General features: G+C 43.2%; 3 protein-coding genes and 1 long non-coding RNA gene across 9 annotated transcripts; 2 read left to right on the forward strand and 2 right to left on the reverse strand.

Moving 5' to 3' along the window:
- The first annotated feature begins 14,388 nt into the window (after positions 1-14,388).
- On the forward strand, positions 14,389-29,885 carry LOC124003454 (ETS domain-containing protein Elk-4-like). 3 transcript variants are annotated; one of them, XR_006833224.1, is made up of 7 exons: positions 14,389-15,052; positions 25,604-25,818; positions 26,881-27,615; positions 27,782-28,030; positions 28,370-28,478; positions 28,696-28,821; positions 29,023-29,885. XR_006833224.1 is itself a non-coding variant. In XM_046311723.1 (6 exons), exons 2-6 carry the CDS (start codon positions 25,612-25,614, stop codon positions 29,119-29,121), a joined length of 1,410 nt encoding a protein of 469 aa, XP_046167679.1. In that variant the 5' UTR covers positions 14,393-15,052; positions 25,604-25,611; the 3' UTR covers positions 29,122-29,885. The 3 variants fall into 3 exon arrangements, 2 of the variants coding, with proteins under 2 accessions (XP_046167679.1, XP_046167678.1); XM_046311723.1 differs by lacking the exon at positions 28,370-28,478 and having other exon boundaries at positions 14,393-15,052; positions 27,788-28,030; XM_046311722.1 differs by lacking the exon at positions 28,370-28,478 and having other exon boundaries at positions 14,395-15,052.
- A 5,564-nt stretch (positions 29,886-35,449) lies between these two features.
- On the reverse strand, positions 35,450-44,278 carry LOC124002413 (major facilitator superfamily domain-containing protein 4A-like). Of its 2 annotated transcripts, none has more exons than XM_046309780.1 (10): positions 43,782-44,278; positions 39,347-39,545; positions 38,932-39,186; positions 38,552-38,681; positions 38,146-38,261; positions 37,872-37,982; positions 37,310-37,457; positions 37,165-37,235; positions 36,964-37,084; positions 35,450-36,874 (listed from the first exon to the last, which is right to left on the reverse strand). In XM_046309780.1, exons 1-10 carry the CDS (start codon positions 44,012-44,014, stop codon positions 36,828-36,830), a joined length of 1,431 nt encoding a protein of 476 aa, XP_046165736.1. In that variant the 5' UTR covers positions 44,015-44,278; the 3' UTR covers positions 35,450-36,827. The 2 variants fall into 2 exon arrangements, with proteins under 2 accessions (XP_046165736.1, XP_046165735.1); XM_046309779.1 differs by having other exon boundaries at positions 37,872-38,045; positions 43,782-44,276.
- LOC124002414 lies at positions 42,729-67,207 on the forward strand. Of its 2 annotated transcripts, none has more exons than XR_006833019.1 (4): positions 42,729-42,964; positions 43,757-43,948; positions 45,321-45,417; positions 64,827-67,207. It is a non-coding gene; the product is annotated as an uncharacterized LOC124002414 (long non-coding RNA). The 2 variants fall into 2 exon arrangements; XR_006833018.1 differs by having other exon boundaries at positions 42,747-42,964; positions 43,794-43,948.
- Positions 44,680-106,983, reverse strand: LOC124002412 (cyclin-dependent kinase 18-like). Of its 2 annotated transcripts, XM_046309778.1 has the most exons (16): positions 106,730-106,846; positions 75,466-75,601; positions 64,819-64,967; positions 62,989-63,135; positions 60,677-60,733; positions 54,552-54,666; positions 53,608-53,702; positions 53,431-53,493; positions 53,101-53,224; positions 52,561-52,681; positions 48,193-48,290; positions 47,972-48,077; positions 47,842-47,884; positions 47,657-47,747; positions 47,452-47,529; positions 44,680-47,332 (listed from the first exon to the last, which is right to left on the reverse strand). In XM_046309778.1, exons 2-16 carry the CDS (start codon positions 75,572-75,574, stop codon positions 47,298-47,300), a joined length of 1,431 nt encoding a protein of 476 aa, XP_046165734.1. In that variant the 5' UTR covers positions 75,575-75,601; positions 106,730-106,846; the 3' UTR covers positions 44,680-47,297. The 2 variants fall into 2 exon arrangements, with proteins under 2 accessions (XP_046165734.1, XP_046165733.1); XM_046309777.1 differs by lacking the exon at positions 75,466-75,601 and having other exon boundaries at positions 106,730-106,983.
- Between the last annotated feature and the right edge of the window lie 37,196 nt (positions 106,984-144,179).

The following is a 144,179-nucleotide window of genomic DNA, read 5'->3' on the forward strand; positions in this document are numbered from 1 at the left end:
CTACACCAACAGTGATTAAATGGTTTGACAAATCTTGAACATTTGTTTCCTGTGTTTTCTGTCCAGCGCTTGAACCAGTGTAATGTTAGTAGCATACATTTTCTCTTTAATTGAAAACCTCAGTGTACTTTGCAGACCCACATTAAAAAATACACTAGTCTACTATGGTCTAAATACTGTAGTATTGCTATATTTATACTGTATACTATAGTATTCACTGTAGTGTTTTTGAGGACATGACTGTAGATTACTATATTATTAATCAGGGGTTGTAATTATTTTCCTATCATTTCATTATGAACAGAATATATCTATTTTTTTGTTCCGTTCCACTGTTCCACCAGCAAAATAAAATTCTGAACTGGTGGAAACCTAAATAAATTACAGGTGTATATAGATGGTTTCTGTTCCTATTTAAACCTCTGAAATATATATCGTTTTTTAAACATTTAGCACAACGTTAAATTACTTCACCATTCAGTGTGGATAGCACAGCTTGCTATGCAGCGGGTAAGCGATTTAATCTATATAGTGAAGTCGTTAAGAGTAAATTGCATTTTGCGGTAACAGCATGGTAACTCATGAGGAAAGACAAACACACACTGTGCTGCCAGTCAGTGTAGGTTGTGCAATGCAACTGACATTTTGTGGGTGAGGAGAGAGGAAGGAAGGAGGAAGCTTGCCTTGAAGCGCTGGGCATCTTGTTATGACATGAATTATCTGAATTAGGCGCACAGAAATATACTACGGAGGAAAGGCTTCTAGGGAGGAAGGAGGTTTCACATTGAACCAGAGCAAACGTTAGTTAGTTAGCTGGCTAGCTAGCTAACAAGCTTGTGTGTGCAAAGCAGCAGTAGAATTAAAAACATGTCTTACCTTTTTGTAGTTAATAAATCCAATGTGAAACGCGATGACTATAGTATCTTTAACTAGCATTGAAAAAGTGAAACCATTATTTTAAACATTTCTCCCTAATTTCTGAATCATGCTTGTAAAGTTGTAAGTAGACTATAGTAACCAATGCTTCAGAGGAGTGGGGCAGGTAGCCTACACATAAGCAAATCCACTGGCAAAGATGTTCAGCTAGCAGGCAGATGCTGCTTTCTGAGTGACAGAGTCAGGGCTTTGCATAGGAGCTTTGTTAGGATTTTTGTGGCAATGGAAAAAAATGCCCAGAAAGTAAAATAACGTTATTAACCGGTTCCCATGCTTTTAAAATAACGGTTCTATTCCGGAACAGTATAGATAACTTTTGCTTCCGGTTCAGGTTCTATTCATCAAATAATTCAGTTATTTTATGGTTTTTGGTTCTGTTCCCTGAACCGGTTCCAACCCTTGGTATTCACTGTAGTGTGTTTGCAGACATGACAATAGTATACTGTAGTATTTACTGTTGAGTTTTTGCGAACATGACTAGTATACTACACTGAGTATACGTCACGTCCTGGCCATAAAGAGGCTTTTATTCTCTATTTTGGTTAGGCCAGGGTGTGACTAGGGTGGGCATTCTAGTTTCTTTATTTCTATGTTTTCTATTTCTTTGTTTTTGGCCGAGTGTGGTTCCCAATCAGAGGCAGCTGTCTATTGTTGTCTCTGATTGGGAATCATACTTAGGCAGCCTTTTTCCCCAATTGTGTTTTGTAGGTAGTTGTTTTCTGTATAGTCATTTTACCTTACAGAACTGTTTGTGTTTCTCTTTGTTATTTTGTAAGTATTTTGAGTAATAAAGTATCATGAACATTTACCATGCTGTGTTTTGGTCCATGCCGTCCGACTACAAACGTGACAGTATATAAAACATTAACAGTCTAGTCTGGTAGTTGTGCCATTTTAGCTAACTCCAGTTGGCAGGTGTAACTACAGTCATGTCTGCAAAAACACTACAGTGAATACTATACACTGAGTGTACAAAACATTAAAAACACCTAATATTGCCCCCAGAACAGCCTCAATTGGCCGGGACATGGACTCTAGAAGGTGTCGAGCGTTTCACAGGGATGCTGGCCCATGTTGATTCCAATGCTTCCCACAGTTGTTCAGTTGGCTGGATGTCCTTTGGGTGCTGGACCATTCTTGATAGACACAGGAAACTGTTGAGCATGAAAAACCCAGCCATGTTGCAGTTCTTGATACAAACCGGTGCGCCTGGCACCTACTACCATACCCCGTTCAAAGGCACTTACATTTTCTGTCTTGCTCATTCACCCTCTGAATGGCACACATACACAATCCATGTCTCAATTGTCTCAACGCTCAAAAATCCTTCTTTAACCTGTTTCCTCCCCTTCATCTACACTTATTTGAAGTGGATTTAACAAGTGACATCAAGAAGGGATCATAGCTTTCAACTGGTCAGTCTATGTCATGGAAAGAGCAGGTGTTCTTAATGTTTTGTCCACTCAGTGTAAATGAGCAAAGTTATGCATAAATATAGCATGGTAGGCCGAAGCTATAGCAAGCTAATTTATCAATGGCTACATAACGTGGCAAACAAACAATATAAAGCTAACAAAAGTAGCAAGCATAGCCATAAAGAAGGCCTAGTTATCATGACAAAGGCAGTATGTGGTTCCATGTGGCTCAGTTGGTAGAGCATGTCATTAGCAGCGCCAGGGCTGTAGGTTTGATTCCCACGGGGGACCAATATGAAAATGTATGCACTCACTATTGTAAGATGCTTTGGATAAGAGCATCTGCAAAATAAAAGAGTAACAATTATGAACATGTGTCATTAGCCCCCTGGGGGCTAACTCTGCCCTTGTAATTCATATTAAAACTGTAATATTCATATGTGTAAACATACTGAATTGTAATTGGATGCATTTTACCACCATTTCATACTGTGCTATGATTGGTTAAGACTACCCAAATGGTTATTTCATGGTCAGTTTGATCCTGGTTGGCGATAGGTGAACATGCCAGTTATAGCTAGCTAATAAAGAGCTACGTTAAGAAATATCCTGTAGTACTGCATTTTATTATTTTGTGTGCAAAACAAGACAAAGACCACATGCTGTCACCAAATTATTTTCCTTAGCTGCTCTTGCTCAACAACAAAAATGTCCTCTGTGTCAGCACAACTTTTGGAGATATTTCAACAAAACGATTTTGTGGTAAGTTCATCTAATTTTTTGAAATGTTGAAAAAGTTGGAGATATATTCCAATTATTTTATTTTTTTACATACAAGAAGGAAAGCCTTAAGATAAATAATCCACCAGTTTAGACAAAGAAATGTAGATACCTTTTTGTAAAGTAGTAATATGTTGGATGAGAGTGTTGGGGGCAACTCACCCCCACCTTACTAGGGGGTAACTGGCCCCTGGGGGCCAGTTATGAATGTGTTTCTACCAGTCATTTAGACAATGACTAGCCTAATTAGGGCTAGTTTATGCTAACTTGCTAGCTAACAACTTAACTAGCAGTAAATGCTAGCCAGCTGGACATGATTTAGAAAGGTCCTGTCTATATAAGGTCCCACAGTTGACAATGTATGCCAGAGCAAAAACCAAGCCACAAGGTTGAAGAAATTGTCCGTAGAGCTCCGAACACAGTGGCCTCCATCATTCTTAGGAGTTTGGAACCGCTGCCTGGCCAAACTGAGCAATCGGGGGGGGGCCTTCGTCAGGGATGTGACCAAGAATCCGACGGCCACTCTGACTGAGCTGCAGAGTTCCTCTGTGGAGATGGGAGAACATTCCAGAAGGAGAACCATCTCTGTAGCACTCCACCAATCTGGCCTTTATGGTTGAGTAGCCAGACGGAAGCCACATCTCCGTAAAAGGCACATGACAGTCTTCTTGGAGTTTTCCAAAAGGCACCTAATGAACTCTCAGACCATGAGAAACAAGATTCTCTTTTCTGATGAAACCAAGATTGAACTCTTTGGCCTGAATGCCAAGCGTCACATCTGGAAGAAACCAATCACTGCTCATCATCTGGCCAATACCATCCCTACGGTGAAGCATTGGGGTGGCAGCATCATGCTGTGGGGATGTTTTTCAGCGGCAGGGACTGGGAGACTAGTCAGGTCGAGAGAAAGATGAACAGACCAAAGTACAGAGAGATCCTTGATGAAAACCTGGAAGACAATGTAGCAGTGGTATAAAGTACTTGAGTAAAAATACTTGAAAGTACTACTTACTTAGTTTTGGGGGGTATCTGTACTTTACTTTTTATATTTTTGACAACTTTTACTTTTACTTCACTACATTCCTAAACAAAATGATGTACTTTTACTCCATACATTTTCCCTGATACAAAAAAGTACTCTTTACATTTTGAATGCTTAGCAGGACAGGAAAATTGTCTAATTTACACACTTTATCAAGAGAACATCCCTGGTCATCCCTACTGCCTCTGATCTAGCGGACTCACTAAACACATGCTTAGGTTGTAAATGATGTCTAAGTGTTGGAGCGTGCTCCTGGCTATCAGTAAATCAATAAAAATGTAAATTGTGCCACCTGGATTGCTTATTATAAGGTCTTTGAAGTGATTTATAGTTTTACTATTGATAATTTAGTATATTTTAGCAATTTAATTTACTTTTGTTACTTAAGTATATTTAAAACCAAATACTTTTAGACTTTTACTCAAGTAAAATTTTGCTATGTTACTTTCACTTGAGTCATTTTCTATATTAAGGTATCTTTACTTTTACTCAGGTATGACAATTGGGTACTTTTTCCACCATTGCAATGCAGGAGTGGCTTCGGGACAAGTCTTTGAATGTCCTTGAGTGGCCCAGCCAGAGCCCGGACTTGAACCCAAATGAACATCTCTGGAGAGACCTGAAGATAGCTGTGCAGCGACTCTCCCCATCCAACCTGACAGAGCTTGAGAGGATCTGCAGAGGAGAATGGGAGAAACTGCCCAAATACAGGTGTTGCCAAGCTTTTAGCGTCATATCCAAGAAGACTCAAGGCTGTAATTGCTGCCAAAGGTGCTTCAACAAAGTACTGAGTAAAGGGTCTAAATACTTATATAAATGTGATATTTTCGTTTTTTATTTATTATACATATTTGTCATTATGGGGTATTGTGTGTAGATTGATGAGGGAAAATAACAATTTAATACAATTTTAGAACAAGGCTGTAATTTAACAAAATTCGGAAAATGTTAATGTGTCTGAATACCTCCGAATGCACATTATATTTTCAGTGTTTAAGTATACTATAAATATGCTATCATTACATTTCCATGCACTTATTAAAAGTGTGCTTAAAATTAGTATTTTTTCAGTATTTTAGTATAACAGAAATATACTATCATCAACCTTCAAAACACTCATTAAAAGCGTATTTTATATTAATAGTTTTTGCCAAGCGTCACGTCTGGAGGAAACCTGGCACCATCCCTACGGTGAAGCACGGTGGTGGCAGCATCATGCTGTGTGGATGTTTTTCAGTGGCAGGGACTGGGAGACTAGTCTGGATCAAGGGAAAGATGAATGGAGCAAAGTACCAGAACCTCAATCTTTTAGTATACTATAAATATACTGTCATCAAAACACTTATTAAAAGTGTACTTTAAATGAATGGTTTTTTAGTCTTTAAGTATACTATATATTCACTATCATTGAACTTAAACACACTCATTGTGCTTCTATTTGAAATGCATAGAGTTGTTTTTAATTGAAGCATTGATTACTTTTTTAATGAAACTCTGTTTGTGAGCGATCAAGTACACTATAAGCATACAGTGCCTTGCAAAATGATTCATACCCCTTGGTTTTCTTCACATTTTATTGTGTTAAAAAGTGGTATTAAATACTCTGTATGAAGAAAAAAATGTGATAACTAAATTAGAGTCATTGCATAAGTATTTAGCCTCTGTTTAGGCAAGCTTAAATTAGTTCAGGAGTAGAATTTGGCTTAACAATTCACAGAATATGTTGCATGGACTCTGTGTGAAATAATAGGGGTTGACAGGATTTTTTTATGACTAACACTTACTCTGTGTCAGGTCTCTCAGTCAAGTATTGAATTTCAAGCACATATTAAATTACAAAGACCAGGGCTTTGAAAGCTTCATAAAAGGCCAGTGATTAGTAGATCTGTAACAATATCAAATCAGACATTGAATATCTCTTTAAGCATGGTCAAGTTAATAATTATGCTGTGGGGACTCCCGAGTGGCGCAGCCATCTAATGCACTTGATCGCAGTGCTAGAGGCGTCACTACAGACCTGGGTTTGATCCCAGGCTGTATCACAACCGTCCGTGATCGGGAGTCCCGTAGGGTGGTGCACAATTGGACCAGCCTCGTCCCGGTTAGTGGAGGGTTTGGCCGGGGAGTCTTTACTTGGCTCATCGGGCTCTAGTGACTTCTTGTGATTAGCTTACAATTAGCTCTTTCCCCTGTAACTATTCCCCAGGTTGTTGCTGTAAATGAGAATGTGTTTTCAGTCAATTTACCTGGTAAAATAATGGTTAAATAAAAAAAGTAATTGTGGCAGGCCAAGGTCAGCCTGTTGTCAGTTGAATGGTGTTTCCTCTGACACATTGGTGCAGGCGGGCGTTAAGAAGTGCGGTTTGGCGGGTCATGTTTCGGTGAAGTGGAAACATCTAGGAGCAACAACAGCCCAGTCGCAAAGTGGTAGGCCACACAAGCTCACAGAAAGGGACAGCACAAGAACTGTTTGTTGGGAGCTTCATGAAATGGGGTTTCATGACCTAGCAGCCGCACACAAGCCTAAGATCACCATGCGCAATGCCAAGCGTTTGGCTGGAGTGGTGTAAAGCTCGTTGCCATTGGACTCAGTGGAAACAAGTTCCCTGGAGTGATGAATCTCACTTTTCCCTCTCGCAGTCCGACGGGCGAATCTGGGTTTGGCGGATGCCGGGAGAATGCTACCTGTCCAAATGCATAGTGCCAACTGTAAAGTTTGGTGGAGGAGGAATAATGGTCTGGGGCTGTTTTTCATGATTCAGGCCCCTTAGTTCCAGTGAAAAGAAATCTTAACACTACCGCATAAAATTACATTCTAGATGATTCTGTCCTTTCAACTTTGTGGCAACAGTTTGGGGAAGGCCCTTTCCTGTTTCAGCATGACAATGACGCTGTGCACAAAGCGAGGTCCATACGGCGATGGTTTGTCGAGATTGTTGTGGAAGAACTTGACTGGAGGCAGTTATAGCAGCAATGGGCAGACCAACTCCAAATTTGTGTCCATGATTTTGGAATGATACAAGCAGGTGTCCACATACTTTTGGTTATGTAGTGTATGTTATTTTCAGAGGGAGACTGGCTCTGGCAGCGAAAACAGCCAAATTCTTAATCTAAATGTGAATTGATTCTCAATGGCGATATGGTTCTACAAACATAGAGCCCTTTACTTTCATATTACATCAAAATAATTTCAAAAATGCAAAATATACACTTACTTTTTTAACAAGATTTATCACAGTTGCAGCTGACACTATCTGTCAGTGACAACACGTTTCTGGTGGCCTTCTTCCGTTACACACAGGTGTTCAGAGTGTAACAGTGTTGCTTCCGTTCAACTCCTCGCCCCTACCTGTCTCTTCACAAAAGCAACAACTTCAAGTCTCAGAGCGAGTGACGTCACCGATTGTAGCGCTATTAGCACGCACCCAGCTAACTAGCTAGCAATTTCACACTGGTTACAAGGGAGTCAAGAGAGAGAGCAAAAGGGGCATTTGTAAGATCAAGAAGGAGATGGTTGGAGGAAGGTAAAAAAAATACAAAATACTTTTACAATTTAGAAAGAAAGCATTCTGAATTTACATCTATTCATAAGCTCAATATAGATGGCAAAGAAAATGAAAACCCCAAAGATATTTCAAAGTATGTTTCAGAATTCTATGGTTACCTTTATTCCAGTAATGCCTGTCCTACTAGTGACATATCTGCCTTTCTAGACTCTGTCAAAGACTGTGTTAAATTCATAGATGAAGACTTCCTGTGATGAAATTATTTATATTAATGAAATAAAAGAATGTATCAGCAAGTTAAAAGAGAACAAATCTCCAGGGAATTATGGCATTATCAGTGAATTCTATAAATATTTTCAAGAGGATATTATTGAATTTATGTTTAATGTTTTTAAGGAGGCAGTTGATTTAGGGGTCCTGCCTGTTTCTATGACACAGGACCTAATTTCTGTAATACCCAAACAAAACAATCACATTAATGTGAGACCAATCACATTAATGAACAATGATGGAAAGCCACTTGCATCCATCTTTGCAGAAAGACTTAAAAAAGGTCTTGACCAAAGCATTGATGAAACCCAGTCTGGTTTTATGAAGGGCAGACATATATGTAATAATATTAAACCTGTATTGGACTTGATAGACTACAATGAGCACATCATGGAAGATAGCTTTATTTTATTTGTAGACTTTTACAAGGCATTTGATACAGTTGAACATTATTTTCTTTTAGAGACTTCGATTTTTTTGGCTTTGGTCAATATTTTCAAAGTGTAATTAAGACCCTAAACAATAATAGTAACAGCTCTGTTAAATTATCCCATGGAACTTCACAAAGACTCGACATTAGACGTGGAATTAAACAAGGATGCCCAATTTCTCCTTTCTTATTTTTATTGGTCACACTTCATATAAATAAGGATCGTTTTTAGGAGTATTCAGATACAAGACAAAGTGATAAAATGTTCACAATTGGCTGACGACACCACCATTTTTTTGAAATATCATAATGAAGTCAAGAAAGTTATTGAGTGTATTAATGCCTTCACACATGTATCAGGTTTATCTCTGAATATTAGGAAATGTGAATTATTTGCATTGAAAAGATGTGACTTAAACTCAGTATGTAATATCCCTGTAAAAGATGTGGTCACATATCTTGGTATTACAGTTAGCAAAGATCAGAGAGAAAGGGCCAACTTAAATTGATCTCTTATTGTAGAGAAAATTGGAAAGAGATTTAACTCCTGGTTATTAAGAGATCTGTCTTTATCTGGACGTGTACTTTTATCACAATCTGAAGGTCCAGATGAGTTTATACCTCCCTTGCCTTGGATGCTCCTCTGTCAGTAACTCAAATGGTTGATACTAAATTATTTAACTTCATATGGAGGAATAAACCTCATTATTTAAGACAAGCGGTAATATGTAGCACCCAAGGTGAGGGAGGGTTGAATACTCTGGATTTTAAAACCTCTAATATAATATGTAAGATTAAATGGATACAAAACTATTTAAGATATAAGGATTGCATCTGGAATATCATCCCTAATTTAATATTCCAACAAATTGGTGGTCTAGAATTCTTACTCAAATGCAACGTTGATGTGGGTAAAATACCTATTAAGCTTGCAAACTTTCAGAAACACATACTTCTAACTTGGAACCTCATGTACAAACACAATTTCCCCCCTCGTAGGTATACAATCTGGAATAATAAAGACATAAAATACAAAAACAAGTCTTTGTTTTTCCAGAACTGGTTTGACAACAACATTATTTGGGTTAATCAATTACTGAATAGTGATGGACAATTATATGATTATACAGAATTTATTAGAACACACAATGTTACATTCACTCCCAAGGAGTATCAAATTGTTGTTAGAGCTGTCCCTAAAAGTGCTATTCTTCTTTTAGGAGAATATAACAATACTCCAAGTGCAACTGTTGAGGATTTTGTAGCCTCAAAACAATTAGAAGGAATTGACATTTTAAACTATAAATGTAATAACATGTATATAAGGAAACTATGTCAATATGTTACTATTCCCTCTGCTAAAATGTACTGGACTGCAGCCCTAGGACAAGTGAACTGGAACAAAGTCATTTTGTTGTCTGGTAAATATTGTATATCTAATAAGGTGAAAGAAGTATCATACAAACTCATTCATAGAATCAACCCTGTAAAGACCTTTATTATACACAGATTTAAAATAGCTATTGATAACAAATGTGTATTTTGTGATTGTGACCCAGAGACTCTTGATCATTTATTTTGGGACTGCTCTTATGGCAGAAGATTTTGGTGTGAGTTAGATTTTATTTTAAAAGAGACAACTATTAATGTTAATTTGAAAGACTCTGATATTATGTTTTATTTTGAACCAAATGATATGGACCCTGATTTAACTTTCATTGTTCATTTGCTTATATTTCATGGAAGATTCTTTGTAAAATGAAGTGGGCAAAGAACAAACCCATCTTCACATTATTTAAGATAGAATGTAAATATTATTTTGAAATGATCAGTACATGTAAAAACAAAAAAGCAATACGCACCATAAAAGTATTTAACAAATTGAAAATAAATCTTGATATGTAATACCCCTGTCTGTTAGGTTTATGTACTCTTGTTAGTATATTTATGTTTTTTATTTTATTTGTTGTATATTCTTTCTACCATAGTATACTAGAAGATTCTCAAGTAAGTATTACACTTGATCAATGGATAGTAGTGTGTAGTAAAGTTTTCTACAGTATACTACAAAAGCCTACAGTAAGCACTACACGATCGAGGGATACTACAGTGTAGAGTATAGGATTCTACAGTTTACTAAAGAATTCTACAGTAGGTACTGTAGTATTCTATAGTAAACTAGTATTTTTTGTTGATCTGGTAAATATCCGTGGGTACAGTCATGCAGCAATTCCAATCTGGCATGACTATTCTATTAATAATTCTTCATCTAGTGCCTTTAATACTGTGAACTGCACAGGTAACACACTCTCGCAGACTTAGCTAAAATAACATAACATCACTAAAGTATTACATTAATTACACCGTTTTGGTATAATATACCTACTAGCCTATATTAATGTGTCTCATACAAGTTCCCTTTACATACATTATGCTTGTTATGACCGTATACTTTGTTTGGGGCTAGTTCGTGATAATGAAACATATCCACGACATGGACGTAGCTGAATTTAAGTTCACCACAGCCACTTAAGCATCTGATCAATAGAGGTATGAGTTAGACATGCGAATACCACACCCCAGATACCTCCACGGTACAGAAAAAGCTTTTTCTTTTCCTGGGGCAGCATACAATCCATCTCTGGACAGTAGACACTGAGTACATTGGATACATTCCTTCCCCATTTGAAAACCTGATGATCGATAAAATCAATATTTGGTGCCAGGCTGTCACACTATGGTCAGATGGGGTATTTGTTGAGCAGGTTGTCCTGAATTTAGTTTGACCTCTGACCTTTTAGTACTGCTCTGAACATCAAATCAAATCAAATTTTATTTGTCACATACACATGGTTAGCAGATGTTAATGCGAGTGTAGCGAAATGCTTGTGCTTCTAGTTCCGACAATGCAGTGATAACCAACAAGTAATCTAACTAACAATTCCAAAACTACTGTCTTATACACAGTGTAAGGGGATAAGGAACATGTACATAAGGATATATGAATGAGTGATGGTACAGAGCAGCATACAGTAGATGGTATCGAGTACAGTATATACATATGAGATGAGTGTGTAGACAAAGTAAACAAAGTGACATAGTTAAAGTGGCTAGTGATACATGTGTTACATAAGGATGCAGTCGATGATGTAGAGTACAGTATATACATATGCATATGAGATTAATAATGTAGGGTAAGTAACATTATATAAGGTAGCATTGTTTAAAGTGGCTAGTGATATATTTATATCATTTCCCATCAATTCCCATTATTAAAATGGCTGGAGTTGGGTCAGTGTCAATGACAGTGTGTTGGCAGCAGCTACTCAGTGTTAGTGGTGGCTGTTTAACAGTCTGATGGCCTTGAGATAGAAGCTGTTTTTCAGTCTCTCGGTCCCAGCTTTGATGCACCTGTACTGACCTCGCCTTCTGGATGATAGCGGGGTGAACAGGCAGTGGTTCGGGTGGTTGATGTCCTTGATGATCTTTATGGCCTTCCTGTAACAACGGGTGGTGTAGGTGTCCTGGAGGGCAGGTAGTTTGCCCCAGGTGATGCGTTGTGCAGTCCTCACTACCCTCTGGAGAGCCTTACGGTTGAGGGCGGAGCAGTTGCCGTACCAGGCGGTGATACAGCCCGCCAGGATGCTCTCGATTGTGCATCTGTAGAAGTTTGTGAGTGCTTTTGGTGGCAAGCCGAATTTCTTCAGCCTCCTGAGGTTGAATAGGCGCTGCTGCGCCTTCTTCACGACGCTGTCAGTGTGAGTGGACCAATTCAGTTTGTCTGTGATGTGTATGCCGAGGAACTTAAAACTAGCTACCCTCTCCACTACTGTTCCATCGATGTGGATAGGGGGGTGTTCCCTCTGCTGTTTCCTGAAGTCCACAATCATCTCCTTAGTTTTGTTGACGTTGAGTGTGAGGTTATTTTCCTGACACCACACTCCGAGGGCCCTCACCTCCTCCCTGTAGGCCGTCTCGTCGTTGTTGGTAATCAAGCCTACCACACCAGCCAGCTGGTCTGCGCATGCTCTGAGGGCGCGGCTGGGGATGCCGTCTGGGCCTGCAGCCTTGCGAGGGTTAACACGTTTAAATGTCTTACTCACCTCGGCTGCAGTGAAGGAGAGACCGCATGTTTCCGTTGCAGGCCGTGTCAGTGGCACTGTATTGTCCTCAAAGCGGGCAAAAAAGTTATTTAGTCTGCCTGGGAGCAAGACATCCTGGTCCGTGACTGGGCTGGATTTCATCTTGTAGTCCGTGATTGACTGTAGACCCTGCCACATGCCTCTTGTGTCTGAGCCATTGAATTGAGATTCCACTTTGTCTCTGTACTGACGCTTAGCTTGTTTAATAGCCTTACGGAGGGAATAGCTGCACTGTTTGTATTCAGTCATGTTGCCAGACACCTTGCCCTGATTAAAAGCAGTGGTTCGCGCTTTCAGTTTCACGCGAATGCTGCCATCAATCCACGGTTTCTGGTTAGGGAATGTTTTTACTTTGTACTGTGTACTGTCAAAAGCATATGTAAGCATAAACACATTTTACATGTCGGATTCACTTATCAAACAGAAAAGAGCCTATTATAACCTATTATTTTATAACAGAACATGTGGCTCCTACCTGGATTCGTGTTTCTGGATAACGGGGACACCTGAAAGGCTGAAATAAATCAGCGTTTTTTTATGCTTTGTTCATAACCAAGTGGGAAAGTGGTAATTACCAGTTGTTAAGTTGTAAATACGAGTTGGGTGCATTCACATTTTGAACTGGGAAATATCATTAAACGGAGGTCACTAGAAGGCTTGTGATTGTTATCCATTTGTTTTGTGCATAAAAGAATATCCAGAGCTGCTTTCACTTTCTAAATCAAAAGGAATATATTTTGTATCAACAATTTGTATTTACGAAATTACAAATGTTGTTGTGAATGCACAATTATTAAATAAATGACACAACAGAAATGTACAACTTGTGTTAAAAAAACGAAGAAAAAAACCCCATAAAAAAACGAATAGCCTTCAGCGCTAATTTGGGCACACCCGGTTGCTGCAAGGGAAGTGAGTTTGTGTCTGTAGTCTCGTTCATAGCTTTCTCTGAAGACAACCAGATAGTTAGCTAGATATGGGTAAAATTTGACGAAATCAAATGCATGGAGCCATAACTAGCTAGCTAGAAAATGTAAAGGTTTTTCTGGAAGAGATGCGATGACACAATAGCGTAAGAATGAAGCTAAGTTCAGACCTTGGTCTGCTGAGTACACACCTTCGACTCCTGAGTATGTACTTTTGTCTCCTGAATACAAACCATTTAAACTTACCTTTAGTTCTTCATGCTCTCTTGAGAACCTTGAGGATCTCGAAATGGAGTCGGTCGGCAGTGGTGAGAGCTCTGAGGTTGAGCCAGACCAGGATGAAGTGGGCCTACCTGTGGCGACAGGTGTGGTAGAGACTTCCAATATTTTCCCTGTGAATCCTACCGGAGAAGATGTTGGACCAGTGGAAGTGAGATTTTTGTAAAGAGTGGATTCCTGCATTTTGCCCAACCCATATGTTGTGTCAAGCTGGTTAAAGAACAAACTGGGACTGGTGAAATCTGTGAAAGTTTTAAGAAGTGGAATTGTTTAGATTATTTTGTGCATCCTCGCCCAGAGGAAGCGAGCGCTTCACATCACTTGGCTTGGGGCTCAATTTGTGGCATGCTTTGCTCACTGGAACAGGATGCCGTTCAACGGGGTGATCAGTAGTGTTGAGTGTAGAGGTAGATCAAATGAAGAAACTATGTCTCGTGTTTGTGACACCTGCAGTTTGGTGAGATGTAGACCCAGTGGCAATTGAGAGACTGAGCATACCCTGTCTGTCTTGTTGAGCTCGGGATCAAACTGTGGCGTGCTTTCTCACTGGAACAGGGCGCTGTTCAACAGGGTGATCAGGCTAGTGTTGAGTGTAGAGGTAGATCAAATGAAAAATACTATTCCTGTTGTTTGTGACATCTGCAGTTTGGTGAGAATCTAGGAAATGCTTGTAAGGGTTAGATGGAGGTGCAATTTAAAGATTTCCCATTTCCCTTTTGGGGGGGACCTAAACGTGCAATCCGCACTCCGACCTGCGAATGCAACAATAAGCAACACAGCATATAGTCTCCCGGAAATTCACACAAAGAAGAAGAAGAAGCTGTTGCCGCAATATTTCTCACCATGCCTCCCACGCGCGAATGTTTCTCGCGACGAGCATAGCAGAGGCATGACAACAACAGTCAAGTCTTTGCAAACTTGCCTGTTACAATGTAACTTGTGATATTAGATTATAATGTAACGTGTTTTTCGGCCAACAGCAAAAGTGAAGCATCGTTGTAAACATTTTTGTCGAGACAAATGTAGCTGAAAGTAAAAGTGGTTGGCGCGACGACACTTCAAAACCACAGCGGGGACAGAAAACAACCCGCTTATGGAACGCAAACAAGGGGAAGTGATCTCAGCATGCGTTTAATTTCCTGTTCTTAAAGATTAGCACACATTTTTCCCTTCCAAAAATGTATATGGCAATTTTATAGTTTTCACTTAAAGGGCGTACTAGATAGCCATTTGCTACTCAGCTAGCAAGCTCATTTTCTGTCATGTTTTGGGAGTTGTATCGACACTTCTGGGTGTCTCAAATTTTCAACGAGCTCGACTAGTAAGGTAAGCTACTGCAGTTAACCTAGATAGCGAGTTACTCTAAACTGTAAGATATGTGACAACGTAGGGAAATTAATGATATAAGTAATTGCACTAGCTGCAATCTAGGTAAATGCATAGCTAGCCAAAATATCAGCATTTGGCAAGCTAACAAGTGGTTGATTTCGTGCAGCTAGCGTTAACTGTTAGCTAACGTTACAACATGGCCATTTCACAGAGTCTGTGATTTAAAGCTAGCCAACTGTTAGTTGTTGACATTACTTTTTTCTAACTGCTAACTATGCATCACATTTTTACACCATATCTTTGTGATTTTTGTTATATAATATTATGATATTGTTTGGGTGGCCAAACGACAACTTTACTGCAACATATATTACAAGTGACATCACTGTCTGTGCTCTTTGCTCTGTGGGTCCTAGCTGAGTGCTGTTTCGTCCTCGTTACATAATCAGAAACGCTCTAATCATATCTATAATCTTGTGTCCCTTGGTGGCCTCACTGTGAGCCAGTCTGTACCGTTTTACACCGTGAGAATGAGACGGATTGTGAGTGGGGGTGTGTCAGGGATAGATGAGTCAGGGCAGATTTACTTTTCATCTAAGCCTCTTACACACACACACACACACACACACACACACACACACACACACACACACACACACACACACACACACACACACACACACACACACACACACACACACACACACACACACACACACACACACACACACTGTAGGTAGTGTTCATTACACAACCTGATCTGGCCTGCTTGCTTGGATAAAAATAATATATATGCAGAGTGCAACAAATGTATACTCATTATCAGTTCTGATGTAAGAGGCTTTTTGGTATTTATGACACATTTAAAATAAAAATAAACATATTTAACCAGGTAGGCTAGTTGAGAACAAGTTCTCATTTGCAACTGCGACCTGACCAAGATAAAGCACAGCGATTCGACACATACAACAACAGAGTTACACATGGAATAAACAAAACCTACAGTCAATAATACAGTATAAAAAAATAAAACAAAAGTCTATATACAGTGAGTGCAAATGAGGTAAGATAAGGGAGATAAGGAAATAAATAGGCCATGGTGGTGAAGTAATTACAATATGGAAATTAAACACTGGAATAGTAGATGTGCAGAAGATGAATGTGCAAGTAGAGATACTGGGGTGCAAAGGAGCAAGATTAATAAATACTGCATGGGGATGAGGTAGATAGATGGGCTGTTTACAGATGGGCTATGTACAGGTGCAGTGATCTGTGAGCTGCTCTGACAGCTGGTGCTTAAAGCTAGTGAGGGAGATATGAGTCTCCAGCTTCAGTGATGTTTGCAGTTCGTTCCACATGCTGACCGAACTGGACGCGCGTGAATGTTGATTTTGTTCACCCACACCGGAAGCAATCATGACACAGGTAGAAATATCAAAACAAACTCAGAACCAATTGTATTAATTTGGGGACAGGTCAAAAAGCATTACACATGTATGGCAATTTACCTAGCTTGCTGTTGCTAACTAATTTGTCCTGGTATATAATTTTTGTATTTTTATTTAACCTTTATTTAACTAGCCAAGTCAGTTAAGAACAAATTCTTATTTACAATGACGGCCAAACCCGGACGATGCTGGGCCAATTGTGCGCTGCCCTATGGGACTCCCAATCACGGCCAGATGTGATTCAGCCTCGATTCGAACCAGGGACTGTAGTGATGCCTCTTGCACTGAGATGCAGTGCATTAGACCGCTGCGCCACTCTGGAGCCCAAGTAAACATTGTGTTGTTATTTTACCTGAAATGCACAAGGTCCTTAACTCCGACAATTAATCCACATATAAAACGGTAAACCAAATGTGTTTCTCGTCATCTCTCCTTCCTTAAGGCGCTTTTCTTCTTTGGACTTTATAAGGCGGTTGGCAACCAACTTTACAGCATTACTACAACCTACCGGAGTGTGGACCTAAGTTCATCTTTCAATCACCCACGTGGGTTTATGCTCCTAAAAACCAATGACGAGATGGGAGAGGCCTGATATGCAGCGCGTTGAGCATCACAAATATAAGCAATTTCTGTTTCAGGGCCTGGGCATGCAGACGCTCACGAGGAGTTTGTGGGCAATGATTGAATAACATGTATGTGTACATTTTATTTTGCAACGCGAGTGGTGTGGTCAGCATGTTAGGCCAATAAACAGTCAAACTAAAACTATGCCCATAATGTCCACTCTTATGCCGCCAAGAATACATGGATATTGTGATAGTGCTGTTTAGCGTAGTTTGAGCTTTAATGGCATAGTATTTTGCTGGGTTACAAACTAGTCATCCTTTGACAAAATTCGCCATTTTGAATCCAAAATAGGTGACCTTCATGATTCGTGTAGATCCGATGAGAAAAGGTGGGGGGGGGGGTGAAAATGAGGTGCTGCTTGTTAAACAAGTGGAGCTGGGCCTTGCTTAATCTGGATGCCACTATAGAGGTGAAAGGAACTAATGCTAAACTCAACAAAAAAAGAAACGTCCTCCCACTGTCAACTGCGTTTATTTTCCGCAAACCTAAGGTGTAAATATTTGTATGAACATAAGATTCAACAACTGAGACATAAACTGAACAAGTTCCACAGACGTGACTAACAGAAATTGTGTCCCTGAACAAGGGGGGGTCAAAACCAAAAGTAACATTCAGTATCTGGTGTGGTCGCCAGTATCTGGTGTGGTCGCCAGTATCTGGTGTGGTCGCCAGTATCTGGTGTGGTCGCCAGTATCTGGTGTGGTCGCCAGTATCTGGTGTGCCGCATTAAGTACGGCAGTGCATCTCCTCCTCATGGACTGCACCAGATTTGCCAGTTTTTCTGTAAGATGTTACCCCACTCTTCCACCGAGGCACCTGCAAGGGAATGGCCCTAGCCCTCACCCTCCGATCCAACAGGTCCCAGACGTGCTCAATGGGATTGAGATCTAGGCTCTTCGCTGGCCATGGCAGAACACTGACATTCCTTTCTTGCAGGAAATCACGCACAGAACAAGCAGTATGGCTGGTGACATTGTCATGCTGGAGGGCCATGTCAGGATGAGCCGGCAGGAAGAGTACCACATGAGGAAGGAGGAGGTCTTTCCTGTAACGCACAGTGTTGAGATTGCCTGCAATGACAACAAGCTCAGTCTGATGATGCTGTGACACACCGCCCCAGACCATAACGGACCCTCAACCTCCAAATCGATCCCGCTCTAGAGTACAGGCCTCGGTGTAACGCTCATTCCTTCGACAATAAATGTGAATCCGACCATTACCCCTGGTGAGATAAAACCGTGACTCGTCAGTGAAGAGCACTTTTTGCCAGCCCTGTCTGGTCCAGCAACGGTGGGTTTGTGCCCATAGGTGACGTTGTTGCCGGTGATATCTGGTGAGGATCTGCCTTACAACAGGCCTACATTCTCTCAGTCCAGTCTCTCTCGGCCTATTGCGGACAGTCTGAGCACTGATGGATGGATTGTGCATTCCTGGTGTAACTCGGGCGGTTGTTGTTGCCATCCTGTATCTGTCCTGCAGGTGTGATGTTCGGATGCACCGAGGCCGCTCAGCAAGAACAAAGCCACTGCTCCAAAACCGGACTACGGTTTGCAACTGCACATGGGGACAAAGATTGTACTTTTTGGAGAAATGTCCTCTGGTCTGATGAAATAAAAATATACTTGTTTGGCCATAATGTCCATCATTATGTTTGGAGAAAAAAAGGGGAGGCTAGCAAGCCGAAAAACACCATCCCAACCGTGAAGCATGGGGGTGGCAGCATCATGATTTGGGGGTGCTTTGCTGCAGGAGGGACTGGTGCACATCACAAAATAGATGGCATCACGAGGTAGGAAAATTATGTGGATTTATTGAAGCCACATCTCAAAACATCAGTCAGGAAGATAAAGCTTGGTCGCAAATTGGTCTTCCAAATGGACAATGACACCAAGCATACTTCCAAAGTTGTGGCAAAATGTCTTAAAGACAACGAAGTCAAGGTATTGGATTGGCCATCAAAAAGCCCTGACCTCAATCCTACAGAACATTTGTAGTCAGAACTGAAAAAGCTTGTGCGAGCAAGGAGGCCAACAAACCTGACTCAGTTACACCAGCTCTGTCAGGAGGAATGGGCCAAAATTCACCCAACTTATTGTGGGAAGCTTGTGGAAGGATACCTGAAATGCTTGACCCAAGTTAAACAATTTAATGGCAATGCTACCAAATACTAATTTAATGTATGTAAACTTCTGACCCACTGAATGTGAAATAAATCATTCTCTCCATTATTCTGACATTTCACATAATTAAAATAAAGTGGTGATCCCAACTGACCTAAGACAGGGAATTTTTACTTTGATTAAATGTCAGAAATTGTGAAACTTTTTAAATGTATTTGGCTAAGGTGTACATAAACCTCTGACTTCAAATGTACGTACATACATCATCTCAAATTTAAAATATCTTTTGATTTAACACTTTTTTTTGTTACTACAGTATTCCATAGTTTTGAGGTCTTCACTATTATTCTACAATGTAGAATTTTTTTTTTAAATAAAGAAAAACCCTTGAATGGGTAGGTGTGCCCAAACTTTAGACTGCTACTATAAATGTACTCATTTGGGGATCTGATAGCATTTCTGATTACTCAGTACTTTGTTAAAGCCCCATTGGCAACAGCCTCTAGTCTTCTTGGGTATGGCGCTACAAGCTTGCAACACCTATATTTGTGGAGTTTCTCTTCTTCTCTGCTCTGTCAGGTTGGATGAGGAGCATCGCTGCACAGCTATTTTCAGGTCTCTCCAGAGATGTTAGATCACATTCAAGTCCGGGCTCTGGCTGGGCAACTCAAGGACATTCCGAGACTTGTCCCGAAGCCACTCCTGCATTGTCTTGCCTGTGTGCTTAGGGTTGTTGGCCTGTTGGAAGGTGAATCTTCGCCCCAGTCGGAGGTCCTGAGCGCTCTGGAGCAGGTTTTCATCAAGGATCTCTTTGTACTTTGCTTTGTTCATCTTTCCATCGATCCTGGCTCGTCTCCCAGTCCCTGCCACTGAAAAACATTGCCACAGCATGATGCTGCCACCACCATGCTTCACCGTAGGGATTGGTGCCTGGTTTCCTCCAGATGTGACACTTGGCATTCAGGCCAAATAGTTCAGTCTTGGTTTCATCAGACCTGAGGATTCTGTTACTCTTGGTCTGAGAGTCTTTTGGGTGCCTTTTGGCAAACTCCATGTGGGCTGTCATGCCTTTTACTGAGGAGTGGCATCTGTCTGGCCACTCTACCATAAAAGCCTGATTTGGAGGAGTGGTGTTCTCCCACAGAGGAACTCTGGAGCTGTGTCAGAGTGACCATCAGGTTCTCGGTCATCTCCCTGACCAAGGCCCTTTTTACCCGAATTGCACAGGTTGGACGGGCGGCCAGCTTTAGGAAGAGTCTTGGTGGATCCAAACTGCCCCCTTTAAGAATGATGGAGGCCTCTGTGTTCTTGGGGACCTTCAATGCTGCAGACATTATTTAGTACCCTTCCCCAGATCTGTGCCTCGACACAATCCTGTCTCGGAGCTCTACGGACACTTCCTTCAACCTCATGGCTTGGTTTTTGCTTTGACATGTACTATCAACTAGAGGTCGACCTATTAATCGAAATGGCCAATTAATTAGGGCCGATTTCAAGTTTTCATAACAATCGGTAATCTGCATTTTTGGACACCGATCATGGCCGATTACATTGCACTCCATGAGGAGACTGCGTGGCAGGCTGATTACCTGTTATGCGAGTGCAGCAAAGAGCCATGGTAAGGTGCTAGCTAGCATTAAACGTATCTTATAAAAAACAATGAATCTTAACATAATCACTAGTTAACTACACATGGTTGATGATATTAGTAGTTTATCTAGCTTGTCCTGCGTTGCATATAATCGATGTGGTGCCTGTTAATTTATCATTGAATCACCGCCTACTTCGCCAAACGGGTGATTTAACAAGCGCATTCGTGAAAAAAGCTCTGTCGTTGCACCAATGTGTACCTAACCATAAACATCCAACGCCTTTCTTAAAATCAATACACAAGTATATATTATTAAACCTGCATATTTTGTTAATATTGCCTGCTAACATGAATTTATTTAAACCTCAATAGGGTAGGGGGCACTATTTTCACCTCCGGGTGAAAAGTGTGCCCAAAGTAAACTGCCAGAAGCTAGGATATGCATATAATTAGTAGATTTGAATAGAAAACACTCCAAAGTTTCTAAAACTGTTAAAATAATGTCTGTGAGTACAACAGAACTGAAGTGGCAGGCGAAAACCTGAGACAAATCCATCCAGGAAGTGGGATTTTAAAAATGTTTTTAGTTTTCCATTTACTGCCTATACAGATTCCATTGACGTAGGACTCGATTTGCACTTCCTATGGCTTCCACTAGATGTCAACAGTCTTTAGAAATTGTTTCAGGCTTGTATTCTGAAAAATTAGGGAGTCAGACCACTCTGAATGAGTGGACAATGCAGTGTCTCAGAGGTTTTTCATGTGCACGACCGAGAGCGTGCCTTGTTTTCCTTTTATATTGACGAAGCTTTTGTCCGGTTGAAATATTATTCATTATTATGACTAAAAACAACCCGAGGATTGATTATAAACATCTTTTGACATGTTTCTACATGTTTCTACGAACTTTACTGATACTTTTCTGATTTTTTTGTCTGCCTGTTGTGACTGCCTTTGAGCCCGTGGATTAATGAACAAAACGCTTCAAACAAAGCAGAGGTGTTTGGATAAAAAGAGGGACTTTATCGAACAAAACAAACATTTATTGAGTAAATGGGAGTCTTGTGAGTGCAACCATATATGAAGATCATCAAAGGTAAGTGATTAATTTTATCGCTATTTCTGACTTGTAACTCCTCTACTTTGCTGGTTACTCTCAGATAATCGCATGGTATGCGTTTTACTGTTAAAGCCTTTTTGAAATCTGACACTGTGGTTGGATTAACAAGAAGTTAATCTTTAAACCGATGTACAACACTTGTATGTTTTATGAATTTTTATGAGTATTTCTGTTTTTGAATTTGGCGCTCTGCAATTTCACTAGATGTTGGCCAGGTGGGACGTTACCGCCCCACACCCCCTAAAGAAGTTAACTAGGGAAATTGTCACTTCTCTTGTGTTCTATGCAACAGAGTCAGGGTATATGCAGCAGTTTGGGCAGCCTAGCTCGTTGTGAACTGCGTGGAGACCATTTCTTCCAAACAAAGACAGCCAACTTCGCCAAATGGGGGATTTAACAAAAGCGCAATCGTGGCACGAATGTACCTAACCATAAACATCAATGCCTTTCTTAAAATCAAAACACCGACGTATATTGTTTTAAACCTGCATATTTAGTTAAGATAAATTCATGTTAGTAGGCAATATTAAACTAGGGAAATTGTCACTTCTCTTGCGTTCATTGCACGCAGTGTCAGGGTATATGCAACATTTTGGGCCGCATGGCTCGTTGAAAACTAATTTGCCAGAATCTTACGTAATTATGACATAACATTGAAGGTTGTGCAATGTAACAGCAATATTTAGACTTGTGGATGCCACAATAATAGATTCCGGATTTGACCATATTAGTGACCTATGGTTCGTATTTCTGTGTGTTACTTACTATATTATAATTAAGTCTGATTTGATTGAGCGGTGGTAGGCAGCAGCAGGCTCGTAAGCATTCATTCAAACACCACTTTACTGCGTTTGCCAGCAGCTCTTCGCAATGCTTCAAGCATTGCGCTGTTTATGACTTCAAGCTTTTCAACTCCCGAGATTAGGCTGGCAATACTAAAGTACCTATTAGAACATCCAATAGTCAAAGGTATATGAAATACAAATGATAAAGAGAGAAATAGTCCTATAATAACTACGACCTAAAACTTCTTACCTGGAAATATTGAAGACTCATGTTAAAAGGAACCACCAGCTTTCATATGTTCTCATGTTCTGAGCAAGGAACTTCTCCAATACTTTGTTTTTGCATTATTTAAACCAAATTGAACATGTTTCATTATTTGAGACTAAATGGATTTTATTGATTTATTAAGTTAAAATAAGTGTTCATTCAGTACTGTTGTGATTGTCATATATATATATATGACATTTGCAGATTTAATCGTTTTAGGCTTTTTTTGGTCCTCCAATAATCTGTATCGAAAAATCATAATCGGTCGACCTCTACTATCAACCGTGGGACCTTATATAGACGTGCCTTTCCAAATCATGTCCAATCAATTTAATTTAACACAGGTGGACTCCAATCAAGTTTTAGAAACATCAAAGGTGAACAATGGAGACAGGATGCACCTAAGTTCAATCTCGAGTCTCATAGGGTCTGAATACTTAATTAATTAAGGTATCAGTTTTTTATTTTATACATTTGCAACAAAATAAAAAACTTCACTTTCATTATTGTGTGTAGATTGAGTTTAAAAATGTATATATATTTAATCAATTTTAGAATAAGGCTGTAATGTAACAAAATGTAGGAAAAGTTAAGGGGTCTGAATACCTTCCGAATGCACTGTAGCTTACTATGATGTTATAAAACCAATCAACCCACTGATTGGCATGGGCATTTCTGTTGCTCATTAGAAAAACAAGATTTCAGTCTTGGAGGTGTGTTTCCTGACCAATTCTGCAGAAGCACATTTCACTTCCTCAAAATTCCCAGAATTTAAACTCACGAAGTTTGTAATTTTAACGTTTTTGCAGAGTATGTTTTGGTTGCGCAATTTTATATCTAAAGGTGTTTTGTGCAGTATTTCTGAAGTAAAACAATGCAACGTGTGTTGTCTTATGTAAACAAAGTCGTTCTGCTGGGTAGACCTGTCTCTGTCTATGCTATTGGATCGAGCACCATCACCTCAACTGCTCACCCCATGTTAATGTGCAAGTGTACATCGTCAAATCAAAACCCAACCTTCATTTGGGGCGGCAGGGTAGCCTAGTAGAGCATTGGACTAGAAGGTTGCAAGTTCAAACCCCCAAGGTACAAATCTGTTGTTCTGCCCCCGAACAGGCAGTTAACCCACTGTTCCTAGGCCGTCATTGAAAATAAGAATTTGTTCTTGACTGGTTAAATAAAGGTTAAATAAATAAATAAAATGACCCGTTGTGACGCACAGATGTTCCAAGATCCGTTTTAGGCAAGACTGACTTCTTTTTGTCAATTATGAAACAAGAATAACTGTTTCTGACTCATATCGATGCCAGATAGGCCTGTTACAAATGGATTTATTGTTTTAAAAATATATAGTTACTCTTTAGGCTATCTATGATTAATGTAGTATAATTTTCCTGTTTAGCATTTATAGGCCCAATCAATCAATTTAAATCAGTTTTGAGCTTTCCTTGTCAATTACTTTTCATTTGAAAATCTAATGCTGTTCCTGAGTTTGAAAACAACCCTAATCCTGTCCCTATCCCTGTGGTATCTTAAGGGACAGGATAGGTGTGGGCTCCACCTTGCCATTTAATGGGCCTGGACTGGAGTAGCATCCCCCTTACTTCCTATATATGACATTGATACAGTAGAGCTCTCCTCTCAAAGCCTGTGTGTTCGCTCACTGCCAAGTTCACAGCTGAGGACTACAGCACAAAGCTCCCTGCTCCTTTGCTGTCCTCCAAGTGTCATCTGCACCTCTACAAGTCAAACATGTTTCGGTGGGCTGGGGCACGTCAAGTGTTCAAGGTCTTGTAGTGGATGAGAGCTTCGACTGGATACCAGTGGAGGAGCAGGTTGACATGGGAGAACTTGAGAAGGTGGAACACTAGGCGGGCTGCAGTGTTCTGGATAAGTTGCAGGGGTTTAATGGCACAAGCAGGGAGCCCAGCCAACAGCGAGTTGCAGTAGTCTAGTAGGGAGATGAAAAGAGCCTGGAAATGGACCTGCTCTGCTCCTCGTGTGAGTTAGTCGAACTCATGAACCTGCAGGAGTGAGTCACTGCATTGATGTTTGTAGAGAACGACAGGCTATTGTCCAGGGTCACGCCAAGGTTATTTGCACTCTGGGAGGGGGACATCGTGGAGTTGTCAACCGTGATGGAGAGGTCTTGGAGCAAATGAAGGAATGTGTACAGCATTTCTCCAAACGTTTTTTAGAAAACAGCTTGTCGTCGTTACGACTGATTGAATAAAAAAACCGCTGTTTTAAGGACGTTTGAGATGAAAGGCCTGACCAAGGCACTAGGCTGTGCTGAATCACCGATCTTCAAATCACCTTGAATTCCAAACAGAAACCTATTATTAGATGATTAGAAAATGCTGGCACTTATATTGATGTCTGATAGCATTGGTGCCAATTATAATTTTTTGCTTTCGCATTGAGTGCAGAAAAAGGCAGGTATGTTAGGCTTGTTGACTGAGGCTGCAGATTCTGAATCGGGGTCTCTATCAGGCTATGAGTAGTCGCAGTTCAACAGTTTGATAACTCTGTTGGTGACACTCTGCGTGTCTGATCTGTCTTCTTCATCCCCTCTCTTTTTCTCTGTAGCGGGGAGCATGGACAGCTCTGTAACCCTGTGGCAGTTCTTGCTCCAGCTCCTATTGGACCCCACCAATGATCAACTGATCTGCTGGACTAATGAGGAGGGCGAGTTCAAGCTGCTGCAGGCGGAGGAGGTGGCCAAGCTGTGGGGCGCCAGGAAGAACAAACCCAACATGAACTACGACAAGCTTAGCAGAGCCCTGAGATACTACTATGACAAGGTACACACACCTCACATTAGCATAGACAAGGGGCCCATCGATGAGGCAAGTTGAGAAAATGAGGCCAGGGTTCATAGAGCCCTATAAAATCAGTTTTATTTTTCCGTTTAGTTTCAGATTTGTCCAGGTTTCTGATTTCTCAATCACACTTTTTAAATAGAAAAACAACAATGTTGGGTGTTTTAAATCTACAACGATGCTTAAACCATATCAGGAGACCACTAAGACATTTTCATTTTTGGGTGTAGATACCTTTAATTCAAGTACACACCAGCAAGAGACTTGTTTGGTTGGCAGTGTTTCTGTAGCGCATATATGTTTGCTAAATAAATCGCAACTGGATTGATGCAAATAATAATTCTGCTATGTAGGCATAGGTTACTTTGTAGTTAACATTTAATAGAAGGTTTTTGGGAATGCCTTTCCACCTATCAGTAGACTGTTATCATTAGCATCATCGCTAACAGCTATACAGTGGTAGACAAACATGCACACAGACGGGCATTCCCGCGTTGCCTCTTCAGGAAGTTATTAGTTCAATACATTTAGTTGATTTCCTTGTAAGTTCAGTATTTTTTTTTGAATACTGTTGAATTCTATTTTAGTGTCTGGATTCCGTCCGCGTTCTCAGCATTGCAGATTTTATAGGGCCCTAGGTTTAGTTTAGTGCTAGGCTGGGTAGAGCTGTGGGCAAGGAATTCTTTGTGGTTAAGCACTCCTGTGACATGTCACCACCCAGCACCAGTCCTTCAGAGTACTGCTCGGTTGCTGTGTATCTTGCCCACTCTCTCTGTGGTTTGGCCTAAAGACAGCCTGCATCTGTCAGTGGGTGGGGTGGTGAGTTGTGTTTAGCTGAAGACTGAGCACGACAGGCCTGATTGGCTGTTTGTTTGGCACAGACAGGAAGGATGGAACATTCCCACGCAGACGTTATTCTGTGGGCTGTTTTTGTAAGAGAGGGAGAAAAGACAGTCAAAGGGAGGAGAGCGTCTGTCTGTCTTTCGTTCAGCTGTCTACTTTTTCTCCGCAATGTAACATCCCTCTCCTTGTTTTCTCCTGTAGAACATCATTAAGAAGGTGAACGGGCAGAAGTTTGTGTACCGCTTTGTCTCATACCCAGACATTCTGAAAGGGGATGCCTCTGTTCGGCCCGATGGGGAGGGGGGTGTAGGGGGTGGCCTGCCCCTCTCAGAGAGGGGGGACAACACATCCAGAGATGATGAGGGTGGGGACAGGAGTGAAGGTGTGACAGCGACACGAGGGTCCAGTACTAAACCGTCCAACCGTAATGACTACATCCACTCTGGTCTGTACACCTCGTTCACCCTCACCTCGCTGCAAAATGGACGGCAGCTGTTCAAGTCCATCAAGATGGAGAACCCCGGAGACAAGATGGCCGACAGGAAGTCTAATACCCGAGCCCAAGACCCACCCTCTCAGCCAATGCCATCGCCGTCAGTCATCAAGTTTGGGACCACCCCTCCCAAGAGAAGCCCTCCACCACCTCAGGTTACTATAGAAACATCCAATCCGCCATTGTACCCTCTCCAAGTCCCGCCTCCCATAGATGATGTAGTGAGGACACACTCCACCCTCCTGCCTCAGGCTGTGTATGCGTTTGAGCAAGCCAAGACCTTGGAATCCTCGAATCTTCGAATCCTGCATAGTTTCAGCTTATCAAAGATGCCCTCTCGGAGTCCCTCCCCCAGCATGGTGCCGGACTCCACCCAGGAGCTGGTGATTGACAGTGACATCGAGTCCATCTCTTCCCAACCGACAGAGATTCAGATACAGGCGGTAAGAATAATGTGCACACACACCTTCTGCGACATGGAGTCCATCTTTGTCCAATCCACTGAGATGTAGATTACTCAACACGAAGATGGATTTAGCATTCATGTTTTTGCTTTCTGTGATTCAACTGACTGTGTGCTTCCTCATTCTCTCTCCCTTTCTCTGTCAGGTGCAGAGTTCTGGCCATGTGTCAAGTGGTGAGGTATGTGGAGGAAACGGGGACAAGGGAGGGAATAGGGAGATGAGTTTGTCTCCGGTGTGTGTGAGTGGCCATATCACAGGGGGCAAGGCCCGCAAGCCTCCAAAAGTCCTGGAGCTTTCCACTCCTACACTGGTGGTCACTGCCTCTGACCTTTCACCTATGAACCTCTACAGCCCCTCACTACCCACCGCCTCTCTCACGCCAGCACTGCTACAGGTGAGACACCCACACACACATTTTTCCACAATCTTTACACTCCACACTCACAGTATTGTTTAAGATGAATTCTTGATTAGGAGAAGATACATTTACGATTAGGGATGAGGTGACATGTAAACAAACGTCATTGATAGTTTTTCCCCAGCAGATGGCAGCAGTGTTGTAGTTTTATTGAACACACTTCCTCTCTGACTGAACTGATATGCCAAGACAACAGCTGTTGTCATTCCTTTGGCCTGTCAATGGGATGTTGGCCATTTGACCACATGTTCCTGTTGTGATCATAATATTAGATTATATCAGCAGGACCTGACAATGGTCTCATTATTCTCTCAGATTTTCCCTCTGTGGGTTAACATCTATGCTACTGCGGTCATGAGATGGCTCCGTTGGAGCCAGCCCCTGGCCAGCTTCTCATCTGGGTTGGCTTTGCCTTGGGCTGCTGGTAAACAATCAAAACCTCCATTATGGATACAAAAGAGAATGTTGTTTTCAATTCAAATGCTATCACTTACAGCTCTAATTTCAGCGTTGAGAATATTTTTGTACCAACTGGTGATAATTTTGAGATATTCCCAAATGGCAATTTGAGTATGTTTTAAGTTTTTTTCCTAACATTGTTTCTGTCTTTCTCCTAACTACTAGTGTGTGTGTGTTTACAGACGCCCACTCTGTTGCTGACCCCCAGTCCACTGCTGTCTAACATCCACTTCTGGAGCACGCTCAGTCCAGTGGCTCCCCTCAGCCCTGCCACCCGCCGCCAGCAGGGAGCACACACCCTGTTCCAGGTCAGAACACACCCCCCCCCTCTCATCGCAATCCTCGCTCATCCCTTTCTGCACTTCAGTGTCTTTCTCTCATCACGCTTTCTGTCCTCATTGGTTCCTGCTCGAGCCTGTTCTGTCTCTGCTCTATACTGTATCTTCTATTTTGACCCAAATTCTGCTCTATATGACCCATTGAAGTTGTTCTCTTGTGTTCTCTTCCAGTTCCCCTCAGTGCTCACCCCTCATTTCCATATCCCCACACACAGTCTGGATGGGACCAACACCCCCGGACCCCTCACTCCAGACTCCCATAAGACATAAGTGACCTTACCCTTGGAACCTGTGGAGCCCCCAGACGCAGAGGCCCTACTTCTGCTCTACCCGCACACTCCCAAACAGACACAGGGGGGTTGATGATTTGGATAAATGAGGACCATCCACTGCCAGGAGGGACTGAGACGGTTAGAGGTTTCCAACACGCACACATCTTGATTCCTTGAACACTTCCTGTTCTTTTAACTTGCCATCTTCAGGTCTCCATTGACACCTCTTCAAAAGAAGTATTTTTAGGAATTGCCATGGTAACCGGTGCTGCAAAGACTAGTGATTTGATGCTGACCAGTCAGAAATGTGCATCACTTTACCTGAAGAGCCAATTGTGTCTCCGCTCTGAGATCAAAGGGATTACAGACCTTTTTCTTTCTATTTGAACCTTCATAGTTTCCTTCTATTCTTTTTGTGGAACTTCACACTTTCACAACAAACGGTTTGATGGTGTGTTGTCAATTCCCAACTCAGTTTTTAGATGTTTTTTAATGGATAATTTCCCAGTTATTAGTTATGTTTTTAACGTGTTTTAACCAGCTAACCTTAATGTTTCTCCTCACCGGCTCTCTTAGATGGAAAATGCTTGCCAACACCAACTCTACTTTTCCCTTAACTGTCAATCCCCTCTTCTACATGCCAGTATATACAGTTGAAGTCAGAAGTTTACATACCTTAGCCAAATACATTTGAACTAAGTTTCACAATTCCTGACATTTAATCGTAGCACAAATTCTGTCTTAGGTCAGTTAGGATCACCACTTTATTGTAAGAATGTGAAATGTCAGAATAAGAGATTTATTTCTGCTTTTTGTTTCTTTCACCATATTCCCAGTGGGTCAGAAGTTTACATTCACTTAATTAGTATTTGGTAGCATTGCCTTTAAATTGTTTAACTTGGGTCAAATGTTTCAGGTAGCCTTCCACAAGCTTTCCACAATAAGTTGGGTGAATTTTGGCCCATTCCTCCTGACAAAGCTGGTGTAACTGAGTCAGGTTTGTAGGCCTCCTTGCTCATACACGCTTTTTCAGTTCTGCCCTCAATTTTTCTGTGGGATTGAGGTCAGGGTTTTGATGGCCACTCAAATAACTTGACTTTGTCCTTAAGCCATTTTGCCACAACTTTGGAAGTATGCTTGGGGTCTTTGTCCATCTGGAAGACCCATTTGCGACCAAGCTTTAACTTCCTGAGATGTTGCTTCAATTTATCCACATAATTTTCGTACCTCATGATGCCATCTATTTTGTGAAGTGCACCAGCCCCTCCTGCAGTAAAGCACCCCCACAACATGATGCTGCCACCCCCGTGCTTCACGGTTGGGATGGTGTTCTTCGGCTAGCAAGCCTCTCCCTTTAGCCTCCAAACATAACGATGGTCATTATGGCCAAACAGTTATATTTTTGTTTCATCAGACCAGAGTACATTCCTCCAAAAAGTATGAACTTTGTCCCCATGTGCAGTTGCAAACCGTAGCCTGGCTTTTTTATGCCGGTTTTGGAGCAGTGGCTTCTTCTTTGCTGAGCGGCCTTTCAGATTGTCGATATAGCACTCGTTTTACTGTGGATATAGATACCTTTGTACCTGTTTATTCCAGCATCTTCACAAGGTCCTTTGCTGCTGTTCTGGGATTGATTTGCATTTTTCGCACCAAAGTACATTCATCTCTAGGAGACAGAACGCGTCTCCATCCTGAACGGTATGACTGCTGCGTGGTCCCATGGTGTTTATACTTGTGTACTTTTGTTTGTACAGATGAACGTGGTACGTTCAGGCATTTGGAAATTGCTCCCAAGGATGAACCAGACTTGTGGAGGTCTACAATTTGAGGTCTTTGCTGATTTCTTTAGATTTTCCCAAGATGTCAAGCAAAGAGTCACTGAGTTTGAAGGTAGGCCTTGAAATACATCCAATTGACTCAAATTATGTAAATGATGTAAATTAGCCTATCAGAAGCATCTAAAGCCATGGCATAATTTTCTGGAATTTTCCAAGCTGTTTTGAGGCACAGTCAACTTTAGTGTATGTAAACCTTTGACCCACTGGAATTGTGATAGATTATTTCACTTATAAGTAACTGTCTGTAAACAATTGCTGGAAAAATGACTTGTCTTAACCGACTTGCAAAATCTATAGTTTGTTAACAAGAAATGTGTGGAGTGGTTGAAAAACGAGTTAATGACTCCAACCTGTATGTAAACTTCCAACTTCAACTGTATGAAGCAGTGCGAGGCCTGCCAATATATATAAAGCAGTGCGAGGCCTGCCAGTATATATAAAGCAGTGCGAGGCCTGCCAGTATATATAAAGCAGTGCGAGGCCTGCCAGTATATATAAAGCAGTGCGAGGCCTGCCAGTATATATAAAGCAGTGCGAGGCCTGCCAGTATATATAAAGCAGTGCGAGGCCTGCCAGTATATATAAAGCGGTGCGAGGCCTGCCAGTATATATAAAGCGGTGCGAGGCCTGCCAGTATATATAAAGCGGTGCGAGGCCTGCCAGTATATATAAAGCGGTGCGAGGCCTGCCAGTATATATAAAGCGGTGCGAGGCCTGCCAGTATATATAAAGCGGTGCGAGGCCTGCCAGTATATATAAAGCGGTGCGAGGCCTGCCAGTATATATAAAGCGGTGCGAGGCCTGCCAGTATATATAAAGCGGTGCGAGGCCTGCCAGTATATACAAAGCGGTGTGAGGCCTGCCAGTATATACAAAGCGGTGCGAGGCCTGCCAGTATATACAAAGCGGTGCGAGGCCTGCCAGTATATACAAAGCGGTGCCGAGGCCTGCCAGTATATACAAAGCGGTGCGAGGCCTGCCAGTATATACAAAGCGGTGCGAGGCCTGCCAGTATATACAAAGCGGTGCGAGGCCTGCCAGTATATACAAAGCGGTGCGAGGCCTGCCAGTATATACAAAGCGGTGCGAGGCCTGCCAGTATATACAAAGCGGTGCGAGGCCTGCCAGTATATACAAAGCGGTGCGAGGCCTGCCAGTATATACAAAGCGGTGCGAGGCCTGCCAGTATATACAAAGCGGTGCGAGGCCTGCCAGTATATACAAAGCGGTGCGAGGCCTGCCAGTATATACAAAGCGGTGCGAGGCCTGCCAGTATATACAAAGCGGTGCGAGGCCTGCCAGTATATACAAAGCGGTGCGAGGCCTGCCAGTATATACAAAGCGGTGCGAGGCCTGCCAGTATATACAAAGCGGTGCGAGGCCTGCCAGTATATACAAAGCGGTGCGAGGCCTGCCAGTATATACGAAGCGGTGCGAGGCCTGCCAGTATATACGAAGCGGTGCGAGGCCTGCCAGTATATACGAAGCGGTGCGAGGCCTGCCAGTATATACGAAGCGGTGCGAGGCCTGCCAGTATAAGTGAAGCGGTGCGAGGCCTGCCAGTATAAGTGAAGCGGTGCGAGGCCTGCCAGTATAAGTGAAGCGGTGCGAGGCCTGCCAGTATAAGTGAAGCGGTGCGAGGCCTGCCAGTATAAGTGAAGCGGTGCGAGGCCTGCCAGTATAAGTGAAGCGGTGCGAGGCCTGCCAGTATATACAAAGCGGTGTGAGGCCTGCCAGTATATACAAAGCAGTGTGAGGCCTGCCAGTATATACAAAGCAGTGTGAGGCCTGCCAGTATAAGTGAAGCAGTGTGAGGCCTGCCAGTATAAGTGAAGCAGTGTGAGGCCTGCCAGTATATACAAAGCAGTGTGAGGCCTGCCAGTATAAGTGAAGCAGTGTGAGGCCTGCCAATATAAGTGAAGCAGTGTGAGGTCATGACTCTGCTCTCTACGGTGTGTAATGGTCTTTTGCCATAACCAAAATGTGTTATTTAATGAAGTCCTTACTGTAATTCTCTCACTTAGACCAGTATACAGGCAGCCAAATCAGAACAGAACCAAACCACTTCAGTCTCTCCCAGAGAAAAACACACATATTTATGGGACTTATGCATGTGTGATGCTTGGAAGATATTGAATTTATGTATGCAAAAAGGCCCTATGGCTGTAGGTCAATTTATGAGAAGCCATAACCCTTACTGTAACCCCAACCTAAAACCTAGCCTTAACCACATTCCTAACTTATAAAACAATATATCACCTCCTTTGCCAAATATCACCTCCTTTGCCAAATAACTACTAACCTTGTGGAGGTTGAGCAAATAAGGCTCCTCGCCATAAACTAACCCTAAGGCTGTGCATTTCTGTTGTGAAGCTATAAGGAAAACATGAAATGTGTGAAGGGAAATCACATCTGGACTCTGATAGAATTGAATTGTTGGATGGCAGAGGAGTTTGTCACTAACCTGTAAGGTTGCTCCATAAGAATCAGCCATGTTAATGTGGTGCCTTAAACCTCTAAAGCCAAACCTGAGGAGTGTGGGAACAGCCATCCCCTCCCCTGTCCACTCTCTACCCTCCTCCCCACTGCCCTGGTCTCCCTGGGCGCAAACTTCAACAGAGCACTACAACAGCATTTGGAGAAGTACTAGAATACAGCGTGTAAGTATTCTAGATTTCTACCAGTCCTTTACTTGTCTAATGTCTGCTCTCCTATGTACAGTATGTTTCCTCTCCCATTGAACTAACAGGTGGGGGTGAAACAGTCATGACATGGCCAGTGAATAGCCTGGTTGGTGTCGGTCTGTTTCTGCTTTGCCAACATGTCACCTTGCCAAGACTTTGGGAAGGGCACTGATGTGGCATGGTTGAAGGCATAACCAGTCTGGTACCCAGGCTACTGGGAGAAAACTCACACAGGGCGTTCAAAGTATGACAAAAAGCAATATGGTTTGTGACTTAACACATTTTCTTTCTATGATTCATGTTTTAGAACAGGTTTGTATAGTTATTTTGATTTTAATGACAGTTGCCTTAAAGATGGAATCCGTGCCCCTGGCCACACCACCATTGTTGTTGTTATTATTCTGGCCGAGCTGAGAAAAAAAATGCAGGACATAGGTCTTCTATCGTGTGTACAGTGATGTCCGAGGGGGGAAAAAACTGTTTGCAGTAACTTCTTTGTTCTAATATCGCAAACAGACGTGGCTGTTTCACAATTAAGGATTACAGCTTTAAGTATGGAATATCGTCACCCACATTTGCAAGTCCTGTGAATCAGGAAAATGAACGAGGTTTTAATGTACCAGAATCCTGTTTAGAGTGATTCTGCTAAGCTCGATTTTGCACAACTAAGACATTTTCAGCACACAATCAAAGCTCCCTTTCCCTCTGTATCTGACAAGTAAATAAGACAATCAAAATAACGAAAGTGTGTATTTACTTCAGCTGAATTCCATTTACCCCCCCCCCGACTGAATTGTAATGTGTTTTTGTAATATGGCCAGATGCTAGGCTCAATGCTGTTCTGTAGTCTGTTTTTAACGCTGATGTCTTGTTTGATTTTGTTTTTTTCAGTGGGTTTTCTTTACTCAGTGTTGGGAAGTGATGATGACATTGACTATTTGCAAATCAAAGCCTTACAGAGGGAAACTTAAATCCGTCTTTGTTAGGTATTTTGATATTGTTAAAGGTCCAGTGCATTCAGACTTGATTTCATGTGTTTTTATCCATCCAGAGGTTGGAAGAATAATGAAATTGTGAAAATGATATTGTGAAAATGATAATGCCCTTTCTGTTTAAGAGCTGTTTGAAAAGACTGCCTGAAATTTAAGTCCGTTTTGGTGGGATGGAGTTTTGGCCTTCTATGGCGACACCATGCGGTAAATTAGTTAATAGACCAATAAGAAACAATTCCAAACCTAACTCCTTTCCCCTCCCCACTCAGACCACTCCCTGACAGTCCTAACAAAATTATTGATTGAGATATTGCTATTTTTGTTGCTTTTTGACACATTTTATGACACATTTTATTAAACAATCAGTAAGGTAATTGTTGCCCATAAAATATTTGATGTTGAGAAACTGATGCATTGGACTTTAATATTGTGTGTGTGTGTGTATCAACATTGGCACTTAGAACAATAGGGTACCTGTCGTATTGGATTTGTCCTTTGTTTTAAATAACTGTTTTTCCTGTGTTTGAAAAAATCTATATTAACCCTAATTATAGTTGTAAACTAATTCTGTACATTTCTTTTCCCAAATCAACAGTAAAACTATGCACAAAATACTTTAATATTGCAAATCTAAAGATTACATTTAAAATGTTTATTCTAAGGAAGTGTGTCTTTAAAGGGGCAATCAGTAGTTGCTATATCCATTTGACTTATGAATATGTACCAATTGATTCTTGAAGAATAGAACTTAATGGTTCATGAGCTTAGTTCAAATCTCCTGGCCAACAGAACCCAGAATAAGCTTGTTTTACTCGTGTTTGGAAAAAAAGTACATGTAAACAAACACTATATAGCCTCAAAACATGTTTAAAACTAGTTTTGATATAGTCCTCGCATCCATCTGAATTTGAGTGCTTACATTTCTCCAGCCCCATCCTCAGCTTTTTACTGAAACGAGGATGAGTCATCGCTTTATCATTTTAACTGCTGATTGCTTCATTTAAAATCCTAATGCCTCTTAAAGCGGCAGAGTCCCTTTAGTTAAGCCCTATTACAAATGTGTATTTTCTAAAGAGTTAGATTTGTTAACTTGATACAGTAGTCAGAGTTCTATAATATGACCAGTTTTGATAAAGACAACCTCCGAATAGGCAGCCATATTGTAGATGAAGGTAGGTGTGATCATTCTGATTCAGGTTTCATTCATTAGACCCTATTCAACCCAGCATTACACCTAGTGGATATTTCTGTAAAAAAAAAAAAAACACATTTTACATTTTAACAATTGTTTTTATTTGAATCACAATTCAATTATAAAACCAGTACATTTGCTTCTATCGTTCTTGTTTTGTTCACTTCTGTAAATTATTTGTTCAATGCTTTTCAAATGTTTACAAGCTGTTTGTGTTTGAGGTGAAATAGGAAGCGTTTAACAGAAGACTATTAAAACAACCTTGCTCTAGTCACCCTGTTTGTCTGTTCCTTAGCCTCTGAAGACTAGATTTGGAAGTATGTCCCTACAAGACTTGTTTTCCTAATCCAGTGAGTTTTACGAGGTAACTAACCACCACACCTTGCTCACATAGCAACACCATCTGTCCTCATGTGACCACTCCACTGGAGTCACACGGGTCACTGTCTACATGAAAGCTCTATAAGACATGGAGCAGTAAGGATCCAGCAGGACGCCAGCTGCCGTTGAGTTTGAATAAACAGCATGCCAATGGAGGAAGCTTTGGTCTCCACCTGTTCATGGCTTTGCACTGTGTCATGGGTCAGAGAGCATTTAAAAAGACATGAACAAGTTAACATCTACTCTCCCAACTCCTGGTTTACGAATGCTACAGTCATGGTCAGACAGGTAGTGCATAAAATATTTCCCAGTTGAAAAACATACAATACTGTCTCCACTCAAATACTGCATAGAATGATACATTGGAAGATGTATTTTGGTATATAAGGCCAGCTGAATCAATCAGTTTGTTTGATCTGGGGGGGGGGGGGGGGGTCTTTGCGTGTTTAACTTGATTGTCTGGGTGTTGAGAGCTGGATGAAAGGAGCAGAGGGACTGAAGTCTAACATTGGACTGTCTTTCCTCCAGCCATTTTAAACATTTGGGTCTTTTCTGTTTTTCTGTCATTTGTTTAAACAGTCCTCTCTTTCCGTTGATTCATCCTCACGGCCTCTCCATTACTCACTTGAAGGCTTCTCTGTCATGGCGATTTCCTTACTAGTGGCTGTGGAGGGAAATGAATAAATACGATTTGAGATTTAGTTGACTAAAATAGTTTCCTCACAACCTGTTGATGTATGTGTGAGTGTGTACCTGCTTGGGAGCTCCTGTGTAGATGCTGGATGTAGATTAGGCCAAGGAATACTGTGAATCCGATGCAGGATGATATCATACCAACCAACATGAAACTATAACTGCCTTTACTGTGGATCAACTGAAGAGAGAAAGACTCATTACACCTAGAGAACACAGGCTAGCCTATTCACAGAGCAGTAACCCCCCTGAGTTCCTTACCTGTCCTGTGAGAAGCTGCAGCACCATCTCTCCTGTACCAGCACTGGTCACCAGGACAGTAGTGGCACACCCTAAGATAGGGAGAGGACACTTTACCCTTTAACATTTAAATACAAGCGTTCTTACTGTGTGTGTGCGCACATACCTTTATAGTTGACCATGTCTTCTGTGAGGGCCACCATGCAGGGGAACACACTGCTGATGAAGAGGCCTAACACACACGTCCCCATGAAGAGGAACACAGGGCTGGAGTACAGGATCAACAGCAGACACTGCACCACCATCATCCCTGCCTGAAACACAGAGAGGGAGGGAGCGCAGGACAGTGGAGGTAAATTACTTATTTTCACATGGTCATATCATGTCCATGCCTTTTTCCCTAAATGTTGTAAGGACATCAGCATAACTACCACCTGTAATCTATACACTTGTTAAGCATCTATATGCTTGCTATGCATTTTGCATGACACAAAATAACAGTGATGCAGATATGTATGACTATTTGAATTCACATTGCGTTTCTTGCTCTTCACGTGTGCATGGATGCATTGTGTGTGTGTGTATACTGTGCGTGTGCAAGAAAGCCATCCACTGGACTGTTTTAAAAACACCCATCAAATATTTCATTTCTCAAATAACATCTGTTTTAAAAGCGGTGTCACTTCACTACTCATACAGTATGCAAAAACACAAGTGTGTGTCCGTACCAGGCTGACCGAGATGAGTCGTTGTTGTGTGTATCTGTACGACAGATATATAGACGCCAGTCTGCCCGCGGTGACGGATGCCCAGAACACACTGGTCAGACAGCCTGCCGTCTTGTGAGGCAGAGAGAGGGGAGGAGACACTGCGTAGGTGTAAATGAATCCTGTGTAAGAACCCTATGTAAGAGAACACATCTGTATGTTAGAAGGCTGATGGTGATAGTTAGCACTAGCAGTCGTGTGTGTGTTGGGGGGGGGGGGCAAGGTTCAGTCTCACTATTATGCCGTCAGTGATGAAGAGCACGGCTCCGCCCAGAATGTAGAGGAGGAAATAGGAGGCAGGGCGATCCTTCACATCAGCATAGTTACAGCAGCCGAACAAACCCCTGTGACCTGGATGGACAGCACAGGAAGGTTTAGTTTAGGGTTCTTCAACCCCACACCTGTAGCGCTACAGGTTGTGCAGGCATTTATTCCAGCCCAGCACTAGCCATGTTTTAGTTGGTGAGACATTTGGAGATGGGGCTGTATGGGATTCTACCCCGGCAGCCATTGTATATATTTGAGCCGGGGGGTCTTTCCTTGGGTTGTGTGAATGTGTGGGAGGGTTTAACACGGGATCTGTGGAGGTGTGAGGGGAGCATTGTGAGGCTTACCCTGAGTTGGGTAAGGGGTGGTCTTACCCTGGATATTGTGGTCCTGTTGGTTCTTCTGTGAGTTTTTCTCCTTGTCCAGTAGACGTGGGCTGTGGTTCGAGCAGGGGAACAGCCTCTCACGATACATCAACACATACACTGCTACTGGTACAGGCAGCTGGAGAGAACATGCACGCAGTTGTAAAAAATAAAACACATCTCTCTCTGTGACTCCCTCATTACGGTCTATGCAAAAGAGCCATTTCAGTGATCGAGGAAGCCTGTTCTGCAGGGCAATCTCCCTTTTGTTTTGCTATTCAAATGTACCAGTCGCTACTGCTAACCTGCAGCTACAGTATCAACCTACAACACCAACCAACAGCCACATCACCACAATCCAACTGCTAACAAAGTGTTCATACACTTACATTGATAAGAGCCATGATCCAGAATGCGTAGGACACATTGGTGGTGATGATGCCCTCTGTGGGGAGGTGGTAGTGGTGGGATACGTTGTGCAGAGGGGTCGTCCCCTTACCTGCCAGGTAGCTGCGGAGGTGATGGAGGTCAGTGGAGGAGTTGGCTGTCATGTTCCCCCCCAGAACACAACTCCCCTCCGACAGGAATGGGTCTGCTACCAGGGGACTGACCAACGCTCCCAGCCCTATGAAGAAATGCAGGACCTGGGTAGAAGACGGAGGAATGGGAGAGAAAGAAAGGAAAATGGAGGGGGGTATGGTGGGAGAAGGAGAGAAATTACCACCTGTTCTTTGAATCATCTTTGCATAATTTGATCAAAATACCCCTGACCCCCATTACTTTCTCCACCTGCCTCTCCCTGACCTGTAGGAAAATGGCTGAGTCTTTCTGGTAGAGCTTCACCAGCTGCAGGTTGGCGATAGTGTCAATCACCCCCATTGCCGTGCCAGATATCGCCATGGCAACAGCCAGCATCAGCACATGGTGGCAAAGTGGGATGATGGCAAACACCACGGAGATGACAAGACTGGAGACGAAGAGAGCTGAGAGGGAGCAGCGGAGCCTGGAAAGGGGGGGGGGGGAGAGGATATTAGAGCACTCTTTTGGGTAATAGTGGCTTTTGGGAAAGAACTGTTTTCATTTAACTACAATTTATAGCTCCCTCTTTGATTGAATTGAGCACCCTTACTGACCCTCGCTCTCCTCTCCACTTCCAGTCTCATCTGGTCTGCCATCCAGGAAGCGACAGGACCCAGACCTCTGTAAGTCGCTCTGGATAAGAGCGTCTGCTAAATGACTTAAATGTAAAATGTAATGTAATGTTTTGCTCCCTCTCTGGCCTTAGCCCGGTGCTAGAGGCAACTCCATGGAGGGGCTGTTTTTCCAGCTTTGCTAACGTGGGCAGTATTGTAGCTGGAATGTCACCTTGACCCAATACCTAGGTAAGAGCCATTTATTTACCTGGTTTATCAGACCCCCTGAGGCACCTTGTGTACAGCAGGAGACGCCTTATCTACACTGCTGCCTTGCCAACTTTCCACTAACTGTGTAGTGGCCTCAGTAGTAATGTTCTGTTCAACAAGCTGCAATTAAAAACAGAATGTAAATCTCTATTTTTTTCTAGGTCTCTCCCTCCCCCACGTCTCTCGCGCTCTTCTCACCATTTTCTCTCTCTCCTCTCTATCTCTGATACAGGTGTATGTTTATTTAAACACCAGTCATGTGGCAGTAGCTCAGGAAACATATCGGAGCAGAACTATTGGACTGGAGATATGTGAAGGTTACAAGGACAGACGGATACATGTGGTTCAAACAAACGTAATTAGTATAGGAACAATATTTCCAGTTGTCAGAGGGAAATAATTTGTTATATTCTGGGGTGGTGAGAGAGCAAAATACTCAACTTTCCAATTCATGAGCATCACTGAGATTCACACTCAGCTAGGCTCAAGGCCTTGTTGGCATCGACACGTATACCGAACTTAAGTCATTGCATGGGCATCTCGGCCCTCACAGCTAAGGTCCATTTGGAGAGCGTAAACTGGGGAGTTTGAGTTGTTCAGTCAGAGTTTCCTCTTGATTGCTAGCAATAGCATAAATGCTTTGTTTAACAGTTATCTGACAAAGGTATTGATGTGAGTTTCTGTGTCTCCCCACACATTTTCTTCATTAAATAAATTGCGGCCGCCGGCCGGTAATCTAAAAGTGTTCTGCGATAGTGTGTGGTTTCATAGTGTAGCAAGCCTAGCCATTCACTGTGGGAATGATTCAAGTGTAATGGTCAAGTGCAACTTTTACCCATGATCTAAGGGTGCTCTCTGGTTGAATTTAATGTTAAGGTTAACCACAGTACAATGATTGAGATACAAAGACGATATTAAAATATATATTTTGTTGTATTTTGTCTGGATTTATATCAGGCAAAGCCACATGGGGTCGCGACCCCTAGTTTGGGAACTGCTGCCTTAACCTTTTAAAAAAGGACTATCATATTTGTGGATTAAATCAGACTATTAATACACTTAACAAAAATATAAAATGCAACATGAAACAATTTCATTCAATTCAAAGATTTACTGAGTTACAGTTCATATAAGGGAGTCAGTCAATTGAAATAAATGAGACCCTAATCTATGGATTTCACATGACTAGGGTAACATATATGCATGTGTTGGTCACAGATACCGTAATAAAAGGAAGGGGGGTGAATCAAAAAACCAGTCATGCAGCACGACACATCCTCCTTCGCAGAGTTGATCAGGCTGTTGATTGTGGCCTATGGAATGTTGTCCAATTCCTCTTCAATGACTGTGCGAAGTTGCAAGATATTGGCAGGAACTGGAACACGCTGTCATACATGTCAATCCAGAGCATCCTAAACATGCTCAATGTCTGGTGAGTGACTTCCTGGCGGCAAGTAAGGACCCTATGGTAGAGAAGATCATGAGTGATCTGGATGAAAACAAAGACGATGAAGTGGACTTTAAGGAGTTTGTCATCTTGGTTGTTGCGCTGACTGTGGCCTGTAACAAGTTTTTTTGTAGAGAGCCTGAATGAATGAGTTCGGAAACAGTCTGTGATCTTGGATTTCTACTCATTATTCCTGGTATAAAAAAACGTATGCTTCCATTTGATTGAAATAACTATATCATTGAAGAACTGGCATTTTCAGCTGACATTTTCAGCTTCCAGGAATTGGGTACAGATCCTTTTGACATGGGGCAGGGCATTATCATGCTGAAACATGAGGTGATGGCGGATTAATGGAATGACAATGGGCCTCAGGATCTCATCACTGCATCTCTGCATTCAAATTGCCATCAGTAAAATGCTATTGTGTTCCTTGTCCATAGCTTATGCCTTCCTGCCCATACCATAACCCCACCACCACCATGGGGCACTCTGTTCACAAGGTTGACATCAGCAAACCACTCGTCCACACAATGCCACACATGCTGTCTGCCATCTGGCCGGTACAGTTGAAACCGGGATTCATCTGTGAAGAGCACACTTCTCCAGCGAGCCAGTGGCCATCGAAAGTGAGCATTTGCCCACTGAATTAGATTGTGATGCTGAACTGCAATCAGGTCAAGACCCTGGTGAGGATGGCGAGCATGCAGATGAGCTTCCGAGACGGTTTCTGACCGTTTGTGCAGACATTCTTCAGTTGTGCAAAGCCACAGTTTCATCAGCTGTTTGGGTGGCTGGTATCAGACAATTTAGCAAGTTGCTTACTAACAGGGATGTAAACAAATCTGTCCACAACATGAGAGAAATAAGCTTTTTGTGCATATGGACATTTTTTGGGATCCTTTAGTTCTGTTCATGAAAACAACACTTTACATGTTGTGCTTATATTTTTGATCATTGTATAATGAGCATTCCAGTAATATCACAAGTTAATTGACACGTGAAAACTCAAGAAAATAGCAACTCTACAGAGCGCAATGACTACAATAAATGGCTAAATTACTTCCGGACACAAAGGGTCCATTATAGCGCTGCCCATGCTGTCACAGAAGCTAAAATGGCACAGATAAAGATCACCCCTCTATCTATCTCTATGGCCTGTTACAAGCATATCTGCCCTCATTGGCGAGAATGGTCCCACCTGATCTCGCCTCCTCCCATCTTTGAGGACGCATTTCCATTGTTAGAGTGGTCACTGTCTTATCAATATTATAGGACCAAGGGAATTCAACTCTTACCCTATGAGGTCCAGAGCCTGCTGGTTTCCTGTTCTACCTGATCATTAATTGCACCCACCTGGTGTCCCAAATCTAAATCAGTTAATGATTAGAGAGGAACAATGAGAAGAAGAAAAAGCAGTGGAACTGGCTTCGATGTCCAGAGCTGAGTTTGAGGCCATCTTTGTCATAGAGCAGTTCTGGTGGTAAATGTCAGATCCGCTGGGCCATCTTTAGCCTATTGGGCCTGCATAAATTATTATTTGGCTAATAATGGGGGCCTCAACATAAAAGGGTGAGTGTGTAATAGATGCTGGGCAGTTTCTGGTCCCAGTCTGTACCTGCATAAACCTAGCTGACAACTCAATTCCATGATGAACAAGGTTTCTGATGAACTCCAACGGAGTTGAGCAGAGACCAGGCTTTGTGGAATTCAGCTCCGACTACATCGATTTGCCCAAGGTCAATACTTCCAAAAATGTAAATAATTAAATGCTTACCTTGTACCTATGTTTGTCCTCTGTATTTGCGTGCGTGCCTTTGTTTGCTGAAGTATATACTTTTAAAATAAACATTTAATCAAATCAGCCAATGACTGTCTGCGCATTGCTGCTGCTCTAAGATGGCAACAAGGATATAGTCTGGTTGTATTTGTTTAAAGTTTTATTTAAAAGTATGGATTTCAGTAAACTAATCATAACACTACAGAGGACAAACATAGGTACAAGGTAAGCGTTTCATAGTACAATTATTGTAAGTATTGACTTGGGGTGAATGTAGTCCAAGATGAATTCTACAAAGCCTGGTCTCTGCTCAACTCCATTGGTGGAGTTCATCAGAAACTGGGTGCAATTTGTTTTTTCTTCCCCCTAGCACTAACTACAAGGCTGATTCAAGTAATCAAAACTGGATGAGAAGTTGGTTATTTGAATCAGCTGTGTCAAAAATCCAAACGTGCAGGGGGGGACCAGGACCGAGTTTGGGAAACCCTGGGCTAGCCTAACCTTAGGTTCGAGGAATTCGGTTATGTAAATTATCCTTACCTGCTACGAGAAGTAAACTCTGACATTAACTGTATACCATCTAGTCAAAACCAGACAGCTTTCACTCACGTCTTCTTGAAGAGTCCTCCCAGGGCGCTCCCCAGCATGAGGAAGAGCTGTTGGGCGAAGAAGACCCAAGTGATCTCCTGCAGAGTGGACTGAGTCTGACACCTCAGGTCCAGGATGGTCGGCCCCAGGAACGCGATACACAGCCCGAAACTGAAGAACACGCTCCAGTAAGTCAGTGTGTGCTGCCAGTGTCCCTTGAACAGAGCCCAGACACGATCATCTACTAACATCATCTCGTTGTTGCTAGTGGGTTGCGTGATGAACGCTGGAGCAGGTTATGGTTTCATTGGGAGGAAGGTTTTAAGGAATCTTTAAGCGCGCCGACAACACAACCCTTGACGTTTGTTTAAGTGGACTGGCAAAGTTGGGATGCCTGCATATGGCTAGCATATATGGTTGTTAAGGAGAGTTGATAAACTTTTATTTGCCTTCCAGTCACGTCACGCTGATAAACCTGTCGAACGAGCAGTGCCCTCCCCTGGAAACCGATGTCCCCATCAGTTAACTGTGCCGCAGTGTAGGAGACTAGGGCATCTTCCACGGCGATGTGATGTGTCATGATTACACGTTATTTTCCGTGTAATGCATTTGTATGGTTGACTACATTTTCTGGATCTCTTTATGAAATATCTGTAGACCTGTCTATTTGGCCTCTGTCGTGGATCTAGCGCCACCTGTCGGTCCTCATGGTCTCAATAGGTAGATTAGTCAATATCATACAAAGGATCATAAATGACAAAATAAGGATGATTAGATAGCCAAAGTGGTATTAAAGACCGATTGGGAATTGTGGCAAGGCATGTTGAACACTTAAAATGTTCTTTTTTTTCAATCATAATGGAAGACACTCAGACTATTGTATACTGTATTAGTACTGAATGAGAGCTAGTCAATGTACTACAGAGTGATATAATGTATTCATTTATTTGTTATTTCTTATTTGATCACTTTTTGCTTCTTGGCGGTCACAATACATTCAGTTTCTGGTTTTAATGATAGCGCAGTAAACAAATCACACAAGAATATCACATTTCATACAAAATCTAAATATACTTGTCTTTTATAAAACATTTAGACATCTACAGTCATTTAATAGAGTCCTCTCTTGTTTCATCTGGCATAAAATTCACTGAGAAAGAACATGAAAACATCTGTCAAAATACATATTTCCTTTCATTACAGTACTTAAAATATCTTAATTTACCACAACAAAACACATACAATAATACTTCTGCCTCATGGGTTGCTAAAATAGAGAGGGGAAGTTTTAAAGTGTAACACGCATATCACCATCTCTCCCAGTGGATCCCAACTATTTTACATGGCTTCACTCTCACCTTCTTTCCTTCATGACCACTGACAGTGTTCACCATATTGCTTTCACCTCTTCAATTCTTTCAGTTTGGGGGTGAGAAAGCAAAAGACGCATGGAAAGGTAGCTCTATAAGAGTATTGGCTTCTTCTCCCGTGTGTGGTAAAGCTAACTGCATCTCATTTGTCTAAAGTGGCTTCTTTTCCTTGTCTCCTTTACTTCATCAGATGTGAAAGTGCTGGGCAGACAGCTTTTAGCAGATTCACCGTAGGCTTGGACAGAAGGAATGGAAAGGGAGAAGTAGAAATGGCGAAAAGAGAAGAGGTCAGTGAAACATGCAGAGTAATTGGTTGGCTTGGATGTCTGCATGGGGCTGAGGGGAGGTTACTGAGTAGGAGAATGGGAGAGAGTTCCTGGTCAGTCCCCAGAATCAGCAGTGGGAATCCAGTGTATTACTAACATGACAGTAGAATGCTAATATTCATGGGTTGCACATTTCGTCACTCATTTTATGGTTGATGCCCGACTGCGCATCAGAGAATGGACATTAACCTTCTTATGACGGTATAAAAGGTCAGCCATTTTGGCAAGGGAGTTGATAAGCCAGTTCTGTGATAAGATATTGTGTAAAACAATGAATTTGAAGATTATCTGCACAGTATGTTTATCTAACTAGCCAACCATTTTAAGTGGAATGATTCCAATATTTTGTCAAATTAACTGCCAATATGCTAACATTCCATACAAACAATGCTGTCAATCAATAGCCATACCCTGACAAGTTGCAAATGCAACAAGTGCTGATTTTGTATCATATAGCACATATAGCTTTTGATGGAATCAATAATTTAGACATTTATTTTCTGTTTATATAATGTATATTCATTCTATAGGCTACTTATAGAGAATTTTTTTTATTTTTTATCCACATAAACGGTATAATTATATGACAATGTTTTATACAATTTCTGCTAAACCATGTCTTTTATTTTCTTGCATAAGTCAAATCAAGATTATGCCTCTACTGCCATTCATTCCAATTAGACTGTTTTGGATTTCTCCCTGACCAAAATAGCTTCCATTATCATCCCATTCTGGAACTTTGAGGGTTTATGACATAGCTCCTTTTAGCAATTTAATAGGATCTGTATGGAGTGAGGGCCCTAATCTCCAAACCTTTTGAGGTGCAGTGCAAGCTCATTCTCAGAAACCCTGTCTGTATCCATTCTGTTGTCGGGAGCATGAGGGGATCAGATATGTTTGTTCATCTAACTTTTATTTAACCAGGAAAGACCTTTGAGGTTGACCAGAGGGGGTATACTATGATGCAAACTAGATCTATCTACTCAGTGTTTTTTGAAGCTAGCCAGCTTCAGTTAGCTTCCAATTCCAGCTCGGGCTTCAACCGTTCTACAACAGTGGATATTGCTCGTCCGCCTGCTGCTAACCCTAGCAGGGTTGTAACTGTGCGTGCATGTGACTAGTCAAACCCTAAACTCTTCATTGAGACAATGTTGAAACATCAATTCATGGGCAAGTCAGTGCCACATTTTCATCTGTGCCAAAATCAAAATTCAGCAGGATATTATTTGAAATCGACTTTCAGAAGTGACGTTTTGAGTTATTTCTTTGGTGTGGTTATCAATGCATGAGCACATTTTCTCCCCACTCCATCAATAAACATTTTATAAAGTCATGCAACATTTTTACTGTGTGTGATGTTTCAAATGCATTTGTCATTAATAAAATGTGATAGGTTTTTTAACATTAGGATTTTTTACACGCAAACATTTGACTAATAAAATATTTAATCAGTTGTCTTCCTCAAATGATGTGGATGATACAATCTTTGAGGGAGAGGGAATCTGATTTCATTGGTCCTTAACTCGTGGCTCAGACACTTAAATGTATTTTAGTTAGACTGGCCCAGAGCAGGTTAGATCTGAAGGGTTAGTTGACATAAAACTGTACCTGGCTAAAAGGTGAGACACTTTCGTGGTACCAGTTACCCAAGTTGAACTCAGAGGAGACCTCGTTAACTCCTCAAACTACATTCGTAGTATAGGGCTCTGGATATGACCTCCCATGTTTGTATTTGTGTTTGTATGGGGGGATTGGTGTGTGTTTGTCTTCAAATCGGATTCCTCCTTGAGGCTTTCTTAGAATAGACTCTCCCGGTCTGCACCCCTCTGGCTGGTCATCCTTTAGAATATGCTCTGTCTTCTGTTCTTTCCTCGACCTGGGTTTGGTAAAGAGAACACGGGCATGACATGACTGAATATGGTTTATTTCCAGTAGTCGTTTCGTACTGTGATGGTTTATGGACGTTATATGTGTTGCACTGTGTTGAGAATGTACCTGGAGGCTGGAACACTGAGCTGCGGTGGCCTGGGTCTTTCTGCAGTTGAATCTCTCTGAGTGAAAACACCGAGGAGGCTAAGGTGGGGGGTGAGAAATATTGGTCAATGCTGTTTTCTGCACATAAGGCACAAAACAAATTGCCACTCAATAAATCATCCTCAGCACATGACTGATGTCAAATACATCTGTGTGTGTGTCTTACTGTCTACGAGGCTGTGGATGTTCTCTCCCAGGCTGAGGAAGTAGGGGTGTCTAAGAGATGCTTCAGCCGAGACTCTGGTCCTAGTGTCATACTGAAATCAAACAGAGATACACACTTAAAAACCGGAATAGCGGTTTGGTATACAACACTAGTGGTTACAGGTTGGTGTAGGAGTGGTTTCTTACCAGGAGTAGAGCAGTAAGCATGTCAATCCCCTCACTATCCAGCCTGGAGAAGAAACACAGTACTTGTTTAGTTGTGATTTATGTTACATGAGCAAGGGGTTGGTAAGTGGTCTTATTGTGGTTGTGTAACCTGGGCACGTGGTTGATGAGTGGTTGAGGTCTGTACTGGGAGAACATGTAGGATCTGAACTCTTCGTTACTGGAGATACCTGGCCAGCTGTCCTCGGTTGGTGTACCTGAGAGAGATGGGAGAGGGTCATTCTTCATATTCTATGTCTGTATGTATTTGAATCCTCACTACTTACCCTAGCAAGATGGCTCCCTGTGGTGTAAATGAACGAATATAATTACCAATGAGTCTGAAGACTAAGTGCAGCTCCTCCTTCACTGTGGAACCGGGGAACATGGGACGACCCGTCGCCATCTCAAATAGAATACATCCCACGCCCCTTTTAACACAGAAAGCACAGGCGCACGATTTCAATGGAAAGTGAAGGGGAATGTTCGACATTGCAGCCGACTTTAAAGTTGCGTCAAGACTGATCTACAAATCACCTTGCGTCATAAATAAATACTCAGTATTATTTGTAGGTCAGTCAGTCACCATTTACCCATGATGCATCATGGATTTGCTGCTCACAAACACAGCCAAATTGATCTTTGGAGACTAATGCCTGAAGGGAGGTGGTAATGGTGGTAGAGTCTTGAAAAATTAAAGGAGAGCCGCACACTCTAGGAGCTCAGATGCAATAATGTAATAACCTAATAACCAACGTTTCGACAGAAGTGCTGTCTTCATCAGGGTATAATGACAAACACTGTGGGTCACTAGTTTTATATAATGTCAAAGGACACACACAGGTGTCTGTAACCATGGCCGGGTGTGGCCTGATATCATTGGTTAATCTACAGATATAAAAATAACATTCCAAAAACATAAATGGATAGCATACGATCATAGATACAATTCAGCCACATGGGACTACAAACATTTACAATAGCAAATCACAATCACAAGAAAGTCTTCAGATCAATGTCTACATTGAGTCGGAAGGGAGCAAGGGTCTTTAAATGAAAGATCCAGGCAGCCTCTTGTTTTAACAAATTGTTTTGGTCTCCCCCTCTCCTAGGGAGGGTGACATGTTCGATGCCGATATAACGTAGAGACGAAATAGAGTGGTTTGCTTCCAAAAAGTGGGCTGCAACTGGGTAAGTCGAGTTTTTGCACCTAATGGTGCTACGATGCTCCGCGATTCGTACTTTTAATTCGCGCTTTGTTTTACCCACATAATTTTTACCACAAGGACAAGTTATAAGATAACTGCCTTAGTGGAGCACGTGATAACACCTTTGATTGGGATCTGTATCCCTGTTTGGAGGTGTTTGAAGGATCTACATTTACCAGTTAATCTCTGAGATTTCTGCCCCGCAAGAATATGATCAAAGGAGGGTCGAAAACGCATTACCAATACTGTCATCGGATCTTAGAATGTGCCAATATTTGAACGATTTCCTTAATTTGTTCAGAGCACTTTGAATAGCGGGTAGTTAGAACGCAAGAATGCTTCTTTTTGCAAGACTGTCCTTGAAAAAGATCATGTCTCGGTTTGTGGCAGTTTTAATCTGACCATTTTTGTACCCCCTCTACTTTAATTTTCTTTGCGTCTCTTTCTGTCAATGTGATTCGTTTTTTTGCTAATTCTTTTGATTCGACAGAATTGGCTGTAGAGCAAACTGTTTTTCAAGGGAATCGGGTGACAACTATCAGCCCTCAACAAACTGTTACGATCAGTAGGTTTCCTGTAAAGGTCAGTGTATAGAACATTATCCTCACAGAAGATCAAGAAAGTGATTTGACGAGTGTCAGATTGCATAGTAAATCTCAGATGATCAGAACAAGATTTAAGAAAAGCATGGAATGCCTGGAGCTCTTTGGCATCACCCCTCCATCAATATGCCGTTGCCAAATAATGATGTTCGGCAAGAAAGTATTTTTGAGAGGATTGAAAATGGACTGTTTCTCCATGTAACCCACATACAAATGAGCATGGTTAGGAGCCATGGGGGATCCCATAGCAGTACCCTTCGTCTGAATAATGAAACATGAAATAGGTGTGTGTGTGTGTGTGTGTGTGTACTATTTCAGCCAATGTTATAAAACATGCACTGGAAGGTATCACGTTGCAGAAGAAAATGTTCCATAGCTCCAATACCGCCCTCGTGTGGAATATTAATGTATAATAACAACATCAAAAGTAACTAACAAAGTATTCTCAGGAAGAGGATCAAGAGATTCAATGATAGAGATCATACTGCTGGCGTCCTTTACCAAGGAGGGGAGCTGTTCTGCAAGTGGTCTAATCAAAAAGTAAACAAAAAATGATACAGGTGCCGTTTCTGCATCAACGCCCGCTACAATAGGGCGCCCTGGAGGTTTTGTAACATTCTTGTGTAATTTCGGCAAAGTATAAAAAGTGGCAATTTTAAGTGTTGAATAGCCAAAAAGTTATGTTCTTTTTTGGTTATCTGACCAGAACATAAATACCCATCTAAGACGGTAAAGATTGTGTTCTGAAATTGGGAAGTAGGGTAATTTCTGAGTTTCTTGTAAAAAGGTGTTGTCAAGCAGTTGTCTGACACTCCTATACATAAACAGTCCTATCCATGAGTACATCCAACCCACCCTTATCAGCAGGGGGGTAAGGACTGACTATAACGGATTGTAAATCAAGCAAAGCTTGTTTTTCATCCTTAGATAAATTATGAAAAGATATGTACTCTTGTTCTTAAGGAGATGAACAACATATTTTTCAACAAGTCTGCAAAATGTCTCAATAGAGTGATTGTGATTGGATGGAGGTACAAAATAACTCTTACTTCTGAAAGGAGTCAGAGTACCTGCAGGTGAGCAACCTACTGGTTCAGTAGAAACATGATTAGGGGAGCTAAAGTATTCCCTTAAACGGATGTTTCTTAACTTGAACATGTCTACCTTAACATCGAAATCGTTGCACTGAGTTGTAGGCACAAAGGATAACCCTTCAAAGCAAGGAGACATGTGCAGGGCTCAATCTTGCTTGATAAAATGAGGACACTCAGTCCCGTGGGTTCTGGGACCGTGTAAACGGTCCCCTCTGGTAGTGTCTCCATGGAAATAACAAACCCCTGGAGAGACACACACACACACACACACACACACACACACACACTGATGGAATCATAACATTACATCACATGGGAGCCAGCATGCACACACACACAGTCTTGTTTTGCTAAACTTGTGGGGACACACAATTGACTCCCGTTCAAAATCCTATTTTCCCCAACCTTAACCCTCAACCGAACTCCTAAATATAACCTTTAACCTAACACTAATTCTAAACCTAAACCCCTTAGAAATAGCCTTTTTCCTTTTTGGGGGGTTTGTTTACTATTCTTATGGGGACATCTGGTCCACATAAGTATAGTTAAAAATGTCCACACACACACACACACACACACACACACACACACAGCAAGAGGTTTGTCGGTAGAACAGAGACACAGACACACATCAAAGACTGTGTAGGGATCACGAGCAGGCCTGTGTAAGAGGCAGGGTGTCAGAGTACACTGCTTCCCTTTGTTTATCACTGAGGGTGTCTGCGCCGATGGAGACCCATCCACTGATGAAAGGAATGTTTTGCAAATTAGTTTATGAAAGGTTCTGTATTGTTGTGTTACTGGATAATAGCCTTTGGAGATTCAAGGTTAATGAATGTGATGCAGAAATGATCACCATGGTGATTGCTCACATCAAGAGTGGTTGCTTACATGCGAGTTAAGTAAAGGAACAGCTTAGCTATGTTGCTGTGACGATTCATAGTGTGGTAAACATATCTAATCAAAACATGTTCTCCCTCATTTAGGTTTTCACTCTGGTAGTGTTAATGAAGGTTAAAACTTCTTCAGGATCGGTGGGTCCCCTGCTGGATGATTGAGCTTACGTAGGCTAATGCAATTAGCATGAGGTTGTAAGTAACAAAAACATTTCCCAGGACGTAGACATATCTGATATTGGCAGTAAACATAAATTCTTGTTAATCTAACTGCACTGTCCAATTTACAGTAGCTATTACAGTGAAAGAATACCATGCTATTGCTTGATGAGACTGTACAGTTTTGAACATGAACAGTTATTAATAAACAAATTAGGCACATTTGGGCAGTCTTGGTACAACATTTTGAACATGGATGCAATGGTTCATTGGATTGGTCTAAAACTTTGCACACACACTGCTGCCATATAGTGGCCAAAATCTAAATTGCACCTGGGCTGGAATAATACATGATGGCCTTTCTCTTGCATTTCAAAGATGATGGTAGAAAAAGTTTTTTTTCCCTTTGTATTATCTTTTACCAGATCTATTGTGTTATATTCTCCTACATTCCTTTCACATTTCCACAAACTGCAAAGTGTTTCCTTTTAAATGGTACCAAGAAAATGTATATCCTTGCATCAGGGCCTGAGCTACAGGCAATTAGATTTGGGTATGTCATTTTAGTCGAAAATTGAAAAAAAAGAGAGGCCGATTCTTAAGGGGTTTTAAACAATGTGACACTGAGTAGGTTTGTTGAAATGCCTCTGTCTGTGAGTCAGAATGGAGGTGTGTGTGTGTGTGTGTGTGTGTGTGTGCGCGCGTGCGCATATGCGTTTGTATATGTGTGGAATGTACTCACCACATGTCGATGGGTGTAGAGTACTCTGTGGTACCCAGCAGTACTTCAGGGGGGCGGTACCATAGAGTCACCACCTCGTTGGAGTAGGTCTTAGTTGGCACAGACTTGGCCCGGGCCAGACCTGACCAATCAAACAAATAGTCATGACTTGGATCTCAGAGGGAGCATTTTATCTACTGATCTTGTCTTCTATCTACATGCAGGATACGTGTTGAAAAGGTTAGAGATAATATTAGGGCTGGGGCAATACCAATTTCGCAATTTTTGTTTGTATGCCAAGAATAAAAACAGGAAGCAGACCAAACTCTTTGGTCCTTTTAAAAACAATCTGGAGGTAAATTAACGTGTGCTATAGCTTGGAAAATAAATAAATTACTCGATGACCGTTCAATCGTGTTTTCTTTCCTTGACACGATACTAAAGAGTAACGCGGTGGTATCGTCCCAGCCCTAGTTAATATAGAGGGAGATCTGTTACTAGGTTACCTGTGTGTGTGTGTGTGTGTGTGTGTGTGTGTGTGTGTGTGTGTGTGTGTCATACCGAAGTCTGCTAGTTTGAGCTCCCCCTTGTCATTGATGAGCAGGTTCTGAGGTTTGAGGTCTCTGTGAAGGATCTTCCTCTTATGGCAGTAGGACAGACCACGTAACAACTGGAACATAAAGATCTACAGAGAGAGAGAGGAGAGGGGGCAGAGAGAGAGAAGGAGAGGGGCAGAGAGAGAGAAGGAGAGGGGGCAGAGAGAGAGAAGGAGAGGGGGCAGAGAGAGGGAAGGAGAGGGGGCAGAGAGAGGGAAGGAGAGGGGGCAGAGAGAGGGAAGCCATAACGTCTCTGTCTGATGATGATTAACGGTGTTCAGTAGGCTGGACTAACCTTGACATTGTTCATGCACATGAGGTTTCCACAGTTGTCCAGGTACTGTTTCAGATCACTGTCCTGAGAGCCACACATGCACACATTTTCAGAACTTTAACTTGTAAGTAAAACAAGCAGATATAACACAGGTTATTATACTGATCATGAAGTATTTGAAAGGTGTTTACTACTCACCAGGTACTCAAAGACTAGTGTGAGGGAGCGTTCTGTGTGTATGATGTCATGCAGCGTGACAATGTTGGCATGTTTTAGGTTCTTCAGTAGAGACACTGCAGAGACGCACAGAGAAAATGGTTGGATGCTGCATGGAGTGAGGACATCCTAATGACATTTTAGCGCCACTGGGTGGTAGTGTTCTGCTCCTGAGTTCTTCTGAAAAGCTACTGTAGTAAATCTGAGACAAAAACCCTGTTGGTACAGTATGTGTTTTGTGAGAAGAGGTTAGGAGAGGTTTGATGGTTGTATTAGTCTCTCTAGATGGACATGATGCCTCCCACAATGTACCAATGTTCCAGCATACACGTCTGTACTTAGACCGCCGTCAGTTTGGAAGAGAATAAAGGGTGGAGTTGGACACCAGAAAATCAGCCCAGAGCCCTGCCGTAAAGGTTTCCAGCAGCTAGCTAGATGGAGCTTGCCGAGGATATTTTCCATGAGTGTATTCTGCAAGCGAGTCGTTTGCATGCGCTATGACGTTAGTGTTACAAGCTTACAACCACTGACTGGCTGTGGATAAAACTAACCTAGCTATCTTCGTCCATATTGTCAAATCAAATCAAATTTTATTTGTCACATACACATGGTTAGCAGATGTTAATGCGAGTGTAGCGAAATGCTTGTGCTTCTAGTTCCGACAATGCAGTGATAACCAACAAGTAATCTAACTAACAATTCCAAAACTACGGTCTTATACACAGTGTATGGGGATACAGTAGGACAGACCACCTCTGTCATGTTTCCGAGGGGATTCTTTTTAAGCACCCACTCGTGATTTGTTGGGGGAGTTGTCTGTGTGAAGAGCGTCCTCCAAATCCAACATCATTCCCAGACCTACCACTGTAGCTCTAGGCCTGGGCATTTCCGAGACTATGGTTGTATAGGGTGCTGTGTGTTTTTACCTTCCCTGATAGCTGTACAGGGCGCTCCCTCCTCGTGCTCTAACCTAATCTCTTTCAGCGCCACCAGGTTTTCCGTCAATTTGCTCCGCCCCTTGAACACCGTGGCATATGTCCCCTACACAGGAACAGGAAGTAATTGAAATAGGAAACGGGAATAATTAGTTAATCACATCAGTTTTTTACATATACAATGGTCATCACTTTATGGCCATGCCAAATGTCTAACCCTGACTACTGAGCCTAACCCATAACCTTATCCCTAACCCTACCCCATAACCTTAACCCTACCCCAAAACCTTATCCCTACCACATAACCTTATCCCTACCCCATAACCTTATCCCTACCCCATAACCTTATCCCTATCCCATAACCTTATCCCTACCCCATAACCTTATCCCTACCCCATAACCTTATCCCTACCCCATAACCTTATCCCTACCCCATAACCTTATCCCTACCCCATAACCTTATCCCTAACACTAACCCTACCCCATAACTTTAACCCTACCCCTAACCTTATCCCTAACACTAACCCTACCCCATAGCATTAACCCTAACCCTACCCCATAACATTAACCCTACCATTAACCCTACCCCATAACCTTAACCCTACCCCATAACCTTAACCCTACCCCATAACCTTAACCCTACCCCATAACCTTAACCCTACCCCATAACCTTAACCCTACCCCATAACCTTAACCCTACCCCATAACCTTAACCCTACCCCATAACCTTAACCCTACCCCATAACCTTAACCCTACCATAACCCCCATAACCTTAACCCTACCCCATAACCTTAACCCTACCCCATAACCTTAACCCTACCCCATAACCTTAACCCTACCCCATAACCTTAACCCTACCCCATAACCTTATCCCTAACGCGAACCCTACCCCATAACCTTATCCCTACCCCATAACCTTATCCCTATCACTAACCCTACCCCGTAACCTTATCCCCAACACTAACCCTACCCCGTAACCTTATCCCCAACACTAACCCTACCCCGTAACCTTAGCCCTAACACTAACCCTACCCCGTAACCTTAGCCCTAACACGAACCCTACCCCGTAACCTTAGCCCTAACACGAAGCCTACCCCGTAACCTTAGCCCTAACACGAACCCTACCCCGTAACCTTAGCCCTAACACGAACCCTACCCCGTAACCTTAGCCCTAACACGAACCCTACCCCGTAACCTTAGCCCTAACACGAACCCTACCCCGTAACCTTAGCCCTAACACGAACCCTACCCCGTAACCTTAGCCCTAACACGAACCCTACCCCGTAACCTTAGCCCTAACACGAACCCTACCCCGTAACCTTAGCCCTAACACGAACCCTACCCCGTAACCTTAGCCCTAACACGAACCCTACCCCGTAACCTTAGCCCTAACACGAACCCTACCCCGTAACCTTAGCCCTAACACGAACCCTACCCCGTAACCTTAGCCCTAACACGAACCCTACCCCGTAACCTTAGCCCTAACACGAACCCTACCCCGTAACCTTAGCCCTAACACGAACCCTACCCCGTAACCTTAGCCCTAACACGAACCCTACCCCGTAACCTTAGCCCTAACACGAACCCTACCCCGTAACCTTAGCCCTAACACGTAAACCCTACCCCGTAACCTTAGCCCTAACACGAACCCTACCCCGTAACCTTAGCCCTAACACGAACCCTACCCCGTAACCTTAGCCCTAACACGAACCCTACCCCGTAACCTTAGCCCTAACACGAACCCTACCCCGTAACCTTAGCCCTAACACGAACCCTACCCCGTAACCTTAGCCCTAACACGAACCCTACCCCGTAACCTTAGCCCTAACACGAACCCTACCCCGTAACCTTAGCCCTAACACGAACCCTACCCCGTAACCTTAGCCCTAACTTATAAAGAAGGTTTGTTTGGCTACCAGGTATCTTTTGTCATTGCTGTCTCTTTTTTTGAAACACTGGCTTGTCTCATGGCAGGATGTAAGGTATTTTAAACATGACCACCTTGTTATGTAGATAAGCAGTCATAGTTGACCAGACACTAGTCCGGTTAGGACATGTGTTTACAGTAAACTAACCTCCGCCCCCTCGACCTAGACTGCATGCCATTCCAGAACACTGCTCCCACCCTGCTGTCTTCCATGTTCACTCCTCCACAGATCTGGCAGGACTGCATAGGTTTCAATATGACGCAATATGAAGGAAACTAAATAAAGGGATTGCTTACACCTATTCAGCTATTGTGAAACGGAGTGACTGAGGACAGGTAGAAGGGGACAACTTTCTGTTATGAGATGTAGCCCAGTTGTTGACCCTAATGACTGAGCATGACTAGGACAGATGTAGCCCAGTTGTTGACCCTAATGACTGAGCATGACTGGGACAGATGTAGCCCAGTTGTTGACCCTAATGACTGAGCATGACTAGGACAGATGTAGCTGTTGTTGACCCTAATGACTGAGCATGACTAGGACAGATGTAGCCCAGTTGTTGACCCTAATGACTGAGCATGACTGGGACAGATGTAGCCCAGTTGTTGACCGTAATGACTGAGCATGACTGGGACAGATGTAGCCCAGTTGTTGACCCTAATGACTGAGCATGACTGGGACAGATGTAGCCCAGTTGTTGACCCTAATGACTGAGCATGACTGGGACAGATGTAGCCCAGTTGTTGACCCTAATGACTGAGCATGACTGGGACAGATGTAGCCCAGTTGTTGACCGTAATGACTGAGCATGACTGGGACAGATGTAGCCCAGTTGTTGACCGTAATGACTGAGCATGACTGGGACAGATGTAGCCCAGTTGTTGACCCTAATGACTGAGCATGACTGGGACAGATGTAGCCCAGTTGTTGACCCTAATGACTGAGCATGACTAGGACAGATGTAGCCCAGTTGTTGACCGTAATGACTGAGCATGACTGGGACAGATGTAGCCCAGTTGTTGACCCTAATGACTGAGCATGACTGGGACAGATGTAGCTCAGTTGTTGACCCTAATGACTGAGCATGACTGGGACAGATGTAGCCCAGTTGTTGACCCTAATGACTGAGCATGACTGGGACAGATGTAGCCCAGTTGTTGACCCTAATGACTGAGCATGACTGGGACAGATGTAGCCCAGTTGTTGACCCTAATGACTGAGCATGACTGGGACAGATGTAGCCCAGTTGTTGACCCTAATGACCGAGCATGACTGGGACAGATGTAGCCCAGTTGTTGACCCTAATGACCGAGCATGACTGGGACAGATGTAGCCCAGTTGTTGACCCTAATGACCGAGCATGACTGGGACAGATGTAGCCCAGTTGTTGACCCTAATGACCGAGCATGACTGGGACAGATGTTGCCCAGTTGTTGACCCTAATGACCGAGCATGACTGGGACAGATGTTGCCCAGTTGTTGACCCTAATGACCGAGCATGACTGGGACAGATGTAGCCCAGTTGTTGACCCTAATGACCGAGCATGACTGGGACAGATGTAGCCCAGTTGTTGACCCTAATGACCGAGCATGACTGGGACAGATGTAGCCCAGTTGTTGACCCTAATGACCGAGCATGACTGGGACAGATGTAGCCCAGTTGTTGACCCTAATGACCGAGCATGACTGGGACAGATGTAGCCCAGTTGTTGACCCTAATGACCGAGCATGACTGGGACAGATGTAGCCCAGTTGTTGACCCTAATGACCGAGCATGACTGGGACAGATGTAGCCCAGTTGTTGACCCTAATGACCGAGCATGACTGGGACAGATGTTGCCCAGTTGTTGACCCTAATGACCGAGCATGACTGGGACAGATGTTGCCCAGTTGTTGACCCTAATGACCGAGCATGACTGGGACAGATGTTGCCCAGTTGTTGACCCTAATGACCGAGCATGACTGGGACAGATGTAGCCCAGTTGTTGACCCTAATGACCGAGCATGACTGGGACAGATGTAGCCCAGTTGTTGACCCTAATGACCGAGCATGACTGGGACAGATGTAGCCCAGTTGTTGACCCTAATGACCGAGCATGACTGGGACAGATGTAGCCCAGTTGTTGACCCTAATGACTGAGCATGACTGGGACAGATGTAGCCCAGTTGTTGACCCTAATGACTGAGCATGACTGGGACAGATGTAGCCCAGTTGTTGACCCTAATGACTGAGCATGACTGGGACAGATGTAGCCCAGTTGTTGACCCTAATGACTGAGCATGACTGGGACAGATGTAGCCCAGTTGTTGACCCTAATGACTGAGCATGACTGGGACAGATGTAGCCCAGTTGTTGACCCTAATGACTGAGCATGACTGGGACAGATGTAGCCCAGTTGTTGACCCTAATGACTGAGCATGACTGGGACAGATGTAGCCCAGTTGTTGACCCTAATGACTGAGCATGACTGGGACAGATGTAGCCCAGTTGTTGACCCTAATGACTGAGCATGACTGGGACAGATGTAGCCCAGTTGTTGACCCTAATGACTGAGCATGACTGGGACAGATGTAGCCCAGTTGTTGACCCTAATGACTGAGCATGACTGGGACAGATGTAGCCCAGTTGTTGACCCTAATGACTGAGCATGACTGGGACAGATGTAGCCCAGTTGTTGACCCTAATGACTGAGCATGACTGGGACAGATGTAGCCCAGTTGTTGACCCTAATGACTGAGCATGACTGGGACAGATGTAGCCCAGTTGTTGACCCTAATGACTGAGCATGACTGGGACAGATGAAGCCCAGTTGTTGACCCTAATGACTGAGCATGACTGGGACAGATGTAGCCCAGTTGTTGACCCTAATGACTGAGCATGACTGGGACAGATGTAGCCCAGTTGTTGACCCTAATGACTGAGCATGACTAGGACAGATGTAGCCTATTTAGTCTGACTGCTCCTCTGCACTAACAGTAACTCAGGGTTCATGAGTACAGTCTGAGACAACAGATAAGTAGCCACTGTGTGTGAGACTACACACACCAGTTCTATAAATCAATCTTATATTGCTATGTAGAACTAGGTATGCAGTAGGGGAGACCGGGGTTGGTTGGCACACGTTTTACTCTCGTGTAGTTCTCAGCACCAGTATATCTTACAAGACTCTTTTCAACATTATAGAAAGAAAGGCCTTGGGTTGAAATGGGGACCATTTTTATCCTCATCTTATTCCAACATGGAGTTATAAGCAATCAAACACACTCTGTACACTTGTGACAACCAGTGTGTGGTTGGTTGTCAGTGTTTGTTAGTAGCTTATTCCTTTTGGAACAGGAAAAGAAGCACTATAGCATACATAGTCTTAGAAATAGCCAAGCCTTTCTTTGATCAAACAATATTTCAAACATAATTCTACATTTTATGACGTGAGAACAACATATGACATTTTGAGTAGGTTTGTGTGGGTGTGTGTCAGAAACAATGTGTGCGGCAACAAACCCAGATGGAGCCGATTCCTCTGCCCAACGGATGTATACATGATGCATCGGGAAGATGCCGTTTAGACATCGTTTGCAAATTGGCAAGACGTCTCCGATGTATTTAGAATATCTACATTCTAAATTCTACATTGTTTATACGTCGGCCAGGCATCAACATTATTTTCTGGTGTCTCGGTGACGTCTCTGTGTAAACGCTCTCCATTCTACATATTCCCAAGACATGTTGATATGTCGGCCAAAAGTGTTTGTGTTTACTGGTAAGGGAGGTCTTTATAGCAACAGCACAAAAGAGCTTGGGATTTATTGTATACTGGCAGTGGCAATGTCCCCAATTAATATATGGTTATAATGGAGTTGGTAGGGACAACCAACCCCACGTTCCATGTGACAATTCCTCCCCAATGCTGGGATGGAGTCTTTCTGCTTTTCAACAAACATAATTTCATAGTTCTAAAGATTTATAAAGAACTTTATTTTACTTTCTCTTATGAAATACACAAATTCCTCTCATCTCAGGGGTTAAATAGAAGGTGAAAATCCACACACTGAATAGTTACACTGGGATTACCCACACACCTTTAGTTTCAACCATTCTAATTTCTCTGTATCCTGCACCTATTAAAACAGCTGGGTGTGTGCCTTAAACTGCAGCTGAAAGCACGTAACCATAGCGACATTCTTACCTCTCCCAGTTTTCCCAGTTTCACGTACGTCTCCAGCTTTCCAAAGCCAATGTCAGACTGTATGGAAAAATACACAAGGTAGCATAGAGTTATGCAACACCCAATTCCCCCTTTGTGAGAAAATAATTGCCCCCTTACGCTCAATAGCTGTTTGTGGCAAATTTTTGCCCACTCTTGCTTGCAGAACTGCTGTAGATCAGCAACATTTGTGAGTTTTCAAGCATAAGCTGCTCATTTCAAGTCCTGACACAATATCTCAATTGGGATTAGGTCTGGACTTTGACAGATGGCCTGACATTATCTTGTAGAATTCTCTGATACAGAGCAGAGTTCATGGTTCCTTATATTAAGGAAAGTCGTCCAGGTCCTGAGGCAGCAAAGCATCCCCAAACCATCATACTACCACCACTACGCTTGAATGCTGGTATGAGGGTCTTAGTGTAGAATTCAGTGTTTGGTTCTCGCCGGGCATAATGGGACCCATGCCGTCCAAAAAGTTGACTCAAGTTTGCCAAAAAGCACCTGGAAGCATCTGGATGATCAAGACTCTGACAATGTTTTCAAGACTCTGTTTTATGGACAGATTATTCAAACGTATAACCTTTTGGATGCCATGGGTCCCATTATGCCTGATGAAAACCAAACACTGCCTTCCACAGTAAGAACCTCATACCAACAGTCAAGCATGTTGGTCATGTGATAGTTTGGGGATGCTTTGTTGCCTCAGGACCAAGACGATCCAAAAGATACAATCAAGTCTACATGAAAATGGCTAAAAAGCAACACATTTGATGTTTTGGAATGGCCTAGTCCAAGTCCAGACCTAAACCTTCAACATCTCCATTGGGATTAGGTCTGGACTTGGACTAGGCCATTCTAAACCTTCAACATCTCCATTGGGATTAGAACGGCCTAGTCCAAGTCCAGACCTAATCCCAATGGAGATGTTGAAGGTTTAGAATGGCCTAGTCCAAGTCCACACCTAATCCCAATGGAGATGTTGAAGGTTTAGAATGGCCTAGTCCAAGTCCAGACCTAATCCCAATGGAGATGTTGAAGGTTTAGAACGGCCTAGTCCATGTCCACACCTAATCCCAATGGAGATGTTGAAGGTTTAGAATGGCCTAGTCCAAGTCCACACCTAATCCCAATGGAGATGTTGAAGGTTTAGAATGGCCTAGTCCAAGTCCAGACCTAATCCCAATGGAGATGTTGAAGGTTTAGAATGGCCTAGTCCAAGTCCAGACCTAATCCCAATGGAGATGTTGAAGGTTTAGAATGGCCTAGTCCAAGTCCAGACCTAATCCCAATGGAGATGTTGAAGGTTTAGAATGGCCTAGTCCAAGTCCAGACCTAATCCCAATGGAGATGTTGAAGGTTTAGAATGGCCTAGTCCAAGTCCAGACCTAATCCCAATGGAGATGTTGAAGGTTTAGAATGGCCTAGTCAAAATCCAGGCCTAATCCCAATTGAGATGTTGTGGGAGGACTTGAAATGAGCAGTTCATGATTAAAACCCCACAAAAGTCACTAGTTAAAGCAGTTCTGCACGGGGAGTGGGACAAAATCCCTCCACAGCGTCGTGAGAGACTGATCAACAGCTACAGGAAGCGTTTGGTTGCAGTCATTGCAGCTAAAGGTGGCACAACCAGTTATTGAGTGTAAGGGGGCAATTTACTTTTTCACACAGGGGAATTGGGTGTTGCATAACATTGTTTATCAATTAAATTAAATAAGTATGTCATTGTTGTGTTATTTGTTCACTCAGGTTCCTTTAATCTAATATTAGGTTTGGGTTGAAGCTCTAACATTCATTCCTGGTCTACTGACCAGGAAAGCCCGCTGGGACATGCGGCTGAGGGGTTTGATTTAGGGTATTAGGGTATGCGTGTATCAGGGTACTGCAGTATGGGTGTAAAGGGGTACAGGGTCCTGAACAGTGATGACTGTCACGACGTGTCTGAGTGGATTGATTTAGGGTGTTTAGGGGTATGGGTGTATTGCGGTATGGGTATATAGGGGTTTGAGGTATGTGATACTAACCAGTGAAGCCTGTAGTGACATGCAGCTGAGGGGTTTGGGTTAGGGTATTGTGGTATTAAAGCAGTTGTTCCCAACAAGGGGTACTAGGACCAGTTGGGGTACTTGGTCTATCCACAAGGGGTACTTGAAGACTCATGAGACCATAGGCCTACTGGTAAAATTCAAATGAGGGGGTTCTTCAGGGGTACTCCAGGCAGAGCAAAATTCACTTGGTAGTACAGTAACCGAAAAAAATTGGGAACAACTGTATTAGGGTATAGAGGTACTAACCAGTGAAGCCCGTCGGGACATGCGGCTGAGGGGTTTGCAGGGAGGAGAGTTGTTCTCATTCTCCATTTCTCTCTGCATCTGCAGCTTCTTGAGGATCTCTGGAGGCAGGCGGATGTCCATGGGCAGAGACATACGCTTACTCACATCCTGCAGAGAATCAATCAGTCATCCATATGCAACACTCACACAATCATTATTTGTGCAAATACACACATCATAAATGGGCAATATTCTCACATGACACATTGGACCAGAACAGGTTTATTATTGTTGTTATTGTTATTATTTATTCCTCCATCCACCACCCTCTTTGGAGGACTTTGTTTTACTAAAATACATGCTTTTTTTTACATACACATTGTTCATAACTTTCACATACATGGTACTTCTATACATGACACACAATATAGTTTGATCTACACATTAAATGGTATATGGTATTTTGGTATTTTCGGTCCTAACTATTACAGATCATGTGCTGTTAATCCAACCCCGCCTATCTCCGTAGCCCACCCCGCCTATCTCCGTAGCCCACCCTGCCTATCTCCGTAGCCCACCCTGCCTATCTCCGTAGCCCACCCTGCCTATCTCCGTAGCCCACCCTGCCTATCTCCGTAGCCCACCCCGCCTATCTCCGTAGCCCACCCCGCCTATCTCCGTAGCCCACCCCGCCTATCTCCGTAGCCCACCCCGCCTATCTCCGTAGCCCACCCCGCCTATCTCCGTAGCCCACCCCGCCTATCTCCGTAGCCCACCCCGCCTATCTCCGTAACCCATCCTTTCTCAATTTCCATGTGCCATATATTTTTCAACTGTGCTTCTGAACTCTGAACCTTTCTAATCTCATAGTATCCAAAGAGTATTGCTAACAGTATTATTATGTAATGCTAAATGATTGACTGACTTTCCAAATGGCCAACAGTGCTATTTGTAGGGTTAGTTTTAGGTTAATGTTGTGATGGGTTTTTACCCTGTAGAGGTATGGAGTGATTGTGTCTACTTGAAGCTTGGGATGATTAGACCATCATTAGTTTGAGAAAGTCATCTTCTGTTTGTGTTTCTATTCTGTCTGTGGTTCTGAATGCAGACCTGTCTTAATGTAGGACAAGACGAATCAATCCTCTTCTGTTAATCTGTTCTTCTACCCTATGACACAGTTTCTCCTGTGAGTGACTATCTATCTCACACTTCCCCCTCTGCACCACACTCTTGGAACTGTCTGAAATAAGGTGTTTGTGTGTATGTGAATTTCCCCAGGGTGTGTGTGTGTGTGTGTGTGTGTGTGCATGCACAAACACGTGTTTGTGACTGTCGCTCTTTGCAGTTATTTTTGTTGAAAAGTAAGATGGCTGAATTTTGGAACTAAAGGTGTCTGGCCCGGCGGGTTATGTGGAAAAGAAAGAACATTCAGACGATGGCTTGTAATTCCCTGTGGGCTGTGTAGCAGCTGCTGCTGCTCTGAGGCTGAGAGGAAGTTATGACCACTCCGTTTTGAGAGGGAGGAGAGGAACCCAGTCAGTAGTTCTTATATTATAAAGGTGTAATAACTGGTTTTGTAAATGAATGTCTTATGTGTAGCCCCTTCAAGTAAGGTTTGACCTACATTTGTACAGGCGGCTACATTTGTACAGGCGGCTACATTTGTACAGGCTACATTTGTACAGGCGGCTACATTTGATTTAGTGTCCCTCTCAGTATAGCAGTTCCTCTCGGATTGGAACCACTTTGGTGTTGTGAGCTAGACTATACTAATTGGCATGTCAATGTGAACTTTATCATTTCTAAACATTCCTATTTCTCCTTCTCCCCAACTCTCCCTCCCTGTCTCACCACCATAGAGAAGTGTCGGTGTGGTGCTTTGCTGCGGTACTGGAGCTGGGAGGGGGACTGTGCTCCGGGCGTGGCTGGCTCGGGGCTCACTGGACTGGGACTGGCCTCGGGGTGCAGCGACGGCAGGGTCAGGCTGTCTGGAGTCAGTGCTGCAGGTCAGACGGAGAGAGAGAACGCACTCTTTAGAGTTATGGAAAACATTTAAAACACAGATGCTGAGAAATACTCCATATTGTAGCCTTAAACACACAGGGACAGGCTTGCTTGAACATCCTCTCTTCAGTGTTGTACACAGCAGATTGAGTGGACAATTACACTTTACAAATAAAAAAGACACAGCACTCATTCAGACACTACACAAGGCTGCATCAGCGACAGTGTGGAAATATGTGCATGTGTTTCCAGTACTCTGAACAGCTTGTGTTTCAGCCTTGGTTTGATCCTGTGTGTGAATGGGTTGTTGGTCGAGCTGCTGTTGGATGTGTTTGGAGTGGATATGTCTGTTCCATGGCATCGACTGACACCTCGTGTGTGTGTGTGTGTGTGTGTGTGTGTGTGTGTGTGTGTGTGTGTGTGTGTGTGTGTGTGTGTGTGTGTGTGTGTGTGTGTGTGTGTGTGTGTGTGTGTGTGTGTGTGTGTGTGCGCGTGCGCACATCCGTATGTGTGTTCAGCCCACAACCTCTCGGGGTGTTTGATGTAGACTGCGGTGAGCTCTTTAACTCCGTGTTTCCATGGGGACACTGATTGTTAACAAAAGCGTGTGAGCATGTGGCTAAATGGAGGGAGATATCCTCTCTCTCTCAGAAGGCAAAGACATCAACTCAATGACTATTTAATGTAATTTCATTGAAATGAAGTGATAACAGCAGATCAAATCAATGTGTCACATGCGCTGAATACAACAGGTGTTTCACCTTACAGTGAAATGTTGACTTACAAGCCCTTAACCAACAATGCACTTAAGAAAAAATGTTAAGTAAAAAAAGAAGTTAAAAATAACATTCAAAGAGCAGCAGTAAAATAACAGTAGCCAGGCTATATACAGGGGGTACAGAGTCAGTGTGCGAGGGCACAGGTTAGTCGAGGATTGTTTCAACCAGTGTTTGCCCAGTGAGCTCTCGCTCTCTGTCTGTATCCCTCTCCGTCTACTTATTCTCTCTGACAGATACAGTATCACAGCCTGTTATTAGTGGAAATTAAAAAGCCCTGGCTACTCCTACACACACAGAGACTCACACAGAGACCATTTTTCGGTGTACATCCATGCAGGTGATGATGGAGATTTAGATGTTAGATTTGAGTTGAGCTAAAAGTTAGGAGGCAAGTAGCTCTCAGTGTTTAGAAAAATAAGGTGACAAAAACAGATGTGACAAAAGAGCGATAGAGATCAACGAAGGAGAGATAGGGGGAACTGGATGGAATGAAGTGGCAATAGATGAATGGTTCTAAGTTTGATTAATATTCCTGCTGTGAGTGGGCACACAGAGAGAGAGGGAGAGAGAGAGAAAGAAAGGGAGCCTGTTTGGCTCATCATTTAAATATCACAGTTACAGCAACCCTTTGATCTGTCTGCTCTTAATTGGGGCCAGGTCAGGTGAGACATGCACACACACAATGTTCTAGTCCCATCCTGTCTGTAGGAAACCCAATCATTGGAGAAGTGGACAAAGACATGAAGGGCTCTATTTCTTGCTGGCGTTAAGGCGGCTTTCGTGTCAAACGTATGTTAGTTTGCAATTTCATCACGTAAAAATGGGTGCACTGGCATTTTCCAGCCATAATGTTCGACAATTCACCTGTCTTCTATAATCTTCCAGCCATAATGCCATGTTCGGCAATTCACCTGTCTTCTATAATTTTCCAGCCATAATGTTCGGCAATTCACCTGTCTTCTATAATTTTCCAGCCATAATGCCATGTTCGGCAATTCACCTGTCTTATATCAGCTCGCTTGCGCTCAGATGGGAGGCCCACATGATTTTAGCCATGTAGGTCCCGTTTTGGACGTGATTAAAACCCCCTCCATGATGTAGGCTACGTGTCCATGCCCATCATGAAACGAGAGAGGAGTACCTCTGAATACCAGGGAACCTCGTATTTAGAAGTTATCTGAAAACCCATTTTTTACAGGTTACAGTTGTTTTCCATTTCAAACAGCAATGTGTGTCTTTTTATCCTGTCGATTAAATCATTACATTTTACATGTATTTGCTTGTTTTTCAGTTTAATTTTATTACATCCTATCTTATTGGGGCGGCAGGTATCCTAGTGGTTAGAGCATTGGACTAGTAACTGAAAGGTTGCTAGATTGAACCCACTGTTCTTAGGCTGTCATTGAAAATAAGAATGTGTTCTTAACTGACTGGTTAAATATATATGAAATGGTATGATTCACCTTCCTGGTTTTATGGTGACAACGTTGGATGCGTTGCACACATTCTGGAGATGTGTTTATGTGTAGGATTATCTTCATAAATGCTGTTCATGCTGTTCTGGTTAGTGTTTATTGTCTTATTTCACTGTAGAGCCTCTAGTCCCGCTCACTATACCTTATCCAACCTATTAGTTCCACCACCCACACATGTGATGACATCTCCTGGTTTCAATGATGTTTCTAGAGACAATATCTCTCTCATCATCACTCAATACCTAGGTTTACCTCCACTGTATTCACATCCTACCATAGCTTTGTCTGTACATTATACCTGGAAGCTATTTTATCACCCCCAGAAACCTCCTTTTACTCTCTGTTCCAGACGTTCTAGACGACCAATTCTTATTGCTTTTAGCCGCACCCTTATTCTACTCCTCCTCTGTTCCTCTGACGATGTAGAGGTGAATCCAGGCCCTGCAGTGCCTAGCTCCACTCCTACAAACCCAGGCGCTCTCTTTTGATGACTTCTGTAACCGTAATAGCCTTGGTTTCATGCATGTTAACATTAGAAGCCTCCTCCCTAATTTTATTTTATTCACTGCTTTAGCACACTCTGCCAACCCGGATGTTCTAGCTGTGTCTGAATCCTGGCTTAGGAAGACCACCAAAAATTCTGAAATTTTCATCCCAAACTACAACATTTTCAGACAAGATAGAACTGCCAAAGGGGGCGGTGTTCCAATCTACTGCAAAGATAGAACTCTGCAGGCTGTCCTACAATCCAGGTCTGTACCCAAACTATTTGAACTTCTACTTTTAAAAATCCACCTCTCTAAAAACAAGTCTCTCACCGTTGCCGCCTGCTATAGACTACCCTCTGCCCCCAGCTGTGCTCTGGACACCATATGTGAACTGATTGCTCCCGATCTATCTTCAGAGCTCGTGCTGCTAGGCGACCTAAACTGGAACATGCTTAACACTCCAGCCATCCTACAATCTAAGCGTAATGCCCTCAAACTCACACAAATTATCAATGAACCTACCAGGTACCTCCCCAAAGCCTTAAGCATGGGCACCCTCATAGATATCATCCTAACCAACATGCCCTCTAAATACACCTCTGCTGTCTTCAACCAAGATCTCAGCGATCACTGCCTCATTGCCTGCATCCGTAATGGGTCAGCGGTCAAACGACCTCCACTCATCACTGTCACGCTCCCTGAAACACTTCAGCGAGCAGGCCTTTCTAATCGACCTGGCCGGGGTATCCTGGAAGGATATGGATCTCATCCCGTCAGTAGAGGATGCCTGGATATTTTTTTTAAATGCCTTCCTAACCATCTCAATGGCCCATTCAAGAAATTTAGAACCAGGAACAGATATATCCCTTGGTTCTCCCCAGACCTGACTGCCCTTAACCAACACAAAAACATCCTATGGCGTTCTGCATTAGCATCGAACAGCCCCCGTGATATGCAGCTGTTCAGGGAAGCTAGAAACCATTATACACAGGCAGTTTGCTTCCTGCAAATTTGCTTCCTGCAAAACTAACTCAAAAAAGTTCTGGGACACTGTAAAGTCCATGGAGAATAAGAACACCTCCTCCCAGTTGCCCACTGCACTGAAGATAGGAAATACTGTCACACTGATAAATCCACTATAATTGAGAATTTCAATAAGCATTTTTTACTACGGCTGGCCATGCTTTCCACCTGGCTACTCCTACCCCGGTCAACAGCACTACACCCCCCACAGCAACTCGCCAAAGCCCTCCCCATTTCTCCTTCTCCCAAATCCAGTCAGCTGATGTTCTGAAAGAGCTGCAAAATCTGGACCCCTACAAATCAGCCGGGCTAGACAATCTGGACCCCTTCTTTCTAAAATTATCTGCCGAAATTGTTGCCACCCCTATTACTAGCCTGTTCAACCTCTCTTTCATGTCGTCTGAGATTCCCAAAGATTGGAAAGCAGCTGCGGTCATCCCCCTCTTCAAAGGGGGGGACACTCTTGACCCAAACTGCTACAGACCTATATCTATCCTACCCTGCCTTTCTAAGGTCTTCGAAAGCCAAGTCAACAAACAGATTACCGACCATTTTGAATCTCACCATACCTTCTCTGCTATGCAATCTGGTTTCAGAGCTGGTCATGGGTGCACCTCAGCCACGCTCAAGGTCCTAAATGATATCTTAACTGCCATCGATAAGAAACACTACTGTGCAGCCGTATTCATTGATCTGGCAAAGGCTTTCGACTGTCAATCACCACATGCTCATCGGCAGACTCGACAGCCTTGGTTTCTCAAATGATTGCCTCGCCTGGTACACCAACTACTTCTCTGATAGAGTTCAGTGTGTCAAATCGGAGGGTCTGCTGTCCGGACCTCTGGCAGTCTCTATGGGGGTGCCACAGGGTTCAATTCTTGGACCGACTCTCTTCTCTCTATACATCAATGATGTCGCTCTTGCTGCTGGTGAGTCTCTGATCCACCTCTACGCAGACGACACCATTCTGTATACTTCTGGCCCTTCTTTGGACACTGTGTTAACAACCCTCCAGGTAAGCTTCAATGCCATACAACTCTCCTTCCGTGGCCTCCAATTGCTCTTAAATACAAGTAAAACTAAATGCATGCTCTTCAACTGATCGCTGCCTGCACCATCTCCGTCACTAACTTTAAGCACCAACTGTCAGAGCAGCTCACAGATTACTGCACCTGTACATAGCCTACCTATAATTTAGCCCAAACAACTACCTCTTTCCCTACTGTATTTATTTTATTTATTTATTTATTTATTTTGCTCCTTAGCACCCCATTATTTTTATTTCTACTTTGCACATTCTTCCACTGCAAATCTACCATTCCAGTGTTTTACTTGCTATATTGTATTTACTTTGCCACCATGGCCTTTTTATGCCTTTACCTCCCTTATCTCACCTCATTTGCTCACATCGTATATAGACTGTTTATACTGTATTATTGACTGTATGTTTGTTTTACTCCATGTGTAACTCTGTGTCGAACTGCTTTGCTTTGCTTTATCTTGGCCAGGTCACAATTGTAAATGAGAACTAGTTCTCAACTTGCCTACCTGGTTAAATAAAGGTTAAATAAAAAAAATATATATATTCAAAAATAAAACTGGAAGCTGGTTGAGAGAATGCCAAGAGTGTGCAAAGCTGTCATCAAGGCAAAGGGTGGCTACTTTGAAGAATCTCAAATATATTTTGATTTAACATTTTTTTTGTTAATACATAATTCCATATGTGTTATTTCATAGTTTTGATGTCTTCACTATTATTCTACAATATAGAAAATGGTAAAAATAAAGAATAACCCTAGAATGAGTAGGTGTGTCCAAACTTTTGACTGGTGCTGCATGTTGGATCTTTTTCCAGCTACTGTGAAAAGTTTGGATGTGTGTAAAACCCTCCATAGTCTGCTGTGTTTTATTATTAATATTATAGAATTATGCGCCAATGCCAGCAAGTGCACTGAAAAATGTAATAGTGAAAATAGCTTCAAATATTTTGGACTCACCCCTGGACCTATAGTGCTACCGCCTGTGCTTAGATTTACTATTGCATTAGGTTTGTTAAAATGGAGCCCTTAGATTTACCACTGCATTAGGTTTGTTAAAATGGAGCCCTTAGATTTACCACTGCATTAGGTTTGTTAAAATGGAGCCCTTAGATTTACCACTGCATTAGGTTTGTTAAAATGGAGCCCTTAGATTTACCACTGCATTAGGTTTGTTAAAATGGAGCCCTTAGATTTACCACTGCATTAGGTTTGTTAAAATGGAGCCCTTAGATTTACCACTGCATTAGGTTTGTTAAAATGGAGCCCTTAGATTTACCACTGCACTAGGTTTGTTAAAATGGAGCCCTTAGATTTACCACTGCATTAGGTTTGTTAAAATGGAGCCCTTAGATTTACCACTGCATTAGGTTTGTTAAAATGGAGCCCTTAGATTTACCACTGCATTAGGTTTGTTAAAATGGAGCCTGAACTGTCTGCTGACTTTAGGTTCCTCACTACATGTGATTTCTAATGAAACTTATGGTTGTAGGCTACTAATATGTTTCTACGGCGTTGTAGGCTACTAATAGGTTTCTACGGCGTTGTAGGCTACTAATAGGTTTCTACGGAGTTGTAGGCTACTAATAGGTTTCTACGGAGTTGTAGGCTACGGAGTTGTAGGCTACTAATAGGTTTCAACGGAGTTGTAGGCTACTAATAGGTTTCTACGGCGTTGTAGGCTACTAATAGGTGGTTTCTACGGCCTTGTAGGCTACTAATAGGTTTCTACGGCCTTGTAGGCTACTAATAGGTGGTTTCTACGGCCTTGTAGGCTACTAATAGGTGGTTTCTACGGCCTTGTAGGCTACTAATAGGTGGTTTCTACGGCCTTGTAGGCTACTAATAGGTGGTTTCTACGGCCTTGTAGGCTACTAATAGGTGGTTTCTACGGCGTTGTAGGCTACTAATAGGTTTCTACGGAGTTGTAGGCTACTAATAGGTGGTTTCTACGGCCTTGTAGGTTTCTACGGCCTTGTAGGCTACTAATAGGTGGTTTCTACGGCCTTGTAGGCTACTAATAGGTGGTTTTCTACGGCCTTGTAGGCTACTAATAGGTGGTTTCTACGGCCTTGTAGGCTACTAATAGGTGGTTTCTCTACGGCCTTGTAGGCTACGGCCTTGTAGGCTACTAATAGGTGGTTTCTACGGCCTTGTAGGCTACTAATAGGTGGTTTTACGGCCTTGTAGGCTACTAATAGGTGGTTTCTACGGCCTTGTAGGCTACTAATAGGTGGTTTCTACGGCCTTGTAGGCTACTAATAGGTGGTTTCTACGGCCTTGTAGGCTACTAATAGGTGGTTTCTACGGCCTTGTAGGCTACTAATAGGTGGTTTCTACGGCCTTGTAGGCTACTAATAGGTGGTGGTTTAGGCTACTAATAGGCCTTGTAGGCTACTAATAGGTGGTTTCTACGGCCTTGTAGGCTACTAATAGGTGGTTTCTACGGCTTGTAGGCTACTAATAGGTTTCTACGGCCTTGTAGGCTACTAATAGGTGGTTTCTACGGCCTTGTAGGCTACTAATAGGTTTCTACGGCGTTGTAGGCTACTAATAGGTTTAGGCTACTAATAGGTGGTTTCTACGGCCTTGTAGGCTACTAATAGGTTTCGGCCTTGTAGGCTACTAATAGGTGGTTTCTACGGCCTTGTAGGCTACTAATAGGTGGTTTCTACGGCCTTGTAGGCTACTAATAGGTTATAGGTTTCTACGGCATTGTAGGCTACTAATAGGTTTCTACGGCGTTGTAGGCTACTAATAGGTTTCTACGGCGTTGTAGGCTACTAATAGGTTTCTACGGCGTTGTAGGCTACTAATAGGTTTCTATGGAGTTATAGGTTTCTACGGCATTGTAGGCTACTAATAGGTTTCTACGGCATTGTAGGCTACTAATAGGTTTCTACGGCGTTGTAGGCTACTAATAGGTTTCTACAGCGTTGTAGGCTACTAATAGGTTTCTACGGCGTTGTAGGCTACTAATAGGTTTCTACTGCATTGTAGGCTACTAATAGGTTTCTACAGCGTTGTAGGCTACTAATAGGTTTCTACGGAGTTATAGGTTTCTACGGCATTGTAGGCTACTAATAGGTTTCTACGGCATTGTAGGCTACTAATAGGTTTCTACGGCGTTGTAGGCTACTAATAGGTTTCTACGGCGTTGTAGGCTACTAATAGGTTTCTACGGCGTTGTAGGCTACTAATAGGTTTCTACGGCGTTGTAGGCTACTAATAGGTTTCTACGGCGTTGTAGGCTACTAATAGGTTTCTACATCCATTCTTCTCTGGCTGGCTCTGTTAAAAGTTAGTATGACAGTGATTGATGTAATCATCTGAACTGATTTGATTAGATTTATCTTTCCATCAGTACACTTGTTAGAATATCAAAAATGATGATTTAATTGAGAAGCTGCACTGGATATTAACTAGGTATTAGATTGACTTAAAGATTAGACTGGCAGTGGCAGGCGGGTGGCCTCCCTGGTACACACACACACACACACACACACACACACACACACACACACACACACACACACACACACACACACACACACACACACACACACACACACACACACACACACACACACACACACACACACACACACACACACACACACACACACACACACACACACACACACACACACACACACACACACACAGCTAGCCCTGCAGTAGTGGAGTGGTAATTGTGTTAGGCTTGTGTGCTAATCCAAACTGATTTGGGATGTCTCATTAGGTTAGCTGTAACACTGTAGATGTGCGGTGTGTGTGCATGTCTGAGATTGTTAGCCTGTGGGATATGAACCTGAATTAATCAGCCTAATTCAGGTGTGACTGACTTTTCTTTGTCATTTTAAGTTTGATGTAGCTGCTTACCAGCTGAGAAGGGCTACTGAAGGGGATATTATGTTGATAAAACCTCCCTAATGAACCTAGATGGTAATTCTGATCTGCGAGTTGATTGTGTTATTCTCTTTTTTTTGCAATGAATGTGACCACTGTAAAGACATCTCCTCTGATGTGATCAACGTATTGTGTGTTATGGTATTTAAGTGTCAGGGAATTGAATTGAACTATATTTTAACATAAAAAAAACATTATTTGAAGGTCTGTTGCTGATGTATCCCAACCTCATTAGGAGTTGAAAGGAACATCCAGAGAATGTGGTTAATCCTGGGACAAATGTGAGCCAAGTCTGTCTCCAAACATGGACAGACAGTTGGACAGCATTGCCCTGATTTCAAATCAAGGATTATTTTGACATTTTTGTTCAGTTATTGTCTGAAATAGGCTGTGATGGAAGAAGGGGTTGTGAAGGGCAGAATGTCTGGATTGACAGAGAGCCTATTAACACTTCTATCACTCACTCACTCAGACCTTGAGTTCTCTCTGCATCAGGCGGTACAGGACTCTCTGGGGTTAGATCACAGACACAGCTGCTTCCCCCAGACAGCTGATGACGGCTGGCATCACACAACGCTACATTCCCATCCATCCAGACCTATATTCTGAATCCCAGTGTGCTCCATGTTGTTCTTGTCTATAACTGTTCTGTAATCTTTCATGTACATGTATTTTATGTGGAACCCAGGAGTAGTAGCTGCTGCATATGTACCAGCTAATGAGGATCCTAATAAACTAAACTTCTGTACAAGGTTAGCTGCCTCAATAGTTAGAGAAGTAACTATGAGGTCAAGTGTTGCTGTGTCGTGTGCATGAGAAATGGTGAACAGCATGAGAAATGGTGAACAGCATGAGAAATGGCGAACAGCATGAGAAATGGCGAACAGCATGAGAAATGGCGAACAGCATGAGAAATGGCGAACAGCATGAGAAATGGCGAACAGCATGAGAAATGGCGAACAGCATGAGAAATGGCGAACAGCATGAGAAATGGCGAACAGCATGAGAAATGGCGAACAGCATGAGAAATGGTGAACAGCATGAGAAATGGCGAACAGCATGAGAAATGGTGAACAGCATGAGAAATGGTGAACAGCATGAACACCAAGAACACACTGTTTAAAAGGGTTTGAATTTCTTCTCAATTTGCTCTATTGGCATGACGTAAAAATGTACATTTTGTACATTTTGTACAAATGTACATATTGATATAATTAAAATATTAATAATCAATATTGTGAATATTGTTTTCTATCACTGCTGCAGGGCAGACTGGTGCTAGATTAGAGGATGGGTGTGAGCCAGTAGACCACAGCGAGGGAGATTTGCTTGTATAAATGTGTCTTGAACCCTGCTAATCAGCCTCGGCTCCTGGCATCCCCTATTACAATCTCACACCTCTTTCTCCTTCACATCTCCTCCATCTCTCAAATCAGAGCTTGTATAAATGTGTCTTAACCTCTTCTAACCCCCAGCCTTCCCTCAGCCCAGCCGGAAATCAGTGCTACTAATCAGGCTGTGGAGACTAAGTGGGGCTGGTACAGAGATGACTGGGCTTTTGGTGGTTTGATTATAAACGGATCCAAGAATGGCCTGATCCATGAATGAATGGAGGGAGTAATGTAAGATCTGGGATCAGGACTTTAAGCTTCCTGTGTCTAAATATAGTCCCAATACGCTGTGAAAGGGACTGGTCATTCCTTAGCAACGCTCATAGCAGCAAGACCCACTGGAGAGGATTGATGTGTCATTGGGCATTGTTGGGTAGAGTTAAAGGTCTTACCCTGAGTGTGTTGGATGTTGAGCTGGTTGATTTGCTCGGTGAACTCGTTCTCCTCTATGGTTTCGGTGCGAGGGACGGACAGAGAGAAACGTCGCTTAAAGTTCTTCATCTTGTTAATGTTGCAGTGGAGCAGTACCTGATGAAGAGAGCGCGAGACAGTCAGACAAGGCATACGTGTAGGGAAATGACTGGGTATTGAACCCTGTTTTTCTGTATTACTCCAAGCCATGTTAGCCCACTGAGGTAAAGCCAAAGCATTAGCCCAGGGAGCTACAACAAGTTTTCAGAACCAAAGCAAAGTTACTCAAACACCACCATGTCCTTTACTCTTTTACAGTAGAAAAGTCCAACTCTACAACCACATTTATATTGTAACGACCCTGGGTTTATAAGCGCGGAAATCGATCCTGCCGCACGAGCATGCGTTTGCGGCACAGTCGATAGCGCGCCGGACCTCAGGGTTGAGGGTTCGAGACCTGCTCCCTGCTGTTTCATTACAGTACAATTTCAACCACCACTAACCATAACCCCTTGGGTGAAAAAGAATAACGATTAGACTGTCTGAACAGAGGAAAGTGAATATGTAACTTTGTTGTTATTACTCCTGATATCTCCAGGAGTGGTAAGTATCATTTTTGTCTTCATCTGTTGTCTAGTACTGTCTTTTTGCTAGCTAGGGCCATCTACGGTAAAGGGAAACTTCACCACTAGACACTATTAGAGGGTGGGTCTACTTACATGATGATGAGGGTGTTTGACATAATTATGCACTAGAGGTCGACCGATTATGATTTTTCAACACCGATACCGATTATTGGCGGACCCAAAAAAAAGACGATACTGATTAATCGGCCGATTAAAAATAAATAAATAAATAAATAAAATAAAAATTAAAAAATGTATTTGTAATTATGACAATTACCACAATACTGAATGAACACTTAATTTAACTTAATATAATACATCAATAAAATCAATTTAGCTTCAAATAAATAATGAACATGTTCAATTTAGTTTAAATAATGAAAAAACAAAGTGGTGGAGAAGAAAGTAAGTACAATATTTGCAATGTAAGAAAGCCAACGTTTAAGTTCATTGCTCAGAACATGAGAACATATGAAAGTCGGTGGATCCTTTTAACATGAGTCTTCAATATTCCCAGGTAAGAAGTTTTAGGTTGTAGTTATTATAGGAATTATGTGACTATTTCTCTCTCTACCATTTGTATTTCATATACCTTTGACTATTGGATGTTCTTATAGGCACTTTAATATTGCCAGTGTAACAGTATAGCTTCCGTACCTCTCCTCGCTCCTACCTGGGCTCGAACCAGGAACACCGCGACAACAGCCACCCTTGAAGCAGCGTTACCCATGCAGAGCAAGGGGAATAACTACTCCCAGAGCGAGTGACGTTTGAAACGCTATTAGTGCGCACTCCGCTAACTAGCTAGCCATTTCACATCACATCATTACACCAGCCTAATCTCGGGAGTTGATAGGCTTGAAGTCATAAACAGCAGAGCTGCTGGCAAAATGCACGAAAGTGCTGTTTGAATTCATGCTTATGAGCATGCTGGTGCCTATCATCGCTCAGACTGCTCTATCATATCATAGACTTATAACATAATAACACACAGAAATGCAAGCCTTAGTTTCCGGATTCAACCATATTAATGACCTATTATCTTGAAAACAAGACGTTGATTCTTTCAGTGAAATACGGAACCGTTCCATATTTTATCTAACGGGTGGCATCCATCAGTCTAAATATTCATGTTACATTGCACAACCTTCAATGTTATGGCATAATTTCGTAAAATTCTGGCAAATTAGTTTGCAATGAGCCAGGCGGCCCAAACTGTTGCATATAGCCTGACTCTGCGTGCAATGAACGCAAGAGAAGTGACAATTTCCCTAGTTTAATATTTCCTGCTAGCCTGGATTTATTTTAGCTAAACTCTAAATAGAAAACAGTTGGTTTACCTCTGTGGTCGTTGGTTAACTAGCTAGCTAAAGGTTAGCTAACGTAACCTAATGAAGCTAATGTCAGCCAGCAAAGTTACAAATCACATTGCCAAAATATTAGCTGGCTCATTAAATGTCTATGCTTTGGAATGTCTTGTCAGTATATTCTGAAAGCTAGCTAGCTCTTTTCTGCTGCGCTGATGTCGGCTGATCGGATGCCTTCCTCTTTGAACCTCCACATGGCAGTCCTCCACAACCTGAAATCACTGAATTGTGGGTATTGAGATTTGCTTAGAAATACTTATTATTCCAAATTTGTATAACACATGATATGTTAGCCCTAAGAAGTTATTAATGTTAAGGTCCTTTTTTCAGAATTTCCTCCTGACTGACGTGCCCAAAATAAACTGCCTGTTACTCAGGCTCAGAAGCAAGGATATGCATATAATTGGTACCATTGGATAGAAAAGATGTTGACGTTTGTAGAAATGTTAAAATAAAGTATGAGACTATAACACAATTGATATGATAGGAGAAAATCCAAAGAAAAACCAACCAGATTTGTATTTTTGAGATCCCATGCTCGTACAATGAAAAGCTATGGGTCCTATGCAATTCCAGCTCCCAGATTGCAATTCCCATGGCTTCCACTAGATGTCAACAGTCTCTGTTCAAGGTTTCAGGCTTGTTTCTTCCCAAACGAGGAAGAATTTTGAGTTTTGGTACTGGGAGTCACAATTGGAAATCAGTCTGTGTGACTTGTTTTAAGAAGCAGTGCGGCTTGGTTGGGTTGTGTTTCGGAGGACGCATGACTTTCAACCTTCGTCTCTCCCGAGCCCGTACAGGAGTTGTAGTGATGAGACAAGATAGTAGCTACTAAACAATTGGATAACACGAAATTGAGGAGAAAAGGGAAAGAAAAAAAAATCACTTACCTTTTGAAAATCTTCCTCTGATATGCAATCCAAAAGGGTCCCAGCTACAACATGTTTTGTTAGATAAACTCCTTCTTTATATCCCAAAAAGTCTGTTTAGTTGGAGCCATCGATTTGAGTAATCCACTCTTTAAACATGCAGACAAAAGGAAGCCAAAAAGATACCACTAAACTTTGTTAATCTTAAGCCTACCCCTTACCTTTTAGAACATTCTGTTAAAAATCGCGCAACATTTCAGCGTCCTGCTACTCATGCCAGGAATATAGTATATGCATATGATTAGTATGTGTGGATAGAAAACACTCTGACGTTTCTAAAACTGGTTAAATCACGGCTGTGACTATAACAGAGCGTGTGTTTCATCGAAAAGCGCAACAAAAACTGATCACCGTGAAAAATATCCATTAGCCACTTGAATGTATTGTCTATGGGGAAGCAAATTACATGGGGCTGAGATTGCAAATTCTACAGCTTCCACATGATGTCGCCAGTCTTGTCAATTGCCTGGGCTTTGTTTCTTGGTCAAACGAGTAAGAGAGAGCCCATTACTTCCGGTCTCCGACAGGATGTTTTGGAGGAGAAATTTCCGAACATGATTTGAGGACGTGGAGCTATTCAATACACATCGCCCCGTGATCAATTTGATAGATTATTAACGTTTACTAATACCTAAAGTTGGATTACAAAAGTATTTCGAAGTGTTTTATGAGAGTTTATCGTCGACTTTAATTTTTTTAAATGACGTTGCGTTTTAAAACAGTGTTTTTCCTGGATCACACACTTTTCATAGATCGATATTTAGGGTATATATGGACCGATTTAATCGAAAAAAGACCCAATAGTGATGTTTATGGGACATCTAGGAGTGCCAACAAAGAAGATGGTCAAAGGTAATGAATGTTTTATATTTTGTTTACTTTTGAAAAGCTATCAGATAATAGCTTTTCATGCTTTCGCCGAAAAGCATTTTAAAAATTGGACTTGTTGGCTGGATTCACCACGAGTGTAGCTTTAATTCAATACCCTGCATGTGTGTTTTAATGAACGTTTGAGTTTTAACGAGTGCTATGGGCATTTAGCATAGCGCATTTCTATTTCCAGATGGCTTTGCATTTGCCAGATGGCTAGTTTTGATGCACGCCTGTCCCACTGGATGTCATAAGGTGAATGCACCGCTCTGGATAAGAGGTTAACAAATGTAAATGTAAATGCATCCAACCCAGAAGCCAGCCGCACCAATGTGTCGGAGGAAAAACCGTGCACGTGACAACCTTGGTTAGCGTGCACTACGCCCAGCCCGCCACAGGAGTTGCTGGTGCGCGATGAGTCAAAGATATCCCTTACCGGCCAAGCCTCCCTAACCCGGACGACACTTTAAAAAAATATTTATTTGAACTGCGCGCTCTCCAATTTCACCAGATGTCGACAGGTGTCCCGCTAGTGGGACGCCTAGCCTTAAGTGGACATATATTTGAAGGTGGAAGTTTAAATACACCTTAGCCAAATACATTTAAACTCAGTTTTTAACAATTTCTGACATTTAATCCAAGTAAAAATTCCCAGTCTTCGGTCAGTTAGGATCACCACTTTATTTTAAGAATATGAAATGTCAGAATAATAGCAGAGCGAATCATTTATTTCAGCTTTTCTTTCTTTCATCACATTCCCAGTGGGTCAGAAGTTTACATACACTCTAATAGTATTTGGTAGCATTGCTTTTAAATTGTTTAACTTAGGTCAAACGTTTCGGGTAGCCTTCCACAAGCTTCCCATAATAAGTTGGGTGAATTTTAGCCCATTCCTCCTGACAGACGTGGTGTAACTGAGCCAGGTTTGTAGGCCTCCTTGCTCGCACGTGCTTTTTCAGTTATGCCCACACATTTTCTATAGGATTGAGGTCAGGGCTTTGTGGTGGCCACTCCAATACCTTGACTTTGTTGTCCTTAAGCCATTTTGCCACAACTTTGGAAGTATGATTGGGGTCTATGTACATTTGGAAGACCCATTTGCAACCAAGCTTTAACCTCTTGCTCCTACCTGGCACGCAGGTGTCCCATCTAGAGCTCTGGAAATGCAAATGCGCTACGCTAAATGCTAATAGTATTAGTTAAAACTCAAACATTCATTAAAATACACATGCAGGGTACTGAATTAAAGCTACACTCGTTGTGAATCCAGGCAACAAGTCAGATTTTTAAAATGCTTTTCGGCAAAAGCATGAGAAGCTATTATCTGATAGCATGTAACACCCCAAAAGACCCGCAGGGGACGTAAACAAAATAATTAGCATAGTCGTCGCTACACAAACCGCACAAATAAAATATAAAACATTCATTACCTTTGACCATCTTCTTTGTTGGCACTCCTAGATGTCCCATAATCACTATTGGGTCTTTTTTCGATTAAATCGGTCCATATATAGCCTAGATGTCGATCTATGAAGACTGTGTGATAAACGGAAAAGAATAGCGTTTCATAATGTAACGTCATTTTTTTAAATTCAAAAAGTCGACAATAAACTTTCACAAAACACTTAGAAATACTTTTGTAATGCAACTTTAGGTATTAGTACACGTTAATAAGCGATAAAATTCATCAGGAGGCAATGTAAATTCTATGGGTGTCCGTCTCGAAAAAATGTCTGGAGAGAGCTCGACCAAAACATCCGGTCGGAGACCGGAGGGAATCGGTTCCCTTGATTCGGTTTGACCAAGAATCAAAGCCGACTCAAATGACAAGACTCTAGACATTCTGTGGAAGCTGTAGGCAGTGCAACCTCGGCCTCATGTAATTCGGTTCACTTTGAACAATTCCTGGAAGTAGCGCAAGGATATTTATTTCCATTTTCAGTGATCAGATTTTCCTGCACCTTTCTGTTATAGTCACAGCCGTGATTTAACCAGTTTTATAAACGTCTGAGTGTTTTCTATCCACACATACTAATCATATGCATATACTATATTCCTGGCCTGAGTAGCAGGGCGCTGAAATGTTGCGCGATTTTTAACAGAATGTTCGAAAAAGTAGAGGGTCGACTTAAGCTTCCTGACTGAGGTCTTGACGTTGCTTCAATATATCCAAATATTTTTCCTGCCTCACGATGCCATCTATTTGTGAAGTGCACCAGTCCCTCCTGCAGCAAAGCACCCTCACAACAGGATGCTGCCACCCCGTGCTTCATGGTTGGGATGGTGTTCTCCGGCTTGCAAGCCTCCCCCTTTTTCCTCCAAACATAACGATGGTCATTATGGCCAAACAGTTCTATTTTTGTTTCATCAGACCAGAGTACATTCCTCCAAAAAGTACTATCTTTGTCCCCATGTGCAGTTCCAAACCGTAGTCTGGCTTTTTTATGACGGTTTTGGAGCAGTGGCTTCTTCCTTGCTGAGCGGCCTTTCAGGTTATGTCGATGTAGAACTCATTTTGCTGTGGATATAGATGGTTTTGTACCTGTTTCCTCCAGCATCTTCACAATGTCCTTTGCTGTTGTTCTGGGATTGATTTGCACTTTTCACACCAAAGTATGTTCATCTCATGGAGACAGAACGCGTCTGATTCCTGAGCGGTATGATGGCTGCGTGGTCCCATGATGTTTATTCTTGCGTACGTTTGGAAACCAGACTTGTGGAGGTCTACTATTTTTTTCTGAGGTCTTGGCTGATTTCTTTAGATTTTCCCATGATGTCGAGCAAAGATGTAGGTAGGCCATGAAATTCATCCACAGGTACATCTCCAATTGACTCAAATTATGTCATTTAGCCTATCAGAACCTTCTAAAGGCATGTCATAATTTTCTGGAATTTTCCAAGCTGTTTCAAGGCAGTCAACTTAGTATATGTAAACTTCTGACCCACCGGAATTGTGATAAAGTGAAATAATCGATTTGTAAACAGTTATTGGAAAAATGACTTGTCATTAGGACTGGGATGTGTGCTCTTCACCTCTGCAAGGCAATTTGTATAAATGTACTTCAGTCTCCTTTGTTTTCTCAGCAGGAGCTGTGTACCGGTGGCCGTGTCAGCGGTGTTCTCGTTGTTGTGCGGAGTTATTCGAGGAAGGAAAATTGAGGAAGGCTCCATACCACCCTCTCGCTTTCCTTGTTATTTGCTCCACACCCCTTGGCTGCAACCCTTCTCATTTAGTGTACCCTGCGCGCACAACCTGTGTGGAATTCCTGGTCTCTGTCAGTGTTTGGAACTGACAATCTGAGGTCAAGAAGGCAGAGTTCATCTGTCTATGCTGCCCTTCAGTTCCTTGACTTTTTGGCCCTGACGGAGACATGGATCACCCCAGATAACACTGCTACTCCAGCTGCTCTCTCTAAATCTCACTACATTTTCAATCATATTTTCTTTCTCACTCACCTGTCCATTTGCTCATTTGAATTCTGTGCTGTCACTTGTCCCCTCAAGCTTGACATTGTCATCTATCGCCCACAAGGTGCCCTTCGAGATTTCTTCAATGAGCTTGAGCCCTTGATAAGCTAATTTCTTGGCGATGGCTTACCACTCGCCGTACTTGGCTACTTCAACCTCCTGATGTCTGCCTTCGATTCATTTATTTCCAACTCTCTTTCCCTTCCTTGCCTCTTTTGATCTCTCCCTTTCACAGTCCCCTCCCACTCACAAGGCAGGCAATATGTTTGACCTCATCTTTACCAGAGGCTGTTCGCCTACTAATATTAGGGGCAGCAGGTAGCCTATTGGTCAGAGTGTTGGGCCCGTAACCGAAAGGTTGCTAGATCAAATCCAGAGCTGACAAGGTAGAAATCTGTCGTTCTGCCCCTGAACAAGGCAGTTAACCCACTGTTCCTATGCCGTCTTTGATCACTACTTTGTTTCTTTTTGTCTCCCTCTCCAAACCTATCCACTCAGCTCCTACCCAGATGTTAATGCGCTGTCTCAATCTTCGCTCTCTCTCTCTCCCCCTCTTTCCTCTTCTATCCTATCATCTCTCCCTTCTGTTAAATGCGTCTGTCTCCTGATTCTGCCTCCTCGACCCTACTCTTCTCCCTTTCCTCATCCTATGACTCAAGCTCAACCTCGACAAGACAGAGCTGCTCTTCCTCCCAGGGATGACCTGCCTGCTCCAAGACATATCACCTCTGACAACTCTGCGGTGTCCCCCTCCCAGAGTGCAAAAAACCTTAGCGTGACCCAGCACAACACCCTGTTGTTCTCTGAAAACATAAGTTGTGACTCACTCCTGCAGGTTAATGCTCTACAATATCCATGGAGTACTACCCTACCTCACACAGGTCAACTCCCGTCTAGACTACTGAAATTCGCTTATGTCTGGGCTCCCTGCTTGTGCCATCAAACCCCTACAACTTGCTGCAGCCCACTTGGTGTTCAACCTTCCCAAGTTCTGCCATGTCACCCCACTCCTCCACACACTCCACTGGTTTCCAGTTGAAGCTCACATCCACTACAAGACTATGGCACTTGCCTACGGAGCAGCAAGAGGACCTGCCCCTCCCTACCTTCAGGCTATGCTCAAACCCTACACCCCAACCCGAGCACTCTTGGCCCTCCCACCCCTACGGGAGGACAGCTGCCGCTCAGCCCAGTCCAAGCTCTTCTCTGTCCTGGCACCCCAATGGTGGAACCATCTGTAACCCTACCTCTTCCCAATAGCATCTTAATTAATCTCCCCCCAAATGCCTTTTTTGAACCAACACTTGACCCCCCCCCCTAGCTAGCGCTGACTTTGCTGAAAGCTACTTTATTAAGGAAAAATGTGGTTGGCCCATCTCGCTATCTTAAGATGAATGTGCTAACTGTAAATCTCTCTGGATAAGAGCATCTGCTAAGTGAATAAATTGTATAACTGAGGGATGGTATCATCCTGCCAGCTCATTGCACAGGCGGACCTCTGCTGAGCCAATGTTCCCTTACCTAATGTGCACTGGATGCCCTTCCACACCAAACAGAACAGCCAGTGATTGGTTTGTGGTCTTTGGTTGAGGTCAGGAACGATGCAGACTCTGTGTGTGGTGTTCCCTGGCTGTTGTTGATGCTAATCTCAGATCACTGATGGATTGAATAATGAGGCAGGAAAAACAGCAGGATAGCATTTAGTCAATACAGTCACCTCTTGTTCACAACCCAGACACTGCTGTGTCAATACCTTATATAACCATACCCCCCCCTCACACTCATTACATCTCTCTCTAGTCATCTCTCTAATCGTTCTCGCTCCCTCATCTTTCTCTGAGCAGCAGTGAAGGCTGGTTTCTATGGTCTCCTATTCTCTATTAGTCTCCTGTGTGTGTGTGTGTGTGTGTGTCACACTATCAAAGAGCATCTGGTCGTATTGGGGTGCTCAGTCCAGCCGTTCATTCCCTCTGATCATTCCTGGACACAGACGGCCTTAATGGTGCTACCCTGATCTCTCTGACTCATCTCTCATCGCTTTCTCTCATCGCTTTCTCTCATCGCTTTCTCTCATCGCTTTCTCTCATCGCTTTCTCTCATCGCTTTCTGTCATCGCTTTCTGTCATCGCTTTCTGTCATCGCTTTCTGTCATCGCTTTCTGTCATCGCTTTCTGTCTTTCTGTCATCGCTTTCTGTCATCGCTTTCTGTCATCGCTTTCTGTCATCGCTTTCTGTCATCGCTTTCTGTCATCGCTTTCTGTCATCGCTTTCTGTCATCGCTTTCTGTCATCGCTTTCTCTCATCGCTTTCTGTCATCGCTTTCTGTCATCGCTTTCTCTCATCGCTTTCTCTCATCGCTTTCTCTCATCGCTTTCTCTCATCGCTTTCTGTCATCGCTTTCTGTCATCGCTTTCTGTCATCTCTTTCTGTCATCTCTTTCTGTCATCTCTTTCTGTCATCGCTTTCTCTCATCTCTGTCCCTTTCTCTCATCTCTGTGCCTTTCTCTCATCTCTGTGCCTTTCTCTGTGCCTTTCTCTGTGCCTTTCTCTGTGCCTTTCTCTGTGCCTTTCTCTGTGCCTTTCTCTGTGCCTTTCCTTCTCTGGCTCATACACAACTGAACTAGCCTGTAATAGGCTGAAATGTGTTTCTGGGCTGAGTGGTAGGAAAAGCCATTACCACCCAGTGTGTCAGCAGTCTAATCTGATGAGTGTGATTTTAAAATGACTTCATATGAACCTGGCAGACCTTCTGTCCACTCCAACATAATAACATTAGCTCTGGTCACCAGAGAGGAGACAACAGTCACACACAGACAGATATTTCCTTGGAAAAAGAGAGGATGAGAAAATTGAAATAGATGTTCAATGTCCCATGGCAAGTATGCATCACAATCCTGAATACCACCTCAGCCATATTGGGTTTCCATTGACATGGTTTGATGGACTTTGTCCATTCTAGAAATTCTGCAAAATGAGAGAGGAGTTTATAAAGAGATGAAAAGCACATGTAGCAGGAATGGCATGTGATGCGAGGGGGGTGTGAGAAGAAGAGAAAAGATGGAGCACTGGTGTTTATTTTTTATAAATGAAATTCAGGAGGAATAATGAATGCGTGTGTGTCTTTCTACTGTACTACGGACAGACTGTTCTTCTGCAGTGTGTGTGTGCCTAGCTGCGCAGTAGTAAGGATCACGCTGGGCCTTTGGTCATTAACTCTCGCACCAACAGTTCACACGCACTGAAAGACTGGTCATTCAAGTGCTGCCTGTGTAACTGCCGATAGCCACACACACACAGAGCCTAGTGGTTAGAGCGTTGTGCCAGTAACCAAAAGGTTGCTGGATCGAATCCCCGAGCTGACAAGTTAAAAAATCTGTTGTTTAATGCCTGAGCAAGGCAGTTAACTCACTGTTCCCCGGGCGACGAAAAGACGTGGATGTTGATTTAAGACAGCCCCCTGCACCTCTCTGATTCAGAGGGATTGGGTTAAATGCTGAAGACACATTTCCCTTTATTTTCATGAAATCTCAGGACTTTTTGGAGAGTAAAAATGTTTGACCATTAAAAATCATATTTTCCTTAACCTAACTCTAACCCTAACCTTAAAAAAACATTAATCTTAAAATAGCATTTGAACAAATTCAGGACATGATAAAAGTTTACTTTTCAAAAATGGAATTCAATGTTAGGACACTGGGGTCCTGATAAGGTAGGAAAACAAGTACACACACACACACTCTGTCTCTCCACATATGTGCAACATGCACAACTCACTCCAACAGAGAATGTCCCCAGAGGACGGCAGACGGACGGTAGACAGAAGGCACACACAGGAACATTGAACATCTGTCCCCCATGTACCAGAGTACAGATCACATACGCACCAATGCACACGCGCTCACACAGACACATGCCGCCTCTGAGCTGTCCTGCGCAAAGTTGGTTATTTCCAGGTGCAAGAGAAAAAAAGACGGGCTACTCTCAGAACATAAAACAATGATTATGCACAAGGAAAACAGAGAGAATTGGAAGCACTGATTTGCTTTTAATGAAATGTTCTAATTCTAAAGGGCTGTTGTGGTAATTGTGTGTGACTGTAGATAATAAGTACAATGGTGAAGAGCTGTGTTGTTTCTCCTCTGGTCATGTTCCATAGGGACTGTTGTCATGTGTCCAACATCACAGTGTCACGTGTCTCATGCACTCTAGAGACGCACAATGCATGGTGGGAGTTTCCCCCGCTCTCTCCCTCCTCCCCAACCATCCTTCTCTCCCTCCTCCCCAACCATCCCTCTCTCCTAAACCGTGGTGAGACAATAATAAAGATGACCTTATGTATTTTTCTCGCCAGCGGCAGTGATGCTTCGTAATAAAACAAATGCTCCTTTCTTTGGTCTCTCTCTTATCCTCCCTCGCTGTCTCTCCCCCTCTGGTCTGTTGTGTATCTGTCTCTCTTGCTCTCTCTTTCTGAATAGAAGGCCTACTGTAAACCATGTGCCTGAGTGAAAAACAAATATCTCACTGCTGGGTCAACATCAGAATGCAACATTGTGTTCCAGGCCTGAACATGCAGCTTTATGTAATAGGTAATTTATGTTACACTTCTTATCATGTTTGGTCAATTGCTTTTTGCTTATAGTCATATTGTGCTCGTAATCACAGGGGCTTTGTGTGCACTCAATGTTAGCAAGTATAAATATTGTAAATATGTGTGAGCATGTCTGTTTGTGAGCCTGCAAAAGTATATGTGTGTGTGTGTTCATGTACTTATGCAGATGCATGTGATGTGATTGCACCTGGAACATCCGATGTCAACCTTGGCTGTGTTGACCGCAGTGTGCTGCAGAGGGTATTACTGCAGAGTGTCATTCACTATGCTCAGGAGGCTGGAAAAACTCCTGCTCCTAGTGAAGACGAAAACAAACCCTTTACATGGACAAAGAGACAACCACTGCGACTGGACAATAAAACTAACGGGGCTGAGCTCGCTGTATGCCGGGTTTCAGGCCTTTGCATCTGTCTTTAAACATACCCATACAGTCAATCAATCATTTTGGATTTAAAAGGCCTATGTAACCTAGCCAGCCGATGTTTGAATAAATAAACCAAATTTGATCACGTTCACATTTTCCAGAACACAAATAAATGGGCTTATTTTAACCTCTTGCTCCTACCCGACACGCAGGCGTCCCATCTAGACATCTGGAAATGCAAATGCGCTACGCTAAATGCTAATAGCACTCGTTAAAACTCAAACGTTCATTAAAATACACATGCAGGCTACTGAATTAAAGCTACACTCGTTGTGAATCCAGGCAACAAGTCAGATTTTTAAAATGCTTTTCGGCAAAAGCATGAGAAGCTATTATCTGCTAGCATGTAACATCCCAACCCGCAGGGGACGTAAACAAAATAATTAGCATAGTCGGCGCTACAGAAAACGCACAAATAAAATATAAAACATTCATTACCTTTGACCATCTTCTTTGTTGGCACTCCTAGATGTCCCATAAACATCACTATTGTTTTTTTTCCCGATTAAATCGGTCCATATATAGCCTAGATATCGATCTATGAAGACTGTGTGATCAAGGAAAAAAATAGCGTTTTATAACGTAACGTCATTTTTTAAAATGAAAAAGGTCGACGATAAACTTTCACAAAACACTTCGAAATACTTTTGTAATGCAACTTTAGGTATTAGTAAATGTTAATAAGCGATCAAATTGATCACGAGGCGATGTATATTCTATAGCTGTACGTCTGGAAATAATGTCCGGGTAAATCTCAACCAAAATATCCGGTCGGAGACCGGAAGAAAGGCGCTACCTTGTGTCCGTTTGACCAAGAAACAAATCGTAGGCAAATGACAAGACTGTTGACATCGTGTGGAAGCTGTAGGTATTGCAACCTCGGCCCCATTTAATGTGGATCACATTCAACAATGGATTCTAGTGGCGCATGGATATATTTTCCCATTTTCAGTGATCAGATTTTCCTGCGCTTTTCAATGAAACGCATGTTCTGTTATAGTCACAGCCGTGATTTAACCAGTTTTCTAAACGTCTGAGTGTTTTCTATCCACACATACTAATCATATGCATATACTATATTCCTGGCATGAGTAGCAGGGCGCTGAAATGTTGCGCGATTTTTAACAGAATGTTTGAAAAAGTAGGGGGTAGGAGTAACAGGTTAAGCTATAAATACATAGCTTAGGCTATAAAAATATGACGTTACATTTGCCCTGGCCAGGTCCAGGTGGTTTCTCTAGACTACCTGCAGCTGTGGTTAACAGTAGGTTACAGTTGATCAGACTAATTGTGCACGTTGACAAATCATGAGTACATTTTTTTTTGTGGCAGGTATGAGCTTCCATATAAAACAGCTTGTGGCAATGAATTCACTAATGATCACAATTTGCTTTTACCACAATAATTTGCATGATGTTGATAAAAATGAAGCTTGTAATGTTGTATGGTAGGCTTACTGTACTTTTATATTCTTATGAGAGGGTTAATAGTCTAGTCTATTGTTACTTGATGAAGACTGCTATTAGCAACTGTAATTTTGTCTTGAAGCTGAAAGGCAATGAGTGTAACCTACAGACGAGGAGATAAACCCTTTAATTGTCTGCACATGCTTGTGAATTCTTGCATTATTCAAGAGTGTAGTATGGTTTGGTTGCATTATTCAATAGTGGGAATAGGACCTTTAGATTCAACATCTGTCAATCTGTCTGTCCCACCACACACAGGAGAGAGCAGATAAGAACATGTTAGGGATGTCATCATGAGTAGTATGGCTCTGAAACACACACACACACACACACACACACACACACACACACACACACACACACACACACACACACACACACACACACACACACAGGAGAGAGCAGATAAGAACATGTTAGGTATGTCATCATGAGTAGTATGGCTCTGAAACACACACACACACACACACACACACACACACACACAGGAGAGAGCAGATAAGAACATGTTAGGGATGTCATCATGACACATGGATCACACACACACACACACACAGGAGAGAGCAGATAAGAACATGTTAGGGATGTCATCATGAGTAGTATGGCTCTGAAACACACACACACACACACACAGGAGAGAGCAGATAAGAACATGTTAGGGATGTCATCACACACACACACACACACACACACACACACACACACACACAGGAGAGCAGATAAGAACATGTTAGGTATGTCATCATGAGTAGTATGGCTCTGAAGCACACACACACACACAGGAGAGAGCAGATAAGAACATGTTAGGGATGTCATCATGAGTAGTATGTCTCTGAAGCCCACACACACACACACACACACACAGTTGGGTGTGATGTTGTGTCCGTGTGTCCGTGTTATGTTCAGCAGTGTGCTTGAATTCCAACTAGGGGAGAGTGGGACAAGTTGAGCCAAAGGGTTATTTGAGCCACCCTTTGTTTCTAGGAAATCATACACACAATTATTAATGTGACCAACGATTTAGGAAGAGGTCATCATTTCTTGGAGTCTGAAAGAAGAAACCACATAGAAAAAGTGGTAATCAAGTTAGTTTCAAAAATGATTTTCACAATGTCAAAGGAATTTATTGCATTATAGGTTTCATGATGCTTGTATCTCAATCAAAGTAGATCAGTTGGTCTCTATAAGCTACAATATGAGGTCCTAAACCTAGCATGAAAGTGCATCATTGTAGCTGTGTTGGCTAATATAGTCAATGTTTGCCTTGGGGTAAGTTGAGCCATGAACTCAAGATAGATTAGTGTTACCATCATTGGTGTTAATAATCCTACTGGTGGCATAATGTTATCATAATGGTTAAAAAAAATAAACAATGACCCAAATATAACAATGGCTGGCAGTGGGAATGCCTTAAGTGAGCTGAACAGTTCTCTTTCATAAATTATTCATGATGTCACAACCTGGCCATCTAAACGGTACTGATTGTCATTGATGATGTCACCGGGCCTGACCATTTGAATGTGATCAGTTGTAGTGAAGTAATCATGTCCTGGACAGCTGAGTGGCGACGCATTGGCTCTGTTGATGGTTTTATCTGGCCCTTATGTCAGAGTACTCTCAAATTGCCTGTTACGATCTGTCCCCCAGCTCTCTCACAATCAATAATCTAACTCTGTGTGTGTGTGTGTGTGTGTGTGTGTGTGTGTGTGTGTGTGAGAGAAATAGAGGCCAGAGAAGGTTAGTGCTGACAGCTGGCCTTTCGCCCATACGTCTGTGCCTCAAACCAAAAAAATCACCATTACTCATATCATGGTTGAGGAGTGACCGCCACTACAGGTTTCAGTGCTAGGGCTAAAAGACAGTTTATGCTTGATTAGAAAATGTCGTCGGAGGCTCCATAAGGAGGGTGTGATGCAATTGCAGAGCCACCAGAGGCAGGCATAGGCCAAATTGTCAAATAAATGAACTTTGTCCTGAATACATGTTCGAGGCATGTTTAGGGGCAAACACAACACATGACTGAGTACCACCTCATATTTGTAAGCATGGTGGTGGCTGCATCATGTTATGGGTAAGTATGTCATTGGCAAGTACTAGGGAGTTTTCTAGGATAAAAATAAATGGAATAGAGCTAAGCACAGGCAAAATCCTAGAGTGAACCTGGTTCAATCTGCTTTCCAACAGACATTAGGAGACAAATTCACCTTTCAGCAGGACATTAACCCAAAACACATGGACAAATGTACACTGAAATTGCTTACCAAGACAGCATTGAATGTTCCTGAGTGGCCTAGTTACAGTTTTGATTTAAATCAGCTGGAAAATCTATAGGAAGACTTGAAAATGGCATTCTAGTAATAATCAACAACTAACTTGACAGAGCTTGAAGCATTTTTTTTAAATAATAATGTGCAAATGTGTACAATCCAGGTGTGCAAAGCTCTTAGAGACTTACCCAGAAAGACTAAACAGCTGTAATCGCTGCCAAAGGTGATTCTAACATGTATTGACTCGGGTGTAAATACTCATATACGACAGCATGTTCCAGTTCCAGCCAATACCTAGCAACTTTGCACAGCCATTGAAGAGGAGTGACAACATCCCACAGGCCACAATCAACAGCCTAATCAACTCTATGCAAAGGAGTGTCATGCTGCATGAAGCAAATGGCAGTCGAACCAAATACTGACTGGTTTTCTGATCCACACCCCTACCTTTTTGTTTTTAAAGGTATCTGTGACCAACAGATGCATATCTGTATTCCCAGTCACATCAAATCCATAGATTAGGGCCTAATTAATTTATTTACTGATTTCCATATATGAACTGTTATTCAGTAAAATCTTTGAAATTGTTGCATATTGCATTTATATTTTTGTTCAGTATATATTAGATATTTCTGAATTTCATTTTCAATAAATATGCAAACATTTCTATAAACATGTTTTCACTTTGTCATTATGGGGTACTGTTTATAGATGGGTGAAAAAACAACAATTGAATACATTTTGAATTCAGGCAGTATAACAGCAGAATGTGGCATAAGTCAAGGGGTATGAATACCTTCTGAAGGCACTGTATGTCAAATGTGATAGTCTGCCTATAACCAACCTGAGTAGGCCTATAGATCCATTCCTATTCAATTCAGACTTTATTATTTGGCTGGTTCAACAACTACATGTTTGTTGAATTTGGAAAAATCCCACCTACTCAGCCAATTAGGAGCCCATACTTCATTACCGCCATGGCATACTGCATACTTTTGACTAAACAGTACGTGATAAATAGTGTGCGGTTTAAGTATGTAGGATGCGTATTCGGACACAACCAGTGTCTTTAATGAGCTCTTACCCAGCTAGAGTTAGCTTCTGGAGAACCAAGCTGGCAATTATCTAAAATCACCTCATCAGACTACCTCAGAACAGCCAGCCAGATTAGAATACAGTCTACCAGACCAGCAGGCAGAGTTCACTTCACCACTCAGAGGGGGGAAAAAAACAGAAAGAGACAATTGGCACAAAGATCCTTATTTTCAAAAAGGGTGATTGTGCAAGAGTGCCAAAGATGAAGAAGTCACTGCAATGATCATTGTGGAGAATTTGTTGCCTCAGATAAGTTTCTGTGTGCATCTCATTAGAAGTCACTGAACATGACTATAAAGCTGGAAGACTAGAAGCTCTTACTATAAACTATGTGTCTGGATGTGAAAATGTGAAAACACCTCATCGGATTAAGACATATTTTTCTCAAGGCAGAAGACATCAGGCGGATGGTTTCTGTGAAAACACTGTAGCTTTCAGGTATAAATGACTGATTGTTCTGGAATAAAGTTGACCCCATGCAGACTGCAAGGGTTATGTGAATTACATGGCTGTTGTTATGAGCAGCATACCTGATCTGTCTCTGCCGGGGCCTCTGAGGAGAACATGACGTGCTCCAGCTTGGGGGGGGGGTGGTGTAAGGGTTAAGGCTATTATGTGTCTTTCATGAAAGCTCATATGTGCTGACTGTTCCTGTAGAGCTGCATTAGTGTCTCTGTTGTATCTAAACAGTGTGCAGGTATTCCCCTTCCTCCTCTAACCTCAAGCACACCATCTAAACAGTGTGCAGGTATTCCCCTTCCTCCTCTAACCTCAAGCACACCATCTAAACAGTGTGCGGGTATTCCCCTTCCTCCTCTAACCTCAAGCACACCCCCAGGAGAGTGAGGGAGAGATCACTGGATTTAGCATGGTGTTTGATCACAGTTCCACTGAGTTGGTTGATAATGTCAGACTGACCGTGGCTTAGACACCTGGGCCCGGTTTCCCGATAGCGATGGAACTTAGGCTTACTAGTGTTTTAACACAGCATCTTTCCTACAACAGGCAAAAATGTAACATTCGTTTCCCAAAACACCACCCAGAGAGAACGTTCGCTATATGTGTCTTTGGGGCATGTGTCGATGCTGATGGGATGAAAAGAAAGGCAAGCTGCGCTCGGATCAGCTTTCTCCATTGAAAGCTTACCTTAACTTTAGAATCATTCCACAATACTGATGACGGATCATCTCCTGGAAAGATATCATCTATGGCTGCAAATATTGAAGCTGGTTATTCTAATGCTTACCCTAAATCAAGATTTGGCACATTATTATTCACATGTTGTTACACATCATGAAGTATATTGAGACAAATTACAGACAGTAGCCTACAAGTAGCAAAATAGAACTCAACTGATTGAACATGAAATGTATTTCAATCAGCGGCTGCCCACCAATTAGGGTGTTAAGGGTGGCGCCCCACCATTATGTTTTAAATGCTCATAAAAGTGTGGTAAATGTGTACATTTTCCCGTTGAAAAAAGATATAGTTCAAAACCAGCTGTTCAGTTACTTACTTCTCTGCCCATTAGTGTCTGCTAGCAGCAGCAGCTCTGCCTCCATGGGGGCATAGGCCATGCGATCATTGCTTGGATTGTTTTGCCAGCTATTTGATATGAGGGGGAATTGCCCTAATACATTCTCAGGATTTCATAGCATAAATTATATTATTCTATATGTTATGTTTATTCCATGTGTAACTCTGTGTTGTTGTATGTGTCGAATTGCTACGCTTTATCTTGGCCAGGTCGCAGTTGCAAATGAGAACTTGTTCTCAACTAGCCTACCTGGTTAAATAAAGGTGAAATAAATAAATAAAAGATTACGAGTGTTAATAACGATGGTTTTGGGAAACAGATCAGTCTTCTCCCTCCCTCCCTCCCCTCACACCAAGGGAATCACTTTCGAGCCTGGACATCTTGTAGTGGGAGAGGTGAGAAGTTTGACTGAAACACACACGCTTTTCCGCACACACAATGATACCAGCTTGGTGTGTGGCTTAGCATGTGTGTATAAATCTGGGCTTGATTGTATTCCCAGTGAGTATATTTATATCCGTGGTATTTTTTTGATGAATCCAGGCCCATTGTTTCTCTATGCCGTGGCTCTTGCTTCATATTAACATGATTAAAAACGGGTTTGAGGGTGTTCGATGAGTCAGAGCCAACAATAGGACGTGAGTTATATAAATAGTGTAATGTGCCCCATACAACCCAACATGACACAAATCATCTGCCTGCTTGTAATCAGAGTCAGTGCAGGTGACACACATACACACAGCCAATGAACACTGGGCAAACTCCATTCCTGGCACAGAGCAGCCAATCATGGCAGCATGCACACGTCACACACACTCTACAGCAGGGGTGTCAAACATACGGCCAGCAGGCCCATTCAATCCGGCCAGCGAGGTGGTTTGAGTGGCACATCATACACATGCCACTGAACACCCATGGCCTCCACGAGTTAGTATGTACTGTATGTATATATACTGATCAAAAATATAAACGCAACATGTAATGCGATGGTCCCATGTTTCATGTGATGAAGTAAAAGATCCCAGAAAGTTTTCAATCAAACCCCCCAAAATGTATCTCAAATGTTATGCACAAATGTGACTCATTTCAGCAAACTAGGCATATGTCGCAAGTCACTACCATCACAGGAGAGGCATTTGAACATTTATTTTTTATCAGAAATGCCTTCTTCAACATTTGAACTTTCATGTTGTCACGTTCTGACCATCGTTCGTATGTGTTTTCCTTGTTTTAGTGTTGGTCAGGACGTGAGCTGGGTGGGCATTCTATGTTGTGTGTCTGGTTTGTCTATTTCTATGTTTGGCCTGATATGGTTCTCAATCAGAGGCAGGTGTTAGTCATTGTCTCTGATTGGGAACCATATTTAGGTAGCCTGTTTTGTGTTGGTTTTTTTGGGTGATTGTTCCTGTCTCTGTGTTTGCACCAGATAGGGCTGTTTAGGTTTTCGCACGTTTATTGTTTTTGTTAGTTTATTCATGTATAGTGTCTTTATAAATGAAACATGAATAACCACCACGCTGCATTTTGGTCCACCTCTCTTTCACCAGAAAAAAACGTTACAGAATCACCCACCACAACAGGACCAAGCGGCGTGGTGATGGGCAACAGCAAAAGCAGCAGCAGGAGAGGCAACAGAGGCAGCAGCTGCAGGGGTAGCAGCAGCTGCAGTGGGAGAGGTTGCACTACTTGGATAAATGGATTTGGATGGAGATTCTAGACGGGAAAGGACCCTGGGCAGAGCCAGGGGAATATTGTCGCCCCAAAGCCGAGCTGGAGGCAGCAAAAGCAGAGAGGCGGCATTATGACGAGCTAGCACGGCAGAGCAGATGGAAGCCCGAGAGTCAGCCCCAAAAATGTATTGGGGGGGGTACAGGGAGAGTGTGGCAGAGTCAGGAGTCAGACCTGAGCCAACTCCCCCTGTTTATCGTAAGGAGCCAAGGAGGAAACCAGAACCAGAGTCAGTGTTGGAGGTGAGCGAAGCAGAGACTGTGAAGGAGTTAATGGGGAGATTGGAGGAGAGAGATATGAGGGAGTGGCTGTGTTGGTGCATGAGACACAGAATTCGCCCGATGGAGCGTGTCGAGGATTTGATGACACCTGGGTCAGCTCTCCATACTCGTCCTGAGGTGTGTGCTAGTTGTCTGATGAAGACTGTGCCAGCCTCACGCACCAGGCCTCCTGTGCATCTGTCTAGCCTTGCACGTCCTGTGCCATCTCAGCACTACAGTGCTCTTAGCAGTGCTAACCGTGGCGACCGTGGTGCTGGTCAGGCACCGTGTTATGCGGTGGATCGCACGGTGTCCCCAGTACGCGTGCTTAGCCCGGTGCGCTACATCCCAGCTTCCCACATCTGCCGGGCTAGGGTGAAGATCCAGCCAGGGCGGTTAGTGCCAGCCCTGCTCTCAAGATCTCCAGTACGCCTTCACGGTCCGGTCCATCCAGTGCCACCTCCACACACCAGCCCTCCGGTGGCAGCTCCCCGCACCAGGCTTCCTGTGCGTGTCCTCGGCCCAGTACCACCAGTGCCAGCACCACGCATCAGGCCTACAGTGTGTCCCGCCTGTCCAGCGCTGCCGGAGCCTTCCTCCTCTCCAGCGCAGCCAGAGTCTCCCGCCTGTCCGGCGCTGTCAGAGCTCCCGCCCCTCATTCCAGAGGCGCCAGTGCTCCTCAGTCCAGCACTGCCAGAGCCTTCTTCTCCAGCGTTGCCGGAGCTTCCCGTCTGCCCAGCGCCGTCTGAGCTACCAGTCTGCCCAGTGCCGCCAGTCTGCCCAGCGCCATCTGAGCTACCAGTCTGCCCAGCGCCGTCTGAGCTACCAGTCTGCCCAGCGCTGCCAGTGCTGCCAGTCTGCCCAGCGCCGCCAGTGCCGCCAGTCTGCCCAGCGCCGCCAGTGCCGCCAGTCTGCCCAGCGCCGCCAGTGCCGCCAGTCTGCCCAGCGCCGCCAGTGCCGCCAGTCTGCCCAGCGCCGCCAGTCTGCCCAGCGCCGCCAGTCTGCCCAGTGCCGCCAGTCTGCCCAGTGCCGCCAGTCTGCCCAGTGCCGCCAGTCTGCCCGGATCCGCCAGTCTGCCCGGATCCGCCAGTCTGCCAGGATCCGCCAGTCTGCCAGGATCCGCCAGTCTGCCAGGATCCGCCAGTCTGCCAGGATCCGCCAGTCTGCCAGGATCCGCCAGTCTGCCAGGATCCGCCAGTCTGCCAGGATCCGCCAGTCAGCCAGGATCCGCCAGATCCGCCAGGATCCGCCAGATCCGCCAGTCGGCCAGGATCCGCCAGTCGGCCAGGATCCGCCAGTCGGCCAGGATCCGCCAGTCAGCCAGGATCTGCCGGAACCACCAGCCAGCCAGGATCTGCTAGATCCATCAACCTGCCTGAGCTTCCTCTCAGTCCCGAGCTTCCTCTCAGTCCCGAGCTTCCCCTCAGTCCCGAGCTTCCCCTCAGTCCCGAGCTTCCCCTCAGTCCCGAGCTTCCCCTCAGTCCCGAGCTGCCCCTCAGTCCCGAGCTTCCCCTCAGTCCCGAGCTTCCCCTCAGTCCGGAGCTGCCCCTCAGTCCGGAGCTGCCCCTCAGTCCGGAGCTGCCCCTCAGTCCAGTGGGGCCCGTTGTTAGGTTTCTTAGGCCAAGGTTAGCGGCGAGGGTCGCCACTCAAGGGACGCTAAGGAGGTGGACTAGGACAATTATGGAGTAGGGTCCACGTCCAGCGCCAGAGCGGCCACCGCGGACAGATGCCCACCCAGACCCTCCCTTATAGGTTTAGGTTGTGCGTTCGGAGTCTGCACCTTGGGGGGGGGGGGGTCTGTCACGTTCTGACCATCGTTCGTATGTGTTTTCCTTGTTTTAGTGTTGGTCAGGACGTGAGCTGGGTGGGCATTCTATGTTGTGTGTCTGGCTTGTCTATCTCTATGTTTGGCCTGATATGGTTCTCAATCAGAGGCAGGTGTTAGTCATTGTCTCTGATTGGGAACCATATTTAGGTAGCCTGTTTTGTGTTGGGTTTTGTGGGTGATTGTTCCTGTCTCTGTGTTTGCACCAGATAGGGCTGTTTAGGTTTTCGCACGTTTATTGTTTTTGTTAGTTTATTCATGTAGTGTCTTTATAAATTAAACATGAATAACCACCACGCTGCATTTTGGTCCGCCTCTCTTTCACCAGAAGAAAACCATTACACATGTGCCTTAACAAACCTGCATGCCATCTGTAAATACGAGTGAAGTTGTTACATTACAAGCCTAGTTGGTTTAGCCACAGAAAAAGACAAGAACCTTTCCGCTAGCCATGACTGGCTGAGATAATGAATGGGCTGGATACGGCGGGAGATGAGTTTTGGATTGGTCTGCTGTATAGCATCTTCTGTCTATATAATGAGATGCTCGTTATGAGTAGATAATCCTTTAAACTGAATTTTTTTCTAAAGATATGTTAGCCATGGAGAAGTGCAAATGTGTTGTTACTGCTCTCAATAACATTGCTGTCCTGAACTATCAGGTTAGTCGATAGCGCTACATGTCTAGGCCGCTATATGTCTAGGTGCTTATCAGGCGCTTCCCGCTATCAATGGGAAGAACTTCTGATGTACTACTTTCAGGAGGACGACCGACTCATGCAGGCTCTCTCTGACCCTGAAAATGAATCAGACAATGTGAACCAGAGTGACATGACACAATGACCAAGCAAGCTGTACAAACAAAATGGAAACGACACAGGACGTGTTATTTAATGAAAGGGGTTGCAGTCTGTTGTGAAGAGTTCATTCATGTATACGGGCAAGAGTCTAGCTACAGTTTCAGATGTTATACGTTTCTAATTTTGTCAGAAAGTTGTTTTCATTGGAAAGTTAAAGCTTACTGTTAGCAAGCTAGCTGATGTTAGTTGGCTGGCTCGCTAGCTAACATTACGTGTATGATCTGTGGAGTAACTTTCTCAAAGCCATTTGCATTGCTAGTTATAGCCTTATGTTAGCTAGCTAACTAGCTGCCATTGAACCTATTTTGTTAACTTTAACTAGCTATGGCAATCGGTTTGTATTGCTAATACTCTATGGATTGGGATTTTGGTTAATTGTTTAGCTTGCTAGCTACATGTCTAAAACAAAAGACTCCACTTCGCCAGATGATCCCATGGCCTATCAAGTTAGCCAGGTGTGTCCGACAGTGATTACGGCTCTCTATTGTATAATAATGCTAAAATATTTGTATCTGGAATTTGTCTTTTAGCATCAGTAGAACATGTTTCACTCTCCTCCACCAGTCATACAAGGAGAATGGTCTAACGGCTCCAATCAAAAAGAGAGCTGGTCCAAGCAAGCACTTGTTCAGAGTGACCGGTCTGTCTACCAGAAGATGGTTGCTGACTGCAAGACCACCTGTCAAGACGTGCAGTTGTCTCTGGGGGTCCCTACTGAACCAATAAGCAAAGACATCAGGATGTATTACAGCTTTGATTTTACTCAACAAGTAAGCAATATGTCCTCCTTTATACTGATTAAGGACATAGATGGATAGATGCACACACACTATATATATACACACACACACACACACACACACACACACACACACACACACACACACACACACACACACACACACACACACACACACACACACACACACACACACACACACACACACAGTGGGGAGAACAAGTATTTGATACACTGCCGATTTTGCAGGTTTCCCTACTTAGAAAGCATGTAGAGGTCTGTAATTTTTATCATAGTTACACTTCAACTGTGAGAGACGGAATCTAAAACAAAAAGCATCCCCAAAGAATGATGTTTTCACCTCCATGCTTCACGGTTGGGATGGTGTTCTTGGGGTTGTACTCATGCTTCTTCTTCCTCCAAACACGGCGAGTGGAGTTTAGACCAAAAAGCTCTATTTTTGTCTCATCAGACCACATGACCTTCTCCCATTCCTCCTCTGGATCATCCAGATGGTCATTGGCAAACTTCAGACCGGCCTGGACATGCGCTGGCTTGAGCAGGGGGACCCTGCGTGCGCTGCAGGATTTTAATCCATGACGGTGTAGTGTGTTACTAATGGTTTTCTTTGAGACTGTGGTCCCAGCTCTCTTCAGGTCATTGACCAGGTCCTGCCGTGTAGTTCGGGGCTGATCCCTCACCTTCCTCATGATCAATGTGGAAGGACAGCACTGTGACAGGGGTCAACATCCCACAGCTGGTTGGACTGGAGGATGGTACGGTGCTGGTGGAAAGTTATGGTTGGCAACAACACCTGACTCCATACTTCAGGCTGCTAACACAGATCAAGCAGTACCAGGACTTCAGGTGAATATAATTTTCATTGCATTGTATGAGGTTATTATTCGTATCTAAACTTTGGAGGTGAATTGATGTTATGCAAGGTTGTAATGTCTTGCATTTTCTTTGTTATTTCCTGTTTTACAGCTTTGATGCTCTGGAGCCTGGTGTTATTGTTTCCAAGGAGGGTTCGGACTTAGAAGGGACCAGGTTTCAGCTGCTGCGCAACGCTGACATCCTTCCTCTCATAGATGGTCTGCCTGTACAAGCACCACCTGGACAGGACAAAGCTAGACAAACTTATATTTTTGAGAAGATCAGGGAATTTTGCGACGAAGATGCTATGGACATCACATGCCCTGCACCACAGTCAAGGGCATGACAGAAACAGGCTCTCCAAATGTAGATTCCCTTGTTCATTTGTGGTTCGGACGTACCAGTTCACTGGGGGCGAGTTCTCAGTCAGCAGCACTATCTGCAGTGCCTCTATTCACATGACTCTCTCCTAACACACACATGCCATACGTTTCTGCTACTATGTTTTTTATCCTGCTGCTCAGCCACTTTACCTCTGATTGTATGCATATAACTACCTCATCTATCACTGATATTGTTCTTGTACATACTGTATATTATGTTGTTCTTGTACATACTGTATATTATGTTGTTCTTTCTCTACTGACATTGACACTTGTTCTTTTTTTCTTTATATTAACACTATTTCTGATATTGCTAATATACAAGTAACCATTTGGCTGTACCGTTTACACCTTCTGTAGAGACCCATCCATTTAGCAAGATGTGGCTGTGGGTTATAGCATTTCTTTCACATGACCCATCAAGTTAGACAAGTGTGTCATCTAATATTTTTTATTTTTTATCTGGACACTTTCTGTTTACCTTGAATTTTTCTTTATCGCTGGCTACTACTTTTACCAACTAGTCTTAATCTTTACTACATTACTCACTGTTTAGCATTTGACCTCACATGTGAATCCTTAAAGAGGTAGGTGGGGCTGGCTTAAGAGGGTGTGAACAATGCTGAATCTGTGTAGACAAAGAAGAGCTCTCCAGTAGGTGTACCAAAATATTCAAGGGCCTTTTTCTCAAAAGTGGGGTTACAAGTTTGTCAACTTTCAAAACAGAATTACTTTTTGGGGGGAAGAAATTCCTTTTGGAACATGTGATCTTTCACGAGCCTTAATAACAATCTTATATTCCATCCATAAATATAAATAAATTGCTAAAATATGAGTTGGTTTAGCCACAGAAAATGTCAGGAACCTTCCTGCTAGCCATGATTGGCTGAGATAATGGATGTGCCGGACATGACGGGAGATGAGTTTGGATTCAAATCAAATCAAATGTATTTATAAAGCCCTTCTTACATTAACTGATATCTCAAAGTGCTGTACAGAAACCCAGCCTAAAACCCCAAACAGCAAGCAATGCAGGTGTAGAGGCACGGTGGCTAGGAAAACCTCCCTAGAAAGGCCAGAACCTAGGAATAAACCTAGAGAGTTGGTCTGCCTTGTAGCTCGCTTCTGTCTGTAACATGAGCTGTTCAGTATGTGTTGATGGTACTTTCTACAGTGCCGTTTTTGAAAGATATAACGTTAGCCATCGAGAACTACACACGTTTTGCTACTTTTTTCAACAACATTGATGCCCTGAACTTAACAGGAGCTTTAGCTACCTGCAGATTCATACGACAGGGATTGGATTATGCCGGTTCAATGATTATGCCGGTTCTTTGATCTAAACAAAAGACTCCACTTTGGCCCTATTATTACATGACCCATCACATTAGCCAGGTGTGTCTGGGGGTGATTACATCCATCTATTATATTTCATGAACATGTGTACATGTCTAGACTATAGTGACCCATCCACTCAGCTAGATGTGGCTGGGGGGTGGTTAGCGCATTTCCATCACATGACCCATCAATTTAGAAAAGGGTGTCAGGTAACCGTCATCTAATAATTATAAAATAGTTTTAACCTGGACACTTTCTGTTTTGATATTGCTACTCTGCAAGTAACCAGTCAGTGCACCGTTTACACCTTCTGTGTCCTGTGCATGTGACAAATAAACATAGATTGTGTTTGATATAGTGTGTGTTTACCACGTCAAATAATATTTTATTAGTCACATGCGCCGAATACAACAGGTGAAATGCTTACTTACTACGAGCCCCTAGCCGACAGTGCAGTTTAAAAGAATATGGATAAGAATAAGAGATAAAAGTAACAAGTAATTAAAGAGGAGCAGTAAAAAATAACAATATATACAGGGGGGTGCCGGTACAGAGTCAATGTGCGGGGGCACCGGTTAGTACGTAGTATGTACATGTAGGTAGAGTTCATTAAAGTGACTATGTATACATGACAACAGAGAATGGCAGTGGTGTGGAGAGGGGAGGGGGCGCAATGTGAATAGTCTGGGTAGCCATTTGACTAGATGTTCAGGAGTCTTATGGCTTGGGGGTAGAAGTTGTTTAGAAGCTTCTTGGACCTAGACTTGGCGCTCCCGGTACCGCTTGCCGTGTGGTAGCAGAGAGAACAGTCTATGACTAGGGTGACTGGAGTCTTTGACCATTTTCAGAGCTTTCCTCTGACACTGCCTGGTATAGAGGTCCTGGATAGCAGGAAGCTTGGCCCCAGTGATGTACTGGGCCATTCGCACTAGACTCTGTAGTGCCTTGTGGTTGGAGGCCGATCAGTTGCCATACCAGGCAGTGATGCAACCTGTCAGGATGCTCTCGATGGTGCTCTCGATGGTGCAGCTGTAGAACCTTTTGATGATCTGAGCACCCATGACAAATATTTTTGGTCGCCTGAGGGGGTATAGGTTTTGTTGTGCCCACTTCACGACTCATGGTTTGCTTGAATCATGTTAGTTTGTTGGTGATGTGGACACCAAGGATTTTTTTTATTGATCTAGTCACTGGTGCTTCCTGCCATTCACATAGCCTCATGTGAATCCTTAAAGAGATGGGTGGGGCTCAGGCTTAAGTAGGTGTGAACTTTCAAAGCAGAATTACTTTCCCATTGTTCCTCAACTGCAGTGTATGATATACCATTTTCTAGCTCTGAGTCTCTACTTTTATCCAATGTAAAAAAACAGTTTCAAATTTAGCTACAAAAGACCTAATCGAGGTGGTCTGTCACAAATGTGTTTTACATCCCAGTTAGTGAATATTTCTCCATTGCCAAGATAATCCATCCACCTGACAGGTGTGGCATATCAAGAAAGAAGCTGATTAAACAGCATGATCATTACACAGGTGCACCGTGTGCTGGGGACAATAAAAGGCCACTCCAAAATGTGCAGTTTTGTCACACAACACAATGCCACAGTTGTCTCACATTTTGAAGGAGTGTACAATTGGAATGCTGACTGCAGGAATGTCCACCAGTGCTGTTGCCATATGAATGAATGTTAATTTCTCTACCAAATGTCTTTTTTAGAGAATTTGGCAGTACATCCATCCATCCTCACAACCGCAGACCACAGGTACCATGCAGCCTAGGACCTCCACATCCGGCTTCTTCACCTGTGGGATCGTCTGAAACCAGCCACTCGGACAGCTGATGAAACTGAGGAGTATTTCTGTCTGTAATAAAGCCCTTTTGTTGGGCCCACCCAGTGGGTAGGCCTATGTCCTCCCAGGCTCACCCATGGCTGTGCCTCTGTTTAGTCATGTGAAATTCATAGATTAGGGTCTACTAAATTTATTTCAATTGACTGATTTCCTTATATGAACTGTAACTCAGTAAAATCTTTGAAATTGTCTTGTTTTTATTTTTGTTCATATATATATATATATTAGTAGCAGTCCTAAGTTTAGACACACCTACTCATTCCAGGGTTTTTCTTTATTTTATTATTTGCTACAATGTAGAATAATAGTGAAGACATCAACTATGAAATAACATATGGAATCAAGTAGTAACCAAAAAAGTTAAACGAATCAAAATATATTTTATATTTGAGATTCTTCAAAGTAGCCACCCTTTGCCTAGATGACAGCTTTGCACACTCTTGGCATTCTCTCAACCAGCTTCATGAGGAATGCTTTTCCAACAGTCTTGAAGGAGTTCCCACATATGCTGAGCACTTGTTGGCTGCTTTTCCTTCACTCTGCAGTCCAACTCATCCCAAACCATCTCAATTGGGTTGAGATCGGTATTTCTGGAGGCCAGGTCATCTGATGCAGCACTTCATTACTCTCCTTCTTGGTTAAATAGCCCTTACACAGCCTGGAGGAGTGTTTTGGGTCATTGTCCTGTTGAAAAACTAATGTTAGTCCCACAAGTGCAAACCAGATGGGATGGCATATCTCTGCAGAATGCTGTGGTAGCCATGATGGTTAAGTGTGTCTTTAATTCTAAATAAATCACCTACAGTGTCAGCAGCAAAGCACCCCCACACCATCACACCTCCTCCTCCATGCTTCACAGTGGGAACTACACATGCAGAGATCATCCGTTCACCTACTCTGCGTCTAACAAAGACACGGCAGTTGGAACCAAAAATCTCAAATTTGGACTCATCAGACCAAAGGTAAGATTTCCACTGGTCTAATGTCCGTTGCTCGTTTTCCAACCAAGTCTCTTCTTATTATTGGTGTCCTTTAGTAGTGGTTTCATCAGAAATATCTTCAGCGGTCTCCTCTGAACAGTCAATGTTGAGATGTGTCTGTTACTTGAACTCTGTGAAGTATTTATCTGGGCTGCAATCTGAGGTGCAGTTAACTTTAATTTTATCCTCTGCTGCAGAGGTCTCTGGGCCTTCCTTTCCTGTTGTGGTCCTCATGAGAGCCAGTTTCATCATAGCGCTTGATGGTTTTTGCGACTGCAATGAAGAAACCTTGACAGTTCTTGAAATTGTATATCACCTCTACCTTGTCACAACACAACTGATTGGCATAAACACATTAAGAAGGAAAGAAATTCCACAAATTCACTTTTTACAAGGCACACCTGTTGAAATGCATTCCAGGTGACTACCTCATGAAGCTGGTTGAGAGAATGGCAAGAGTGTGCAAAGCTGTCATGAGCGGGCAGGTTGTTGGGCGGCCGGCCGTCACAAGACGCGAGATTTCATCTGGAGAGAGAGGGGAGAAAGAGGTCAGAGCACAGGGTAGGGCAGTGTGAGCAGAACCAGCGGTGTTGTTTGACTTAGCAAACGAGGATCGGATGTCGTCGATCACCTCTACCTTGTCACAACACAACTGATTGGCATAAACACATTAAGAAGGAAAGAAATTCCACAAATTCACTTTTAACAAGGCACACCTGTTGAAATGCATTCCAGGTGACTACCTCATGAAGCTGGTTGAGAGAATGGCAAGAGTGTGCAAAGCTGTCATTAAGGCTAATGGTGGCTACCTTGAAGAATCTAAAATATATTTTGATTTGTTTAACACTTGGTTACTACATGATTCCATATGTGTTATTTCATAGTTTTGATGTCTTCACTATTCTTCTACAATGTAGAAAATAGTCAAAATAAAGAAAACCCCTTCAGTAGATGTGTCCAAACTTCTGGCTGGTACTTTACTGTGTAAGTGAACACAATACCTTTCGTCCCCTAAAATGAAGGGACTATGTACAAAAAATGCTATAATTTCTAAACAGTTCCCCCGATATTGCTGAAAATACCCTCAAATTAATGCTGACAGTCTGCACTTTAACTTCATAGTCATTGTATCGTTCCAAAGTGCTCAAGTACAGAGCCAGAAAGAAAATGTGTCACTGTCCCAAAACATTTTGAACTCACTGTATATACACACACACACACACACACACACACACACACACACACACACACACACACACACACACACACACACACACACACACACACACACACACACACACACACACACACACACACACACACACACACACACACACACACACACACAATAATATTTCTGACAATAAAATACTGCGGGAGTCAAACACAGAGTGACTAGGATTAACTTAAACACACAGAGTTCCAGATATGTAAAAACAGAGCATAGTCCACAATAGAGAAGATGCCCTTAGAACTGTCCCAGGGTCAGTCTAAACCTGATGTCACCTTTTTGGTTCTGATCAATCATAGTCAGGATGACATGTCCCAGACCAGCACAATCACAGAGACATTGAGGAGGGGGGAAGGGGTGAGAAAGGGGGGATAAATAGAAATACAAAGTAAGGAGACAGAAATAGATAGAAAGAAAAGCAAGAGAGACAGAGAGAGAGAGAGACATAGAGAGAGATATACAGAGAAAGATCTAGAGTGAGGGAGGGATAAAGACCGAGAGCAGCAACAGTTGTACTTACAGGAGTGAAGAGGTTGTCTGCTAAAGGAAACAGAAGCCGCCCTCCTTCTGTTCACGGTGTCCAAAGACTTCCCAAGTGTGTCTGTGTGTCTTAATGTTATTCTGATGGAGCAGGCAGAAGACGCAGACCAGAGCGAGAATGGTAGAGAGAGACAACAACTCCAGTCTTCCCCTCTGACAGCGCACGACTCAACCCCTCCGTCCTCCTGCATGCAATCACTCCGCTGCCTGAAAAAAGGAAAAATAAAAACTGAAGAGAAAATCCCCAGAGGAAAAGAGAGAGCTATATGGAGGGTTTTATAATCAGCCTCTCTCTCCGCCCCCTACCTCTCTCTCCCCCTCCCTCATTGTTATAGCAACAGCCAATCACAGCTCAGCATAGCACAAGCCTTCCTCAGCCAGCCCTGCAGTGTTGACATGATTCTCACTTTAATCAGCTAATTCAATATGCCGTGTGTGTGTGTGTGTGTGTGTGTGTGTGTGTGTGTGTGTGTGTGTGTGTGTGTGTGTGTGTGTGTGTGTGTGTGTGTGTGTGTGTGTGTGTGTGTGTGTGTGTGTGTGTCAGGAGAGAGAACTATTTGAACATGGTGACAATTGACTGGCGGGGTGACAGGGTAGCCTAGTGGTTAGAGCATTGGACTTGTAATCAAAAGGTTGCAAGTTCAAATCCCCAAGGTACAAATCTGTTGTTTAACCCACTGTTCCTCGGCCGTCATTGAAAATAAGAATTTCTTCTTAATTACCTTAAATAAAGGTAAAATAAATACACATTTTTGAACTGGGGATAGTTGTAATGACATAGCATCTAGAAGAGCCATTTCAAATCAAACTTTATTAATCACATGAGCCGAATACAAGAAGTGTAGACTTACATTTACATTTACATTTAAGTCATTTGAAATGCTTACTTACGAGCCCTTAACCAACAGTGGAGGTCAAGAAGAGTTAAGAAAATATTTACCAAATAAACTAAAGTAAAAAATGTAATAAAAAAAGTATAAAAGTAAGACATTAACATAACAACAACGAGGTTATATACAGGGGATACCGGTACCGAGTCAGTGTGCGGGGGTTCAGGTTAGATGTAGGTAGGGGTGAACATGTTCATGTAGGTAGGGGTGAAGTAACTATGTATAGATGATAAACAGCAGCAGTCTTATGGCTTGGGGGTAGACGCTGTTAAGGAGCCTTTTGGTCTTGGTGCTCCGGTACAGCTTGCCGTGTGGGAGCAGAGAGAACAGTCTATGTCTTGGGTGACTGGATTCGGACAATTTTATGGGCTTTCCTCTGACAACGCCTATTATATAGGTCCTGGATGGCAGGAAGCTTGGCCCCAGTGATGTACTGGGCCGTACGCACTACCCTCTATAGCGCCATACGGTCAGATGCCGAGCAATTGTCATACCAGGCAGTGATGCAACCAGTCAGGATGCTCTCAATGGTGCAGCTGTAGAACTTTTTGAGGAACTGGGGACCCATGCCAAATCTTTACAGTCCCCTGAGGGCGAAAAGGTTTTGTCTTGCCTTCTTCACAACTGTCTTGGTGTGTTTGGACCATGATAGTTCGCTGGTGATGTGGACACCAAGGAACTTGAAACTCTCAACCAGCTCCACTACAGCCCATTTCAGCAGTGTGTGTGTAACTGTGTGTGAGTCAGCATCTATGAGTATTGAGTGGGGAACTCTGTGACGTGTGAATGTGGCAGGGGTAGTTCCCTGAGCAATCCTCACCTTATGAGTAACCTTCCCTGATACCTGAATACCCAGGTTAACCCTTAAAACCTAACATCTAGGCTTCAGCTCAGCTGGCTAATGTGAATGGCAATACATGAGAGCTGTTTGGTAGGACAGTAAGACTGTATTGTGGTCATGACTTACAAGGCCACTGAAAGGAGACATACAATCATTCACTATGTCTGTAAAACCGTGAGTGGTCACCGAACCTGACCTTGAACGGAGAGCTAGGAAAAATACAATTCTGTAGAGCTCAGATACGAACTCCCAGCATCTGATTCAGGCTTGTCTGCATTCCATTGGCATGGTTATGCCCATATGACCCCAGATGTTTGATGCCAACACAGGACTACTCTTCTGTGCCTGCCTCTGTCTATATTCGCCTGGTACTGTCTATTGGACAACCAACCAACAACATTTAATAGCATTTAACAACATTCAGACATGAAAGTATTGAATAACTCGGGGACGTGTTGAACCTCTCAATGGAGGTGTACCGGTGTGAACAGTGGTCTTTGCGGTGCATAAGATTGTTTTGTAACTGATGGCAATGGTGCTGAGGGTTCAGATGTCAGGATCAGAGTTCCTGACCGGAATGAGGCCAGAAAACAGGAAGTAGGGTAACAAAGGCCCGCTGATGATTGGATGCTTATAGGATTAATTGTATTATTGGCTTGCAGTGGAATTAACACAAATCCCTCAAAATGTAACTAGCAACAGTCCCCATAGGCAAGACTGTCTGGAAGGGGAGAGAGAGAGGGGGGGCGACAGTAGTGATGTTTTCTTCCTCTCCTCTCATTTACATTACATTTAAGTCATTTAGCAGACGCTCTTATCCAGAGCGACTTACAAATTGGTGCATTCACCTTATGACATCCAGTGGAACAGTCGCTTTACAATAGTGCATCTAAATCTTAAAGGGGGGGGGGGGTGAGAGGGATTACTTATCCTATCCTAGGTATTCCTTAAAGAGGTGGGGTTTCAGGTGTCTCCGGAAGGTGGTGATTGACTCCGCTGTCCTGGCGTCGTTACCTACAGTAAGTAAGTATGTCAGAGGCTATTTTTGTTATGTTTTCATGTTCTACATAACTGATCTGCATTGGCGCATTGTTACGTCGCCTCTGCTGGTGAATTAAACACAACCATCTCTCAACCCTCTCACCTTCCACCTCTCGCTCCATAGCTACCTCTCCTTCCACCTCTCGCTCCATAGCTACCTCACCTTCCACCTCTCGCTCCATAGCTACCTCACCTTCCACCTCTCGCTCCATAGCTACCTCACCTTCCACCTCTCGCTCCATAGCTACCTCACCTTCCACCTCTCGCTCCATAGCTACCTCCACCCTTCCACCTCTCACTCCATAGCTTCCACCTCTCGCTCCATCACCTTCCACCTCTCGCTCCATAGCTACCTCCACCTTCCACCTCTCGCTCCATAGCTATCTTCCACCTCTCGCTCCATAGCTACCTCCCTTCCACCTCTCGCTCCATAGCTACCTCACCTTCCACCTCTCGCTCCATAGCTACCTCACCTTCCACCTCTCGCTCCATAGCTACCTCACCTTCCACCTCTCGCTCCATAGCTACCTCACCTTCCACCTCTCGCTCCATAGCTACCTCACCTTCCACTTCTCGCTCCATAGCTACCTCACCTTCCACTTCTCGCTCCATAGCTACCTCACCTTCCATCTCTCGCTCCATAGCTACCTCACCGATCTAATCTCATTTTACACTCCATAGCTACCTCACCTTCCTCACCGATCTAATCTCATTTTACCCTCCATAGCTACCTCACCTTCCACCTCTCGCTCCATAGCTACCTCACCGATCTAATCTCATTTTACCCTCCATAGCTACCTCACCTTCCTCAACGACCTAATCTCATTTTACCCTCCACAGCCACCTCACCCTCCACAGCTACCTCACCTTCCTCAAAGACCTAATTTCATTTTACCCTCCACAGCCACCTCACCCTCCATAGCTACCTCACCTTCCTCAACAACCTAATCTCATTTTACCCTCCACAGCCACCTCACCCTCCACAGCTACCCCACCTTCCTCAACGACCTAATCTCATTTTACCCTCCACAGCCACCTCACCCCCCACATCTACCTCACCTTCCTCAACGACCTAATCTCATTTTACCCTCCACAGCCACCTCACCCCCCACATCTACCTCACCTTCCTCAACGACCTAATTTCATTTTACCCTCCACAGCCACCTTAGCTCCCAACACCTTCTCTGTTCATTCGGGAACTATCTGACCCTCTCTGGGGGAGAGTGTCCTTTTTAAACAACTTTCCACCAAAGGTAGTGGGTCACAAAGGGAAAATCTGCCATACCTCATATAGTGCATTACTTCCCCCGAGGAATAAGGTGTCATATGACTTGAGACACAGCTAAATGAAATGCACAGGTATGATGTTGCATTAAATATGATGTGTGCGCAGCCTAGGAAACCCAAGTCATCTCATGGTCTCAGTGTCCTGATATTGATGGAACTGACGCAGATAATAATGTACCTTACAGAAAATCACAGCAACACACATCTCCATCTTGTTTGCTAAGGTCGTCATTAGTGCAGAAAGAAGGTTATGCTCATGACATAATTATTAGGGCCGGAAGGTCAGCTCTTAAAGCAGCTCTCTATCCCAGAATAGTCCATTATATTCTCTATTTAGAATCACCATTGTTAGTTCATATAAATAACAAAATAGAATTAGGATCAGTAATGTGGTCTTATACTGTATTTACAACAGCACAATCCATTGAAACACAAATAAACACATGAATGAAATGTAGTCTCTCTCTCTCACACACACACACACACACACACACACACACACACACACACACACACACACACACACACACACACACACACACACACACACACACACACACACACACACACACACACACACACACACACACACACACACACACACACACACACACACACACACACACACTGCTGGATGAGGAGATGAACATAACAGAAAATGTAAATCTATTCCAGCATGGAACAACTGCCAGGAGCTCAGCCTGGAACATTCTTTAGACTGATTAGATTGGCTGTGTCCTTCATTACAGAGTGTACACACATACAGAAACACACAGAGTGCTGGGTTAGGAGACAAACTTAACAGTAAATGTAAATCTATTCCAGGGAGCTGCTGGCATCAAAGTGGGGGTTTACTATTTAATAAACAAACAGAGATGGGCCTCCTGGGTGGCGCAGCGGTCTAAGGCACTGCATCGCTGTGCTAGCTGTGCCACCAGCGATTCTGGGTTCGAGCCCAGGCTCTGTCGCAGCCGGCCATGACCGGGAGGTCCATGGGGCGATGCACAATTGGCCCAGCGTCGTCCTGGTCAGGGAGGGTTTGGCCGGCAGGGACATCCTTGTCTCATCACACACTAGCAACTCCTGTGGTGGGCCGGGCGTGCACGCTGACCAGGTCGCCAGGTGTACGGTGTTTGCTCCAACACATTGGTGCGGCTGGCTTCCGGGTTGGATGTGCATTGAAGCAGTGCGACTAGGTTGGGTTGTGTTTCTGAAGACGCATGGCTCTTTGCCTCTCCTGAGTCCGTACGGGAGTTTCAGCGATGAGACAAGACTGTAACTACTACCAATTGGATAGGGGTCCATTTTTAAATTAAAATAAACAAACAGAACAGGACATGGAGCTGAGTCTCTCTGTCTCTCTCTCTGCTCAGGTATTTTAATGGTCCAATATATGCAGAGAAGAGGGAACAATCGGTTTGTGTTTGTGTCCTCATATTTTGGCGACAGAAATGAGTATAATCAATATACTGTGTGTGCCCAATGCAGGAGCTGAATCCAACACTTTAAATCAACCAAGTCAACTGGACCAGTTGGATAGCCTGTAAAGAGCCAGTAGGATGTCCAGTGTGTGTGTGTGTGTGTGTGTGTGTGTGTGTGTGTGTGTGTGTGTGTGTGTGTGTGTGTGTGTGCATGCGTGTGTGTCTGTGAATGCATTTAACTATATTTTTTGGGACCAGAAGTTCTCACAAGAATGGTAAACAAACAAAACATTTTTTGTTAGTTCCCACAAGGTCAAATGCTATTTCTAGGGGTTTAGGGTTACGGTTAGAATTAGGTTTATGGAAGGGTTAGGAGCTAGGGTTAGGTTTAGCGTCAGGGTCAGGGTTAAGTTTTGGGGTTAGGGTTAAGGTTAGGGTTAGGTTTAGGGGTTAGGGAAAATAGAATTTTGAATGGGACTGAATTGTGTTAGTTATACAAGATGTGTTTGTGTGTATGTGTGTGCGTGTCATTCAGTCTGCAACATTCATACAAATTCAATTCTCAGTGATAAAATGGCTCTTTTAATTATGCTATCCAGAGAAAGAGGCTTTAGAGGACAGAGATGAAAGGGGGAAAATGAGAGAGAATGGACCCTTCCTCAGACAGAGAGAGAGCAACAAGCTCTCACAGTCTCACTGCAGAATCTGAAGTTTGTCCATAAACGTCAGATTTCAAAGGTTAAGTTCAGGCATTCATTCTGAATGGTTATGTTAAACGTTTAAGATTTGGGAACATATCATACCAACTGGAGTGTCTCTGATTTACGTTTACTCTGTTACGTCTACCCCTGTGTCCAGTTAGGTAGAGTTGGGTAACTGAGTGGAGGCATGGAGGTATTTGGATATGTGGCCAGTAAAGATCTGATCTATAGATACCCCTCAAACTCTGCAACTCTTCTCGACTCCCTCACTTTAACATGGCTTCCGCGTGTACCTACAAGAGCCTCGACAATGGATGAAATGTTAACCTGTTCTATGGTTCCTTATTGACAAGCTTTATTACATAACGCATCATCATACACAAATATTATATAATGCATAGGATAGGTTTAAGTTAAAATCATGTAAATCATTGTTTGGTAGGTTTTCAGGTGTAGGTAAACATCTGTCTCTCTGTCTGCTGTGGTGAGGCTCAGGTTGCCAAAACAGGTGACTGCTAAATGTACTCCCAGAGAGGTGACATTAATTGGGAGAACTGACAATTTGATATGCTGGAGACTCGGGTTATTACCATGAATTATCATAACTGACTGTAGAAGACGTGTTCTCTCTGGGTTTCTGGTTATGTTTGGACCGGGGCTGTCCCTGCCAGCTGTGACAGAGAGGTGGAGAGCTGGGGGGGATAATCAGTTGATCAGTATTGCAATAAATGATGTAATCTTCTTACCGCATTCCACAATTATATTTCACAAAATAGCCAAATAAAAGGACAAAGGGGGGACTTAGAAGAGGGATCTCATACTGTGTACTTCCCCAACACACCAGAAGGTGACAATGTTTACCCATGTAACCTTCTTACAGCCTGAGAAAAGTCTATTTTAGTTTGAAGCTCAACTCAACTCTACTTTACAAAGCACTACTGACCAGTCAAATTAATCTCCTAAAATTTCAGAGACATTCTAAAATGGTCAATCTGGTCATTTTATATTTGTGTTTAGCTATACATAAAGAGAGCACAAGACATAACAAATAAAAAAAATCTCCAGTTAATGGTTTTGCTGTGTCTGTGCCACTCTCAGACAAGTACAGAAGAGGCCACTCAGGATAGGAACTATTTTGCCTATTCCTTCCTATTCTGAAACTACAAAATAAATGGGATTTTAGCAAAGTCATTGTTGTAAAAAAAAAAAAATCTAGACGTTACCAAAATACATTTGTTCCACAGTTTTGTGCATTGACTAGTCTATGTTTAATATTATGATGAATACCATTCAAACACTCTATTGGTGTGTGTGTGTGTGTGTGTGTGTGTGTGTGTGTGTGTGTGTGTGTGTGTGTGTGTGTGTGTGTGTGTGTGTGTGTGTGTGTGTGTGTGTGTGTGTGTGTGTGTGTGTGTGTGTGTGTGTGTGTGTGTGTGTCATTCAGTCTGCTCCATTCATACAAATTCAATTCTCAGTGATAAAATAGCTTTTTGAATTATGCAATCCAGATGCGCTATAGAAGACAGGGAGGAAGAGGAGAGAGAATGGACTGTTCCTCAACCAGAGAGATGCGGGTTTAAAGAGCAATGTAGAGAGAGAGAGGGAGGGAGAGGCAGAGAGATTTTGAAGGTTAGGTCAAGGAGCTCGTGGAGCTTGCTGCTTACTCTCATCCATCATCCGCCCATCCACAATATTTAGAGAGGAGCAGGTAGATTCATGGCCCATTCTAGCACAAAATGGCTGCCGTGCATCACTCAGGTTAGGTACTTGGAAAACCATGTGAAAAGCACTATTTAAATGTTATGTAATCCATCATTATTATATGGAGAAAGGTACATAAATACCCCAAAAGATGTAAGAAAATACTTTGATTGAAATTATTACCTTTTGTGCTTGTTCATTCCCCTCCTTTCTAGCTTAAAGCTGAAAGTGTTAATAATCCCCAGTCATACATGTTATTTCAAACCTCTGAGGGCTAACAGTCTTAACCCTAACAAGCGTGTAATTCGTTATGCGTGCTATAGCGTGTTCTGTTCAGCGTGGCTGTATAGAACATAGGCCTACACCCTGTAACTCTGTTGTTTTAAACAACTCATGAGCATGGCGTGTTGCATATGTAAGTGACACATTGTCTTTTATCAAGACAGCTCTCTCCTTCTAGCCTCAATGGGCTTAGGCCTCCGTCTTCTCCGCCATTCCACCTCCTTCACCTTCCTCCCCCTCTCTGCTCTGCCTCTCCCTTCCCCCCCTCTCTGCTCTGCCTCTTCCTTCCCCCCCTGCTCTCTCTCCTTCCCCCTCTCTGCTCTGCCTCCCTCCCCCTCACTGCTCTGCCTCTCCCTTGCTCTGCCTGCCTCTCCCTACCTCCCCCTCTCTGCTCTGCCTCTTCCTTCCCCCTCTCTGCTCTGCCTCTTCCTTCCCCCTCTCTGCTCTGCCTCTCCCTTCCTCCCCCTCTCTGCTCTGCTCCCCCTCTCTGCTCTCCCTTCCTTCCCCCCCTCTCTGCTCTGCCTCTTCCTTCCCCCCTCTCTGCTCTGCCTCTTCCTTCCCCCACTCTCTGCTCTGCCTCTTCCTTCCCCCTCTCTGCTCTGCCCTCCCTTCCTCCCCCTCTCTGCTCTGCCTCTCCCTTCCCCCCCTCTCTGCTCTGCCTCTCCCTTCCCCCCTCTCTGCTCTGCCTCTCCCTTCCCCCCTCTCTGCTCTGCCTCTCCCTTCCTCCCCCTCTCTGCTCTGCCTCTTCCTTCCTCCCCCTCTCTGCTCTGCCTCTTCCTTCCTCCCCCTCTCTGCTCTGCCTCTTCCTTCCTCCCACCTTTCTTCTCTACCAACAAGACCGCTTGCCACAAGCCCAGCAGGTAAGACTGACTTTATAGAGAGGGAGGGAGGGACAAATAAACACACATTAAACCTCAAATGTTCAGTGCACATACAGCTCAAAAGTGTGAAAGACTCAAATTCAGAAAATAATCAGTAGATCAGCATTGCAATAAAGTATGTGATCTTCTTACCACACCTCACAATTCGTTTTTTCCAAATGAGCCAAATGTAATTATAGAAGGGGGACTTAAAAGAGGGACCTCATACTGTGTACTTCCCCAACACACCAGAAGGTGACAATGTTTACCCATGTAACCTTCTTATAGCCTGAGAAAAGTATTTCAGTTTGAAGCTCAACTCAAGAATCTTATTTACCAAGCACAAGCTTTTACTGACCAGTGGTGATTTTTTCTTAAGATTTCAGACACATCCTAAAATTGTCAATCTGGTCCTTTTATCTTTGTGTTTAGCTGTAGATAAAAAAGAGAGGAAGACAGAATAACACTTTTTCCCCCCAGTTAGTTGTTTTGCCGTGTTTGTATCACTAGATGTCAGACAAAAGGCATGTCTCTCTCAGAGTAGTACAGAAGTCAACTCAGGATAGGAACTCCAGCAAAGTCATTGTGATAAAAAAACAACAACATTTGTTTCACAGTTTTTTCTATTGACTAGTCTATGTCTATCAGGTGTGCGTTCTTATTTCAAGTTATATGTCATAGGCACAGTATCTTTTCATGAGAGACTCCTCTCATTTGACTGGTTAAACCTATATCTTGTAGCTATGAGGGAGAAATTAACTTTGCGCTGTATCTTTCAAACCTTCCTTAACTTGAAGCAACACAAAGGAAGATCATTTTTGCAAACCTGTCAAATGAATATTAACCTGTGCTTGACTTATTTTCTTATAATGCAGAGCTATCATCTTTTTAAAAATGTATCAATTAGTTCCTCATACAGATTGTATTATGAACATCAGTGATTTAGCTCAGTTTCACGAGGTTTGAGCAAGCCCCCCAACACAAAAAAAGAAAAATGATTTTGTATTTATTTTTGTATACATATTTTCTGTTGCCATGGGGCAAAGGGGAAAATGTGCAGTTTTGTAGCCAATCTCATGCTATTTTGCAATGAGACTGAGAGAAAATATTGCTGTTTTAGAGCTCAGGGATTGTTGAAAGAAGGTATAATCTCAAACATTTGTCTTAACAATAGACCGAAGTATCCGCTATCACACCATGTAAAGGAACAACCAGTAAAAGAAACATTGGGGCTATTTATGTCGACTGTCAGCCACCAGAAAAGGTCTTTCGTTTGTACAATTATTCTCCAAAAAGTGTTTAAAGGCATTGATTGTTTAATTATATCATTAGATTATTGAAATATGTAATAAAAATCTCCAAACTTATTTTAATTTTATTTTAGCACTATTAAAGGCTCGAAGGCTAAATGTGTTAGCATTTTGTCATGAATTTTTAGATTTAGAACATTTATAAAGCAAACATTATCCCTTAGGTCTAGCACAGCTTATAGTACATGTTGCTGAATGGTGATTCAATGGAGGTTAGCCATTAGTGATGGAGTTGACAAGCCAATGACAGAGTTGACAAATCCTCAAAACAGACTTGTTTTTGCCTCTAAAAACAAAAGTTCAATACAAACATTAGTAAAATATGGAAAAGTATTAATAAAAACATAACCATTTTATCAGATCTTTTAGCACTCTGACAGAGTTGATGTTTTACAGAGTTGGCAAAAACTTTAGCGCTTCTTAGTCGTAGTCTATGACCTACACGCCAAGTTAGCTCTAGTTATCTTGAGAACACCCTCACCGGTTCCGTCACTCTCCTTATCTCCTTCTAGGCTTGCCCTAGACCGTAATCCCAGCCAACCACCCACAGTTACTATCGGACACGTTATCATCCTACCCGACTTCTAAAGGAATATGAAGGAATAATAACCTGCATGATTTTTGCCACATTCAACATAAAGAACTCCACCCACAGGTCAATTAGGCATTGGAAAGATCTAAGGGCAGGTCTGTTTGTGACAGCCTGTTCACAGACTCTCCTTCACAACCAGACCACTAACCATTCCACTACTGAAGTATGCCCAGCATCATTCAGCCTGATATAACGTTCCAATTAGTCAATGGGCACACATGTCTTGTCACCTCAAAACAAGGGTAACTTATACGCAGGCGATTTTATTGAAATTGTATTGAAAATGAAATACAGAAATCTCATTTACATATGTTCACACCCCTGAGTCAAGACTTTGTAGAAGCACCTTAGGCAGCAGTTATAGTGAGGCAGCAGTTATAGTGAGTCTTTCTTGGTAAGTCTCTAAGAGCTTTTCACAAATGGATTGTGCAACATTTACCCATTTATTCATTTCTAAATTCTTCAAGCACTGTCAAATCGGTTGTTGATTATATAGACAACCATTTTCAAGTCTTGTCACAGATTAAGTCAAAACTGTAACCAGGCCACTAAGGAACATTCAATGTTGTCTTGGTAAGCAACTCCAGTGTTAATTTGGCATTGTGTTTTTGGTTATTGTCCTGCTGTAAGGTGAATTAATCTTCCAGTGTCTGGTGTAAACTGAACCAGGTTTTCCTCTGGGATTTTCTCCGTTGCTTAGTTCCATTCTGTTTCGTTTTTATCCTGAACAACTCCCCAGTCCTTAACGATTACAAGCATACCCATAACACGATGCAGCCACCACTATGCTTGAAAATATGGAGACTGGTACTCAGTAATGTATTGTTTTGTATTCTCCCCAAACATAATATTTTGTATTCATGACAAAAAGTGACATTTTTGAAATATTACTTTAGTGCCTGGTTGCAAACAGAATATTTTTATTCTCTAGTCTTTCTTTTCACTCTGTCAATTAGGTTAGTATTTTGGAATAACTACAATGTTATTGGTCCATCTTCAGTTTTCTCCTATCCCAGCCATTAAACTATGTAACTGTTTTAAGTCAAATCAAATCCAATTTTATTTGTCACATACACATGGTTAGCAGATGTTAATGCGAGTGTAGCGAAATGCTTGTGCTTCTAGTTCCGACAATGCAGTCATGGTGAAATCCCTGAGTGTGTCTTTGTGGTGACTGTGTGTATTGATACACCATCCAAAGTGTAATTAGTTACATCACCATGCTCAAAGGGGTATTCCATTTTTTTTTTACCCATCTACAAATATGTGACCTTCTTTGCGAAACATTGGGAAACCTCCCTGGTCTTTGTGGTTGAATTTGTGTTTGAAATTAACTAATTGACTGAGGGACCTTACAGATAATTGGACGTGTGATGTACAGAGATGAAGTAGTCATTCAAAAATCATGTTAACCACTATTATTGTACACAGAGTGAGTCCATACAACTTATTATGCGATTTGTTAAGCAACTTTTTTCTCCTGAGCTTATTTAGGCTTTGAATACTTATTGACTCAAGACATTTCAGCTTTTCCTTTTAAAATGAATTTGTAAACATTTCAGAAAAAAAAACATCTTTGACATTGTGGTATTGTGTGTAGAACAGTGACAATAAAAAAAATCTATAAATTGAATCCAGTTTAAATTCAGACTGTAACATAACAAAAATGTGGAAAAGGTCAAGTGGTGTGAGTGCATTCTGAAGTCACTGTAGATAGATCATTGGCTGACAGAGGATGGAATTCCCCCAATCTCAGTAATGATCGAGACAAAAACTGTTTTTTTGTAGAACAGTGAAAGAGTATGGAGTTGCTTAAACATCAGACTGTTACCATGGTTACTCCACGAATATCAGTCTGAAAGAAGTCGCTGTAAAAAAGATGAAATAGTCTCTACAAGGCAGAATGTTGAATAAAAGTATATTTATACTTACTTTGCCGGTGGAAAATGCTCTTGGTCCTTTTGACGGTAGGAGGTGGAGGTAGGGTATCCACAGGAAAGCGTTGTTTACTGTTTGTGGCGCAGGTAAATTCTGTCTCTTGCAGTTCAGTTAGGCTCAGCCATATTACACAAGTGTTTGTCACGTTTGATTTGCAACAGTATTGAAAATAAAAAACGGAAATGCAAACGCTATACAGACCAGCAGACTTAAGGTCAAGTTGATTACACTAATTTGTGGATATTTTGTCACACATTTCTACCTGTAAAAAGGAACAACCAAACAGACAACTGGTCAACTGTAATTTTATTCAGCATTCTGGCCTGCAGAGGTTGTGAGAAAATTTGTCCTAAAGTATCTTAACATTTGTAAATGAGATTACTTGATTTATGAAACTATTCTTAGTTTATTTTGTGAGATTTATGTATATAATTGCTGTCTCTGCTTCCTTCAGAACTGAAGATTGAGCTGCTGGGGACGAGACAAGTTGGGAAGAGACCATTCTCGGCAGAGAGGCTTTTAACACAGGCGCAACCTTTAACTCAAGGCCAACGCTTATGTGTGTGAAGAGAAAGGGAAGAGAAGCAGGGAGGCACGTCACTGTGAAAATAGACATTGCGTGCAGTGTGTCTCGGTGTACTCCAGGACTCCATACTTTCCTTCTATTCATTGATGTGAATTTAGAGAACTTCTATGAGAAATTCTGAAGAGTAGCAGAGGAGCACTTGGAGCTTCTCAGTGAGCGAGTCTGGTGTCACACAATAGTGCTGTACACTAAAGGAGACGAGCTGACATCCACTGAGCAGTACGTTGACAGTAAAGGGGAGGCTCTTCAGTGGCTCTAAAAGAAAAATGGGAAAAGGTGTCAGGTCTTCAACAATCAGAAAAGCGGTAATGGCACTCAAGTCACAAAGCTGCTCAAGAAGATAAAGAAGATGGTGGAAAGAAACAGAGGCCAACATTATGAAATCGACAGAATGATTTTACAGGAGGTTGAAGAGAAAAAGTAGGAAGAAAACAAAAGATCAAATGAGTGGTGGAAGAGGATGCAAACCAGATGAGGCGGTGAGATGTCAAAAATAGATTTTCATTTTATTGAATCAGATAAATATCTGACTGATACTGGTTTGCAAGTTATAGACTGGTTTCTCTGCTCCCGCACGGCAAGCAGTAGCAGAGCACCAGGTCTAGGACCAAAAGGCTCCTCAAAAGCTTCTACTCCCAAGCCATAAGTGTTATGCAGGTGAATGAGGACCCAAAAGCGACTTGGCGAAAACAGAGTCTTTAATCCAGTTTAAGGAAATAGCAATACTCCTAGACAAATCGGAGCGGTAAATAAAGCATAAAAAAACAATTCCACTCATAATCACGAGAACTGACTGGAGACTCGATAATAAACTGCAGGTTGCCTCGGGAAGGCACTTGACCGTAGCAGACTCAGACACCTGCTCACCACGCAGCATCTGAGGGAAACACGACACGACAGGGCGATACAAAGACACAGCACGGTGAACAATATACAAGGATCCGACAGGACAGAAACGGAAAACAAGGGGAGAAATAGGGACTCTAATCAGGGGAAAAGATAGGGAACAGGTGTGGGAAGACTAAATGATTGATTAGGGGAATAGGAACAGCTGGGAGCAGGAACGGAACGATAGAGAGAAGAGAGAGAGGAAGGGAGAGAGAAAAAGGGGAACGAACCTAAAAAGACCAGCAGGGGGAAAACGAACAGAAGGAAAAGCAAAATGACAAGACAATATAAGACAAAACATGACAGTACCCCCCCCACTCACCGAGCGCCTCCTGGCACACTCGAGGAGGAATCCTGGCGGCAACGGAGGAAATCATCAATCAGTGAACGGTCCAGCACGTCCCGAGACGGAACCCAACTCCTCTCCTCAGGACCGTAACCCTCCCAATCCACTAAGTATTGGTGACCCCGTCCCCGAGAACGCATGTCCATGATCCTACGTACCTTGTAAATAGGTGTGCTCTCGACAAGGACGGGAGGGGGAGGGAAGACGAACGGGGTGCGAAGAAAAGGCTTGACACAGGAGACATGGAAGACAGGATGGACGCGACGAAGATGTCGCGGAAGAAGCAGTCGCACAGCGACAGGATTGACGACCTGGGAGACACGGAACGGACCAATGAACCGCGGAGTCAACTTACGAGAAGCTGTCGTAAGAGGAAGGTTGCGAGTGGAAAGCCACACTCTCTGGCCGCAACAATACCTTGGACTCTTAATCCTACGTTTATTGGCGGCTCTCACAGTCTGTGCCCTGTAACGGCAAAGTGCAGACCTCACCCTCCTCCAGGTGCGCTCACAACGTTGGACAAACGCTTGAGCGGAGGGAACGCTGGACTCGGCAAGCTGGGATGAGAACAGAGGAGGCTGGTAACCCAGACTACTCTGAAACGTAGCAGACGAAGGAAGCGAGTTGTGAGCGTATTCTGCCCAGGGGAGCTGTTCTGCCCAAGACGCAGGGTTTCTGAAAGAAAGGCTGCGTAGTATGCGACCAATCGTCTGATTGGCCCTCTCTGCTTGACCATTAGACTGGGGATGAAACCCGGAAGAGAGACTGACGGACGCACCAATCAAACGACAGAACTCCCTCCAAAACTGTGACGTGAATTGCGGACCTCTGTCTGAAACGGCGTCTAACGGGAGGCCATTCCGATGATGATTTGTGCCGTCTCCTTAGCGGAAGGAAGTTTAGCGAGAGGAATGAAATGTGCCGCCTTAGAGAACCTATTGACAACCGTAAGAATCACAGTCTTCCCCGCAGACAAAGGCAGACCGGTAATGAAGTCCTAGGGCGATGTGAGACCATGGTCGAGAAGGAATGGGGAGCGGTCTGAGACGACCGGCAGGAGGAGAGTTACCTGACTTAGTCTGCGCGCAGTCCGAACAAGCAGCCACGAAACGGCGCGTGTCACGCTCCTGAGTCGGCCACCAAAAGCGCTGGCGAATAGAAGCAAGAGTGCCTCGAACACCGGGATGACCAGCTAACTTGGCAGAGTGAGCCCACTGAAGAACAGCCAGACGAGTGGAAACAGGAACGAAAAGAAGGTTACTAGGACAAGCGCGCGGCGACGCAGTGTGCGTGAGTGCTTGCTTAACCTGTCTTTCAATTCCCCAGACTGTCAACCCGACAACACGCCCATAAGGAAGAATCCCCTCGGGATCAGTAGAAGCCACAGAAGAACTAAAAAGACGGGATAAGGCATCAGGCTTGGTGTTCTTGCTATCCGGACGGTAAGAAATCACAAACTCGAAACGAGCGAAAAATAACGCCCAACGAGCTTGACGAGCATTAAGTCGTTTGGCAGAACGGATGTACTCAAGGTTCTTATGGTCTGTCCAAACGACAAAAGGAACGGTCGCCCCCTCCAACCACTGTCGCCATTCGCCTAGGGCTAAGCGGATGGCGAGCAGTTCATGCGGTTACCCACATCATAGTTGCGTTCAGATGGCGACAGGCGATGAGAAAAATAAGCGCAAGGATGAACCTTATCGTCAGACTGGAAGCGCTGGGATAGAATGGCTCCCACGCCTACCTCTGAAGCGTCAACCTCGACAATGAATTGTCTAGTGACGTCAGGAGTAACGAGGATAGGAGCGGACGTAAAACGTTCTTTTAGAAGATCAAAAGCTCCCTGGGCGGAACCGGACCACTTAAAACACGTCTTGACAGAAGTAAGAGCTGTGAGAGGGGCAGCAACTTGACCGAAATTACGAATGAAACGCCGATAGAAATTAGCGAAACCTAGAAAGCTCTGCAACTCGACACGTGACCTTGGAAGGGCCACTGACTGACAGCTTGGACCTTAGCGGAATCCATCTGAATGCCTTCAGCGGAAATAACGGAACCGAGAAAAGTAACAGAGGAGACATGAAAAGAGCACTTCTCAGCCTTCACGTAGAGACAATTCTCTAAAAGGCGCTGGAGAACACGTCGAACGTGCTGAACATGAATCTCGAGTGACGGTGAAAAAATCAGGATATCGTCAAGGTAGACAAACACAAAGATGTTCAGCATGTCTCTCAGAACATCATTAACTAATGCCTGAAAAACAGCTGGCGCATTGGCGAGACCAAACGGCAGAACCCGGTACTCAAAATGCCCTAACGGAGTGTTAAACGCCGTTTTCCACTCGTCCCCCTCTCTGATGCGCACGAGATGGTAAGCGTTACGAAGGTCCAACTTAGTAAAGCACCTGGCTCCCTGCAGAATCTCGAAGGCTGATGACATAAGGGGAAGCGGATAACGATTCTTAACCATTATGTCATTCAGCCCTCGATAATCCACGCAGGGGCGCAGAGTACCGTCCTTTTCTTAACAAAAAAAAAAACCCCGCCCCGGCAGGAGAGGAAGAAGGCACTATGGTACCGGCGTCAAGAGACACAGACAAATAATCCTCGAGAGCCTTACGTTCGGGAGCCGACAGAGAGTATAGTCTACCCCGAGGAGGAGTGGTCCCCGGAAGGAGATCAATACTACAATCATACGACCGGTGAGGAGGAAGGGAGTTGGCTCAGGACCGACTGAAGACCGTGCGCAGATCATGATATTCCTCCGGCACTCCTGTCAAATCGCCAGGTTCCTCCTGAGAAGTGGGGACAGAAGAAATGGGAGGGATGGCAGACATTAAACACTTCACATGACAAGAAACGTTCCAGGATAGGATAGAATTACTAGACCAATTAATAGAAGGATTATGACATACTAGTCAGGGATGACCCAAAACAACAGGTGTAAAAGGTGAACGAAAAATCAAAAAAGAAATAGTCTCACTGTGGTTACCAGATACTGTGAGGGTTAAAGGTAGTGTCTCAAATCTGATACAGGGAAGATGACTACCATCTAAGGCGAACATGGGCGTAGGCTTGTCTAACTGTCTGAAAGGAATGTCATGTTTCCGAACCCATGCTTCGTCCATGAAACAACCCTCAGCCCCAGAGTCTATCAAGGCACTGCATGTAGCACCCGAACCGGTCCAGCGTAGATGGACCGACATAGTAGTACAGGATCTAGATGGAGAGACCTGAGTAGTAGCGCTCACCAGTAGCCCTCCGCTTACTGATGAGCTCTGGCTTTTACTGGACATGAATTGACAAAATGTCCATCAAATCCGCAATAGAGGCACAGGCGGTTGGTGATCCTCCGTTCCCTCTCCTTAGTCGAGATGCGAATACCTCCCAGCTGCATGGGCTCAGTCTCTGAGCCAGAGGAGGGAGATGGTTGCGATGCGGAGCAGGGAAACACCGTTGACGCGAGCTCTCTTCCACGAGCTTGGTGACGAAGATCTACCCGTCGTTCTATGCGGATGGCGAGAGCAATCAAAGAGTCCACACTGGAAGGAACCTCCCGGGAGAGAATCTCATCTTTAACCACTGCGTGGAGTCCCTCCAGAAAACGAGCGAGCAGCGCCGGCTCGTTCCAGTCACTAGAGGCAGCAAGAGTGCGAAACTCTATAGAGTAATCCGTTATGGATCGATCACCTTGGCATAGGGAAGCCAGGGCCCTAGAAGCCTCCCTACCAAAAACTGAACGGTCAAAAACCCGAATCATCTCCTCTTTAAAGTTCTGGTAATTGTTTGAACAATCAGCCCTTGCCTCCCAGATAGCTGTGCCCCACTCTCGAGCCCGGCCAGTAAGGAGTGAAATGACGTAAGCAACCCGAGCTCTCTCTCTAGAGTATGTGTTGGGTTGGAGAGAGAACACAATATCACACTGGGTGAGAAAGGAGCGGCACTCCTTGGGCTGCCCGGAGTAGCAAGGTGGGTTATTAACCCTAGGTTCCGGAGGCTCGGCAGACCAGGAAGTAACAGGTGGCACGAGACGAAGACTCTGGAACTGTCCAGAGAGGTCAGAAACCTGAGCGGCCAGGTTCTCCACGGCATGACGAGCAGCAGACAATTCCTGCTCGTGTCTGCCGAGCATGGCTCCTTGGATCTAGACGGCAGTGTTACGAGCGTCTGTAGTCGCTGGGTCCATTCTTTGGTCGGATCCTTCTGTTATGCAGGTGAATGAGGACCCAAAAGCGACTTGGCGAAAACAGAGTCTTTAATCCAGTTAAAGGAAATAGCAATACTCCTAGACAAATCGGAGCGGTAAATAAAGCATAAAAAACAATACCACTCGTAATCACGAGAACTGACTGGAGACTCGATAATAAACTGCAGGTTGCCTCCGGGAAGGCACTTGACCGTAGCAGACTCAGACACCTGCTCACCACGCAGCATCTGAGGGAAACACGACACGACAGGGCGATACAAAGACACAGCACGGTGAACAATATACAAGGATCCGACAGGGCAGAAACGGAAAACAAGGGGAGAAATAGGGACTCTAATCAGGGGAAAAGATAGGGAACAGGTGTGGGAAGACTAAATGATTGATTAGGGGAATAGGAACAGCTGGGAGCAGGAACGGAACGATAGAGAGAAGAGAGAGAGGAAGGGAGAGAGAAAAAGGGGAACGAACCTAAAAAGACCAGCAGGGGGAAAACGAACAGAAGGAAAAGCGAAATGACAAGACAATATAAGACAAAACATGACACACCTCTGAGGGTCCCCAGTGATGAGGATTCAAATGACAGATGTGTTGTTGCCTACCCTTACCACCCGGGGGTGGCCCGTCAAGAAGTCCAGGATCCAGTTGCAGAGGGAGGTGTTTAGTCCCAGGGTCCTTAGCTTAGTGATGAGCTTCATAAGCACTATGGTGTTGAACGCTGACCTGTAGTCAATGAACAGCATTCTCACATAGGTGTTCCTCTTGCCTAGGTGGGAAAGGGCAGTGTGGAGTGCGATTGAGATTGCGTCATCTGTGGAACTGTTGGGGCGGTATGCGAATTGGAGTGGGTCTATCCCTTGTGTAGTCTTAACATTTTGTATACTCCCCTTGTCCTAAGGTTAAAAAATAACTCGCCTTCACTAAAACCCTCAAATAAAGCAGCTTAATTGGATTTTAACCCCCACATCTATTTTGCATGAAGAAAGAACATGTCATTCATCACAAACTTTGTAAATATTTGAGTTTTCCCTATTCACAATGCAGAAAGACTGCATTTAATCAGTGGACACCACTCTTTTTATTACAATACACCTGTCATAATTGTTTGCTTTACTAAAGTAGAGGTTTATTATTATTACTAAAGGTACTGCATAGGTGTAAACACTTTTTTTAGTAAGAGTTATCACTTGTATAGCCTTAGTAAGTAGCAGAAATGTGCAGAAAGTAGTTTTGAAGACATTTTGAGTCTTGAACTTTTTTGGCAACATAGTGATATATTCTTATATACTGTACAGTGAGGAATTCAACTACAAAATATTAGTCTTATAAATAACAACAATAAATAAGAATAAAATAAGACAGATACAAAACAAAAACATGAAGAACATAAATCAAGCAACTCTAATTAGCACATGTAGGACAGTATGCAAGTGTGTGTGCATGAACTTTGCAGATGTATTTCTCATATGTGCAGCACATATTATTTGTTTTACAGTTCTTCTTTGGGGGGGTAGAATTCACATCTCCTCCTCTTGCCTACCCCAGCTGCAGCCTCTGGTGAATCAGGACAAGATTCAGCCCCCTGAACAGCTTTCATAAGCGCTGCAGAGGCTGCTGTGCAGGGGAGGCGCTCCCTTCTTTGAATGTGTGGGATTACAAGTGCCTTTCCCAGCTGCTCCAGGAACACCCTCCTCTTGTGTTCAGGCATCCAGGTAGGGTTGGTCTTGTTCCATATCACAAAGGAATTGTATGAGGACACATCAATGATGTTATGGAAGATGACCAGGGCCAGGGGCCAGCGGGCAATCATCCTCCTGCACCTGTAAGTTCCAATCACCTTCTACAGGTTGTCTGTGCCCCCTTTGTTGAGGATGTGGTCGAGGATGATGGCTGGCTTCCTGACCTCACGATCACTGAACTCAGCCGCTTTGTGCAGTGCTCAGGAGGACCACATTCTTGTTCCTCTTTGGGAGGTAAGAAACTAGAGTGGTGGTGGGGGTGAAGGCTTTGATCCCCCTTGTTGCGAGGAGTGCAGGAGGGAGCTCAGGCTTGTTGTTTCTAACTGTGACAACTATGGTGATCTTCCTCTTCAGGAGCTGCTGGCTGAGTTCAATCAGTAGCACACATAATCTCAACTTTTCATTGTATGTGTGTGAGTCTGTGGTTTTTGTGGTGTGTAAATGATTGTATAACTGCCAGGTCAAAAATGACGCTAAGGCAATCTTTGTACCCTGGTGGTGTACAGCTTTAATGGAAATATGAACAAAGGCAATATTTCACTTTTTCTAATGTTGGGGTCACTCTAGGAAAAGTCAACAAATTGCAAGTTGAATTAAATATAATTTAGGGGGTTTTCTCTGCTGTTTAACATAGTGGCGGGTCAATGCCGTTGGATGAATCACGGAACATATTCCTTGCTTGTAAGCAGGAGTCAGGAGGATAGAATTGTCAGATTTGCCAAATGGAGAATTATTTTTCTTCTTTTTGCACATGTGACATGCTGGTAAAAATGTGGTAAAACTGATTCCTGCTTACAAGCAAAAACTAAAGCAGGAAGTACCATTGACTCGCTCAATACAGAAGTGGTCGGATGACACGGAGGCTATGCTACAGGACTATTTTGTTAGCACAGACCGGAATATGTTCCGTGATTCATCCAACGGCATTGAGGAGTATACCGCCTCAGGCATTGAGGAGTATACCGCCTCAGGCATCGAGGAGTATACCGCCTCAGGCATGAGGAGTATACCGCCTCAGGCATCGAGGAGTATACCGCCTCAGGCATCGAGGAGTATACCGCCTCAGGCATCGAGGAGTATGCCGCCTCAGGCATCGAGGAGTATGCCGCCTCAGGCATCGAGGAGTATGCCGCCTCAGGCATCGAGGAGTATGCCGCCTCAGGCATCGAGGAGTATGCCGCCTCAGGCATCGAGGAGTATACCGCCTCAGGCATCGAGGAGTATACCGCCTCAGGCATCGAGGAGTATACCGCCTCAGGCATCGAGGAGTATACCGCCTCAGGCATCGAGGAGTATACCGCCTCAGGCATCGAGGAGTATACCGCCTCAGGCATCGAGGAGTATACCGCCTCAGGCATCGAGGAGTATACCGCCTCAGGCATCGAGGAGTATACCGCCTCAGGCATCGAGGAGTATACCGCCTCAGGCATCGAGGAGTATACCGCCTCAGGCATCGAGGAGTATACCGCCTCAGGCATCGAGGAGTATACCGCCTCAGGCATCGAGGAGTATACCGCCTCAGGCATCGAGGAGTATACCGCCTCAGGCATCGAGGAGTATACCGCCTCAGGCATCGAGGAGTATAACTCCTCCGGCATCGAGGAGTATACCACCTCAGGCATCAGTATACCACCTCAGTCATCGAGGAGTATACCACCTCAGTCATCGAGGAGTATACCACCTCAGTCATCGAGGAGTATACCACCTCAGTCATCGAGGAGTATACCACCTCAGTCATCGAGGAGTATACCACCTCAGTCATCGAGGAGTATACCACCTCAGTCATCGAGGAGTATACCACCTCAGTCATCGAGGAGTATACCACCTCAGTCATCGAGGAGTATACCACCTCAGTCATCGAGGAGTATAGAGGAGTATACCACCTCAGTCATCGGCTCCTCACTGTAACGGTTTTGACTTGAGGTTATTATTTATAGGGGTGCCAGGTAGGTTGTGCCTACCAGAGAAAACATTGGTTTCTCCTTTTGGTTTGGGAGGGAACGAGTCCCATCTGGTCCGTCAAGTCTACACTAATACAAAGGACTTATGTAAAAGTCAGGATGGAAATAAACTTTTCATAAACCCTTAAAACATTGGAAAGAACTTCCAAAATAACTATATTATTTTGCGTGGATTGTATTAGCAACATCAATTACACACACATATAATAATATAACACAATGAGTTCTGGTTCCTCCAGAAATGTCCTGTACCTCGGGCCTAAAAAGAGTCCAGCCCGGTAAAGGAATTCAGTGAACTCAAGTGACTTTTGTCACGCAATGTTGTCCGTTTATCCCGTGTAGCGTAAACCCAGTATTAATCATACAATCAATGTAACAATTATTTTACCACAGAACTTTAAAGCATATCGACTCTTACTAAGTCCTCAACTACAACTAACTACATAAATCATCACCGTATACATGACATCAAAACAAATGAAATACCGTATACAAAAAGGTTGTAGTCGGTCAGTCAGACAATCCAACCTGCCAACAGATCTCAAGGCCACGAAGTACGGAGTGGGTGTAGTCCACGGACGCAAAGAGTGGATCCGATCCTGGGTAAACTCTATTAGGCTACAAAACACACGTTTAACGGCAACAAAACAAATGGAATAGAGAAGCTTCGGAACTGAGGGTTGAACACATCTTCATTCATGTCTCCATCACAAAACCCACTTTTGCGCAGCTGATGCTGGCTATTTAATTGGGAATTAAAGGGAAAGCGTCCTATTGGAAGGAAAAGCACTGAGACGGTTCAGAAAAATTCAGGGCCGTCACAGTTTGCCTGCATTAAAGTCCCTGGCCACTAGGAGTGCCACTTCTGGATGAGCATTTTCTTGTTTTCTTATTGTTTTCTTGTTTTCTTATGGAGTTGGTTATGTGCGGTCTTAGTGCCAGCATCGGTCTGTGGTGGTAAATACACAGCTACGAATAATATAGATGAGAACTCTCTTGGTAGGTCGTGTGGTCTACAGCTTATCATATGGTACTCAAACTCAGGCGGTCAATACCTCGAGACTTCTTTAATATTAGACATTGCGCAACAGCTGTTATTGACAAACAGACACACACCCCCACCCCTCGTCTTACCAGACGTAGCTTCTTCTCTGTTCGGCCGGTGCATGGAAAATCCCGTCAGCCCTATATTATCCATGTCGTCGTTCAGCCACGACTCTGTGGAACATAAGATATTACAGTTTTTAATGTCCTGTTGGTAGGATAATCGTAATCGTAGGTCATCAATTTGATTTTCCAATGATTGTATGCTAGCCATTTGAATGGATGGCAGTGGGAGTTTACTCGCTCGCCTACGGATTCTCAGAAGGAAGCCTGACCTTCACCCCCTTTTTCTTCGTCTTTTCTTCACACAAATGACGGGGATTTGGGCCTGTTTTCGGGAAAGTTACAAACAACACAAAAAACTAACAAAATAGCACAGTTGGTTAGGAGCATATAAACCGTCAGCCATCCTCTTCGGCCCCATCTTACTGTGAGTCACACCATAGTGTTGTTCACTTTTTCTAAGTGGCTGGGAGACAAAACTATTAAGCAGTACATTGAGAGTGAAGGGGAGGCCCTCCAGGGGCTTGTTGTGAAATGTGGGTGCAGGTAGCTTGCCTTATATATGTATTAATGGTGTAGTCAGGTCTGGTTTGTATGGAACAATGATAGAGACAAATCCATGCAGGTGTAGGAAAAATAAATGGGAGGAGATCTGTTGTGCACCTATCAGGAGTCGCCTGCATATCTTTCTTTATGAACATAGAGAAATTAGGTGAATGTAGCCAGATGAAGAAGGTATGAGACCTGTTTAGAAAACTAGAAGAGAAGATAGAAAAAGAAAGGGTGAACAGAGTAAGAGTGGAAGGGGAAACAGAGCAGAGACATGGGATGATACATTCCTCTATGCCCACATTGTGTGTGTGTACTGTATGTGCTGGTGTGTGCAATGGGCTTGCCCACCCAAGCCCCTCACCCAGGCTATGACATGGAGAAACTGGGAAGAAAGCGAGGATATTTCATGAGGAGGAGCAAATGAACTTGTTGATGCACTGTGTTTGTGTTTACTGTGTCTTCGGAAAGTATTCAGACCCCTTGACTTTTTCCACATTTTGTTACATTACAGCCTTGTTCTAAAATGGATTGAAAAATAAATAATCCTCAGCAATCTACACACAATACTCCATAATGACAAAGAAGAAACCGTTTTATTTTATTTTAGCAAATGTATAAAAATGTTTAAACATAAATAACTTATTTACATAAGTATTCAGACCCTTTGCTATTAGACTCGAAATTGAGCTCAGGTGCATCCTGTTTCCATTGATCATCCTTCAGGTGTTTCTACAACATGATTGGAGTCCACCTGTGGTAAATTCAATTGATTGGACATGACTTGGAAAGGCACACACATGTCAGAGCAAAAACCAAGCCATGAGGTCAAAGGAATTGTCCGTAGAGCTCCGAGACAGGATTGTTTTGAGGCATAGATCTGGGGAAGGTTACAAAAAAATGTCTGCAGCATTGAAGTTCCCCAAGAACACAGTGGCCTCCATCATTCTTAAATGGAAGAAGATTGGAACGACCAAGGCTCTTCCTAGAGCTGGCCTCCCGGCCAAACTGAGCAATCGGGGGAGAAAGGCCTTGGTCCGGGAGATGACCAGGAACCTGATGGTCACTCTGACAGAGCTCAAGAAACAAGATCCTCTGGTCTGATGAAACCAAGATTGAACTCTTTTGCTTGAATGCCAAATGTCACGTCTGGAGGAAACCTGCCACTATCCCTATGATGAAGCGTGGTGGTGGCAGCATCATGCTGTGGGGATGTTTTCAGCTGCAGGGACTGGGAGACTAGTCAGGATCGAGGCAAAGATGAACGGAGCAAAGTACAGAGAGATCCTTGATGAAAACCTGCTGAACAACACCGCTGGCCACAAGCCCAGCAGATAAGACTGACTTTACAGAGAGAGATGGACAGAGATTAAGGGAGGGAAGGAGTGAGAGGCGAGCACAAATTGAACACACAATACACCTACAAACAAGTAGATATACTAATAAGAATATAGCTCAAAAGTGTAAAAAATACACACATTCAGAAAATAATAAGCTTATCAGCATTGCAATACATGATGGGGTTCTGCTTACTGTACTACATAATTATTTAGGAAATTAGCCAAATGTACTAACACAGAGTCTCGGTGTTAGTAGTTCAGCAGAGAGACTTCACATGCTGTACCAGAAGATGGTAATGTTCATCACTAACACATCCTACAGCCAAATAAAGCCTATTTCAGTTTGGAGCTAAATAATGTTTTTATGAAGGAAAAGCTCAATTGACCAGTTAAGATTTCAGAGACATCCTAAAATTGTCAGTCAGGTCTTTTTTCTTTGTATTTAGTCAAAGAGAGAGGTAGATAGTGTAACAGTTTCTTTTTTTCCAGTTAGTGGTCTTGCTGTGTTTGTAACCCTAGATGTCAGATCAGAGGCATGTTCTCTGTCAGAGAAGTATAGAAGAGACAACTCAGGATAGGAACTCCTTTGCCACACGACATCATTCCTATTCTGAAACTCCAAAAGAAAGGGGGTTTCAGCAAAGTCAAAAGAGATCTAAGCAGTACCAAAATCCATGTTGTTGATTCATTTGTTTAAATGGATTATAGAAGTCAATGGACAGTATTATTCATATATATATATACACTGAACAAAAATATACAATGCAACATGTAACAACTTCAAAGATTTTACTGTGTTACAGTTCATATAAGGGACTCAGTCAATTGAAATAAACTCATTAGGCCCTAATCTATGGATTGCACAGATATGTTGGTCTGTTGGTCACAGATACTTTAAAAAATGGTAGGGGCATGGGTCCAAAAACCAGTCAGTACCAATCACCATTTGCCTCATGCAGTGCGACACATCTCCTTCGCATAGAGTTGATCAGGCTGTTGATTGTGGCATGTGGAATGTTGTCCCACTCCTCTTCAATGGCTGTCAAAAGTTTCTGGATATTAATAATAATAATAATAATAATATATGCCATTTAGCAGACGCTTTTATCCAAAGCGACTTACAGTCATGTGTGCATACATTCTACGTATGGGTGGTTCCGGGGATCGAACCCACTACCCTGGCGTTACATATTGGTGGGAACTGGAACACACTGTCGTACACATCGAACCAATGCATCCCAAACATGCTCAATGGGTGACATATCTGGAGAGTATGCAGGCCATGGAAAAACTGGGACATTTTCCGCTTCCAGGAATTGTGTACAGATTATTGCGACATGGGGCCGTGCGTTATCATGCTGAAGCATGAGGTGATAGAGGTGGATGAATGGCACGACAAGATCTCGTCACAGTATCTCTGTGCTTTCAAATTGCCATCGATAAAATGCAATTATGTTCGTTGTCTGTAGCTTATGCCTGCCCATACCATGACCCACCACCACCATGGGGCACTCTGTTCACAACGTTGGCATCAGTGAACCGCTCGCCCCCACACAAAGCCATACACGTGCTCTACCGTTTTGAGGCCGGTTGGACGTACTGCAAAATTATCTAAAACAACGTTGGAGGCGGCTTATGGTAGAGAAAGTAACACTACATCCCCTGGCAACAGCTCTGGTGGACATTCCTGCAGTCAGCATGCCAATTGCACACCCCCTCAAAACTTGAGACATCTGTGAAAAAATTGCACATTTTAGAGTGGCCTTATATTGTCTCCAGCACGAGGTGCACCTCTGTAATGATCATGCTGTTTAATCATGCTTATTGATATGCCACACCTGTCAGGTGGATGGATTATATTATTAAAGGATAAATGCTCACTAACAGGGATGTAAACTAATTGTTACATTTGAGAGAAATAAGCTGTTTGTGCATATGTGTATTTCAATTGACTGATTTCCTTATATGAACTATAACTCAGTAAAATCGTTGAAATTGTTGCATGTTGCATTTATATTTTTGTTCAGTATATTTATATTATTTTAGTTTATGGCTGGTTATAGGGACTGTGTACCAGAGCTTCTCTGGAACATGTACCTTGAGCTGAAGATGGAAACATAATTGTTCATGGTGTAACTGAATCTGTAAAATAAATGGTTGATGCTATATTGTTGCTTTATTCTCCACTCCCTGATTTTAGAACTTTTCCTGTGTTTTAGTTATCTCTGAAGATGTTACCGTCAGGTGCCAACAAGAGAGCAATTTCGACGTAATTCCTGTCCTACAGTGGAAATAAGGCTATGGCTGGTTCTGGATTTGTCACAGTTTACCATTTAGAGAAAACTTAACCATTTATTGTTATCTCCAAATTTTGGACATTTTCTATAAATTGCAGCCAGTTAAAGACCTGATTCTATCTCTGAAAGATTCTAAAAAGCTGTCAATTATTTAATGTCCGGTACCATCATTGTGCCGCAGGTATGAAAGATTGGCATTACAGACCTGGCTAAAAGATGCTACTGGCAGTAGCTAAATGCTACTGGCGTTACACACCTAGATAAAAGATTCTACTGGCAGTAGCTAAATGCTACTGGCATTACACACCTGGATAAAAGATGCTACTGGCATTACACACCTGGCTAAAAGATGCTACTGGCAGTAGCTAAATTCTACTGGCATTACACACCTGGCTAAAAGATGCTACTGACAGTAGCTAAATGCTACTGGCATTACACACCTGGCTAAAAGATGCTACTGGCAGTAGCTAAATGCTACTGGCATTACACACCTAGCTAAAAGATGCTACTGGCATTACACACCTGGCTAAAAGATGCTACTGGCATTACACACCTGGCTAAAATATGCTACTGGCAGTAGCTAAAAATGCTAAAAGATACTGGCATTACACACCTGGCTAAAAGACTACTGGCTAAAATACTGGCATTACACACCTGGCTAAAATATGCTACTGGCAGTAGCTGAACGCTACTGGCATTACACACCTGGCTAAAAGATGCTACTGGCAGTAGCTAAATGCTACTGGCATTACACACCTGGCTAAAATATGCTAGTGGCATTACACACATGGTTAAAAGATGCTACTGGCATTACACACCTGGCTAAAAGATGCTACTGGCATTACACACCTGGCTGAAAGATGCTACTGGCATTAAAAATCTGGCTAAAAGATTACTGTAGCTTTGTTGGAATATCCAAATCATCTTGGCTCCTGGACTCTGTCCACGCATTTCAAGGCTGCGTTGAGACAACTACTTATCAATGACCCAAGCCCAGCTCAGGTAATCCCTACCATTGTGTCGCTGAGTTGTCGTAATGCTGCAACAAATGTACATTATCCCAGGGGCGTTGGCAGTCACAATGTAAGTAACCTCATTTATGCCCCTTAAACTCCCCTGAATGCCTCTGTCGATCCTACAACTATCATGTGCCTATGAACCAGTTATACTGTTAGCACTGAGGCATTGTATCCTAGTAGGAAGTCCACTGTGTGCAGCTGACCCTACACTATCAGCTCAAACATAAATAACATTGGCATGTCTACTTCTGAAAAGCTTCCCAGTAAAGCTATAAAAACAATCAAGTCTCCCAGAAAACTTCTATAAATTGCCCACATTACCATACAGTGCATTTGGAAAGTATTCAGACCCCTTGTGATTATGTTACAGCCTTATGCTAAAATGGGTTAAAAAAAAATGTTTTACCGTATCAATCTACAGACAACACCCAGTGGAGATTTTAGCATGTAAATCTTGGTGGAGCAAAAAAGTTTAAACAAGTGGGATGCACACCGCAAACTGTTAGGGCCTACATAAAGCCGTCCCAACAGCAGTCCCAACATCTTACCACTGCTACACCTGGCTATCAGTGGAGCTTTGTCTGGCAGTGAAACAGTTCATTCAGCCTCATTTACTGCCTTTAAAAAAACATAGCTGTTATGGCTGACTTGCTTAAACAAATGTGGTTATTAATGACAACTGAGATGTACAAACTATGGCATAAGGGGACGACAAGCAGATAATTTTGATTAATTGACAGCTTCATTGACAGCATGCCCAATAATGTTTATCATTTTAAACTAGGAAAAGAGCCCCTTAATCCCAGTTTTGGACCACACAGCCACTGTCACTGATTCCTTCCAAACCACTCATTGTTGAATTTGCGATTTTCAACTTGTTGTGGAATGTTTATGTCCAATGGCCGATGAGCACCGATACGTTTTATCTATAATTTCTCTTCATTACTTCTCTTCATATGACAATGATTAAAAAGGATTTGCCAGTAGATTGTCGACTTGATTCATGATGATAACTGCTAGCTAAGATTTTGAAAGTATGATGTTGACTAAATTTGTCATAGTAAAGGTACTGTACATATAATGTGATTTGACATCATTTTATCTGTGGCTAATGACTTTGAGCCTTCTTGCATGGGCACTTCTAATGAAACTCGAATTTTTGAGGTCCTAACTTAGACATGGCGGTGACGTAGTATCCCAATGAGTGACAGAACACTGAGCCAATCACGGCGCAATGTTTCATATTTTCTGCTGGCTAGCCCCACCACCACAGAAAGCCTGAGCTAGGCTGAAACACCTGCAATTTGGAGCTGCCTTACTCAAGAAAACTAAAAAGAAACCATGTTTGTATACGGCTTTATTAATACGTTGTTTTCAAACTGATATGTGACACGTATTAATACCAAAATAACATGCAAAACAGGCAAGCCCTGTGGGACTCAAAACAGGTTGGGCCCTGTGGGACTCAAAACAGGTTGGGCCCTGAATGGCGGGTCGCCACTGACAATACCTCATAATGACAAAGCGAAACACGTTTTTAGAAACGTTTGCAAATGTATTAAAAACAAAAAACTGAAATACCTTATCTACATAAGTATTCAGACCCTTCGCTATAATACTCAAAATTGAGCTCAGGTGCATCCTATTTCCATTGATCATCTCTGGAGGGACCTGAAAATAGCTGGGCAGCGATGCTCCCCATCCAACCTGACAGAGCTTGAATGGCTCTGCAGAGAACAATGGGATAAACCTTCTGAATACAGGGGTGCCAATCTTGTAGCGTCATACCCAAGAAGCTTGAGGCTCTAATCGCTGCCAAAGGTGCAAAGTACTGAGCAAAGGCTCTGAATGCTTATGTAAATGTGATATTTCTGTTTGTTTTTTAAAATCTAAAGCCTGTTTTTGCTTTGTTGTTATGTGGTATTGTGTGTAGATTGATGAGGAAGAAACAAGGTTCATGAAATCGATAACCTGTGACATAGTAACCGGTGATATTCATATTCTGATTATCTCTGAAACTCACTTAGATAATACCTTTGATGATACAGTGGTAGCAATACATGGTTAAATACCTATAGGGGCAATGTTACAGTCTATATTCAGAGAAACATTCCTGTTAAATACTGTTGAAGTAATATGCCTACAGGTTCACCTACCTCACCTAAAGCCCATTCTTGTGGGAAGCTGCTATAGACCACCAAGTGCTAACAGTCAGTTTCTGGATAATACTTCTGAAATACTTGACATTGTACACTACTGTTCAAAAGTTTGCGGTCACTGCCAAATGTCCTTGTTTTTGAAACAAAAGCACATGTTTTGTCCATTAAAATAACATAAAATGGATCATACATACAGTGTAGACATTGTTAATGTTGTAAATGACTATTGTAGTTGGAAATGTTTTATGGAATTTCTACATAGGCGTACAGAGGCCCATTATCAGCAACTATCACTCCTGTGTTCCAATGGCAAGTTGTGTTAGCTAATCAAACTTTATAATTTTAAAAGGCTAATTGATCATTACAAAACCCTTTTGCAATTATGTTAGCACAGCTGATAACTGTTGTTCTGATTAAAGAATCAATAAAACTGGCCTTCTTTAGAGTAGTTGAGTATCTGGAGCATCAGCATTTGTGGGTTCGATTACAGGCTCATAATGAAACAAATAACTTTCTTCTGAAACTCGTCAGTCTATTCTTGTTCTGAGAAATGAAGGCTATTCCATGAAAGCATTTGCCAAAAAACTGAAGATCTCATATAGCGCTGTGTACTACTCCCTTCACAGAACAGCACAAACTGGCTTTAACCAGAATAGAAAGAGAAGTGGTAGGCCCCGGTGCTCAACTGAGCAAGAGAACAAGTACATTAGAGTGTCTAGTTTGAGAAACAGACGCCTCATAAGTCCTCAGCTGGCAGCTTCATTAAATAGTACCCGCAAAAGACCATTCTCAATGTCAACAGTGAAGAGGCGACTCCGGGATGCTGGCCTTCTAGGCAGAGTTCCTCTGTCCAGTCTCATTGTCAGCAGTGAAGAGTTGACTCCGGGATGCTGGCCTTCTCGGCAGAGTTCCTCTGTCCAGTCTCAATGTCAACAGTGAAGGGGTGACTCTAGGATGCTGGCCTTCTAGGCAGAGTTCCTCTGTCCAGTGTCTGTGTTCTTTTGCCCATCTTAGCCTTTTATTTTTATTGGTCAGTCTGAGATATGGCTTTTTCTTTGCAACTCTGCTTCAGATCCTGAGCTACAGTCAATTCGATTTGGGTATCATTTTAGGCAAAAATGGAGATTTAAGTTCAGATTTAAGAAAAATAAATAATTATCTCAGATTCTAGAGTCTGAGATTGTCACCCTAATGTACACCTTAAAAGCATGCCAAATCATGTCTGGGGACAGCTTTTCTCTGTCCTCTATGTCTACATTTGTAATGAGAAAGGTTTTTATATTTTTGTTTACATATTTAATTTTGGGTCTTGAAGATGCGCTCTGTTTATTTCTCATATTCTGTCACTAAGTGTATTTTGTATTGGTGTAATTAAGCATGATACAGGAGAATGATCCTATATCACTATAACATGGATTTTAGAACCCAGTATATTGTTGAGTGCATTTTTGGAAATAAATTGTAGTCAATTCTTGAACAGTTTTTCTTACTTTGAGAGAAGAAGGAGTACTATTTTGTAGTTGGGAATAATAATCTCCATGTGTCCTGTAAAATATTTGTAGAGATTAAATATTTCAGCCTCTTTGGAGGTTCCTTGAATTTTTGTTTTTTATTGCCTGTCTGTCTGTCTAACTTTCTGAACGCTTGATTTAGGACACCTGATAAAATAATAGTTCCTGTCTGGGATTGATCTAATATACAGTAGCTCGAATTCTATCTAAGAAGGCCAGGTTTGTCCCTGGGGGTTTATACAATTAAATCAATGTATATGTTTGCCCATGTAAGGTACAATTCTAAATGAGAAAACACCCTTCTTGATCTGTAAGCTGGGATATAATGCAAAAAGGGTGTATTCTTTTGATCAGGCTGCCTAATCCTCAGCTGTTACTTGTATAGAATCAAAGTTAAACATGTCTGTTCCATCTGTCATTGAAGAGCCAGATAGATTTGTTTAACTCCCAATCACATCCGGATGTGATGTGATACAGCCGCGGGTGCTTTTTCATTAAAGAATAGACACTTGTGGTTTTTAGCTGCTCCAATCAAAACAGCAGAGCATGTAGTGGCCAAAAGCATTCATCTTGGGCTGACAGGGGAGCGGGGTTGCAAAATGCAATCATATCAAGCAAATAAACCATTTATAAAATGGTGAGATATTTTTTGATACAGACAAGCTAAAATATAAGTGGAACTATAATTTTGGGTTACAAATGTGGAGGTGCAAAGACATAAGTTTGCCCCCTCTATTTGAATTTGTTCCATGGCTCAGGCAAGTGGATGCTGAAAGGCTGTTGGCTCATCTCAGTCACGATTTGGTCAGTGCTATCTGGGATCCCTGGGACATCCCTACCCAATTGAAGTTGAAATGTAAAATGGTTATTATTATTATTTATTTTATTTAACCTTTATTAACTATGCAAGTCAGTTATGAACAAATTCTTATTCACAAAGACTCTGCAAGGTGGCGAAAGCGTTCCACAGGGATGCTGGCCGATGTTGACTCCAGTGCTTCCCACAGTTATTTCAAGATGGTTGAATGTCCTTTGAATGGTGGACCATTCTTGATACAAACAAGAAACTGTTGAGTGTGAAAAACACAGCAGCATTGCAGTTCTTGACACAAATGGTTGTGCCTGGCACCTACTACCATACCCCATTGAAAGGCACATACATTTTTTGTCTTTCCCATTCACCCTCTGAATGGCACACATACACAATCCATGTCTCAATTGTTTCAATGCTTACAAATCTTTCTTTAACCTGTTTCCTCCTCTTCGTCTACACGGATTGAAGTGAATTTGACAAATGGCATCAATAAGGGATCATAGCTTTCACCTGGTCAGTCTGTCATGGAAAGAGCAGGTGTTCCTAATGTTTCATACACTCAGTGTATACTTTCAGTGTCTCAAAGTTGTTATCTCAGAGTCCTGGCAGCCTGTGTGTAAATCTATTTTAAGATGTAAAATGTGCTGAGTGAATGAGGGAATGGTTGTGTGCATTTTTGTTTGTCCTCTTCTGTGTTGGTTTGCTGACTACATTATTAGCCCAAATTCTTGTTGGTTTAGTTTGCGAGCTAATTCAGAAAAACTTGCCATCAATTTAAAGATGAACTAAAAACAGTATTTGTTCACTATGAACATTATCTTAAAGCTAAAAAATGTGTGATTTGGGTGGGCATTCTATGCTTTCTATTTCTTTGTTTTTGGCCGAGTGTGGTTCCCAATCAGAGGCAGCTGTCTATCGTTGTCTCTGATTGGGAATCATACTTAGGCAGCCTTGTTCCCACCTAATGTTGTGGGTAATTATTTATTTTCTGTGTGTGTTTGTGCGCCACGGTTGCGTCACGTTTGGTTTCTGTTTACTTGTTTTTTTTTGTGGAAGTTTCACTTTATTAAAAGATGTGGACTTACATGCATGCTGTGCCATCTATGACAGGGAGTTTGAAGACAGTGAACGTGACACTAAAACAATTGAATATAGACATTATTGTGGACAATATTTCAAATAATAATTATTCTAAAGAGCTTTTATGAATTGATATAGTTTCACATGGTTGCTAAGCCATTTGTCCCGCACTTCCTTCTAGAGTTAGGGTGAGACAAAAAACTGCTCTGTAATAAGCATTCAAAGTCTAACGCTCAGCCTCGCCGCCCTGTTTGATGTACAGTACAACCACGAAACTTGGAATATCAGTGTTTATCATCATAAGGAACACATTTGCCTCCAGGACCCATTAGGTCCGCCACATTAGATTTTCTGCCATGTTGGATTTCAAAATAATCTTCTTCATGAACCACAAGTCTGATTCACTGGAGATGTGGCCAGTACAGTGTTTATTACTGTAGTCCCTATGCAGTTTGCAAAATAATAATTGCTAAGTAAAACATTCCCATTATAAAAGCCCCTTCTGTCCTATCTTTGGTTAGTTATCATTCCCATTGTAAAAACCCCTTCTGTCCTATCTTTGGTTAGTTATCATTCCCATTGTAAAAGCCCCTTCTGTCCTATCTATGGTTAGTTATCATTCCCATTGTAAAGGCCCCTTCTGTCCTATCTTTGGTTAGTTATCATTCCCATTGTAAAAGCCCCTTCTGTCCTATCTTTGGTTTCATTTACATTTACATTTACATTTAAGTCATTTAGCAGACGCTCTTATCCAGAGCGACTTACAAATCGGTGCATTCACCTTATGACATCCAGTGGAACAGTCACTTTACAATAGTGCATCTAAATCTTAAAGGGGGGTGAGAGGGATTACTTATCCTATCCTAGGTATTCCTTAAAGAGGTGGGGTTTCAGGTGTCTCCGGAAGGTGGTGATTGACTCCGCTGTCCTGGCGTCGTGAGGGAGTTTGTTCCACCATTGGGGGGCCAGAGCAGCGAACAGTTTTGACTGGGCTGAGCGGGAGCTGTACTTCCTCAGTGGTAGGGAGGCGAGCAGGCCAGAGGTGGATGAACGCAGTGCCCTTGTTTGGGTGTAGAGCCTGATCAGAGCCTGGAGGTACTGAGGTGCCGTTCCCCTCACAGCTCCGTAGGCAAGCACCATGGTCTTGTAGCGGATGCGAGCTTCAACTGGAAGCCAGTGGAGAGAACGGAGGAGCGGGGTGACGTGAGAGAACTTGGGAGGGTTGAACTGACGGGCTGCGGCGTTCTGGATGAGTTGAAGGGGTTTAATGGCACAGGCAGGGAGCCCAGCCAACAGCGAGTTGCAGTAATCCAGACGGGAGATGACAAGTGCCTGGATTAGGACCTGCGCCGCTTCCTGTGTGAGGCAGGGTCGTACTCTGCGGATGTTGTAGAGCATGAACCTACAGGAACGGGCCACCGCCTTGATGTTGGTTGAGAACGACAGGGTGTTGTCCAGGATCACGCCAAGGTTCTTAGCGCTCTGGGAGGAGGACACAATGGAGTTGTCAACCGTGATGGCGAGATCATGGAACGGGCAGTCCTTCCCCGGGAGGAAGAGCAGCTCCGTCATGCACATAAAGGGTTTTGAATTGTTGCATGTACAAGAGGGATTTCTCTTTCAGCCTGATCATAAGCCAACACCTAGTTTCATTGCTGTTAAAAGCTACAGATGTATTATTCTGCTTGTGAAGAGCCCTTACCGGTCAGGTGTCTTTTGTATTCGTCTTGTCGTGTTCCGTCTATATATCTTTATGTATATCTTTTTATATATTTTTTCTTTGCATATATCTTTGTTAAATATTTTTCTTAACCCCAACTTCAACATACTCTCCTGCAACCCGCCTCACCCAATGTGGTATGGATCTGCTGTTTTCTTTAATTTAGAACCGGAACCCCCAAGCCAGTAGTCAGCTAGCCACTGTTAGCAGTCATCAGCTAAGCTTTAGCCCGGACAAATCCTGCCAGTCTGCACAGCGTGATTCAACCCGGAGCTTATCGGACTCCGCAAGCTCTGAACCTCTTCTCCTGGATCATCGCAGCTAGCTAGCTGCTATCTGATTGGCTTCTCCTGGCTAATGTCTCTGTCCCGAAGCAAGCACCAATTAGCCTGGAGCTAGCCTATGCTAGGCCCATCTCACAGCTAGCTGAAGAGGTCCATCAGCCACTCCTTGGGCTACAATACCTATTTTGCCAATTGGCCTGGACTCCTTTTATTGCCGATACAGAGCCCTGCCGATCCATCACGACTGGACTACTGATGTAAACAGCCTCCTTCGACGTCCCCTGAATGCCCATCTGCTAGCCTGCTAGTCGTGGCCCGCTAGCTGTCTAGAGCATAGAGGACTGTTATCTGAAGCGGTCACCATAGCAGCACCCACACGTAGCACGCGCTCCAGCAGGTGTATTTCACTGGTCACCCCCAAAGCCAATTCCTCCTTTGGCCGCCTTTCCTTCCAGTTCTCTGCTGCCAATGACTGGATCGAATTGCAAAAATCTCTGAAACTGGATACCCATATCTCCCTCACTAACTTTAAGCTCCAGCTGTCAGAGCAGCTCACAGATCACTGCACCTGTACATAGCCCATCTGTAAATAGCCCATCCAACCACCTCATCCCCAAACTGTTTTTTTTCTTTCTCCTTTGCACCCCAGTGTGACTCTACTTGCACATTCATCTTCTGCACATCTATCACTCCAGTGTTTAATTGCTAAATTGTAATTATTTCACCCTATTGCCTATTTATTGCTTTACCTCCCTTATCTTACCTCATTTGCACACAATGTATATAGACTTTTTTCTCTATTGTGTCATTGACTTTATGTTTGTTTATTCCATGTGTAACTCTGTGTTGTTGTTTGTGTCGCACTGCTTTGCTTTAACTTGGCCAGGTCGCAGTTGTAAATTAGAATTTGTTCTCAACCAGCCTACCTGGTTAAATAAAGGTGAAAATAAATCAAAATAAATA

The sequence above is a fragment of the Oncorhynchus gorbuscha genome, linkage group LG18, assembly GCF_021184085.1.
Source record: "Oncorhynchus gorbuscha isolate QuinsamMale2020 ecotype Even-year linkage group LG18, OgorEven_v1.0, whole genome shotgun sequence".
NCBI lineage: Eukaryota > Metazoa > Chordata > Actinopteri > Salmoniformes > Salmonidae > Oncorhynchus > Oncorhynchus gorbuscha.

Bases quoted from the DNA above. Each gene is read 5' to 3' on its own strand.
- LOC124002412 (XM_046309777.1), bottom strand. From the start codon at position 106,940: ATGCAGGAGGACGGAGGGGTTGAGTCGTGCGCTGTCAGAGGGGAAGAC. The intron at 53,494-53,607 runs GTGAGTAGTAAA...TGTGGCTCTCAG, and splicing joins CACTAGTCTTTGAGTACCTG to GACAGTGATCTGAAACAGTA. The intron at 47,530-47,656 runs GTAAGACACACA...CCCCCACCTTAG, and splicing joins CATCCACAGCCTCGTAGACA to CCTCCTCGGTGTTTTCACTC.
- LOC124003454 (XM_046311722.1), top strand. From the start codon at position 25,612: ATGGACAGCTCTGTAACCCTGTGGCAGTTCTTGCTCCAGCTCCTATTG. The intron at 25,819-26,880 runs GTACACACACCT...TTTCTCCTGTAG, and splicing joins TGAGATACTACTATGACAAG to AACATCATTAAGAAGGTGAA. The intron at 28,822-29,022 runs GTCAGAACACAC...GTTCTCTTCCAG, and splicing joins GAGCACACACCCTGTTCCAG to TTCCCCTCAGTGCTCACCCC.
- LOC124002413 (XM_046309779.1), bottom strand. From the start codon at position 44,014: ATGATGTTAGTAGATGATCGTGTCTGGGCTCTGTTCAAGGGACACTGG. The intron at 39,187-39,346 runs GTCAGGGAGAGG...TCTTCTACCCAG, and splicing joins ACTCAGCCATTTTCCTACAG to GTCCTGCATTTCTTCATAGG. The intron at 36,875-36,963 runs GTACACACTCAC...TTCCCTCCACAG, and splicing joins ACACAGGAGCTCCCAAGCAG to CCACTAGTAAGGAAATCGCC.